Below are 126,884 nucleotides of genomic sequence, written 5' to 3' on the forward strand. Positions count from 1 at the left end.
CCCCCCCCCCCCACCCCCCCCCCCCCCCACCCCCCCCCCCCCCCACCCCCCCCCCCCCCCACCCCCCCCCCCCCCCACCCCCCCCCCCCCCCACCCCCCCCCCCCCCCACCCCCCCCCCCCCCCACCCCCCCCCCCCCCCACCCCCCCCCCCCCCCACCCCCCCCCCCCCCCACCCCCCCCCCCCCCCACCCCCCCCCCCCCCCACCCCCCCCCCCCCCCACCCCCCCCCCCCCCCACCCCCCCCCCCCCCCACCCCCCCCCCCCCCCACCCCCCCCCCCCCCCACCCCCCCCCCCCCCCACCCCCCCCCCCCCCCACCCCCCCCCCCCCCCACCCCCCCCCCCCCCCACCCCCCCCCCCCCCCACCCCCCCCCCCCCCCACCCCCCCCCCCCCCCACCCCCCCCCCCCCCCACCCCCCCCCCCCCCCACCCCCCCCCCCCCCCACCCCCCCCCCCCCCCACCCCCCCCCCCCCCCACCCCCCCCCCCCCCCACCCCCCCCCCCCCCCACCCCCCCCCCCCCCCACCCCCCCCCCCCCCCACCCCCCCCCCCCCCCACCCCCCCCCCCCCCCACCCCCCCCCCCCCCCACCCCCCCCCCCCCCCACCCCCCCCCCCCCCCACCCCCCCCCCCCCCCACCCCCCCCCCCCCCCACCCCCCCCCCCCCCCACCCCCCCCCCCCCCCACCCCCCCCCCCCCCCACCCCCCCCCCCCCCCACCCCCCCCCCCCCCCACCCCCCCCCCCCCCCACCCCCCCCCCCCCCCACCCCCCCCCCCCCCCACCCCCCCCCCCCCCCACCCCCCCCCCCCCCCACCCCCCCCCCCCCCCACCCCCCCCCCCCCCCACCCCCCCCCCCCCCCACCCCCCCCCCCCCCCACCCCCCCCCCCCCCCACCCCCCCCCCCCCCCACCCCCCCCCCCCCCCACCCCCCCCCCCCCCCACCCCCCCCCCCCCCCACCCCCCCCCCCCCCCACCCCCCCCCCCCCCCACCCCCCCCCCCCCCCACCCCCCCCCCCCCCCACCCCCCCCCCCCCCCACCCCCCCCCCCCCCCACCCCCCCCCCCCCCCACCCCCCCCCCCCCCCACCCCCCCCCCCCCCCACCCCCCCCCCCCCCCACCCCCCCCCCCCCCCACCCCCCCCCCCCCCCACCCCCCCCCCCCCCCACCCCCCCCCCCCCCCACCCCCCCCCCCCCCCACCCCCCCCCCCCCCCACCCCCCCCCCCCCCCACCCCCCCCCCCCCCCACCCCCCCCCCCCCCCACCCCCCCCCCCCCCCACCCCCCCCCCCCCCCACCCCCCCCCCCCCCCACCCCCCCCCCCCCCCACCCCCCCCCCCCCCCACCCCCCCCCCCCCCCACCCCCCCCCCCCCCCACCCCCCCCCCCCCCCACCCCCCCCCCCCCCCACCCCCCCCCCCCCCCACCCCCCCCCCCCCCCACCCCCCCCCCCCCCCACCCCCCCCCCCCCCCACCCCCCCCCCCCCCCACCCCCCCCCCCCCCCACCCCCCCCCCCCCCCACCCCCCCCCCCCCCCACCCCCCCCCCCCCCCACCCCCCCCCCCCCCCACCCCCCCCCCCCCCCACCCCCCCCCCCCCCCACCCCCCCCCCCCCCCACCCCCCCCCCCCCCCACCCCCCCCCCCCCCCACCCCCCCCCCCCCCCACCCCCCCCCCCCCCCACCCCCCCCCCCCCCCACCCCCCCCCCCCCCCACCCCCCCCCCCCCCCACCCCCCCCCCCCCCCACCCCCCCCCCCCCCCACCCCCCCCCCCCCCCACCCCCCCCCCCCCCCACCCCCCCCCCCCCCCACCCCCCCCCCCCCCCACCCCCCCCCCCCCCCACCCCCCCCCCCCCCCACCCCCCCCCCCCCCCACCCCCCCCCCCCCCCACCCCCCCCCCCCCCCACCCCCCCCCCCCCCCACCCCCCCCCCCCCCCACCCCCCCCCCCCCCCACCCCCCCCCCCCCCCACCCCCCCCCCCCCCCACCCCCCCCCCCCCCCACCCCCCCCCCCCCCCACCCCCCCCCCCCCCCACCCCCCCCCCCCCCCACCCCCCCCCCCCCCCACCCCCCCCCCCCCCCACCCCCCCCCCCCCCCACCCCCCCCCCCCCCCACCCCCCCCCCCCCCCACCCCCCCCCCCCCCCACCCCCCCCCCCCCCCACCCCCCCCCCCCCCCACCCCCCCCCCCCCCCACCCCCCCCCCCCCCCACCCCCCCCCCCCCCCACCCCCCCCCCCCCCCACCCCCCCCCCCCCCCACCCCCCCCCCCCCCCACCCCCCCCCCCCCCCACCCCCCCCCCCCCCCACCCCCCCCCCCCCCCACCCCCCCCCCCCCCCACCCCCCCCCCCCCCCACCCCCCCCCCCCCCCACCCCCCCCCCCCCCCACCCCCCCCCCCCCCCACCCCCCCCCCCCCCCACCCCCCCCCCCCCCCACCCCCCCCCCCCCCCACCCCCCCCCCCCCCCACCCCCCCCCCCCCCCACCCCCCCCCCCCCCCACCCCCCCCCCCCCCCACCCCCCCCCCCCCCCACCCCCCCCCCCCCCCACCCCCCCCCCCCCCCACCCCCCCCCCCCCCCACCCCCCCCCCCCCCCACCCCCCCCCCCCCCCACCCCCCCCCCCCCCCACCCCCCCCCCCCCCCACCCCCCCCCCCCCCCACCCCCCCCCCCCCCCACCCCCCCCCCCCCCCACCCCCCCCCCCCCCCACCCCCCCCCCCCCCCACCCCCCCCCCCCCCCACCCCCCCCCCCCCCCACCCCCCCCCCCCCCCACCCCCCCCCCCCCCCACCCCCCCCCCCCCCCACCCCCCCCCCCCCCCACCCCCCCCCCCCCCCACCCCCCCCCCCCCCCACCCCCCCCCCCCCCCACCCCCCCCCCCCCCCACCCCCCCCCCCCCCCACCCCCCCCCCCCCCCACCCCCCCCCCCCCCCACCCCCCCCCCCCCCCACCCCCCCCCCCCCCCACCCCCCCCCCCCCCCACCCCCCCCCCCCCCCACCCCCCCCCCCCCCCACCCCCCCCCCCCCCCACCCCCCCCCCCCCCCACCCCCCCCCCCCCCCACCCCCCCCCCCCCCCACCCCCCCCCCCCCCCACCCCCCCCCCCCCCCACCCCCCCCCCCCCCCACCCCCCCCCCCCCCCACCCCCCCCCCCCCCCACCCCCCCCCCCCCCCACCCCCCCCCCCCCCCACCCCCCCCCCCCCCCACCCCCCCCCCCCCCCACCCCCCCCCCCCCCCACCCCCCCCCCCCCCCACCCCCCCCCCCCCCCACCCCCCCCCCCCCCCACCCCCCCCCCCCCCCACCCCCCCCCCCCCCCACCCCCCCCCCCCCCCACCCCCCCCCCCCCCCACCCCCCCCCCCCCCCACCCCCCCCCCCCCCCACCCCCCCCCCCCCCCACCCCCCCCCCCCCCCACCCCCCCCCCCCCCCACCCCCCCCCCCCCCCACCCCCCCCCCCCCCCACCCCCCCCCCCCCCCACCCCCCCCCCCCCCCACCCCCCCCCCCCCCCACCCCCCCCCCCCCCCACCCCCCCCCCCCCCCACCCCCCCCCCCCCCCACCCCCCCCCCCCCCCACCCCCCCCCCCCCCCACCCCCCCCCCCCCCCACCCCCCCCCCCCCCCACCCCCCCCCCCCCCCACCCCCCCCCCCCCCCACCCCCCCCCCCCCCCACCCCCCCCCCCCCCCACCCCCCCCCCCCCCCACCCCCCCCCCCCCCCACCCCCCCCCCCCCCCACCCCCCCCCCCCCCCACCCCCCCCCCCCCCCACCCCCCCCCCCCCCCACCCCCCCCCCCCCCCACCCCCCCCCCCCCCCACCCCCCCCCCCCCCCACCCCCCCCCCCCCCCACCCCCCCCCCCCCCCACCCCCCCCCCCCCCCACCCCCCCCCCCCCCCACCCCCCCCCCCCCCCACCCCCCCCCCCCCCCACCCCCCCCCCCCCCCACCCCCCCCCCCCCCCACCCCCCCCCCCCCCCACCCCCCCCCCCCCCCACCCCCCCCCCCCCCCACCCCCCCCCCCCCCCACCCCCCCCCCCCCCCACCCCCCCCCCCCCCCACCCCCCCCCCCCCCCACCCCCCCCCCCCCCCACCCCCCCCCCCCCCCACCCCCCCCCCCCCCCACCCCCCCCCCCCCCCACCCCCCCCCCCCCCCACCCCCCCCCCCCCCCACCCCCCCCCCCCCCCACCCCCCCCCCCCCCCACCCCCCCCCCCCCCCACCCCCCCCCCCCCCCACCCCCCCCCCCCCCCACCCCCCCCCCCCCCCACCCCCCCCCCCCCCCACCCCCCCCCCCCCCCACCCCCCCCCCCCCCCACCCCCCCCCCCCCCCACCCCCCCCCCCCCCCACCCCCCCCCCCCCCCACCCCCCCCCCCCCCCACCCCCCCCCCCCCCCACCCCCCCCCCCCCCCACCCCCCCCCCCCCCCACCCCCCCCCCCCCCCACCCCCCCCCCCCCCCACCCCCCCCCCCCCCCACCCCCCCCCCCCCCCACCCCCCCCCCCCCCCACCCCCCCCCCCCCCCACCCCCCCCCCCCCCCACCCCCCCCCCCCCCCACCCCCCCCCCCCCCCACCCCCCCCCCCCCCCACCCCCCCCCCCCCCCACCCCCCCCCCCCCCCACCCCCCCCCCCCCCCACCCCCCCCCCCCCCCACCCCCCCCCCCCCCCACCCCCCCCCCCCCCCACCCCCCCCCCCCCCCACCCCCCCCCCCCCCCACCCCCCCCCCCCCCCACCCCCCCCCCCCCCCACCCCCCCCCCCCCCCACCCCCCCCCCCCCCCACCCCCCCCCCCCCCCACCCCCCCCCCCCCCCACCCCCCCCCCCCCCCACCCCCCCCCCCCCCCACCCCCCCCCCCCCCCACCCCCCCCCCCCCCCACCCCCCCCCCCCCCCACCCCCCCCCCCCCCCACCCCCCCCCCCCCCCACCCCCCCCCCCCCCCACCCCCCCCCCCCCCCACCCCCCCCCCCCCCCACCCCCCCCCCCCCCCACCCCCCCCCCCCCCCACCCCCCCCCCCCCCCACCCCCCCCCCCCCCCACCCCCCCCCCCCCCCACCCCCCCCCCCCCCCACCCCCCCCCCCCCCCACCCCCCCCCCCCCCCACCCCCCCCCCCCCCCACCCCCCCCCCCCCCCACCCCCCCCCCCCCCCACCCCCCCCCCCCCCCACCCCCCCCCCCCCCCACCCCCCCCCCCCCCCACCCCCCCCCCCCCCCACCCCCCCCCCCCCCCACCCCCCCCCCCCCCCACCCCCCCCCCCCCCCACCCCCCCCCCCCCCCACCCCCCCCCCCCCCCACCCCCCCCCCCCCCCACCCCCCCCCCCCCCCACCCCCCCCCCCCCCCACCCCCCCCCCCCCCCACCCCCCCCCCCCCCCACCCCCCCCCCCCCCCACCCCCCCCCCCCCCCACCCCCCCCCCCCCCCACCCCCCCCCCCCCCCACCCCCCCCCCCCCCCACCCCCCCCCCCCCCCACCCCCCCCCCCCCCCACCCCCCCCCCCCCCCACCCCCCCCCCCCCCCACCCCCCCCCCCCCCCACCCCCCCCCCCCCCCACCCCCCCCCCCCCCCACCCCCCCCCCCCCCCACCCCCCCCCCCCCCCACCCCCCCCCCCCCCCACCCCCCCCCCCCCCCACCCCCCCCCCCCCCCACCCCCCCCCCCCCCCACCCCCCCCCCCCCCCACCCCCCCCCCCCCCCACCCCCCCCCCCCCCCACCCCCCCCCCCCCCCACCCCCCCCCCCCCCCACCCCCCCCCCCCCCCACCCCCCCCCCCCCCCACCCCCCCCCCCCCCCACCCCCCCCCCCCCCCACCCCCCCCCCCCCCCACCCCCCCCCCCCCCCACCCCCCCCCCCCCCCACCCCCCCCCCCCCCCACCCCCCCCCCCCCCCACCCCCCCCCCCCCCCACCCCCCCCCCCCCCCACCCCCCCCCCCCCCCACCCCCCCCCCCCCCCACCCCCCCCCCCCCCCACCCCCCCCCCCCCCCACCCCCCCCCCCCCCCACCCCCCCCCCCCCCCACCCCCCCCCCCCCCCACCCCCCCCCCCCCCCACCCCCCCCCCCCCCCACCCCCCCCCCCCCCCACCCCCCCCCCCCCCCACCCCCCCCCCCCCCCACCCCCCCCCCCCCCCACCCCCCCCCCCCCCCACCCCCCCCCCCCCCCACCCCCCCCCCCCCCCACCCCCCCCCCCCCCCACCCCCCCCCCCCCCCACCCCCCCCCCCCCCCACCCCCCCCCCCCCCCACCCCCCCCCCCCCCCACCCCCCCCCCCCCCCACCCCCCCCCCCCCCCACCCCCCCCCCCCCCCACCCCCCCCCCCCCCCACCCCCCCCCCCCCCCACCCCCCCCCCCCCCCACCCCCCCCCCCCCCCACCCCCCCCCCCCCCCACCCCCCCCCCCCCCCACCCCCCCCCCCCCCCACCCCCCCCCCCCCCCACCCCCCCCCCCCCCCACCCCCCCCCCCCCCCACCCCCCCCCCCCCCCACCCCCCCCCCCCCCCACCCCCCCCCCCCCCCACCCCCCCCCCCCCCCACCCCCCCCCCCCCCCACCCCCCCCCCCCCCCACCCCCCCCCCCCCCCACCCCCCCCCCCCCCCACCCCCCCCCCCCCCCACCCCCCCCCCCCCCCACCCCCCCCCCCCCCCACCCCCCCCCCCCCCCACCCCCCCCCCCCCCCACCCCCCCCCCCCCCCACCCCCCCCCCCCCCCACCCCCCCCCCCCCCCACCCCCCCCCCCCCCCACCCCCCCCCCCCCCCACCCCCCCCCCCCCCCACCCCCCCCCCCCCCCACCCCCCCCCCCCCCCACCCCCCCCCCCCCCCACCCCCCCCCCCCCCCACCCCCCCCCCCCCCCACCCCCCCCCCCCCCCACCCCCCCCCCCCCCCACCCCCCCCCCCCCCCACCCCCCCCCCCCCCCACCCCCCCCCCCCCCCACCCCCCCCCCCCCCCACCCCCCCCCCCCCCCACCCCCCCCCCCCCCCACCCCCCCCCCCCCCCACCCCCCCCCCCCCCCACCCCCCCCCCCCCCCACCCCCCCCCCCCCCCACCCCCCCCCCCCCCCACCCCCCCCCCCCCCCACCCCCCCCCCCCCCCACCCCCCCCCCCCCCCACCCCCCCCCCCCCCCACCCCCCCCCCCCCCCACCCCCCCCCCCCCCCACCCCCCCCCCCCCCCACCCCCCCCCCCCCCCACCCCCCCCCCCCCCCACCCCCCCCCCCCCCCACCCCCCCCCCCCCCCACCCCCCCCCCCCCCCACCCCCCCCCCCCCCCACCCCCCCCCCCCCCCACCCCCCCCCCCCCCCACCCCCCCCCCCCCCCACCCCCCCCCCCCCCCACCCCCCCCCCCCCCCACCCCCCCCCCCCCCCACCCCCCCCCCCCCCCACCCCCCCCCCCCCCCACCCCCCCCCCCCCCCACCCCCCCCCCCCCCCACCCCCCCCCCCCCCCACCCCCCCCCCCCCCCACCCCCCCCCCCCCCCACCCCCCCCCCCCCCCACCCCCCCCCCCCCCCACCCCCCCCCCCCCCCACCCCCCCCCCCCCCCACCCCCCCCCCCCCCCACCCCCCCCCCCCCCCACCCCCCCCCCCCCCCACCCCCCCCCCCCCCCACCCCCCCCCCCCCCCACCCCCCCCCCCCCCCACCCCCCCCCCCCCCCACCCCCCCCCCCCCCCACCCCCCCCCCCCCCCACCCCCCCCCCCCCCCACCCCCCCCCCCCCCCACCCCCCCCCCCCCCCACCCCCCCCCCCCCCCACCCCCCCCCCCCCCCACCCCCCCCCCCCCCCACCCCCCCCCCCCCCCACCCCCCCCCCCCCCCACCCCCCCCCCCCCCCACCCCCCCCCCCCCCCACCCCCCCCCCCCCCCACCCCCCCCCCCCCCCACCCCCCCCCCCCCCCACCCCCCCCCCCCCCCACCCCCCCCCCCCCCCACCCCCCCCCCCCCCCACCCCCCCCCCCCCCCACCCCCCCCCCCCCCCACCCCCCCCCCCCCCCACCCCCCCCCCCCCCCACCCCCCCCCCCCCCCACCCCCCCCCCCCCCCACCCCCCCCCCCCCCCACCCCCCCCCCCCCCCACCCCCCCCCCCCCCCACCCCCCCCCCCCCCCACCCCCCCCCCCCCCCACCCCCCCCCCCCCCCACCCCCCCCCCCCCCCACCCCCCCCCCCCCCCACCCCCCCCCCCCCCCACCCCCCCCCCCCCCCACCCCCCCCCCCCCCCACCCCCCCCCCCCCCCACCCCCCCCCCCCCCCACCCCCCCCCCCCCCCACCCCCCCCCCCCCCCACCCCCCCCCCCCCCCACCCCCCCCCCCCCCCACCCCCCCCCCCCCCCACCCCCCCCCCCCCCCACCCCCCCCCCCCCCCACCCCCCCCCCCCCCCACCCCCCCCCCCCCCCACCCCCCCCCCCCCCCACCCCCCCCCCCCCCCACCCCCCCCCCCCCCCACCCCCCCCCCCCCCCACCCCCCCCCCCCCCCACCCCCCCCCCCCCCCACCCCCCCCCCCCCCCACCCCCCCCCCCCCCCACCCCCCCCCCCCCCCACCCCCCCCCCCCCCCACCCCCCCCCCCCCCCACCCCCCCCCCCCCCCACCCCCCCCCCCCCCCACCCCCCCCCCCCCCCACCCCCCCCCCCCCCCACCCCCCCCCCCCCCCACCCCCCCCCCCCCCCACCCCCCCCCCCCCCCACCCCCCCCCCCCCCCACCCCCCCCCCCCCCCACCCCCCCCCCCCCCCACCCCCCCCCCCCCCCACCCCCCCCCCCCCCCACCCCCCCCCCCCCCCACCCCCCCCCCCCCCCACCCCCCCCCCCCCCCACCCCCCCCCCCCCCCACCCCCCCCCCCCCCCACCCCCCCCCCCCCCCACCCCCCCCCCCCCCCACCCCCCCCCCCCCCCACCCCCCCCCCCCCCCACCCCCCCCCCCCCCCACCCCCCCCCCCCCCCACCCCCCCCCCCCCCCACCCCCCCCCCCCCCCACCCCCCCCCCCCCCCACCCCCCCCCCCCCCCACCCCCCCCCCCCCCCACCCCCCCCCCCCCCCACCCCCCCCCCCCCCCACCCCCCCCCCCCCCCACCCCCCCCCCCCCCCACCCCCCCCCCCCCCCACCCCCCCCCCCCCCCACCCCCCCCCCCCCCCACCCCCCCCCCCCCCCACCCCCCCCCCCCCCCACCCCCCCCCCCCCCCACCCCCCCCCCCCCCCACCCCCCCCCCCCCCCACCCCCCCCCCCCCCCACCCCCCCCCCCCCCCACCCCCCCCCCCCCCCACCCCCCCCCCCCCCCACCCCCCCCCCCCCCCACCCCCCCCCCCCCCCACCCCCCCCCCCCCCCACCCCCCCCCCCCCCCACCCCCCCCCCCCCCCACCCCCCCCCCCCCCCACCCCCCCCCCCCCCCACCCCCCCCCCCCCCCACCCCCCCCCCCCCCCACCCCCCCCCCCCCCCACCCCCCCCCCCCCCCACCCCCCCCCCCCCCCACCCCCCCCCCCCCCCACCCCCCCCCCCCCCCACCCCCCCCCCCCCCCACCCCCCCCCCCCCCCACCCCCCCCCCCCCCCACCCCCCCCCCCCCCCACCCCCCCCCCCCCCCACCCCCCCCCCCCCCCACCCCCCCCCCCCCCCACCCCCCCCCCCCCCCACCCCCCCCCCCCCCCACCCCCCCCCCCCCCCACCCCCCCCCCCCCCCACCCCCCCCCCCCCCCACCCCCCCCCCCCCCCACCCCCCCCCCCCCCCACCCCCCCCCCCCCCCACCCCCCCCCCCCCCCACCCCCCCCCCCCCCCACCCCCCCCCCCCCCCACCCCCCCCCCCCCCCACCCCCCCCCCCCCCCACCCCCCCCCCCCCCCACCCCCCCCCCCCCCCACCCCCCCCCCCCCCCACCCCCCCCCCCCCCCACCCCCCCCCCCCCCCACCCCCCCCCCCCCCCACCCCCCCCCCCCCCCACCCCCCCCCCCCCCCACCCCCCCCCCCCCCCACCCCCCCCCCCCCCCACCCCCCCCCCCCCCCACCCCCCCCCCCCCCCACCCCCCCCCCCCCCCACCCCCCCCCCCCCCCACCCCCCCCCCCCCCCACCCCCCCCCCCCCCCACCCCCCCCCCCCCCCACCCCCCCCCCCCCCCACCCCCCCCCCCCCCCACCCCCCCCCCCCCCCACCCCCCCCCCCCCCCACCCCCCCCCCCCCCCACCCCCCCCCCCCCCCACCCCCCCCCCCCCCCACCCCCCCCCCCCCCCACCCCCCCCCCCCCCCACCCCCCCCCCCCCCCACCCCCCCCCCCCCCCACCCCCCCCCCCCCCCACCCCCCCCCCCCCCCACCCCCCCCCCCCCCCACCCCCCCCCCCCCCCACCCCCCCCCCCCCCCACCCCCCCCCCCCCCCACCCCCCCCCCCCCCCACCCCCCCCCCCCCCCACCCCCCCCCCCCCCCACCCCCCCCCCCCCCCACCCCCCCCCCCCCCCACCCCCCCCCCCCCCCACCCCCCCCCCCCCCCACCCCCCCCCCCCCCCACCCCCCCCCCCCCCCACCCCCCCCCCCCCCCACCCCCCCCCCCCCCCACCCCCCCCCCCCCCCACCCCCCCCCCCCCCCACCCCCCCCCCCCCCCACCCCCCCCCCCCCCCACCCCCCCCCCCCCCCACCCCCCCCCCCCCCCACCCCCCCCCCCCCCCACCCCCCCCCCCCCCCACCCCCCCCCCCCCCCACCCCCCCCCCCCCCCACCCCCCCCCCCCCCCACCCCCCCCCCCCCCCACCCCCCCCCCCCCCCACCCCCCCCCCCCCCCACCCCCCCCCCCCCCCACCCCCCCCCCCCCCCACCCCCCCCCCCCCCCACCCCCCCCCCCCCCCACCCCCCCCCCCCCCCACCCCCCCCCCCCCCCACCCCCCCCCCCCCCCACCCCCCCCCCCCCCCACCCCCCCCCCCCCCCACCCCCCCCCCCCCCCACCCCCCCCCCCCCCCACCCCCCCCCCCCCCCACCCCCCCCCCCCCCCACCCCCCCCCCCCCCCACCCCCCCCCCCCCCCACCCCCCCCCCCCCCCACCCCCCCCCCCCCCCACCCCCCCCCCCCCCCACCCCCCCCCCCCCCCACCCCCCCCCCCCCCCACCCCCCCCCCCCCCCACCCCCCCCCCCCCCCACCCCCCCCCCCCCCCACCCCCCCCCCCCCCCACCCCCCCCCCCCCCCACCCCCCCCCCCCCCCACCCCCCCCCCCCCCCACCCCCCCCCCCCCCCACCCCCCCCCCCCCCCACCCCCCCCCCCCCCCACCCCCCCCCCCCCCCACCCCCCCCCCCCCCCACCCCCCCCCCCCCCCACCCCCCCCCCCCCCCACCCCCCCCCCCCCCCACCCCCCCCCCCCCCCACCCCCCCCCCCCCCCACCCCCCCCCCCCCCCACCCCCCCCCCCCCCCACCCCCCCCCCCCCCCACCCCCCCCCCCCCCCACCCCCCCCCCCCCCCACCCCCCCCCCCCCCCACCCCCCCCCCCCCCCACCCCCCCCCCCCCCCACCCCCCCCCCCCCCCACCCCCCCCCCCCCCCACCCCCCCCCCCCCCCACCCCCCCCCCCCCCCACCCCCCCCCCCCCCCACCCCCCCCCCCCCCCACCCCCCCCCCCCCCCACCCCCCCCCCCCCCCACCCCCCCCCCCCCCCACCCCCCCCCCCCCCCACCCCCCCCCCCCCCCACCCCCCCCCCCCCCCACCCCCCCCCCCCCCCACCCCCCCCCCCCCCCACCCCCCCCCCCCCCCACCCCCCCCCCCCCCCACCCCCCCCCCCCCCCACCCCCCCCCCCCCCCACCCCCCCCCCCCCCCACCCCCCCCCCCCCCCACCCCCCCCCCCCCCCACCCCCCCCCCCCCCCACCCCCCCCCCCCCCCACCCCCCCCCCCCCCCACCCCCCCCCCCCCCCACCCCCCCCCCCCCCCACCCCCCCCCCCCCCCACCCCCCCCCCCCCCCACCCCCCCCCCCCCCCACCCCCCCCCCCCCCCACCCCCCCCCCCCCCCACCCCCCCCCCCCCCCACCCCCCCCCCCCCCCACCCCCCCCCCCCCCCACCCCCCCCCCCCCCCACCCCCCCCCCCCCCCACCCCCCCCCCCCCCCACCCCCCCCCCCCCCCACCCCCCCCCCCCCCCACCCCCCCCCCCCCCCACCCCCCCCCCCCCCCACCCCCCCCCCCCCCCACCCCCCCCCCCCCCCACCCCCCCCCCCCCCCACCCCCCCCCCCCCCCACCCCCCCCCCCCCCCACCCCCCCCCCCCCCCACCCCCCCCCCCCCCCACCCCCCCCCCCCCCCACCCCCCCCCCCCCCCACCCCCCCCCCCCCCCACCCCCCCCCCCCCCCACCCCCCCCCCCCCCCACCCCCCCCCCCCCCCACCCCCCCCCCCCCCCACCCCCCCCCCCCCCCACCCCCCCCCCCCCCCACCCCCCCCCCCCCCCACCCCCCCCCCCCCCCACCCCCCCCCCCCCCCACCCCCCCCCCCCCCCACCCCCCCCCCCCCCCACCCCCCCCCCCCCCCACCCCCCCCCCCCCCCACCCCCCCCCCCCCCCACCCCCCCCCCCCCCCACCCCCCCCCCCCCCCACCCCCCCCCCCCCCCACCCCCCCCCCCCCCCACCCCCCCCCCCCCCCACCCCCCCCCCCCCCCACCCCCCCCCCCCCCCACCCCCCCCCCCCCCCACCCCCCCCCCCCCCCACCCCCCCCCCCCCCCACCCCCCCCCCCCCCCACCCCCCCCCCCCCCCACCCCCCCCCCCCCCCACCCCCCCCCCCCCCCACCCCCCCCCCCCCCCACCCCCCCCCCCCCCCACCCCCCCCCCCCCCCACCCCCCCCCCCCCCCACCCCCCCCCCCCCCCACCCCCCCCCCCCCCCACCCCCCCCCCCCCCCACCCCCCCCCCCCCCCACCCCCCCCCCCCCCCACCCCCCCCCCCCCCCACCCCCCCCCCCCCCCACCCCCCCCCCCCCCCACCCCCCCCCCCCCCCACCCCCCCCCCCCCCCACCCCCCCCCCCCCCCACCCCCCCCCCCCCCCACCCCCCCCCCCCCCCACCCCCCCCCCCCCCCACCCCCCCCCCCCCCCACCCCCCCCCCCCCCCACCCCCCCCCCCCCCCACCCCCCCCCCCCCCCACCCCCCCCCCCCCCCACCCCCCCCCCCCCCCACCCCCCCCCCCCCCCACCCCCCCCCCCCCCCACCCCCCCCCCCCCCCACCCCCCCCCCCCCCCACCCCCCCCCCCCCCCACCCCCCCCCCCCCCCACCCCCCCCCCCCCCCACCCCCCCCCCCCCCCACCCCCCCCCCCCCCCACCCCCCCCCCCCCCCACCCCCCCCCCCCCCCACCCCCCCCCCCCCCCACCCCCCCCCCCCCCCACCCCCCCCCCCCCCCACCCCCCCCCCCCCCCACCCCCCCCCCCCCCCACCCCCCCCCCCCCCCACCCCCCCCCCCCCCCACCCCCCCCCCCCCCCACCCCCCCCCCCCCCCACCCCCCCCCCCCCCCACCCCCCCCCCCCCCCACCCCCCCCCCCCCCCACCCCCCCCCCCCCCCACCCCCCCCCCCCCCCACCCCCCCCCCCCCCCACCCCCCCCCCCCCCCACCCCCCCCCCCCCCCACCCCCCCCCCCCCCCACCCCCCCCCCCCCCCACCCCCCCCCCCCCCCACCCCCCCCCCCCCCCACCCCCCCCCCCCCCCACCCCCCCCCCCCCCCACCCCCCCCCCCCCCCACCCCCCCCCCCCCCCACCCCCCCCCCCCCCCACCCCCCCCCCCCCCCACCCCCCCCCCCCCCCACCCCCCCCCCCCCCCACCCCCCCCCCCCCCCACCCCCCCCCCCCCCCACCCCCCCCCCCCCCCACCCCCCCCCCCCCCCACCCCCCCCCCCCCCCACCCCCCCCCCCCCCCACCCCCCCCCCCCCCCACCCCCCCCCCCCCCCACCCCCCCCCCCCCCCACCCCCCCCCCCCCCCACCCCCCCCCCCCCCCACCCCCCCCCCCCCCCACCCCCCCCCCCCCCCACCCCCCCCCCCCCCCACCCCCCCCCCCCCCCACCCCCCCCCCCCCCCACCCCCCCCCCCCCCCACCCCCCCCCCCCCCCACCCCCCCCCCCCCCCACCCCCCCCCCCCCCCACCCCCCCCCCCCCCCACCCCCCCCCCCCCCCACCCCCCCCCCCCCCCACCCCCCCCCCCCCCCACCCCCCCCCCCCCCCACCCCCCCCCCCCCCCACCCCCCCCCCCCCCCACCCCCCCCCCCCCCCACCCCCCCCCCCCCCCACCCCCCCCCCCCCCCACCCCCCCCCCCCCCCACCCCCCCCCCCCCCCACCCCCCCCCCCCCCCACCCCCCCCCCCCCCCACCCCCCCCCCCCCCCACCCCCCCCCCCCCCCACCCCCCCCCCCCCCCACCCCCCCCCCCCCCCACCCCCCCCCCCCCCCACCCCCCCCCCCCCCCACCCCCCCCCCCCCCCACCCCCCCCCCCCCCCACCCCCCCCCCCCCCCACCCCCCCCCCCCCCCACCCCCCCCCCCCCCCACCCCCCCCCCCCCCCACCCCCCCCCCCCCCCACCCCCCCCCCCCCCCACCCCCCCCCCCCCCCACCCCCCCCCCCCCCCACCCCCCCCCCCCCCCACCCCCCCCCCCCCCCACCCCCCCCCCCCCCCACCCCCCCCCCCCCCCACCCCCCCCCCCCCCCACCCCCCCCCCCCCCCACCCCCCCCCCCCCCCACCCCCCCCCCCCCCCACCCCCCCCCCCCCCCACCCCCCCCCCCCCCCACCCCCCCCCCCCCCCACCCCCCCCCCCCCCCACCCCCCCCCCCCCCCACCCCCCCCCCCCCCCACCCCCCCCCCCCCCCACCCCCCCCCCCCCCCACCCCCCCCCCCCCCCACCCCCCCCCCCCCCCACCCCCCCCCCCCCCCACCCCCCCCCCCCCCCACCCCCCCCCCCCCCCACCCCCCCCCCCCCCCACCCCCCCCCCCCCCCACCCCCCCCCCCCCCCACCCCCCCCCCCCCCCACCCCCCCCCCCCCCCACCCCCCCCCCCCCCCACCCCCCCCCCCCCCCACCCCCCCCCCCCCCCACCCCCCCCCCCCCCCACCCCCCCCCCCCCCCACCCCCCCCCCCCCCCACCCCCCCCCCCCCCCACCCCCCCCCCCCCCCACCCCCCCCCCCCCCCACCCCCCCCCCCCCCCACCCCCCCCCCCCCCCACCCCCCCCCCCCCCCACCCCCCCCCCCCCCCACCCCCCCCCCCCCCCACCCCCCCCCCCCCCCACCCCCCCCCCCCCCCACCCCCCCCCCCCCCCACCCCCCCCCCCCCCCACCCCCCCCCCCCCCCACCCCCCCCCCCCCCCACCCCCCCCCCCCCCCACCCCCCCCCCCCCCCACCCCCCCCCCCCCCCACCCCCCCCCCCCCCCACCCCCCCCCCCCCCCACCCCCCCCCCCCCCCACCCCCCCCCCCCCCCACCCCCCCCCCCCCCCACCCCCCCCCCCCCCCACCCCCCCCCCCCCCCACCCCCCCCCCCCCCCACCCCCCCCCCCCCCCACCCCCCCCCCCCCCCACCCCCCCCCCCCCCCACCCCCCCCCCCCCCCACCCCCCCCCCCCCCCACCCCCCCCCCCCCCCACCCCCCCCCCCCCCCACCCCCCCCCCCCCCCACCCCCCCCCCCCCCCACCCCCCCCCCCCCCCACCCCCCCCCCCCCCCACCCCCCCCCCCCCCCACCCCCCCCCCCCCCCACCCCCCCCCCCCCCCACCCCCCCCCCCCCCCACCCCCCCCCCCCCCCACCCCCCCCCCCCCCCACCCCCCCCCCCCCCCACCCCCCCCCCCCCCCACCCCCCCCCCCCCCCACCCCCCCCCCCCCCCACCCCCCCCCCCCCCCACCCCCCCCCCCCCCCACCCCCCCCCCCCCCCACCCCCCCCCCCCCCCACCCCCCCCCCCCCCCACCCCCCCCCCCCCCCACCCCCCCCCCCCCCCACCCCCCCCCCCCCCCACCCCCCCCCCCCCCCACCCCCCCCCCCCCCCACCCCCCCCCCCCCCCACCCCCCCCCCCCCCCACCCCCCCCCCCCCCCACCCCCCCCCCCCCCCACCCCCCCCCCCCCCCACCCCCCCCCCCCCCCACCCCCCCCCCCCCCCACCCCCCCCCCCCCCCACCCCCCCCCCCCCCCACCCCCCCCCCCCCCCACCCCCCCCCCCCCCCACCCCCCCCCCCCCCCACCCCCCCCCCCCCCCACCCCCCCCCCCCCCCACCCCCCCCCCCCCCCACCCCCCCCCCCCCCCACCCCCCCCCCCCCCCACCCCCCCCCCCCCCCACCCCCCCCCCCCCCCACCCCCCCCCCCCCCCACCCCCCCCCCCCCCCACCCCCCCCCCCCCCCACCCCCCCCCCCCCCCACCCCCCCCCCCCCCCACCCCCCCCCCCCCCCACCCCCCCCCCCCCCCACCCCCCCCCCCCCCCACCCCCCCCCCCCCCCACCCCCCCCCCCCCCCACCCCCCCCCCCCCCCACCCCCCCCCCCCCCCACCCCCCCCCCCCCCCACCCCCCCCCCCCCCCACCCCCCCCCCCCCCCACCCCCCCCCCCCCCCACCCCCCCCCCCCCCCACCCCCCCCCCCCCCCACCCCCCCCCCCCCCCACCCCCCCCCCCCCCCACCCCCCCCCCCCCCCACCCCCCCCCCCCCCCACCCCCCCCCCCCCCCACCCCCCCCCCCCCCCACCCCCCCCCCCCCCCACCCCCCCCCCCCCCCACCCCCCCCCCCCCCCACCCCCCCCCCCCCCCACCCCCCCCCCCCCCCACCCCCCCCCCCCCCCACCCCCCCCCCCCCCCACCCCCCCCCCCCCCCACCCCCCCCCCCCCCCACCCCCCCCCCCCCCCACCCCCCCCCCCCCCCACCCCCCCCCCCCCCCACCCCCCCCCCCCCCCACCCCCCCCCCCCCCCACCCCCCCCCCCCCCCACCCCCCCCCCCCCCCACCCCCCCCCCCCCCCACCCCCCCCCCCCCCCACCCCCCCCCCCCCCCACCCCCCCCCCCCCCCACCCCCCCCCCCCCCCACCCCCCCCCCCCCCCACCCCCCCCCCCCCCCACCCCCCCCCCCCCCCACCCCCCCCCCCCCCCACCCCCCCCCCCCCCCACCCCCCCCCCCCCCCACCCCCCCCCCCCCCCACCCCCCCCCCCCCCCACCCCCCCCCCCCCCCACCCCCCCCCCCCCCCACCCCCCCCCCCCCCCACCCCCCCCCCCCCCCACCCCCCCCCCCCCCCACCCCCCCCCCCCCCCACCCCCCCCCCCCCCCACCCCCCCCCCCCCCCACCCCCCCCCCCCCCCACCCCCCCCCCCCCCCACCCCCCCCCCCCCCCACCCCCCCCCCCCCCCACCCCCCCCCCCCCCCACCCCCCCCCCCCCCCACCCCCCCCCCCCCCCACCCCCCCCCCCCCCCACCCCCCCCCCCCCCCACCCCCCCCCCCCCCCACCCCCCCCCCCCCCCACCCCCCCCCCCCCCCACCCCCCCCCCCCCCCACCCCCCCCCCCCCCCACCCCCCCCCCCCCCCACCCCCCCCCCCCCCCACCCCCCCCCCCCCCCACCCCCCCCCCCCCCCACCCCCCCCCCCCCCCACCCCCCCCCCCCCCCACCCCCCCCCCCCCCCACCCCCCCCCCCCCCCACCCCCCCCCCCCCCCACCCCCCCCCCCCCCCACCCCCCCCCCCCCCCACCCCCCCCCCCCCCCACCCCCCCCCCCCCCCACCCCCCCCCCCCCCCACCCCCCCCCCCCCCCACCCCCCCCCCCCCCCACCCCCCCCCCCCCCCACCCCCCCCCCCCCCCACCCCCCCCCCCCCCCACCCCCCCCCCCCCCCACCCCCCCCCCCCCCCACCCCCCCCCCCCCCCACCCCCCCCCCCCCCCACCCCCCCCCCCCCCCACCCCCCCCCCCCCCCACCCCCCCCCCCCCCCACCCCCCCCCCCCCCCACCCCCCCCCCCCCCCACCCCCCCCCCCCCCCACCCCCCCCCCCCCCCACCCCCCCCCCCCCCCACCCCCCCCCCCCCCCACCCCCCCCCCCCCCCACCCCCCCCCCCCCCCACCCCCCCCCCCCCCCACCCCCCCCCCCCCCCACCCCCCCCCCCCCCCACCCCCCCCCCCCCCCACCCCCCCCCCCCCCCACCCCCCCCCCCCCCCACCCCCCCCCCCCCCCACCCCCCCCCCCCCCCACCCCCCCCCCCCCCCACCCCCCCCCCCCCCCACCCCCCCCCCCCCCCACCCCCCCCCCCCCCCACCCCCCCCCCCCCCCACCCCCCCCCCCCCCCACCCCCCCCCCCCCCCACCCCCCCCCCCCCCCACCCCCCCCCCCCCCCACCCCCCCCCCCCCCCACCCCCCCCCCCCCCCACCCCCCCCCCCCCCCACCCCCCCCCCCCCCCACCCCCCCCCCCCCCCACCCCCCCCCCCCCCCACCCCCCCCCCCCCCCACCCCCCCCCCCCCCCACCCCCCCCCCCCCCCACCCCCCCCCCCCCCCACCCCCCCCCCCCCCCACCCCCCCCCCCCCCCACCCCCCCCCCCCCCCACCCCCCCCCCCCCCCACCCCCCCCCCCCCCCACCCCCCCCCCCCCCCACCCCCCCCCCCCCCCACCCCCCCCCCCCCCCACCCCCCCCCCCCCCCACCCCCCCCCCCCCCCACCCCCCCCCCCCCCCACCCCCCCCCCCCCCCACCCCCCCCCCCCCCCACCCCCCCCCCCCCCCACCCCCCCCCCCCCCCACCCCCCCCCCCCCCCACCCCCCCCCCCCCCCACCCCCCCCCCCCCCCACCCCCCCCCCCCCCCACCCCCCCCCCCCCCCACCCCCCCCCCCCCCCACCCCCCCCCCCCCCCACCCCCCCCCCCCCCCACCCCCCCCCCCCCCCACCCCCCCCCCCCCCCACCCCCCCCCCCCCCCACCCCCCCCCCCCCCCACCCCCCCCCCCCCCCACCCCCCCCCCCCCCCACCCCCCCCCCCCCCCACCCCCCCCCCCCCCCACCCCCCCCCCCCCCCACCCCCCCCCCCCCCCACCCCCCCCCCCCCCCACCCCCCCCCCCCCCCACCCCCCCCCCCCCCCACCCCCCCCCCCCCCCACCCCCCCCCCCCCCCACCCCCCCCCCCCCCCACCCCCCCCCCCCCCCACCCCCCCCCCCCCCCACCCCCCCCCCCCCCCACCCCCCCCCCCCCCCACCCCCCCCCCCCCCCACCCCCCCCCCCCCCCACCCCCCCCCCCCCCCACCCCCCCCCCCCCCCACCCCCCCCCCCCCCCACCCCCCCCCCCCCCCACCCCCCCCCCCCCCCACCCCCCCCCCCCCCCACCCCCCCCCCCCCCCACCCCCCCCCCCCCCCACCCCCCCCCCCCCCCACCCCCCCCCCCCCCCACCCCCCCCCCCCCCCACCCCCCCCCCCCCCCACCCCCCCCCCCCCCCACCCCCCCCCCCCCCCACCCCCCCCCCCCCCCACCCCCCCCCCCCCCCACCCCCCCCCCCCCCCACCCCCCCCCCCCCCCACCCCCCCCCCCCCCCACCCCCCCCCCCCCCCACCCCCCCCCCCCCCCACCCCCCCCCCCCCCCACCCCCCCCCCCCCCCACCCCCCCCCCCCCCCACCCCCCCCCCCCCCCACCCCCCCCCCCCCCCACCCCCCCCCCCCCCCACCCCCCCCCCCCCCCACCCCCCCCCCCCCCCACCCCCCCCCCCCCCCACCCCCCCCCCCCCCCACCCCCCCCCCCCCCCACCCCCCCCCCCCCCCACCCCCCCCCCCCCCCACCCCCCCCCCCCCCCACCCCCCCCCCCCCCCACCCCCCCCCCCCCCCACCCCCCCCCCCCCCCACCCCCCCCCCCCCCCACCCCCCCCCCCCCCCACCCCCCCCCCCCCCCACCCCCCCCCCCCCCCACCCCCCCCCCCCCCCACCCCCCCCCCCCCCCACCCCCCCCCCCCCCCACCCCCCCCCCCCCCCACCCCCCCCCCCCCCCACCCCCCCCCCCCCCCACCCCCCCCCCCCCCCACCCCCCCCCCCCCCCACCCCCCCCCCCCCCCACCCCCCCCCCCCCCCACCCCCCCCCCCCCCCACCCCCCCCCCCCCCCACCCCCCCCCCCCCCCACCCCCCCCCCCCCCCACCCCCCCCCCCCCCCACCCCCCCCCCCCCCCACCCCCCCCCCCCCCCACCCCCCCCCCCCCCCACCCCCCCCCCCCCCCACCCCCCCCCCCCCCCACCCCCCCCCCCCCCCACCCCCCCCCCCCCCCACCCCCCCCCCCCCCCACCCCCCCCCCCCCCCACCCCCCCCCCCCCCCACCCCCCCCCCCCCCCACCCCCCCCCCCCCCCACCCCCCCCCCCCCCCACCCCCCCCCCCCCCCACCCCCCCCCCCCCCCACCCCCCCCCCCCCCCACCCCCCCCCCCCCCCACCCCCCCCCCCCCCCACCCCCCCCCCCCCCCACCCCCCCCCCCCCCCACCCCCCCCCCCCCCCACCCCCCCCCCCCCCCACCCCCCCCCCCCCCCACCCCCCCCCCCCCCCACCCCCCCCCCCCCCCACCCCCCCCCCCCCCCACCCCCCCCCCCCCCCACCCCCCCCCCCCCCCACCCCCCCCCCCCCCCACCCCCCCCCCCCCCCACCCCCCCCCCCCCCCACCCCCCCCCCCCCCCACCCCCCCCCCCCCCCACCCCCCCCCCCCCCCACCCCCCCCCCCCCCCACCCCCCCCCCCCCCCACCCCCCCCCCCCCCCACCCCCCCCCCCCCCCACCCCCCCCCCCCCCCACCCCCCCCCCCCCCCACCCCCCCCCCCCCCCACCCCCCCCCCCCCCCACCCCCCCCCCCCCCCACCCCCCCCCCCCCCCACCCCCCCCCCCCCCCACCCCCCCCCCCCCCCACCCCCCCCCCCCCCCACCCCCCCCCCCCCCCACCCCCCCCCCCCCCCACCCCCCCCCCCCCCCACCCCCCCCCCCCCCCACCCCCCCCCCCCCCCACCCCCCCCCCCCCCCACCCCCCCCCCCCCCCACCCCCCCCCCCCCCCACCCCCCCCCCCCCCCACCCCCCCCCCCCCCCACCCCCCCCCCCCCCCACCCCCCCCCCCCCCCACCCCCCCCCCCCCCCACCCCCCCCCCCCCCCACCCCCCCCCCCCCCCACCCCCCCCCCCCCCCACCCCCCCCCCCCCCCACCCCCCCCCCCCCCCACCCCCCCCCCCCCCCACCCCCCCCCCCCCCCACCCCCCCCCCCCCCCACCCCCCCCCCCCCCCACCCCCCCCCCCCCCCACCCCCCCCCCCCCCCACCCCCCCCCCCCCCCACCCCCCCCCCCCCCCACCCCCCCCCCCCCCCACCCCCCCCCCCCCCCACCCCCCCCCCCCCCCACCCCCCCCCCCCCCCACCCCCCCCCCCCCCCACCCCCCCCCCCCCCCACCCCCCCCCCCCCCCACCCCCCCCCCCCCCCACCCCCCCCCCCCCCCACCCCCCCCCCCCCCCACCCCCCCCCCCCCCCACCCCCCCCCCCCCCCACCCCCCCCCCCCCCCACCCCCCCCCCCCCCCACCCCCCCCCCCCCCCACCCCCCCCCCCCCCCACCCCCCCCCCCCCCCACCCCCCCCCCCCCCCACCCCCCCCCCCCCCCACCCCCCCCCCCCCCCACCCCCCCCCCCCCCCACCCCCCCCCCCCCCCACCCCCCCCCCCCCCCACCCCCCCCCCCCCCCACCCCCCCCCCCCCCCACCCCCCCCCCCCCCCACCCCCCCCCCCCCCCACCCCCCCCCCCCCCCACCCCCCCCCCCCCCCACCCCCCCCCCCCCCCACCCCCCCCCCCCCCCACCCCCCCCCCCCCCCACCCCCCCCCCCCCCCACCCCCCCCCCCCCCCACCCCCCCCCCCCCCCACCCCCCCCCCCCCCCACCCCCCCCCCCCCCCACCCCCCCCCCCCCCCACCCCCCCCCCCCCCCACCCCCCCCCCCCCCCACCCCCCCCCCCCCCCACCCCCCCCCCCCCCCACCCCCCCCCCCCCCCACCCCCCCCCCCCCCCACCCCCCCCCCCCCCCACCCCCCCCCCCCCCCACCCCCCCCCCCCCCCACCCCCCCCCCCCCCCACCCCCCCCCCCCCCCACCCCCCCCCCCCCCCACCCCCCCCCCCCCCCACCCCCCCCCCCCCCCACCCCCCCCCCCCCCCACCCCCCCCCCCCCCCACCCCCCCCCCCCCCCACCCCCCCCCCCCCCCACCCCCCCCCCCCCCCACCCCCCCCCCCCCCCACCCCCCCCCCCCCCCACCCCCCCCCCCCCCCACCCCCCCCCCCCCCCACCCCCCCCCCCCCCCACCCCCCCCCCCCCCCACCCCCCCCCCCCCCCACCCCCCCCCCCCCCCACCCCCCCCCCCCCCCACCCCCCCCCCCCCCCACCCCCCCCCCCCCCCACCCCCCCCCCCCCCCACCCCCCCCCCCCCCCACCCCCCCCCCCCCCCACCCCCCCCCCCCCCCACCCCCCCCCCCCCCCACCCCCCCCCCCCCCCACCCCCCCCCCCCCCCACCCCCCCCCCCCCCCACCCCCCCCCCCCCCCACCCCCCCCCCCCCCCACCCCCCCCCCCCCCCACCCCCCCCCCCCCCCACCCCCCCCCCCCCCCACCCCCCCCCCCCCCCACCCCCCCCCCCCCCCACCCCCCCCCCCCCCCACCCCCCCCCCCCCCCACCCCCCCCCCCCCCCACCCCCCCCCCCCCCCACCCCCCCCCCCCCCCACCCCCCCCCCCCCCCACCCCCCCCCCCCCCCACCCCCCCCCCCCCCCACCCCCCCCCCCCCCCACCCCCCCCCCCCCCCACCCCCCCCCCCCCCCACCCCCCCCCCCCCCCACCCCCCCCCCCCCCCACCCCCCCCCCCCCCCACCCCCCCCCCCCCCCACCCCCCCCCCCCCCCACCCCCCCCCCCCCCCACCCCCCCCCCCCCCCACCCCCCCCCCCCCCCACCCCCCCCCCCCCCCACCCCCCCCCCCCCCCACCCCCCCCCCCCCCCACCCCCCCCCCCCCCCACCCCCCCCCCCCCCCACCCCCCCCCCCCCCCACCCCCCCCCCCCCCCACCCCCCCCCCCCCCCACCCCCCCCCCCCCCCACCCCCCCCCCCCCCCACCCCCCCCCCCCCCCACCCCCCCCCCCCCCCACCCCCCCCCCCCCCCACCCCCCCCCCCCCCCACCCCCCCCCCCCCCCACCCCCCCCCCCCCCCACCCCCCCCCCCCCCCACCCCCCCCCCCCCCCACCCCCCCCCCCCCCCACCCCCCCCCCCCCCCACCCCCCCCCCCCCCCACCCCCCCCCCCCCCCACCCCCCCCCCCCCCCACCCCCCCCCCCCCCCACCCCCCCCCCCCCCCACCCCCCCCCCCCCCCACCCCCCCCCCCCCCCACCCCCCCCCCCCCCCACCCCCCCCCCCCCCCACCCCCCCCCCCCCCCACCCCCCCCCCCCCCCACCCCCCCCCCCCCCCACCCCCCCCCCCCCCCACCCCCCCCCCCCCCCACCCCCCCCCCCCCCCACCCCCCCCCCCCCCCACCCCCCCCCCCCCCCACCCCCCCCCCCCCCCACCCCCCCCCCCCCCCACCCCCCCCCCCCCCCACCCCCCCCCCCCCCCACCCCCCCCCCCCCCCACCCCCCCCCCCCCCCACCCCCCCCCCCCCCCACCCCCCCCCCCCCCCACCCCCCCCCCCCCCCACCCCCCCCCCCCCCCACCCCCCCCCCCCCCCACCCCCCCCCCCCCCCACCCCCCCCCCCCCCCACCCCCCCCCCCCCCCACCCCCCCCCCCCCCCACCCCCCCCCCCCCCCACCCCCCCCCCCCCCCACCCCCCCCCCCCCCCACCCCCCCCCCCCCCCACCCCCCCCCCCCCCCACCCCCCCCCCCCCCCACCCCCCCCCCCCCCCACCCCCCCCCCCCCCCACCCCCCCCCCCCCCCACCCCCCCCCCCCCCCACCCCCCCCCCCCCCCACCCCCCCCCCCCCCCACCCCCCCCCCCCCCCACCCCCCCCCCCCCCCACCCCCCCCCCCCCCCACCCCCCCCCCCCCCCACCCCCCCCCCCCCCCACCCCCCCCCCCCCCCACCCCCCCCCCCCCCCACCCCCCCCCCCCCCCACCCCCCCCCCCCCCCACCCCCCCCCCCCCCCACCCCCCCCCCCCCCCACCCCCCCCCCCCCCCACCCCCCCCCCCCCCCACCCCCCCCCCCCCCCACCCCCCCCCCCCCCCACCCCCCCCCCCCCCCACCCCCCCCCCCCCCCACCCCCCCCCCCCCCCACCCCCCCCCCCCCCCACCCCCCCCCCCCCCCACCCCCCCCCCCCCCCACCCCCCCCCCCCCCCACCCCCCCCCCCCCCCACCCCCCCCCCCCCCCACCCCCCCCCCCCCCCACCCCCCCCCCCCCCCACCCCCCCCCCCCCCCACCCCCCCCCCCCCCCACCCCCCCCCCCCCCCACCCCCCCCCCCCCCCACCCCCCCCCCCCCCCACCCCCCCCCCCCCCCACCCCCCCCCCCCCCCACCCCCCCCCCCCCCCACCCCCCCCCCCCCCCACCCCCCCCCCCCCCCACCCCCCCCCCCCCCCACCCCCCCCCCCCCCCACCCCCCCCCCCCCCCACCCCCCCCCCCCCCCACCCCCCCCCCCCCCCACCCCCCCCCCCCCCCACCCCCCCCCCCCCCCACCCCCCCCCCCCCCCACCCCCCCCCCCCCCCACCCCCCCCCCCCCCCACCCCCCCCCCCCCCCACCCCCCCCCCCCCCCACCCCCCCCCCCCCCCACCCCCCCCCCCCCCCACCCCCCCCCCCCCCCACCCCCCCCCCCCCCCACCCCCCCCCCCCCCCACCCCCCCCCCCCCCCACCCCCCCCCCCCCCCACCCCCCCCCCCCCCCACCCCCCCCCCCCCCCACCCCCCCCCCCCCCCACCCCCCCCCCCCCCCACCCCCCCCCCCCCCCACCCCCCCCCCCCCCCACCCCCCCCCCCCCCCACCCCCCCCCCCCCCCACCCCCCCCCCCCCCCACCCCCCCCCCCCCCCACCCCCCCCCCCCCCCACCCCCCCCCCCCCCCACCCCCCCCCCCCCCCACCCCCCCCCCCCCCCACCCCCCCCCCCCCCCACCCCCCCCCCCCCCCACCCCCCCCCCCCCCCACCCCCCCCCCCCCCCACCCCCCCCCCCCCCCACCCCCCCCCCCCCCCACCCCCCCCCCCCCCCACCCCCCCCCCCCCCCACCCCCCCCCCCCCCCACCCCCCCCCCCCCCCACCCCCCCCCCCCCCCACCCCCCCCCCCCCCCACCCCCCCCCCCCCCCACCCCCCCCCCCCCCCACCCCCCCCCCCCCCCACCCCCCCCCCCCCCCACCCCCCCCCCCCCCCACCCCCCCCCCCCCCCACCCCCCCCCCCCCCCACCCCCCCCCCCCCCCACCCCCCCCCCCCCCCACCCCCCCCCCCCCCCACCCCCCCCCCCCCCCACCCCCCCCCCCCCCCACCCCCCCCCCCCCCCACCCCCCCCCCCCCCCACCCCCCCCCCCCCCCACCCCCCCCCCCCCCCACCCCCCCCCCCCCCCACCCCCCCCCCCCCCCACCCCCCCCCCCCCCCACCCCCCCCCCCCCCCACCCCCCCCCCCCCCCACCCCCCCCCCCCCCCACCCCCCCCCCCCCCCACCCCCCCCCCCCCCCACCCCCCCCCCCCCCCACCCCCCCCCCCCCCCACCCCCCCCCCCCCCCACCCCCCCCCCCCCCCACCCCCCCCCCCCCCCACCCCCCCCCCCCCCCACCCCCCCCCCCCCCCACCCCCCCCCCCCCCCACCCCCCCCCCCCCCCACCCCCCCCCCCCCCCACCCCCCCCCCCCCCCACCCCCCCCCCCCCCCACCCCCCCCCCCCCCCACCCCCCCCCCCCCCCACCCCCCCCCCCCCCCACCCCCCCCCCCCCCCACCCCCCCCCCCCCCCACCCCCCCCCCCCCCCACCCCCCCCCCCCCCCACCCCCCCCCCCCCCCACCCCCCCCCCCCCCCACCCCCCCCCCCCCCCACCCCCCCCCCCCCCCACCCCCCCCCCCCCCCACCCCCCCCCCCCCCCACCCCCCCCCCCCCCCACCCCCCCCCCCCCCCACCCCCCCCCCCCCCCACCCCCCCCCCCCCCCACCCCCCCCCCCCCCCACCCCCCCCCCCCCCCACCCCCCCCCCCCCCCACCCCCCCCCCCCCCCACCCCCCCCCCCCCCCACCCCCCCCCCCCCCCACCCCCCCCCCCCCCCACCCCCCCCCCCCCCCACCCCCCCCCCCCCCCACCCCCCCCCCCCCCCACCCCCCCCCCCCCCCACCCCCCCCCCCCCCCACCCCCCCCCCCCCCCACCCCCCCCCCCCCCCACCCCCCCCCCCCCCCACCCCCCCCCCCCCCCACCCCCCCCCCCCCCCACCCCCCCCCCCCCCCACCCCCCCCCCCCCCCACCCCCCCCCCCCCCCACCCCCCCCCCCCCCCACCCCCCCCCCCCCCCACCCCCCCCCCCCCCCACCCCCCCCCCCCCCCACCCCCCCCCCCCCCCACCCCCCCCCCCCCCCACCCCCCCCCCCCCCCACCCCCCCCCCCCCCCACCCCCCCCCCCCCCCACCCCCCCCCCCCCCCACCCCCCCCCCCCCCCACCCCCCCCCCCCCCCACCCCCCCCCCCCCCCACCCCCCCCCCCCCCCACCCCCCCCCCCCCCCACCCCCCCCCCCCCCCACCCCCCCCCCCCCCCACCCCCCCCCCCCCCCACCCCCCCCCCCCCCCACCCCCCCCCCCCCCCACCCCCCCCCCCCCCCACCCCCCCCCCCCCCCACCCCCCCCCCCCCCCACCCCCCCCCCCCCCCACCCCCCCCCCCCCCCACCCCCCCCCCCCCCCACCCCCCCCCCCCCCCACCCCCCCCCCCCCCCACCCCCCCCCCCCCCCACCCCCCCCCCCCCCCACCCCCCCCCCCCCCCACCCCCCCCCCCCCCCACCCCCCCCCCCCCCCACCCCCCCCCCCCCCCACCCCCCCCCCCCCCCACCCCCCCCCCCCCCCACCCCCCCCCCCCCCCACCCCCCCCCCCCCCCACCCCCCCCCCCCCCCACCCCCCCCCCCCCCCACCCCCCCCCCCCCCCACCCCCCCCCCCCCCCACCCCCCCCCCCCCCCACCCCCCCCCCCCCCCACCCCCCCCCCCCCCCACCCCCCCCCCCCCCCACCCCCCCCCCCCCCCACCCCCCCCCCCCCCCACCCCCCCCCCCCCCCACCCCCCCCCCCCCCCACCCCCCCCCCCCCCCACCCCCCCCCCCCCCCACCCCCCCCCCCCCCCACCCCCCCCCCCCCCCACCCCCCCCCCCCCCCACCCCCCCCCCCCCCCACCCCCCCCCCCCCCCACCCCCCCCCCCCCCCACCCCCCCCCCCCCCCACCCCCCCCCCCCCCCACCCCCCCCCCCCCCCACCCCCCCCCCCCCCCACCCCCCCCCCCCCCCACCCCCCCCCCCCCCCACCCCCCCCCCCCCCCACCCCCCCCCCCCCCCACCCCCCCCCCCCCCCACCCCCCCCCCCCCCCACCCCCCCCCCCCCCCACCCCCCCCCCCCCCCACCCCCCCCCCCCCCCACCCCCCCCCCCCCCCACCCCCCCCCCCCCCCACCCCCCCCCCCCCCCACCCCCCCCCCCCCCCACCCCCCCCCCCCCCCACCCCCCCCCCCCCCCACCCCCCCCCCCCCCCACCCCCCCCCCCCCCCACCCCCCCCCCCCCCCACCCCCCCCCCCCCCCACCCCCCCCCCCCCCCACCCCCCCCCCCCCCCACCCCCCCCCCCCCCCACCCCCCCCCCCCCCCACCCCCCCCCCCCCCCACCCCCCCCCCCCCCCACCCCCCCCCCCCCCCACCCCCCCCCCCCCCCACCCCCCCCCCCCCCCACCCCCCCCCCCCCCCACCCCCCCCCCCCCCCACCCCCCCCCCCCCCCACCCCCCCCCCCCCCCACCCCCCCCCCCCCCCACCCCCCCCCCCCCCCACCCCCCCCCCCCCCCACCCCCCCCCCCCCCCACCCCCCCCCCCCCCCACCCCCCCCCCCCCCCACCCCCCCCCCCCCCCACCCCCCCCCCCCCCCACCCCCCCCCCCCCCCACCCCCCCCCCCCCCCACCCCCCCCCCCCCCCACCCCCCCCCCCCCCCACCCCCCCCCCCCCCCACCCCCCCCCCCCCCCACCCCCCCCCCCCCCCACCCCCCCCCCCCCCCACCCCCCCCCCCCCCCACCCCCCCCCCCCCCCACCCCCCCCCCCCCCCACCCCCCCCCCCCCCCACCCCCCCCCCCCCCCACCCCCCCCCCCCCCCACCCCCCCCCCCCCCCACCCCCCCCCCCCCCCACCCCCCCCCCCCCCCACCCCCCCCCCCCCCCACCCCCCCCCCCCCCCACCCCCCCCCCCCCCCACCCCCCCCCCCCCCCACCCCCCCCCCCCCCCACCCCCCCCCCCCCCCACCCCCCCCCCCCCCCACCCCCCCCCCCCCCCACCCCCCCCCCCCCCCACCCCCCCCCCCCCCCACCCCCCCCCCCCCCCACCCCCCCCCCCCCCCACCCCCCCCCCCCCCCACCCCCCCCCCCCCCCACCCCCCCCCCCCCCCACCCCCCCCCCCCCCCACCCCCCCCCCCCCCCACCCCCCCCCCCCCCCACCCCCCCCCCCCCCCACCCCCCCCCCCCCCCACCCCCCCCCCCCCCCACCCCCCCCCCCCCCCACCCCCCCCCCCCCCCACCCCCCCCCCCCCCCACCCCCCCCCCCCCCCACCCCCCCCCCCCCCCACCCCCCCCCCCCCCCACCCCCCCCCCCCCCCACCCCCCCCCCCCCCCACCCCCCCCCCCCCCCACCCCCCCCCCCCCCCACCCCCCCCCCCCCCCACCCCCCCCCCCCCCCACCCCCCCCCCCCCCCACCCCCCCCCCCCCCCACCCCCCCCCCCCCCCACCCCCCCCCCCCCCCACCCCCCCCCCCCCCCACCCCCCCCCCCCCCCACCCCCCCCCCCCCCCACCCCCCCCCCCCCCCACCCCCCCCCCCCCCCACCCCCCCCCCCCCCCACCCCCCCCCCCCCCCACCCCCCCCCCCCCCCACCCCCCCCCCCCCCCACCCCCCCCCCCCCCCACCCCCCCCCCCCCCCACCCCCCCCCCCCCCCACCCCCCCCCCCCCCCACCCCCCCCCCCCCCCACCCCCCCCCCCCCCCACCCCCCCCCCCCCCCACCCCCCCCCCCCCCCACCCCCCCCCCCCCCCACCCCCCCCCCCCCCCACCCCCCCCCCCCCCCACCCCCCCCCCCCCCCACCCCCCCCCCCCCCCACCCCCCCCCCCCCCCACCCCCCCCCCCCCCCACCCCCCCCCCCCCCCACCCCCCCCCCCCCCCACCCCCCCCCCCCCCCACCCCCCCCCCCCCCCACCCCCCCCCCCCCCCACCCCCCCCCCCCCCCACCCCCCCCCCCCCCCACCCCCCCCCCCCCCCACCCCCCCCCCCCCCCACCCCCCCCCCCCCCCACCCCCCCCCCCCCCCACCCCCCCCCCCCCCCACCCCCCCCCCCCCCCACCCCCCCCCCCCCCCACCCCCCCCCCCCCCCACCCCCCCCCCCCCCCACCCCCCCCCCCCCCCACCCCCCCCCCCCCCCACCCCCCCCCCCCCCCACCCCCCCCCCCCCCCACCCCCCCCCCCCCCCACCCCCCCCCCCCCCCACCCCCCCCCCCCCCCACCCCCCCCCCCCCCCACCCCCCCCCCCCCCCACCCCCCCCCCCCCCCACCCCCCCCCCCCCCCACCCCCCCCCCCCCCCACCCCCCCCCCCCCCCACCCCCCCCCCCCCCCACCCCCCCCCCCCCCCACCCCCCCCCCCCCCCACCCCCCCCCCCCCCCACCCCCCCCCCCCCCCACCCCCCCCCCCCCCCACCCCCCCCCCCCCCCACCCCCCCCCCCCCCCACCCCCCCCCCCCCCCACCCCCCCCCCCCCCCACCCCCCCCCCCCCCCACCCCCCCCCCCCCCCACCCCCCCCCCCCCCCACCCCCCCCCCCCCCCACCCCCCCCCCCCCCCACCCCCCCCCCCCCCCACCCCCCCCCCCCCCCACCCCCCCCCCCCCCCACCCCCCCCCCCCCCCACCCCCCCCCCCCCCCACCCCCCCCCCCCCCCACCCCCCCCCCCCCCCACCCCCCCCCCCCCCCACCCCCCCCCCCCCCCACCCCCCCCCCCCCCCACCCCCCCCCCCCCCCACCCCCCCCCCCCCCCACCCCCCCCCCCCCCCACCCCCCCCCCCCCCCACCCCCCCCCCCCCCCACCCCCCCCCCCCCCCACCCCCCCCCCCCCCCACCCCCCCCCCCCCCCACCCCCCCCCCCCCCCACCCCCCCCCCCCCCCACCCCCCCCCCCCCCCACCCCCCCCCCCCCCCACCCCCCCCCCCCCCCACCCCCCCCCCCCCCCACCCCCCCCCCCCCCCACCCCCCCCCCCCCCCACCCCCCCCCCCCCCCACCCCCCCCCCCCCCCACCCCCCCCCCCCCCCACCCCCCCCCCCCCCCACCCCCCCCCCCCCCCACCCCCCCCCCCCCCCACCCCCCCCCCCCCCCACCCCCCCCCCCCCCCACCCCCCCCCCCCCCCACCCCCCCCCCCCCCCACCCCCCCCCCCCCCCACCCCCCCCCCCCCCCACCCCCCCCCCCCCCCACCCCCCCCCCCCCCCACCCCCCCCCCCCCCCACCCCCCCCCCCCCCCACCCCCCCCCCCCCCCACCCCCCCCCCCCCCCACCCCCCCCCCCCCCCACCCCCCCCCCCCCCCACCCCCCCCCCCCCCCACCCCCCCCCCCCCCCACCCCCCCCCCCCCCCACCCCCCCCCCCCCCCACCCCCCCCCCCCCCCACCCCCCCCCCCCCCCACCCCCCCCCCCCCCCACCCCCCCCCCCCCCCACCCCCCCCCCCCCCCACCCCCCCCCCCCCCCACCCCCCCCCCCCCCCACCCCCCCCCCCCCCCACCCCCCCCCCCCCCCACCCCCCCCCCCCCCCACCCCCCCCCCCCCCCACCCCCCCCCCCCCCCACCCCCCCCCCCCCCCACCCCCCCCCCCCCCCACCCCCCCCCCCCCCCACCCCCCCCCCCCCCCACCCCCCCCCCCCCCCACCCCCCCCCCCCCCCACCCCCCCCCCCCCCCACCCCCCCCCCCCCCCACCCCCCCCCCCCCCCACCCCCCCCCCCCCCCACCCCCCCCCCCCCCCACCCCCCCCCCCCCCCACCCCCCCCCCCCCCCACCCCCCCCCCCCCCCACCCCCCCCCCCCCCCACCCCCCCCCCCCCCCACCCCCCCCCCCCCCCACCCCCCCCCCCCCCCACCCCCCCCCCCCCCCACCCCCCCCCCCCCCCACCCCCCCCCCCCCCCACCCCCCCCCCCCCCCACCCCCCCCCCCCCCCACCCCCCCCCCCCCCCACCCCCCCCCCCCCCCACCCCCCCCCCCCCCCACCCCCCCCCCCCCCCACCCCCCCCCCCCCCCACCCCCCCCCCCCCCCACCCCCCCCCCCCCCCACCCCCCCCCCCCCCCACCCCCCCCCCCCCCCACCCCCCCCCCCCCCCACCCCCCCCCCCCCCCACCCCCCCCCCCCCCCACCCCCCCCCCCCCCCACCCCCCCCCCCCCCCACCCCCCCCCCCCCCCACCCCCCCCCCCCCCCACCCCCCCCCCCCCCCACCCCCCCCCCCCCCCACCCCCCCCCCCCCCCACCCCCCCCCCCCCCCACCCCCCCCCCCCCCCACCCCCCCCCCCCCCCACCCCCCCCCCCCCCCACCCCCCCCCCCCCCCACCCCCCCCCCCCCCCACCCCCCCCCCCCCCCACCCCCCCCCCCCCCCACCCCCCCCCCCCCCCACCCCCCCCCCCCCCCACCCCCCCCCCCCCCCACCCCCCCCCCCCCCCACCCCCCCCCCCCCCCACCCCCCCCCCCCCCCACCCCCCCCCCCCCCCACCCCCCCCCCCCCCCACCCCCCCCCCCCCCCACCCCCCCCCCCCCCCACCCCCCCCCCCCCCCACCCCCCCCCCCCCCCACCCCCCCCCCCCCCCACCCCCCCCCCCCCCCACCCCCCCCCCCCCCCACCCCCCCCCCCCCCCACCCCCCCCCCCCCCCACCCCCCCCCCCCCCCACCCCCCCCCCCCCCCACCCCCCCCCCCCCCCACCCCCCCCCCCCCCCACCCCCCCCCCCCCCCACCCCCCCCCCCCCCCACCCCCCCCCCCCCCCACCCCCCCCCCCCCCCACCCCCCCCCCCCCCCACCCCCCCCCCCCCCCACCCCCCCCCCCCCCCACCCCCCCCCCCCCCCACCCCCCCCCCCCCCCACCCCCCCCCCCCCCCACCCCCCCCCCCCCCCACCCCCCCCCCCCCCCACCCCCCCCCCCCCCCACCCCCCCCCCCCCCCACCCCCCCCCCCCCCCACCCCCCCCCCCCCCCACCCCCCCCCCCCCCCACCCCCCCCCCCCCCCACCCCCCCCCCCCCCCACCCCCCCCCCCCCCCACCCCCCCCCCCCCCCACCCCCCCCCCCCCCCACCCCCCCCCCCCCCCACCCCCCCCCCCCCCCACCCCCCCCCCCCCCCACCCCCCCCCCCCCCCACCCCCCCCCCCCCCCACCCCCCCCCCCCCCCACCCCCCCCCCCCCCCACCCCCCCCCCCCCCCACCCCCCCCCCCCCCCACCCCCCCCCCCCCCCACCCCCCCCCCCCCCCACCCCCCCCCCCCCCCACCCCCCCCCCCCCCCACCCCCCCCCCCCCCCACCCCCCCCCCCCCCCACCCCCCCCCCCCCCCACCCCCCCCCCCCCCCACCCCCCCCCCCCCCCACCCCCCCCCCCCCCCACCCCCCCCCCCCCCCACCCCCCCCCCCCCCCACCCCCCCCCCCCCCCACCCCCCCCCCCCCCCACCCCCCCCCCCCCCCACCCCCCCCCCCCCCCACCCCCCCCCCCCCCCACCCCCCCCCCCCCCCACCCCCCCCCCCCCCCACCCCCCCCCCCCCCCACCCCCCCCCCCCCCCACCCCCCCCCCCCCCCACCCCCCCCCCCCCCCACCCCCCCCCCCCCCCACCCCCCCCCCCCCCCACCCCCCCCCCCCCCCACCCCCCCCCCCCCCCACCCCCCCCCCCCCCCACCCCCCCCCCCCCCCACCCCCCCCCCCCCCCACCCCCCCCCCCCCCCACCCCCCCCCCCCCCCACCCCCCCCCCCCCCCACCCCCCCCCCCCCCCACCCCCCCCCCCCCCCACCCCCCCCCCCCCCCACCCCCCCCCCCCCCCACCCCCCCCCCCCCCCACCCCCCCCCCCCCCCACCCCCCCCCCCCCCCACCCCCCCCCCCCCCCACCCCCCCCCCCCCCCACCCCCCCCCCCCCCCACCCCCCCCCCCCCCCACCCCCCCCCCCCCCCACCCCCCCCCCCCCCCACCCCCCCCCCCCCCCACCCCCCCCCCCCCCCACCCCCCCCCCCCCCCACCCCCCCCCCCCCCCACCCCCCCCCCCCCCCACCCCCCCCCCCCCCCACCCCCCCCCCCCCCCACCCCCCCCCCCCCCCACCCCCCCCCCCCCCCACCCCCCCCCCCCCCCACCCCCCCCCCCCCCCACCCCCCCCCCCCCCCACCCCCCCCCCCCCCCACCCCCCCCCCCCCCCACCCCCCCCCCCCCCCACCCCCCCCCCCCCCCACCCCCCCCCCCCCCCACCCCCCCCCCCCCCCACCCCCCCCCCCCCCCACCCCCCCCCCCCCCCACCCCCCCCCCCCCCCACCCCCCCCCCCCCCCACCCCCCCCCCCCCCCACCCCCCCCCCCCCCCACCCCCCCCCCCCCCCACCCCCCCCCCCCCCCACCCCCCCCCCCCCCCACCCCCCCCCCCCCCCACCCCCCCCCCCCCCCACCCCCCCCCCCCCCCACCCCCCCCCCCCCCCACCCCCCCCCCCCCCCACCCCCCCCCCCCCCCACCCCCCCCCCCCCCCACCCCCCCCCCCCCCCACCCCCCCCCCCCCCCACCCCCCCCCCCCCCCACCCCCCCCCCCCCCCACCCCCCCCCCCCCCCACCCCCCCCCCCCCCCACCCCCCCCCCCCCCCACCCCCCCCCCCCCCCACCCCCCCCCCCCCCCACCCCCCCCCCCCCCCACCCCCCCCCCCCCCCACCCCCCCCCCCCCCCACCCCCCCCCCCCCCCACCCCCCCCCCCCCCCACCCCCCCCCCCCCCCACCCCCCCCCCCCCCCACCCCCCCCCCCCCCCACCCCCCCCCCCCCCCACCCCCCCCCCCCCCCACCCCCCCCCCCCCCCACCCCCCCCCCCCCCCACCCCCCCCCCCCCCCACCCCCCCCCCCCCCCACCCCCCCCCCCCCCCACCCCCCCCCCCCCCCACCCCCCCCCCCCCCCACCCCCCCCCCCCCCCACCCCCCCCCCCCCCCACCCCCCCCCCCCCCCACCCCCCCCCCCCCCCACCCCCCCCCCCCCCCACCCCCCCCCCCCCCCACCCCCCCCCCCCCCCACCCCCCCCCCCCCCCACCCCCCCCCCCCCCCACCCCCCCCCCCCCCCACCCCCCCCCCCCCCCACCCCCCCCCCCCCCCACCCCCCCCCCCCCCCACCCCCCCCCCCCCCCACCCCCCCCCCCCCCCACCCCCCCCCCCCCCCACCCCCCCCCCCCCCCACCCCCCCCCCCCCCCACCCCCCCCCCCCCCCACCCCCCCCCCCCCCCACCCCCCCCCCCCCCCACCCCCCCCCCCCCCCACCCCCCCCCCCCCCCACCCCCCCCCCCCCCCACCCCCCCCCCCCCCCACCCCCCCCCCCCCCCACCCCCCCCCCCCCCCACCCCCCCCCCCCCCCACCCCCCCCCCCCCCCACCCCCCCCCCCCCCCACCCCCCCCCCCCCCCACCCCCCCCCCCCCCCACCCCCCCCCCCCCCCACCCCCCCCCCCCCCCACCCCCCCCCCCCCCCACCCCCCCCCCCCCCCACCCCCCCCCCCCCCCACCCCCCCCCCCCCCCACCCCCCCCCCCCCCCACCCCCCCCCCCCCCCACCCCCCCCCCCCCCCACCCCCCCCCCCCCCCACCCCCCCCCCCCCCCACCCCCCCCCCCCCCCACCCCCCCCCCCCCCCACCCCCCCCCCCCCCCACCCCCCCCCCCCCCCACCCCCCCCCCCCCCCACCCCCCCCCCCCCCCACCCCCCCCCCCCCCCACCCCCCCCCCCCCCCACCCCCCCCCCCCCCCACCCCCCCCCCCCCCCACCCCCCCCCCCCCCCACCCCCCCCCCCCCCCACCCCCCCCCCCCCCCACCCCCCCCCCCCCCCACCCCCCCCCCCCCCCACCCCCCCCCCCCCCCACCCCCCCCCCCCCCCACCCCCCCCCCCCCCCACCCCCCCCCCCCCCCACCCCCCCCCCCCCCCACCCCCCCCCCCCCCCACCCCCCCCCCCCCCCACCCCCCCCCCCCCCCACCCCCCCCCCCCCCCACCCCCCCCCCCCCCCACCCCCCCCCCCCCCCACCCCCCCCCCCCCCCACCCCCCCCCCCCCCCACCCCCCCCCCCCCCCACCCCCCCCCCCCCCCACCCCCCCCCCCCCCCACCCCCCCCCCCCCCCACCCCCCCCCCCCCCCACCCCCCCCCCCCCCCACCCCCCCCCCCCCCCACCCCCCCCCCCCCCCACCCCCCCCCCCCCCCACCCCCCCCCCCCCCCACCCCCCCCCCCCCCCACCCCCCCCCCCCCCCACCCCCCCCCCCCCCCACCCCCCCCCCCCCCCACCCCCCCCCCCCCCCACCCCCCCCCCCCCCCACCCCCCCCCCCCCCCACCCCCCCCCCCCCCCACCCCCCCCCCCCCCCACCCCCCCCCCCCCCCACCCCCCCCCCCCCCCACCCCCCCCCCCCCCCACCCCCCCCCCCCCCCACCCCCCCCCCCCCCCACCCCCCCCCCCCCCCACCCCCCCCCCCCCCCACCCCCCCCCCCCCCCACCCCCCCCCCCCCCCACCCCCCCCCCCCCCCACCCCCCCCCCCCCCCACCCCCCCCCCCCCCCACCCCCCCCCCCCCCCACCCCCCCCCCCCCCCACCCCCCCCCCCCCCCACCCCCCCCCCCCCCCACCCCCCCCCCCCCCCACCCCCCCCCCCCCCCACCCCCCCCCCCCCCCACCCCCCCCCCCCCCCACCCCCCCCCCCCCCCACCCCCCCCCCCCCCCACCCCCCCCCCCCCCCACCCCCCCCCCCCCCCACCCCCCCCCCCCCCCACCCCCCCCCCCCCCCACCCCCCCCCCCCCCCACCCCCCCCCCCCCCCACCCCCCCCCCCCCCCACCCCCCCCCCCCCCCACCCCCCCCCCCCCCCACCCCCCCCCCCCCCCACCCCCCCCCCCCCCCACCCCCCCCCCCCCCCACCCCCCCCCCCCCCCACCCCCCCCCCCCCCCACCCCCCCCCCCCCCCACCCCCCCCCCCCCCCACCCCCCCCCCCCCCCACCCCCCCCCCCCCCCACCCCCCCCCCCCCCCACCCCCCCCCCCCCCCACCCCCCCCCCCCCCCACCCCCCCCCCCCCCCACCCCCCCCCCCCCCCACCCCCCCCCCCCCCCACCCCCCCCCCCCCCCACCCCCCCCCCCCCCCACCCCCCCCCCCCCCCACCCCCCCCCCCCCCCACCCCCCCCCCCCCCCACCCCCCCCCCCCCCCACCCCCCCCCCCCCCCACCCCCCCCCCCCCCCACCCCCCCCCCCCCCCACCCCCCCCCCCCCCCACCCCCCCCCCCCCCCACCCCCCCCCCCCCCCACCCCCCCCCCCCCCCACCCCCCCCCCCCCCCACCCCCCCCCCCCCCCACCCCCCCCCCCCCCCACCCCCCCCCCCCCCCACCCCCCCCCCCCCCCACCCCCCCCCCCCCCCACCCCCCCCCCCCCCCACCCCCCCCCCCCCCCACCCCCCCCCCCCCCCACCCCCCCCCCCCCCCACCCCCCCCCCCCCCCACCCCCCCCCCCCCCCACCCCCCCCCCCCCCCACCCCCCCCCCCCCCCACCCCCCCCCCCCCCCACCCCCCCCCCCCCCCACCCCCCCCCCCCCCCACCCCCCCCCCCCCCCACCCCCCCCCCCCCCCACCCCCCCCCCCCCCCACCCCCCCCCCCCCCCACCCCCCCCCCCCCCCACCCCCCCCCCCCCCCACCCCCCCCCCCCCCCACCCCCCCCCCCCCCCACCCCCCCCCCCCCCCACCCCCCCCCCCCCCCACCCCCCCCCCCCCCCACCCCCCCCCCCCCCCACCCCCCCCCCCCCCCACCCCCCCCCCCCCCCACCCCCCCCCCCCCCCACCCCCCCCCCCCCCCACCCCCCCCCCCCCCCACCCCCCCCCCCCCCCACCCCCCCCCCCCCCCACCCCCCCCCCCCCCCACCCCCCCCCCCCCCCACCCCCCCCCCCCCCCACCCCCCCCCCCCCCCACCCCCCCCCCCCCCCACCCCCCCCCCCCCCCACCCCCCCCCCCCCCCACCCCCCCCCCCCCCCACCCCCCCCCCCCCCCACCCCCCCCCCCCCCCACCCCCCCCCCCCCCCACCCCCCCCCCCCCCCACCCCCCCCCCCCCCCACCCCCCCCCCCCCCCACCCCCCCCCCCCCCCACCCCCCCCCCCCCCCACCCCCCCCCCCCCCCACCCCCCCCCCCCCCCACCCCCCCCCCCCCCCACCCCCCCCCCCCCCCACCCCCCCCCCCCCCCACCCCCCCCCCCCCCCACCCCCCCCCCCCCCCACCCCCCCCCCCCCCCACCCCCCCCCCCCCCCACCCCCCCCCCCCCCCACCCCCCCCCCCCCCCACCCCCCCCCCCCCCCACCCCCCCCCCCCCCCACCCCCCCCCCCCCCCACCCCCCCCCCCCCCCACCCCCCCCCCCCCCCACCCCCCCCCCCCCCCACCCCCCCCCCCCCCCACCCCCCCCCCCCCCCACCCCCCCCCCCCCCCACCCCCCCCCCCCCCCACCCCCCCCCCCCCCCACCCCCCCCCCCCCCCACCCCCCCCCCCCCCCACCCCCCCCCCCCCCCACCCCCCCCCCCCCCCACCCCCCCCCCCCCCCACCCCCCCCCCCCCCCACCCCCCCCCCCCCCCACCCCCCCCCCCCCCCACCCCCCCCCCCCCCCACCCCCCCCCCCCCCCACCCCCCCCCCCCCCCACCCCCCCCCCCCCCCACCCCCCCCCCCCCCCACCCCCCCCCCCCCCCACCCCCCCCCCCCCCCACCCCCCCCCCCCCCCACCCCCCCCCCCCCCCACCCCCCCCCCCCCCCACCCCCCCCCCCCCCCACCCCCCCCCCCCCCCACCCCCCCCCCCCCCCACCCCCCCCCCCCCCCACCCCCCCCCCCCCCCACCCCCCCCCCCCCCCACCCCCCCCCCCCCCCACCCCCCCCCCCCCCCACCCCCCCCCCCCCCCACCCCCCCCCCCCCCCACCCCCCCCCCCCCCCACCCCCCCCCCCCCCCACCCCCCCCCCCCCCCACCCCCCCCCCCCCCCACCCCCCCCCCCCCCCACCCCCCCCCCCCCCCACCCCCCCCCCCCCCCACCCCCCCCCCCCCCCACCCCCCCCCCCCCCCACCCCCCCCCCCCCCCACCCCCCCCCCCCCCCACCCCCCCCCCCCCCCACCCCCCCCCCCCCCCACCCCCCCCCCCCCCCACCCCCCCCCCCCCCCACCCCCCCCCCCCCCCACCCCCCCCCCCCCCCACCCCCCCCCCCCCCCACCCCCCCCCCCCCCCACCCCCCCCCCCCCCCACCCCCCCCCCCCCCCACCCCCCCCCCCCCCCACCCCCCCCCCCCCCCACCCCCCCCCCCCCCCACCCCCCCCCCCCCCCACCCCCCCCCCCCCCCACCCCCCCCCCCCCCCACCCCCCCCCCCCCCCACCCCCCCCCCCCCCCACCCCCCCCCCCCCCCACCCCCCCCCCCCCCCACCCCCCCCCCCCCCCACCCCCCCCCCCCCCCACCCCCCCCCCCCCCCACCCCCCCCCCCCCCCACCCCCCCCCCCCCCCACCCCCCCCCCCCCCCACCCCCCCCCCCCCCCACCCCCCCCCCCCCCCACCCCCCCCCCCCCCCACCCCCCCCCCCCCCCACCCCCCCCCCCCCCCACCCCCCCCCCCCCCCACCCCCCCCCCCCCCCACCCCCCCCCCCCCCCACCCCCCCCCCCCCCCACCCCCCCCCCCCCCCACCCCCCCCCCCCCCCACCCCCCCCCCCCCCCACCCCCCCCCCCCCCCACCCCCCCCCCCCCCCACCCCCCCCCCCCCCCACCCCCCCCCCCCCCCACCCCCCCCCCCCCCCACCCCCCCCCCCCCCCACCCCCCCCCCCCCCCACCCCCCCCCCCCCCCACCCCCCCCCCCCCCCACCCCCCCCCCCCCCCACCCCCCCCCCCCCCCACCCCCCCCCCCCCCCACCCCCCCCCCCCCCCACCCCCCCCCCCCCCCACCCCCCCCCCCCCCCACCCCCCCCCCCCCCCACCCCCCCCCCCCCCCACCCCCCCCCCCCCCCACCCCCCCCCCCCCCCACCCCCCCCCCCCCCCACCCCCCCCCCCCCCCACCCCCCCCCCCCCCCACCCCCCCCCCCCCCCACCCCCCCCCCCCCCCACCCCCCCCCCCCCCCACCCCCCCCCCCCCCCACCCCCCCCCCCCCCCACCCCCCCCCCCCCCCACCCCCCCCCCCCCCCACCCCCCCCCCCCCCCACCCCCCCCCCCCCCCACCCCCCCCCCCCCCCACCCCCCCCCCCCCCCACCCCCCCCCCCCCCCACCCCCCCCCCCCCCCACCCCCCCCCCCCCCCACCCCCCCCCCCCCCCACCCCCCCCCCCCCCCACCCCCCCCCCCCCCCACCCCCCCCCCCCCCCACCCCCCCCCCCCCCCACCCCCCCCCCCCCCCACCCCCCCCCCCCCCCACCCCCCCCCCCCCCCACCCCCCCCCCCCCCCACCCCCCCCCCCCCCCACCCCCCCCCCCCCCCACCCCCCCCCCCCCCCACCCCCCCCCCCCCCCACCCCCCCCCCCCCCCACCCCCCCCCCCCCCCACCCCCCCCCCCCCCCACCCCCCCCCCCCCCCACCCCCCCCCCCCCCCACCCCCCCCCCCCCCCACCCCCCCCCCCCCCCACCCCCCCCCCCCCCCACCCCCCCCCCCCCCCACCCCCCCCCCCCCCCACCCCCCCCCCCCCCCACCCCCCCCCCCCCCCACCCCCCCCCCCCCCCACCCCCCCCCCCCCCCACCCCCCCCCCCCCCCACCCCCCCCCCCCCCCACCCCCCCCCCCCCCCACCCCCCCCCCCCCCCACCCCCCCCCCCCCCCACCCCCCCCCCCCCCCACCCCCCCCCCCCCCCACCCCCCCCCCCCCCCACCCCCCCCCCCCCCCACCCCCCCCCCCCCCCACCCCCCCCCCCCCCCACCCCCCCAGAGAGCATTTGACTTGACAGGTAGTGTCATGATGTAAGGCCATTACTGTCCCAAGATGTAATATACTCCCTCAGATTTGGGAGGATTATGTTAGATCTATTTTTATGGAGCAAAATGATCAGGAAATTAGGATGGAATATAGTGGATTTGTTAAAAGTAGCCCCCAAATGGGAGTCCAGTGACAACAGAGGAGGCTACGGCTCTCATTAGACAGCTCAAAACAGGCAAAGCCCGGGGAAATGACTTTATACCTGCTGAATTATGTAAATTGTGGCTTTGGACTGCAAATAAAATACTACTACTAGCTTTGGTAACATGATAAATTGTAGTCAGAAAGACCTTAATTAAGAGATTAATGTAACGTAACAAATGCCTTACTGGACTTCAACTCCAAAATATATCAAACACAAGACAGCAGACAGCTGTGAGACCCCCGTGCCCCTCGCCCGTATGAAGCTTTGCCACCTGACAGAAGCCTCCCGCCTAGGCGCTCCTGACCAACAGTGGTCTGTCTGCACACTCCTCCTGCCATGTGCACAAATTGTCCTGCCCACCAGGGACCACGGGGTGCAACCCCTGCTGTGCAAAATGCCCTCCCCGTGCTCACGCAGCCACGCTGGGTGCTTCCGCGCTCTCTGTGCCAGACACCCTGCCTCGTATTCGCTGGCTCTAGGGTGGTGGTCTCTAGATGCCCCAGTGGTGTCTTGCCACTGGTTTGAGGGGGGAGGGGGGCCTGGCCCATGCCTGGGTACTTGCTACTGTTACCGCTGGAGAAATGGGGAAAATATGTTTTCTAAGAATAAGCCCATTGCACCACAATAAACCCCCATGGAGCCAGAAAATGAAGGATATATGTGCCAGTGACAAAAACCACTCATTGAAAACAAACATTGTTCAAACAATCCTTTCCCCTACTTTATTTCAGCAGATATGTAGGCATTCTGTAGTACCTTGTAAATTCTTTGTTGTTACATTAATATTGGTTTGATTTTAATAATATTAGTAACTGTTTTGGGGAAATTGTAATTTTTAGGTTGTGTGTGTGTGTGTGTGTGTGTGTGTGTGTGTGTGTGTGTGTGTGTGTGTGTGTTAGTGCTAATAAAAGTTCAGGCCTTTAAGCCCACTATGAAGCAAGACCAAGCCTTTGCCTGGAAGCACTGGCGTAATGCCCATTGGGCAAGGTGGGCAGCTGCCCAGGGCATCACCTTGTGGGGGGCATCAAAATGCTGGGTTCGTTTTTAAGTATTTTTAGTGGTTTTCCATTTTTGGCCTGCAGGGGGCGCAGTTTTTAGGCTAGGGGCACCAAAATTCCAGCGTACCATCAGGAGACTGTCATTATGCTACCCCCCAAGTTTGGTGAGGTTTGGTTCAGGGAGTCCAAAGTTATGGACTCCCAAAGGGGGTGCCCCTATACCCCATTGTTTCCAATGGGAGCTAATAGGAGATGAGGGCTACAGTTTTGAGGGTCCATAACTTTGGCCCCCCTGAACCACACTGCACCAAACTTGGGGGGAATCATTAGGGCAGTCTCCTGATGAGACCCTGAAAGTTTTGAGACTGTGCCTTCAAAAATGTGCCCCCCCCAGCCTGCAACCCCCATTGACAGCAATGCAGAAAACTCAATGCAGAACAAAGATTCTTGGGCAAATTTTGGGATGTTCTTGCAGGGAGGGCATTCTTGGATGTATCATCACCAAAATTTCAGGGTATCATCTGGAGACTGTCATTATGATACCCCCAAGGTTTGGTGCAGTTTGGTTCGGGGGGGCAAATTTATGGACCCTCAAAACTGTAGCCCCCATCTCCTATTAGCTCCCATTGGAAACAATGGGGGATGGGGCACCCCCTTTGGGAGTCCATAACTTTGGACTCCTTGAACCAAACCTCACCAAACATGGGGAGTAGCATAAGGACAGTCTCCTGATGATATGCTGAAATTTTGGTGCTGATATGTCTAAAAACTTCACCCCCTGCAGGCACCAATGTCCTGGTGCAAAAAAGAAATTTGGTCGTGGTGGAGTGGCCGCCCATGGGGGGGGGGGGGGCATCCAACTCAGGTTTTGCCCAGGGCTACAGTTTGCCCAGGGCTGCCTCGTTACGCCCCTGCCTGGAAGGATACAATTGTGTCAACCTTTAAAGAAGTAGGCTTAGAAATAAGGATATTACTTAAATAACTCCTTCCTTGTCTTTATTTTTTGATATATGTACCTTTAGATACGTTGTAGATTCCTTGATATTGCGCTGATATTGCCTTGCTTGCTACCCATGTGTGTATGTAGTAAAAATGTATTACTGGTGTTATCCCCCCCCCCCCCAAATATATAAGCATGTTGTTATAAGGTTAAGAGATTCTATAGAGTTACATTAAGTAATAGACAAGAAAGGAAATGTATTAGAAATATTCCTTTTACTTTATTATATTTCCATAGGATTATAGTAGTTTTCGTTTAGGTAATATTAAGGTCTCCAGGAAGTAAGTTAGAAGATGCAAAGTGAGCCAACACCCTTCGGCAACCAAGAAAACCCACGAACATACACAAAAGACTTGTTCTTACAAGTGACAGGAGGAAGGGGTGCCGTGGCCATTGGAGCCGGCATCCTATTCTTCTTATTGGGCTAATTGAACCTTCACTGAAGAAGGTCTCAAGACCCATCGGACTGTTGGATTTTCCACTTCTAGGATCTCAAGATTCACTGGCTTATTTGAATCTCCCTTTGATAGAATCTCAAGGCGCAAAAGCCTCAGGCAAGAGGAGGAGCAGCCTTTTGTTACCGGGCTTAATCCCATTTGTTTTAAATTGTTTCTGCATTATGTGGAAGGTTGTTTTGTGCTATGAGGATGGGGACTGCCCCTTTCCCTTCTGATTGGGTGAAAACCTGTATAAAAAGGGCTGCATTTCGCCCTGTGGGGGCTTTCTGGCCTGGAAAGAGCTTGAAATCCCAATAAAGAACCTCTGCTCTGAAGGCAGCCGGCCTCTGCATCCGCTCATGGCCACCAGAGCTGAAATCACTTGGGATGACCCCTGAAATCACTTTAAGTTACCAGGAGCGGCAGTAACACCATTGGGGTTTTTGCTGTCAGATGTGGGTGTTCTTGGGTCAAAAGGGAGTCTACCGCCGGCATCTTCGCCCTGTGGTCATTTTGCTAATGGACTGTGGGTAACTGGGTTGAGGGTTGCTGCCTGTGGCTGCAGAGCAGGTGACCTTAATGGGTGTGATTAGCCCAGTTGCGTAAAGATGCTATCAGTGCCTGCCTGCGGCCACCTAATGAGGAGGTTGGGCTACCAACCCAAAGCTGGCCATAATGTGCAGCTGTGCCCCGGCCGTCTCCCTCGGCACTTCTGAACTTGCCCGGACTCTGCACCGTGGCTGCGTCCTGTGGACCGGGCCTGAAGGGTAAGAAGGGCTTCCTGAGAGTGGCTGGGTAGCCGTGGCTTTCATGGTTTCCTTTCCTTCCTGATCCGCCCCCCTTGCATTGTTCTTTGCATGTCACTGTAATGAACCTCCGTGGCTGCACCTGTCGTGGCTCCTGAGGGTTTCAGCCGAGCTTCTTCTGGATCCCGGAATAGCCTGGGAAGCGTTCCACTTTGCAGGGCTGGCGTTGTTTTCAGGCCAGGACGGCTGCTGGGGGCCTCCTCGTCCCTTTGGCTTCCAGTCACGGAGGGGCTGGTAGCGGCCCCTGCCCAGGTCGCCGTCCCCTGAGGAGCCCCTCTGGCCGGGCTCAGAAGGGCTGACCGAGACCCCCGCCCAGCGGCTGGAGGGGCGGGGGGGGTGTGTGCTGTCCCCTCGGGGCCTCGCAGTGCTGAGCGCCCCCCCCCTCCCCGCGGGGCTCAGGTCCGAGGCTGCGCACCCCCCCCCCTCCCTGAGTCCGAAGCTGGGCCAGGCTGCCTCCACACTCCGAGCAGGGGGGGGGGGGGCGCTGCTGCTGCTCCGGCGGCTGCTGGCGGGGGGGGGGGTGTTTGACCCGGAGCCTTTGGCGGCGGCGGCGGCGGCGGCGGCGGCGCAGGAGGGGCTTTCCTTGCAGGGGCGGGGCTGCTTGGGGCGCGGGGGGAAGGCGGCAGACTCCAGCAGCAGCAGGAGAGACCCGTTGCCTGCTCGCCGGGAGACTCTGCCGGGAGTTCAGAGCCGCGTCACCCGGCGCGGGCGGGGAGGGCGGTCTCGGCAGCGGCCCCGCCCCTCTCGGGTGGGCTCAGGGGCGGGGTTTGGCCGCCCGTCCGTCTGGCGTCATCCCGCTCCCGCCAATGAGCAGCGACCCCTCGCTGCCCGCCCCGCCCTCCGCCGGCTGCCGCGGCAGGACCCAGGGAGGGAGGGAGGGAGGGAGGAGGGCAGCCGGACGACGACGACGACGACGCCCCCCACGGTCTGGTACGTCGCCGCGACCCCCCCCCCGGGGCAGGGCATCGCCGGGGAGGGGAGGGGAGGGGAGGGGGGCTACCTCCGCTGCGCTGGGCCTCCCCCCGCCTCCTTCTCCTCACATGTCGACCCTTTAACTGGCGACCTTGGGCCCCGCCCCCTATCCCGCTGGCCTACCTCGCGGGGCCGTCGTTGGCGGACAGGGGCTGTCCTCCGCAGAGGCTGGCAGGCCCGTGGGACCCGGACTCGGCCGGCTTCCCTGCAGCCCTCCCCCACTCGGTGGACCTTGGCCCGGCCCCGCTCGCGGGAGGGAGGGAGGGAGGGGAGGGCTGGTGGGAGCCGAAAGCGGGCCTCCTCCCCCGCCCCCGCCCCCGCCCCCCAATGAAAGGGCTCTCCAGTGGGGAGATGCGTGCCCTGACCCCCTCCGGAGCCCAGGGGCGCGCCCCCTCCCCTCGAGGACGGACGGACGGACGGAGAGACTCTTGGTAAAAACCGGACTAGGTGTCCTTTGCCAGTGAGGCCCCTCCGAAGAAGCCGAAGGGCCCCGCCGGTCAGTGCAGGTGTGGAGGGAGCCCCCGAGCCCCCTCCCCCCTCCCCCAGCAGCGCCCAGAGACGCCGCGGCGGGCGGGCGGGCGGGCGGGGGGGGGGCGGCGGGTAGCAGCCGCCGCCAGGTGACTCCTGAAGCGGAGGAGCCGCGTCTGACTTGGGCGGGGGCGGGGGCGCCCACCTCCAGGGAAGCCGCGGAGGAGCCCCCTTGCCCGCCCGCCCGCCCGCAGGCCCCTTCGGGCCGAGCAGCAGCAGCAGCCGCCGGCTGGCGCGCCTGGCCGGGTCACGTCACCGGCTGCTCGGAGAGAGGCTGACTCGGCGCCGCCGGTGCCGGTGCATTTGGGAGCGGCCCCAACGACCGCCCAGGGCTGGATGCTGCACCTGCTGCCCCGCGCAAGCGAGCCTGCCTGCCAGTGCCGGGCGATGATGTGGAGTCCGACGCGCCCTGCAGTGCGGGCCCCGCGTGCGCCGCCACGACCAGGCCGGCTTCCCCTTTGCAGCGGAGCCCCGCCCGCCGGGGCGCAGGAGGACTTGTGGGGCCGGCCGCTGCTCCCGGCTCCCTGCTCGCCGGCAGGCGCCGGGCTGCTGGAGGCTGTGCGGGGCAACCTGGTCCCAATCCAGCAGCCTTCGGGCCAGGGGCGTCTGCTTCCTCTCATGCAGGGAGGGAGCGTGGCCGGCCGCGGGTGTCCTCTTCGCAGGAGGGAGTCCCGCTGCTCCGCGCGAGGGCAGAGTGAGTGGCAGCGGTGGCTGGCTCGGCGGGGGGCGGGGGGCGGGGGGGGGATTCAGCCGGTTCGCCCCACTTGGGCAGAACCGGCTGTTAAATGGTGCTTGTAAACAACCAGTGGTTAAAGTATTGGAGTCCCGCCGCCACCATTGGTTGCTGCAGCCCATTTTTCTCAGGGCTGCGGTGTGATGCCAGGTGGGGGGCTGGGGGGCGGCAAAGGGCCAGTTTGGTCCCCTACGGTGGGGGGGTTGCTGAAGCCCCCCCCCCCACTCCCATTGGAGGTTTCGGCCATCCTTGGAGGGGCGGTCCTTGGCGTCTGTCTTCCTCCGAATGAATGAAGTGAGGTCAGCCTTCTCTTGTGATTTGTACATTATTTGAACGTTGTTGCGTTTTGACTGTCAATAGGTTGGACTTGATGTCTAGATGTGCTGCTGGTGGTTCTGTGTAGAGTGACCGCAAGAGAGTTTCTGTCAAAATGACTTCTCTGTGCTGCGCAGCCAGTTTTCTCCTTTCAGTTTTTATTTTCTCCCCCTCCCAGATGGAAAATGATGAGGGGCGGGGGGGGGGGGGGTGTGCTGCTGCTGCTGCTGCTGAGGATGTTGTGGAGGGCAGCAGGTTGAAACGCTTTTTAAGCTGGGGGGATACTTGCAGTTTTCCTAATTTAAAAAAGGCACATATAATTTAAAATGCTAAACAGGGCAAAGTATTTGTTTTGATTTCTCCCACATGCCTGTCTGGCTCTGGAAAAGTTGGGATTTTTTCCCCTCGTGGCTTCAAAATTTCTGGCAATGTTGTGTCTCTAGACCTGAGGGGCAGAGGAGCGGATGGGGCCCCCTCCCCCCTCCCCCAAAGGCCTTGTTTTTCTTACCGTGGTCTGCTGGTCGTGCCCGGCCCCCAGGTGGGTCAGTTCTTCCTCAGGGGGGGGCAAGAGCTTCTTCATGAGTGGCTCCCGCCTGCTGAAGCTCTCTGAAGCCAGGTGACATCCGGGCCCCGTGGGGTCTTTCTGGCCTCCTGGTAAGGAAAGTGGAGCCCTCCCAGCTGTACTGCCTGGTTTTGACCGCAGTCTGGGATGTGGGCTGCCAGGTGCCAAGTGATGATGTATGACCGTGGTGGCGAACCTATGCCACTCCAGATGTCCATGGACTACAATTCCCATCAGTCCCTGCCAGCATGGCCAATTGGTCATGCTGGCAGGGGCTGATGGGAATTGTAGTCCACGCCCATCTGGAGCGCCATAGGTTCGCCACCACTGATGTATGGTGTTTGGATAATATCCTGCTGTCTTGTAGTTTTAAGGTTTTGGATGCTGTATCTCGTTTGGCTGATGGTTCCTTGACTTGTAGGGAGCCACCCTGAGTGAGCCCTGCGGCCCAGGAGGCGGGCCAGGGCAGAAGTCTAAAATTAAGTGGAAGTTAAATGAGAGGGCAGAGACTGGCCCCCTGTGCTGAATGGGGAGGGGGGGCGCCTGGCTGGCACCCACTTTCTGCACGCACACACATGTAGTGACTGGGTTGTTTGGGGGAATCAAGGCAGGATTCTTCCTTTGCTGGTGTCTGAGTTTCTGGGTTTAACGAAGGACCCAGAGAAATGCCTGGCGGTTGCCTGAGAGCTGTCCGTGTGCAGCCCACAAGTAACAGCAGCACCATCAACAATCAAGATTACAGGCACAAGCAGCGAAAGCTGGAAGCCAGAGCATAAGAGCAGCATAACACAGTCCCCAGGGAGCGTCACGTGATGCAGGCAGAAAAGTCCTCCTCTGGCTGGGCTAGAAGCAGAGCCCTGGAGCCACTAAAACGGATAGAAACTCTGCAGTCAAGCGATGCGTCCTGCACTGGTGCTGACGAGGAGGCAGCGCGGGAGGCACCCAGGGAGCCTCAAAAGGTGGACCCCACACTGAAAATGTGACCCACCTCACCTCCGTAGGTGGGGACACAAATAGCCAGGCTTAGAGGCAGGCGAAGGGTTTAGGGGAGGACTACAGGAGAAGATTGTGGATATGGTGAGACTTTAATAACATCTCCTGAATCGTGTGTGTGTGTGTTTTTATCTAGTAATTTTAACTGTATTTATATTGTATGTTCTGTATGCCAATAAAGGCTTATTGTATTGTGTGTGTGTGTGTGTGTGTGTGTGTGTGTGTGTGTGTGAGAGAGAGAGAGAGAGAGAGAGAGAGAGAGAGAGAAGCGCTGCCAAGTTGCTTCCTACTCATGGCGACCCTGTGTATGAATCAATGTCCTCTTAAATGTCCTGTCATCAACATCAGCATTGCTTAGATCTTGCAAACTGATGGGAAATCCTAGAAAATTCAAATGTTGGAGCCTGTAGACATGCAGACTTTTGGCAGAACACCCCAAAAGGACGTGGTGGGATTTCACTAGCTAGTGTCTGCTTCCCTTGCTGGGAAAGGTTGCTCGATGGAGACACGCGCAGTCAGATCTTGCAGGGACTGACAAAGTCTCTGCCCTTGACACAGAACTACAGCCCAGCCTGGCCTATCAGGGCTTCTCTGCCGGAGCCTGGGAATTTGCTCCTGGAGTTGATCAGTCTCCAGGGTTCCGGTCCAAAGTTTCCCTGCCAGCTGACTCTGCTCCAGCCATCACAAAGGCTTGGTTCTGCCAAGGTCACCCTGCCACAGAGAAGCCGCCAGCACTCCGTCGTGAACATTTGACTCCACTGTGCCAAACGGTGCGGTTGAGCCCGGGCCTCTGGGCCCATTGCCAGGCAAACTGGCCACCCTCCACCTGCTCTGCCCTTTCGGGGATGATGTTTGAGGCCTACTTGCTCCAGTCCGATGGGTAGACCAGGGTTGTTGTAGAAGCACATATCCTTCCCTAACAAGCCCTAAAGCCCTAAATTCACAGATCCCAGGCTCCCTGCTCCCCCAGTGACCCCTCCTCCCTGCCCAGGAGGAGGCAAGAAACCTCTAGGATGCTTGGGTCAGTCTGCCTTGGAGGAAAATTCCTTCCTAACCCCAGAGTGGCGATTGGCATTGCCTTGGGCACGTGAGGAAAGGCCGCAGGAGTTGAGCTTTCCTGCCTCCTTGATTGATGGTGGAGAATAACCCAAACAAGATGGCCCACAACCACCCAGGAGAAGACCCCGTCACGGTGAGTATCCAATGGGTCAATGTACAATTTAAAAAGGTAACTTACCTATGATACACATTAACTAAGAGGAATATTAGTATTACAATTTTACCATTAATTCTAAGCTTCTCCATTAAATTGCTATCATTTTAACCTCTTGGTCAGCCTCTTTATCAATATTAAAATAAAAACAAGCAACTTATTAATGTATTGTCAAAGGCTTTCACAGCCGGAATCACTGAGGTGTTGAGGGGTTTCCGGGTTGCCTGGCCGTGCTCCAGTAGCCTTTTCTCCTGAAGATGCCAGCCACAGATGTAGGTGAAACGTCAGGAGAAGATGCTACTGGAACACGGCCAAACAGCCTGGAAACCTCTCAACACCCCAACTTGTTCATGCTTTCAAGAATAGTGTGCAAAATACAGCTTCCATTTCTGTTGGAACACTTCATTTGGTCTGTTCACAAAATTTGTTAGTTTTGCCACTGTCGCCTGTTCCGTTGATTTCATCACCCAGTTTTCTAGATTAGGACGCTCTTCTGCTTTCCATTTAATGGCAAATACCACTCCGGCCCTTGTTGTCAAACGCTGGGGCAATTCTTCCAGCTTCCTTGGGAAGCTCTTTGGTAGAATTCTTGCTACTGTGGCTGTCTTCTGCCTCCCGGCCGTCTCTCAAGGTTCCTGTGAGATTTCACTGTTGGCGACTGCGGCTGAACACCGCTGATTGCCTCAGACGGCAGTGACATAATCCGGAAGTGTCACAAGCATGGGCCAGCTGCTGCTGCTCCTGTCTTCCGTGCCTGCAACAAGCAAGTCCAGAGAGAGAGTCCCTTTGAGGAAGGCTTCGAGAATTCCTGTCCATCAACAAGTATGGTGTCAGTGGGAGAGCCGGATTTAAGCCGATTAGCACTTTAGAGACCAGCCCAATTTCCAGGCTCAGTTTTCAAGCCCCATTATGAGAAGACAGGAGTCACACTAGAAAAAGTGGGAGGCAGCAGCAGGAAGAGAGGGGGGGACCCCATGAGACGGGTGGGCCCAACCAAGGAAGTCACAGCCCTCCATTTGCAAGGCTGGAGCAAAGCTGCCAGTGGTAGGATGTCTTGGAGATTATCAATTCATAGGACTTCCATGGGTTGGGAGTGACTTAACAGCACTAACACCCATGCGCGTGCACAGGCGCACTGTGGAGCGTTTCAGAGGGCAGCCTGGTGGGTCTGTTGCAGAACAGCTCGATTCAAGTCCAACAAGATTTTCTGCGAATAGGTTTTTGGGAGTTGAGGAGACTTGTGAAAGCTTATATCCAAAACCCCTGCTGGTCTCTGAGGTGCTGCTGAACTCAAAACTCCCCTCATGAATAGCTGTGGTGACTTGAGAGTCCAGCAGCGCCTGGCAGGGCAGAGGGGCTCTGTGAGTCACAGCTCCCGTCTTCCGAGGATTTGGCATCAGTCAGGTTTCTGGGTGGTTCTTTCACGAGGCAAAGGAGTTGCCTCCCACCTAGGATGTCTTCTACTGATGGTTTAATGACCCGGTGGAGTTAGGCGGGGTCTGAATTCCCTGTTGTCGGGCTGTGTGTCTGGACAGCGTGGGAGGAGGAGAGCAGGGGCCCCACGGGAGTCTCGAGGAAACCTGCACATTTGTGTGTGGCTCTTGTTGTTCAAAACTGACCCTCTACGCTTCCCTTCGTGCGTGTCGTGCAGCATCGGGTGCCACAACCAAGGGCCTGTCGTCCCTGCCTCTGCCTGCTGGAGGTGGCTAAAATCCAGCCCCCCAGAGTCAGTGGATCCAGTCACAGAAGGGTGCCTCAGGACCAGGCTGGATGGGCCAGGGGAGGGGTTGGGGGAGCCCGGCGGCAGTGCCTCTCGTGCGCAGCATTCGGCCCAGCCACAGAGTACATGTGGAGAGACTGAATGTTCTCATTCTTGTAAGTTAAGAGGTTTCATAATTTGTATAAAAAATAAAATACTTTACAAAGCAGTTTCCAAGCACCGCTGCTTGAAGAGAGTTTAACGACTGAAAAAAGGTATTTGGCAGAAGATCCTCAAGGATTTGCAATCCCGATCATCAGAAACGGAGCGGAAGAGAGTTGATTCTGGGAAGGGAGCCGGGCTCTCCCCAGCCGGAACGTCCACCCGGGCCTCCCTCCAGGGCCCTGCAGGCAGGGCGACCAGGAACATCCGGAGGATTCCCAGGGGACAACGTGTGTGTGTTCCCCCACCCCCCAGTGTGTTATTGGGGGAGTGGAGCCTGTGGCAGGTGGGGCAGCACAACACAACTGAGATGCTGCCGTACCAAAAGCCCCCTAGAGTGCGCATCTGCCTGAGCCTGGGAACTCTGGCCCTGCTACAGCGGCTGGGACCCCTGGAGATGTCTGCCTGTGTCACGTGGCTTCCTGCCCCCCCCCCCCCCCGTGGCTGCTGTGGCTCCGGAAGGGCTGCTCCTGGGAGAAAAGGGGGCCCCTCCCCTCAGAACTGCAGGATGGAGGAGTTAGGAGGTCTGTTGGGGTGGGGGGGCTGGGGGGTCAAACAGAAATCAGTAAGAACCCCTCCTCTCTTTCTGTTTCTGAAACCCCTCAATGGGATCCGAGCCCCTCTCTGAGTACAGGCAGGCAGGCAGGCAGGCAGCACACAGAACTCATCCAAGTGAGCCAAGCCACGGACGACACCCCGCGATGGTTTTCGAGCATCGATCTTCTTGCTCTTCCCTGCCTGGGCCGCTACTGTGCTTCTTCCGGGGACTTTTGGACCACTTGTGACCCACACCAGAATGGCAGTGGTGGGCGTGGAGTTGAGGAGCCACCTGGCCATCACAGCGGCCCCCTCGGACCGCCCCAGCATGCGCCTTTCTAAGGACGCAGACAAAACTATACTATCAGACCCCACAGAATGTCATTTTCTTAACTGTGAAGGCTGCCCCCCTGCCCCGCCCCCTTTAATGTGGGGAAGCTGTCTGGTGGAGGGGGGGGCGGCATCACCCAATGGAGCAGTGAGCGAGCTTCATTTATTTATCTTTGTGGCCCAAGCCACTGCAGCAAGAATTGGGGCCCAGGGAAGCTGGCCGTCCGGCTGTCCTCCGTGGGCTACAGGAGGCCACTGACGGGGGTGCTAAATGAACTTCTCTCTTGCCTGCAGAGTCTCTGAGGAGGGGCTGCTGAGTCCGGAAGGCCGGAGCCGCCATGGGGCAGAGTGAATCGGAGCCTCAGGAGGAGCCGCCGCAGGAGGTGGGGCTGCCTTTCCCACACGGTCCCCCTTCAGCCAGGCACCCGCTCCTCCGTCCCAGCTGCTGCTCTTCTCTCTCCCTCCTAAGGGTTGGGAGCGCACCAGTGTTGTTTCTGGGTGATGGCGTTAACTCTCAGCCCCCGTCGCCAGGTGGAAGACAGAGGGGTGGCTCCGTCCATGGGAGTTGATGTCGGCTGGTGGCGGACGCAGAGAGTGTCAGTGCATGCTTTTGGGGCGGCAGCTTGTGTGTTGTGCTGTTGTTGTATCATTGAGCCCCTTAACCTGCCCCCCTCCCTCCCCCCCTTTGGCTGCAGACATTTCCAAGCGCTCCATCCGACATGTTGCCTTTTCTCCCCCGCAGGAGTCCGTGTCGACTGTTCTGCCCAGCATTAAGCTTTTTGTGGAGGATCATCTCCAGACCAGCATGGTGAGGGGGTGGGTGGAAGGGCGGGGGTGAAACTTTCAACACGGGGGGGGGGGGGGCGCGGGTGTGGCTGTTCCCAGTCAGTTCTGCTGACACGGGGCAGGGAGGGGGCATCGCAGTATTGGGCGAGGGGCCACCGTGTGGGGGCAGAAGTGCCTGTTTGGAGGTGGGTGTTTGTATTCCCACTTTGGTGAGCTCTCTCAGTCAGAGGCCTCAGTCCAGCCTTGGCGCCATGAGATGTGGCACCGTAAAACGTGGCCCACTGATCTGAGCAGCATTCTGTGGCTCCTGCTGGCCAGGGTCAGGCTTGCCGGGGGGGGGGGGAGCGCGCCCTTCCTACTTCACCTGGAGGCTTGTGGGGGGGGGGGGCTTGCTTTGCCACCTGCCCCCTCCCTGCAGACACAGAAGGGGTATCGGCCCCAGGGAACATAATGAGCGGCTCCAGGCTTTCCCCTGCAGCGTCTGAGCACCTGGGCAGGTTGCGCTTCCGAGGGGGAACAGGGTGCGGTGCAGGAGGCCCGCAGAGCTCTCTCTCTCTCTCTCTCTCTCGGGCTGCCCGCGGGCCCTTGCGGGGTTCCTCTTGAGGGATCTTGCAGCCCATCCGGCACTCAGGTCTCCACCTCTGGCCTGGTCCAGTGAGTGAGTCTGTGGGGTTCGGGAGATGCAAGCAGAGCCTCCCTCTGACTCCGACCACAGAGCCGCTCGGCAAAACCTTCCTTTATGCTTAACGGCCGAGGTGCTGCCTGAGGCCGGGTCCAGCAGGGCCCACGGGAGGGAGGCAGCGTCCTGCTCACGGGCCTGCCCGCCATGCTGTGGACCATGTGCCAGTCGAGCCCCCCTCTCCTCGATCGCAGGTGCTGGGGGTGATGATCGGGGTGGGGATGTCGGTGCTGCTTGTGGCTGCCTTGATCCTGGTGCTGCTCCGCCGGTTCCGCCTTCAGAGTGAGTTCCTTTTGGCTCTTGGTGGGGGGGTGGGGGTGGGGGGGAGGCACAGCCCAGAGAAGCAGAAGAAGCGTTCTGTTTCAGGCCGGGGGGGAGGGGTGGGGCGCTGCCTGGCACGCTGCTGTTCTAACCCGGTGGGCTCCTGCCTGCTTTTCCTGCAGAAGTTCAGGCCGAGGAGCAGCCCAAGTACCGATTTCGCAAACGGGATAAAGTCCTGTTCTACGGGCGCAAGATCATGCGCAAGGTGAGGCTTCCAGGCGTGGCCCAGAGGAGGGCGGGGAGCTGGAGGGGCTGCTCTTGCGTGGGGCTCCCTGGAGAGGGAGCCCAGGCCCCTTGCAAGCCTCGCAGCATCTGAGCGCGCGCGCAGGGTGGAGCTTTTTTGGCTCTGTGGTGTCTGGATTGGGCTGCAGGATCGTGGCCTTTCTGCTTGCTCAGGGAAGGCTCCTGGTCAGCCAGAGGCTTTTCTTTTGGGGAGGGGGCTGTTGCGAGGGGTGTGTGTTTTTTTGCTCTGAATGAGTGGGAGTGGAAGATAGGGATGCTGCACTTCCTACTGGGCGAAAGGACGAGGTGCGTGGGCAGCAGCCGCCCCTCCGCCCCTGGGACGTGCTGGGGAAGGCCGATGGGCAAAGGGGCTCCTTCCAGTGACCCTCCTCTCTGCTCTGCCGACAGGTTTCTCAGTCCACCTCCTCCCTGGTCGACACCGCCGTCTCCTCCGCTTCTCGGCCCCGTATGAAAAAGAAGCTGAAAGTGCTGAATATTGCCAAAAAGTGAGCAGATGGGCCGGAAGGGAGGCTCAGGCGGGCGCACTCATATTTGGGCGGGGCGGGGGGCGGGTGGGCATTATTAGGGGGGTTTAATCGCCATCTGCCGTTGTGCAGGTTCCTTTTATAGGTTTAATGGTGGTTTTACTGTATACTGTTTTAATTATATGTTTTAAGGTGATACATTTGGATAATTTATTGTATCTTCATGTTGTTCACCGCGTTGAGCCCTTCGGGGGAGGACGCTCTAAAAAAATAAAATATAAATAAATATAAATTATTTGTGGACAGGGTGCCCTTGAAGTGCTGGGGAGCTGTGGGGGGGGGGGAGAGCTGGGCACAGGCAGAGCAGCCACCCTGGACCTGGGCTCCCCTCCCCTCCCCTCTGGAGGCAACCTGCCTCCTGTGGAAACATTGCGGTTGCTTTGCCCGACCTCTTTGTGTTTTACACCTTGCTGCTCATTGCCAGTTCCGAGTGGGCGGGGCAAGTCATCGTTCGCTCCCCTCCCCCAATATACATATTCAGAAGATGCAGTCAATGCCCTAGTCCCATGAGTGGAATAGTTATTTATTTGTTTATTAGACTGATTGGCTGCCCCTCCCCTCATTTAGAAATACAATCCGTATAATCCGTTTAAAGTGACACCAAACTAGTGACACCAAACTTTCAGGGTGTCTTCAAGACACTGTTCTGATCATACACGCCAAGTTTGGTGCAGTTTGGTTCAGGGGGGCCCAAGTTAGGGACCCCCAAACAGGTGGCCCATTATCACCCATTGTTTCCAATAGGAGCCAATAGAGGCTATTTTTGAGGGTCCATAACCTGGGCCCCCCTGAACCAAACTTCACCAAACCTGGGGGGTATCATCAAGACGGTCTCCTGATTATACCCTGAAAGTTTGGTGCTGCTCGCTTTAAAAATACTGCTTTGTGTTTTTTCACCCCCTCCCGCACATGAAGCCACCTGGGTTTCCCTGTTGTAACAATTGTCCATAACTTGGGTCCCCCTGACCCAAACTTCACCAAACCTGGGCAGTATCATCAGGACCATCTCCTGATGATACCCTGAAAGTTTGGTGTCGCTAACCTTAAAAATGCACCCCCTGCAGGCACCCCCAGAAATTTGGCCAAGATTCTGTGTTTTGCATGTGAACAGTGACTTTTCTCTATTGCTGACAATGGGGAATTTCTGTGGGAGGGCTGTGGAGTGCACATTTCTCATGTTAACCCACAAAACTTTCAGGGTGTCTTCAGGAGAGTCTCTTCATGACACCATCCAGGTTTGGTGACCGTTGCTTCAGCGGGTTTATGGGCCCCAGAAGGGTAGGGCCCATCTCCCACTGCCCCCTGAAGCAAAGTTCCCCAAACCTGGCTGGTGTCATCCAGAGACTCTCCCGACGATACCCTGAAAGTTTTGTGGGTTTACCATGAGAAATATGCACTCCACAGCCCTCTATCAGAAATTCCCCATTGACAGCCATGCAGCTAAGTCACTGCAGAACAAAGTATCTTGGGCAAATTTCTGGGGGGCCCTGCAGGGGGTGCATTTTTAGATGTATCGGTACCAGAATTTCAGAGTATCATCAGGAGACTGTCCTGATGATACCCCCCCAAGTTTGGTGCAGTTTGGTTCAGGGGGGCCCAAAGTTATGGACTCTCAAAGGGTAGCCCCCATCTCCTTAGCTTCCATTGGAAAGAATGGGGAATAAGAGCACCCCTTTCGGGGGTCCATAACTTTGGCCCCCCTGAACCAAAATGTACCAAACTTGGGAGGTATCATCAGGACAGTCTCCTGGTGATACCCTGAAATTTTGGTGCCGATATGTTTAGAAATGCGCCCCCTGCAGGCAAAAACGTGAAAAAACACCCCAAAAATTAAAATGCAATTCGGCTGGTGGGATTCGGACAGCTCAGATTTGGACCCTGCTTGTCCGAATCCGTCCGAATCAATGCAGATTCGGCCAAAATCCAGATTCAGACTGTCCGAATCTCCAACCCTACCAAGTCCTCTTTAAGAAAAAAGGCTAGAAACTTTTGCACCTTAAACTTGCAAACTACATATCGGAAAGTAACCTTGGCGGACTGATGGAGAGGCTTGTTAAGGGAGGGAGGCAGGCAATTTGGACATGAACTGGGGGTGTTCCTTTCAGAACCTAAAGATGTGTTTTGTTTTCTGGAGGGCCGCAACATGGAGATGGGCTGCTTTCTCACCCTCAGTACCGGCACAGGGGGCAGGCGTGTGCAGAAGCTGCTTTTGTGCTTGGAGGAGGGAGGGCGGGTGCAGGAGGGTGGGTGCAGGAGGTGGGTAGCCATTTTGCCGTCTCCACTGACGTGTCACCTGATCCTCTCTGCTCAGGATCCTGCGCATCAAGAAGGAGCTGCCCACCCTCCAGCTGAAGGAGCCCCCTCCCTCTGTCCTGGAGGCTGACCTGACGGAGTTCGATGTGGCCAACTCCCACCTTCCCTCGGAGGTCCTCTACATGCTGAAGAACGTGCGGTAAGCGTTTGGCGGGTCCATCTGTTCAGGGCCCAAAGAGGAATCAGCAGAAGCCTCAGCTGGCGAGTGACCCGAAAGAGTGGTTCCCCTGTTCTCTCGTGATTCCAGCAGCAGAGCTATTCCCGGAGAAGAGCCTGTCACAGGAGCACGTGAGGCTGCTGTTGAATTAATCAGGCCCCCTGTCTGCGATGGTCTCCCTTGGGCCACAGCTGCCGTGCTTCAGGGTCCAACTGGTGTGGCAGTTTGCCTTGGCCCAAGAGGGAGGGCTGTGGGGTTTGAATCATAGAATCATAGAGTTGGAAGAGACCCCAACGAAGGGCCATCCAGTCCAACCCCTCAGAGCCATGCAGGAACACACAATCAAAGCACTCCCAACAGAGGCCACCCAGCCTCTCTTTAAAAACCTCCACAGAAGGAGACTCCACCACACTCCGAGGTAGTGGTGCATTCCACTGTCAAACAGCCCTGACTGTCACAAGGTTTGAGCAACACCGTATTTTCCCTCCTCTTCCCTCGCTCTGCTCTGAACTGGGAGCTAACGCTGGTGTGGGCTCCTCAGCCGCCTCCCTAAATTCTTTCAAAGGCCCTGACGGTGCCCCAGGCAAGCCCAGAAACCCCGCTCTGTTTCCAGACCCCCCATGGCTGTGTCCAAGAGAAACCTGTATTGGTCGGTGGCCATTCTTTCCCCAGCTATTCGTGGAGCAGTCCTAACAGCCCAGACTAGCCCAGTCTCACAGAATGTTGTCTGTGAGACCCAAAGTGTGTGTGTGTGTGTGTGGGGGGGGGGTGACTCTGCCCCCAAGAAGTGGAATTTTTATTCTTGGCAGAGAGAAAAAGCGTTTTGTCGGAATGCCCATAATTATACCAACTTGGACTTCTAGTGGCTTGAGCCATTGTCAGGAGTGGCAGGCTGTGTTCTAATGCAAATCGCTAGTGTCACAACGATATCTCAGCTTGTATATCAAGGTACAAACCTTCCATTCAGATGTGATGGCACATGCAGGTGAGTCCCAGAAGTACTGGGTCAACATCCTAACTCTACTACCAGCCTAAGATAGAGATTCCAGGGACACCCTTGGAGGAAGAGCGGGAGGACGAAGGACGCTTTTGAACAAGAGTTGCAGTTGAGAAAAATAATCCTTTCACCAAAACAGCTGCAAGCAAGCCAGAGATGCTGTCGGACTGTAATGATGGTTCCTCCATGGAAATGCAAGACTGAGCCTGGGCCTCTGAAGGCTCTCAGGCTGCTGCAGATGATCGGCTGGGACAGAGGATGGAGAAGAGCCTCCCTCGGCCCCCTGCACGTCCCTGGGCCGCTCTTGTCAGGGCAACGGCTGCTGGGACCCGTGGATGCCTGGACGGCTGTCATCTTGTCACCGTCTCTGTGGAAAGAGGCCAACCCCCATCTGAACCGACGAGTCCTTCCTTGGATCTGCTGGCCAATGCTGGTGGGTTCCATGCCTGGGACCTGGCCAGGGGATCGTGCAGGTTGAGATACACCTGGAGGACCGACGAGACAGGGCCTTATTAAAAGTTGTGGCATGCTGGCCTTTGAACTTTGCCTTGGCATTGCAGGTTTAACCGCCTTGGAGACACCCCCGGCCCCGTGCTCTTAGTTGAAATGTTTTCAATAATTTTTAAAACTGTGGATGACGGGTGTGTTTGCAGATCCCTCAGTGTGGCTGGCCCCGTGGCCCCTTCCCTCATGTTCAGTGACTGCAGTGCAGCCGGCACGCCATCTCCGAGGGAAGCCCCTTGGAGCACCCCCTCCCCACCCTTCCAGGGTCCCCCCTGCTCAGTCAGACCTGCATGTGGGGCAGGGGCGCCTGGCAGGGCTGCTGGGGTGACGGCGTGCTCCCCCTTTCCGGCAGGGTGCTGGGCCACTTTGAGAAGCCCTTGTTCCTGGAGCTGTGCAAGCACATGACCTTCCAGCAGTGCCAGCTGGGCGAGTACGTCTTCCGCCCCGGGCAGCCCGACTCCAGCATCTACGTGGTCCAGGACGGCAAGCTGGAGCTCTTCCTGTCCGAGCAGGTGAGGGCTCCGTGTGAGGCCAGCCCCTGCGCAGTCGTCACGCGCACAGCCAGCGCCACTGAGATGAGGAGGGCTCAGGCAGCCCACGGCCAGGGCAGGGTTGATGGGATTTGCACTGGAGTCTTCTGTGGGTGGGGGGGAAGGGAAGGTGCCTCTCTCTGGGCACTGCTGGGTCAGCGCCAGACTCAGCTGGACGCTCATAAGTGTGTGTGTGGGGTGTGTGGTGTGATTCAGGACGGAAAAGAGACCCTCGTGAAGGAGGTGTTCCCCGGCGACAGCGTGCACAGCCTGCTCAGCATCCTGGATGTTATCACGGTAGGACTCTGTTCTGCTCCGCTGGTGGTCTCGGTCGGTCGCCAACCCTTTCCCCTCCCTCCAATTCCCGGCATTTCTTCTCCTGCCGCCTCCCAGGCTGTTTGCAGGGCTCCGGGTGTGTGTCTCTCCCCCCTGCTCCCCGCCCTTTCCCTCCCGACTTGGCCTCTGGGGTGAGGCTGCTCCCCCCGGACTAGTATCAGCCTAAGACATGGGCTCCTCCTCGTCCAACTGTGGGGCAGAAAAAAGAGCTGGATCTCTTGGAGTGTTTGGCTTTTGGGGGGAGCTGGACTGAGCAGAGTCTGCTGCTTGGCTGGGTCCTCCTGTGGAGAGGGCGGGGATGCGACTCGCCTGGGTAGGATCCTTGGAGGGAGGCCCCCAACATATTGGATGCAGGTGCCTATATTGCAATATCTATTGCAGATGCACATCTGTTGATATATTGGGTTCAGAGGCACACTAAAGACATCTTGCGCGTAATAGTTTGCCTCTGCAAAGCACTGAGATCCTTTGGGGTCTTCCTGGCAGGGGCACCAGCGGCCTTATCGCACAGTATCTGCACGGGCAGCGGAGAACTCCACGGTGCTGCGCTTGCCAGTGGAGGCTTTCTCAGCTGTCTTTGAGAAGTACCCGGAGAGCCTCGTCAGGGTGGTGCAGGTGAGCATCCGTCCAGAGCGGCAGTCCAGAGACTCTGCGGCCTTGACTTCTGCGTCTGCTCTGGCCCCCTCCTGTGCTGCCTCATTTTTGCATGAGGTTACTCCTGCGTGTGGGGACACAACAGCTAGCCCCAAGGTCGTGTCCGGGGCTCACGTGGTGTGTTGTTTGGGGGAGGGGGAGGCCTTCCTGCCCTGCGGAGGAGCTTGTCCTGTCGGCAAACCGTGAGCAAACGAGGCCCTAACATGAGCGTATTTTACTGTCAAAGTACTGCCTGTTATTTCCTAGCACTTCAAGGGCATTTGCACCTGAAAACATACAGCAGAGGCACGCCCTGTAGGAGGACTTGGGTGTTTTCAGATGTGCCAGAGCGATGAGACCTGGGTGAAAATGAAGGAGTCGATCCTTCCTCCGGCTCCAAGCCCCTGTCAGGAGGCAGTTTTAGAGAGGAGTCGTGTTGGCATGCAGTAGAACAGTTAGCTGCATGTCCAGTAGCGCCTTCGACACAACCAAGATTTCCTGGGAGTCAAAATGTTTGTCCCTTGGAATCTTGTCGGTCTGTGAGGGGCTCCTGCGGCCACATCTAGCTGTCGAGGTTGAGGGAGCGACGCGGCCCGTCCTGGGACCCTGTGTAGTGCTGAGAGACCACAGATTCTGTCCTCTGGCAAAAGTGGTCCCTCACCTGAGGCCGGAGCCACTCCTGGCCCTGGGGGTTCTTCTGGACGATGATGTGGGAGTGAAGGGCCTCCTCTCTCCTACTGCCGGCATTTACTGTTTTCTGTAGGATCTGGTGCCCCGCAAGGGCTGGCCCTCCCCCAGACCCCGGTCCCTCCCCCCTCGCCTGCGAGGCACAGCAGAACTTCCTCGTGAGTGCACGGCCCTTGAGTGACCTGCTGCTTCCGGTTTCAGATCATCATGGTGCGCCTGCAGAGAGTCACCTTCTTGGCCTTGCACAACTATCTTGGCCTCACCAATGAGCTCTTCAGCCATGTGAGTGACCAGCTCAGCTGGACCCTGCTGACTCCTCCCCCTCCCCCCTCTCCCTTCTGTGAAGCAGCAGCCACAACATCGAGACTTCTCAGGACCTGGGAAGAATTCTTGACGAAGTTGTGAGAGGTTTCCTCCTGGCCACTGGTAGGATGACGTCGGGCTCTTTGCTCGCCCAGAGCATGGTGGGCCCTCCTGCCTCAAGAGCGCCCGTGAGCAGCGCATTCTGCTGTTCCTAGAGAGTCTCAAACTCTTTGGGGACCTGTTCAGACCTGCCAGTCCGGCTTGCGCTCCGTTTGCTTGCTGGGAAGAGCAACTTGACTATTCAGAGGATCACTGGTTGCTTCACTATGTTCCTGGCTAAACGTGCAATATCACACAGCTGGCTTTTTGCACTTGGGAGTTCTCACGCGGCCTAATTGGCATCACGTGTCTCTCCATTCTGGCTGCTTAACTGCTCAGCAGGCAATTAAGTGGACAATTAGATCACTCTCAAGTCACACAAATCAGTCATCAATAAATCCTTTGTCGAAGGCTTTCACGGCCGGAATCACTGGGGCGTTGTGGGTTTTCTGGGCTGTCTGGCTGTGTTCCAGTAGCACTTTCTCCTGATGTTTCGCCTGCATCTGTGGCTGGCATCCAAAGAGGATGATCTCTGAAGACGCCAGCCACAGATGCAGCCGAAACGTCAGGAGAAAGTGCTACAGGGACACAGCCAGACAGCCCGGAAACCCCACAACGCCCCCAATAAATCCTTTGTTTCAATAGAATCCTGCCCTTCAGTGCTCACCTGAGTTTTCTTTAGCGACACTGTCACTGGAGGCTGACCAGCAAGGGCCAGACAGACCAGGTGACCAGCTCTCATCTGATGGCTACCTTCGAATGGGGGCCTCGGGCGGAAGGAAGGAAGGAAGGAAGGAAGGAAGGAAGGAAGGAAGGAAGGAAGGAAGGAAGGAAGGAAGGGAGGGAGGAAGGAAGGGAGGAAGGGAGGAAGGAAGGGAGGAAGGAAGGAAGGAAGGAAGGGAAGGAAGGAAGGGAAGGAAGGAAGGAAGGGAAGGAAGGAAGGAAGGAAGGAAGGAAGGAAGGAAGGAAGGAAGGAAGCCTTCCTGTGGTCTTGGTGAGACTGGAGTTGTCAGGGATTGAGGCTGGGGGAGCTGGGGACTGCTCTGACGCAAGGAGTGGGCAGACTTAAGGGACTGAAGGTCTGTCCCTCCAGATTTCTCTGCTCAGGCTGTTCAGTCTTGCTGAAGCTGGGCTGCCCGCCCGCCCGCTGCCTGGAGTCAGCCCTGGGATTGAGGCAGCAGTGCTGTGGAGTCGCAGGTACCTGCAGTGGGCGTTCCCCTCCCCAAATGCCAGGCTCTTTCCACGCGGTGCTTTCTGGCCTCTGCAGCCCCCGGTGGCATCACAACGGGTGTGGATCTGCTTCCTTTTGCCAGGCGATGCAGCCGCTGCGGCTCTTCCCCCAGCCAGGCCATGCCTCGCGCCCGAGCCCCGTCCGGCACACCAAGCGTGCCGTCAGCACTTCCTCTCCTGAGGAGGCCAGGGAGGGCCCTGGGAAGCAGCTGGACGCGGCGGTCGTCAAGGAGCAAGGTAGGGGAGCCTGCCCGGGGGCCGGCCGGCTGATCGAGGGGCTCCCCTTGGCCCTGCCAGCCGTTGTTCTCATCAGGTCCCTTCTGCTCTGCTGGTCCTTCCTGGGGCTGCCCCACCGCAGCAGCTGGGGGGAGCGGGGCAGACAAGGAGGGCTGTGGTCACCTGCCCTTTCCTCCTCCTTCCATTGGCTGGCAGATCAGCACCTGCATAGGTGGACCTGGCCTTCGGCACAGGCGAAGGAGGTCAAGGGCCCGGCCTGCTTCATGCCTCTTCTGTGCCAAGGACCGCTTCTGTGGCAAAGCCTTCCCTGAGCCCTGGGCCCTCCTAGCCGTCCCTGCCTTCCCCCGCCCCAGTTGCTCCCAATTCAGCAGCCATCTTGTTCCTCTGCTGTTTCCACGGTAGGCATGGGAAGGGCTCTTGGAGAAAGTCACAGCTGACTCCTGTGGCAGGAAATGAGAGCTCTCCTGTGGCCATGCTGAGGAGACAAACCCCAAGGGCCAACATTTGGAGGAGTCCAAATACAACCACAGCCGTGATAACCTTGGTCAACATTAAATTGGCTTCAACACCAAAATGTATCAAACACAAGACAACACCCAGTTAAAAGGCCTGCAAGCAACACACCTTGTGGAAAGTAAATTACAATTCATGAGAACCCCACACAGGGTTAGGAGGAAAACAGAGACCTTAACAGTGAGCGTATACAATTGTTTAGCTGGGTAACCAGTTCCCTGCAATGCACTATTGCAGTTGGGATGATATCCCCTGGCAGTTTTAAAGTACAAACCACAGTGCAAACTTTTCCAGACTTCAGCACTGCACAGGAGCTGGCTGCCTTCTCCTCTCCCACCCCACCCCCACCTGACTTTGCTGAGGCAGTTGGTCGTGCAGGGGAGGGGAAGTCCCATGCCAAATCCAAAACAATATTCATTCATTCATTGGCTTACGCAAAATTATTAGCAACCCTTTCTACCCACTGAACTCTCAGTGGCCATAAGTATAGATGAAATGGCTAACATAGAATACGTAAAACACTTTGACACCCCGCCCCCACCTGCCCCAATTTTTAAATCACAAATTTGGGCTGCTAGTAAATTCACCCAGTGCAGTCCCAGATCAAAAAGGCCTTCAAATGCCTGCCAAAGATCAAAAGGGCCTCTCCCTGTGATCTTCGTTCCTGGGCAGGAACGTGTCAGGAAAGAGGCTCCGGAGCCCTCAGTGGTCCCGAGTCAGGCAGGGCTTTAACGGTCGAAACTAGCGCCTTGAGTTGAGCTTCGGGGTGGAGCAGCTGCTCCTTTGGGTGTTTGGTGTATAGTATGAAAGTTTTAATCTCTCGATCGCCAACTCAACCCCAGTCAGTCCTAAGGCTTGATTTAGAGTTCGAGTTGGCGCTCCTCAGTAGAGCACATTTCAGTTGTACACTCGATGCAACTACAGTGTGGATCACTGTGTCTAGATCTGACTGGCCCAGAAGCAGACTCAGCCGACTGACACACCGGTTGAAGCTGGCCAAAGGCACAGCAAACCTCTGTGGCCGCCTGGTTTTCTCCCAGGCCTGCATAGCTGGAGTGCAGCCCCATCCAAGGCAGGGGAGATCTGAAGTCCTTGATCTGCCCTTCTGCTCACCCAGAGAATGGAGGGTTGTTATTGAGGGGTGTGTGTGTCTCTTGACCATCAGGCTTGAGGGCAGGGTTGGAAGCAGCCCCCCACCCCCCGGTGATCCATCCTGGAGCAGTCTGTCATTTTCCTTGCATAAGCCTGAAGGCTGGACCCTTTGTGTCACTGCTCATCTGAAACACCAGAAGTGGTTTCCCCCACCCCCAACTGGTCGTGGTGGGGACAGGTCCCTGTGGCTGCAGTGCCTGACCTTCCGTTCTGGGCTCCCCCTTTTCCTTCCTGCTGGGGGGAGGGGTGGGGGCAGCATTGCACTGAGAGGCGCACAGGAGCCCAGAGTGCACGGCCCTTTCCTTGGCTGCTGCTCAGCTCTGCTTCCGCTCGACCCCTTTCCCAGCATTCTTAGACTCCGTGCATTCTTAGCCCTTCTCGAGTGCAGTGGTCAGAATGTCCTGCAGGTGGCTGGCCTTGGAGTGGCCAGAGGGCTCACCCTGTGCATTCCTGCAGGTGACCCTTTGAAGCCGGGTTTGCTGGAGCCGCCTTACGCCCCCCCATTGAGTCGCTGCATCTCTATGCCAGTGGACATTTCAGGTACGGCTCTCTCTCTCCCACCATCATGGCCCTTCCTGAGAGGGGTGCTTTGGTGACCGTCGGGCAACTCTCGGTTTCTCTTAGGGATCCAGAGGGCCCCTCGGTCGGACTTCGACATGGCCTACGAGCGCGGGCGCATCTCCGTGTCCCTCCAGGAAGACAGCTCGGTCTCCTTGGCCGGCTTCGTCCGAGTAGGTATCTGCTGCCTGCAGGGGGTGAGGCGGCCAACCCCGGGCCTTCCTGGCAGTTGGGCTGCGAGAAGCACTTCCGGCCGGGCGTCTGCCTGCTTGTGGCAGGATGTCTCTGGGTGAGGGCGAGAGACGAGGAAGGGCTGCTGTGCCGAGAGGCCGCTCCTGGCGTGTAGTCCTGCTTCCCCACTTGCCTTGCCTCCCTTCTCCTCGGCAGTCGGTCTCCCATGAGCCCCGGGAGCGGAAGACCGTGACGGTGGAGGAACAGCCGTCCGGGATCTACCACTACAATTACTGCGAGGATGACTCCGCCAATGGCGACTGCTCCTTCGGGCCCTACCAGGGCCGCAAGACCAGCGCCATCTTTGAGGCTGCCAAGCGGGAGCTGGTCAAGCTGATGAAAATCGAGGTAGGGAGGCCTCCTCTGGATGCCACTCTGGCAGAAAAGCCTGCGGTCCTGGGGCTGGCCCTGCCTGCCTGGCTCGTGTGCGGTGGCAAAGAGAGCCGGCTCCCTCTGAGCCTTGGCATCCTCTCCCTGCACAGCTTGAATTCTGCAGCAAGGACTGTTGCTCTTCCTTTTATGTTAGCCAATGTCTGCGCCCCCCCCCCCCCCACCTGAACTGCCTCGCATGTTGTCAGTGCTGTGCAGTCGCCACAGGGTTTGCCCTTGCCCCAGTCCCCACCAGTGGGGCTGCTGCTGCTGGTGTCCCTTTTGCTTCTGGTGAAATTCCAGGCCAGGAAGGATGGCGAGGCCGGAGGTGCACGGGGGGCGGGGGGGGGGTCGTTTGCAGGTCCTGCCCGCCAGGAGGAAGCCACTGGACAGCCGTGCTCCAGTGAAGCCGGGGCAGGGAGGGGGGGTTGCTGTTTCTGTTGCAGACAGTGTTGGGCAGCCAGAACATAAGCCACAGCATTTTGTATGTATGTTGTATGTCGATTGTTGTATGTTTTTGTCTTTTCTCTTTGTATTTTTATCAGTTGTTCGCTGCTCTGAGCCCGACTTTGGTTGGGGTGGGTGAGGGAGGGAGGAGCGTGGTATAAATTCAATTTGTAAATAAATGAATTAATGAATGAATGTTGTTGTGGGTCACATTTAGACTAAGAATGCCGTGGCTCGGTTTCATCTCAAATACTGTTGTAACAATAAATTAGTGTGCACTTTTATTTAGGCGCTGTCTAAAGAATACAGGGGCAGCAGCTGCCATTTAAACCAGCTTTTTATAATCCATGGTTGTCCTCCTGCTGTTGCCACAGGATGCCTCCTTGCTGAACAACCGGGTTCTGCTGCATCATGCCAAAGCTGGGACAGTGATTGCCCGCCAAGGGGACCAGGTAAGGATGGTGGATCACGCCCAGTAGCCTGCCAGATGTATGCATGGTGGTAAGGCTGGTAAATGATGCAGAAGCCCAGTGGTTTCTGCAAAGTCTGAGGACATCACAAGCACCAGGAAGGCAGAAGTGGGGATGTTACATCAAGAGATCCAGCAGTCTCTCTCTCTCTCCGCCCCCCGCCCCCCGCCCCCCACCCCCACACTGAGTAAGCTTTCCTCACTCTTATAATAAGCGCTAACAGCTCAACATGACTCATCCTTTAGAGATGTTCATTAGCTCAGCTACATCCTCAAAATCTTCTGTACTGTACTAATTGGAGCCCTTTAATGAGTTTCATGCAGCACCTTCCTTGCTTAGAGCTGATGCCCTCCGGGGGTGGGCAGTATAAAAGTATACTAATAATAATGATAATAATGATAATGATAATAATAAATGTTCTGTTAATCTTTCTCTGCCCGTTTGTCTACTGTCGGAACTGGTTTCTCTGTGACTGGGCACCGTTTCAAACTGGCATGTCTTTATTTAATGTCTCATAAAGACCTGTAAAATACATGCAATGCAGTGAAACTGGATCACACAATTCAAGAACAATGAAATAAATTAGTATCTTGTGGAACACCTACTGGTTTGCCAAAGTTAACTTTTAATTGCAAGTTATATTTACCGTTATACATTAAGCACCATTATACTCCACGTCGTTCCTACGTCCTGTTGCCCCTCCCCCCACGTTGACCAGTTCCTAAAGGGAGATTCTACCTATCTAGCCCCTGGTCTGCTAGAAGGAGAAACCGTCTTCCCCGACTAGGGTCAAAACAACCTACATTCCACACTACTGAGAGAGCTGCAATAGCAGGTGGCTGACGAGCTGATAACAGGTCTGGGAAGAGGAAAAGGGGGGGGGGGGGGGGGCGGTCTGAACAGAAGTAGGTGCCCGGATCCCCGGTGGCTGCAGGACCAAACAGGAGCTGATTATGCAAACCAAATGAGAGAGTTTCCCAAAACTTTACTGATAATGCTCGATGGGAAGACAAATAAATATAACCACAGCTGCAAAAACAAGCTATAATCATGATGCAAATCTTTTATTTGCCTTTAGGGATAAATATTAGAATCACAGAGTTGGAAGAGACCGCAAGAACCTATATCTGTGCGTTTCATATTTTCTGCCTGAGTGCAGTATCTTACAGAGATTTTGGCTGAAATTCATTTTGTTGATTTTGGCCCAGCTCTCTAATCTGTCCAGTTCATTTTGAATTCTGACCCTGTCCCCTGACCTTACCCCTCCTAATTTGATGTCACCTGAAAATCTGATGAGCATGCCCTCTGTTCCATCATCCAAGCCACTGCTAAAAAGATTGAATGGCGCTGGGCCCAGGACAGAACCCTGTGGCACCCACCAGCCAATTCTCCCCAGGGCGAAGATGAGCCATTGGGGAGCACCCATGACAGATCCATCTGACAGTAGGAGTGTCTTGCCCACATTTTGCCAGCCTGCTTGCAAGAATATTATGGGACACCTTGTCAAAGGCCTTACTAAAACCAAGGTATATCCACAGTATTTCCTTCATCTGCCAAGCTTGTCACTCTATCAGAAAAAGAGATAAGATTAGTCTGGCATGGCTTGTTAGGAGCAGGCTAAAATAGCTGATCCCCCTGTTGGTCCTTCTAGTCTTAGGTCTCGAACCTTAAGCCAATAAACAGACACTGTGGTATTGATCAGTAGCATTTATTGATGAGGTGTCAGGGGAAGCCTAGTTATCTATGAAGCGTGTGAAGCCGTAAAGTAAAGATCAAGGAAAGAAGGCTCTAGATGACAGTGTTAATATATAGCAGGCTGGTTACATATATCTTTTAGCAGCATTGATTTAGCTTTAAGCAGGTACGCTGAGTTAGGAGTGCATCTCAATCACATAGATACAATCCCCCTGAGACTTGGCAGAGTTTGACTCCCAGTAAATATCAAGATAATTGAAAGCTCTTGTTTCTGCTACTTCTCTCCTTTCTGAAAGTTTGGTCAATTTTTCCAGGAAGGCATCATCCAGCTCTTCTGTCTGGCTTGGGGGTTTGTCATGGACCCCCACCATGAGATCGCTGTTGTTTCCTTCCCCCTTAATTTTTACCCAGATGCTCTCAACCGGGCTCCCAGGATCTAAGTCATGGACCTGCTCACAGGTGTAATCATCCCTGACATATAAGGCTACTTGCTGGATGAAAGAAGAAAGTTTCCCTCCCTCCTCCTAAGTTCAGTTTTGGCAGTCCCACCTTTGAAACAAAATAAATTGGAGAAAGATTGGAGCAGGAAACAGTCATAGCTAGTTAAGAAACCAATTTTGTACATTAAAGAGAAGTTTGGGAAATCTCTATTTAACAACTTAAAAAAATTATTTACAAAATTCATCCTCTGCCTTTTGAATGGCCGCCAGAGTGGCTAACAGTTTAGCCTGCTTTTCAGGTGGCCCAGAGAGGAGCATGGGGGGGTCACACACAGCCTTAAGCAGGGAGAGGCCGACTTGTGGCCCCAGGCCATAAAGGCTTTTACAGTTTAAAACTAGCACCTTAAGTTGACCCCGGGAGCCAGTGTGCAGCCAGCGCAGTGGCTCCAAAATCCAGGGCAACGTAATGGAGCGTCGTTGTCTGGTCTTCTGCAGCCTGTGCTGATCTTCTGTTCAGCTCCCTGCAATTGCAGCTCCTGTTCTAGCAGCAGGTATCCCTTGTAGATCCCTTGGCTTCCTGCTTGCCCCTCGCAGGACTCCCCACCCCCACCCCCTAACAACCCCTGTGCCTGGACAGTCAGACGCTCTCCCTCCCGGCAGGACGTCAGCCTGCACTTTGTGCTGTGGGGCTGCCTGCACGTGTACCAGCGGATGATTGACAAGGCTGAAGATGTGTGCCTCTTCTTGACTCATCCGGGTGAGCTGGTGGGCCAGCTGGCAGTGCTGACGGGGGAGCCGCTGATCTTCACTATCAAGGCCAACCGAGACTGCACTTTCCTCAAGATCTCCAAGTCTGACTTCTACGAGTGGGTAACAGACCTCCGTTTGACGCCTTTCTCCCCGTCCCACCCCCAGGGCTTGCATCAGCCTCACGTCCCGTCTCTGGCAGTGGCTGGATCCTGGCCTCGCCTCCCCACAGCAGTTGCGTCCTCAGTTGTGGCGCAGGGCAGGGCCACAGGGAGGGAGGGAGGGAGGGCTGAGGTGCCAGCCAGAGCTCCCCAGGTTCTCCTTGCCCAGCCCTCCCTCCTCTCTCCCCCCCTTGGCAGCTGAGGCAGAGGGGGGGGCAAAAAGGGCATGTTGGGCAGTGTGGGCTGGAGAGGAGGGGCTCCCAAAAGAGACCCCCCCGCCTGCCATTGACTGGGGGGGGGCGTTAAAACTGCTGCAGTCATAGGAGCAGCCCTTCTTGCACAGACTTCTGCGCCCCATTGCTGCTGCTGCTGCTGCTACGGTGGAGGGTTCTGGCCTGCAGGGTCTCCCCCGGAAGCGGGCCCTGCTCGCAGACAGGCAGGCGGACGTCCCACTCTGGCTGCACTTTGCAGCGTCTCCATCGTAGATCTTTGACCTGCCCTGACACTGAACCGGGGGTGGGGGTGGGGGTGGTTTCACAGTCGGGACCTCCTGCCCGCTGCCACTGAACCGGCTGCCTCACCGGTGGTGCTGGGGCGCCCGTTTCCCTCTGCCTCTCCCAGGATTATGCGTGAGCAGCCCAGCGTGGTCCTGAGCGTCGCTCACACCGTTGCAGCTCGCATGTCTCCTTTTGTGCGCCAGATGGATTTTGCTATTGACTGGATGGCCGTGGAAGCCGGGCGGGCCCTGTACAGGTGAGGGCGTTGGGGGCAGGGGAGGCTCTGGGCTCCTTTGCCGCCTTCTGCACAGGCCCCATTTTTCCTCCGCAGAGGGCAGGGCTGGGAGGGGGGGCCCTCCGGGGGGGGGTGCTTCAGCTTGGCGATCTCCACTGGAGTTGGGGTCTGGAGGCAGAAGGTTCGGGGGGGCTGAATCTCCCATGAGCCCCCGGGGACCTTGTTGATCTTCCCAGCGTGACGCGCACCCTGTGGTTTGCCACGGCAGGGGGGGCCCAGCCCAGGTTGATGGCAGAGCCGGTGCTGATCCAGGTTTCCTCCTCTGCCCCCCTTTTCCCAGGCAAGGGGACAAATCGGACTGCACCTACATCGTCCTGAACGGGCGCCTGCGCTCCGTCATCCAGAAAGGCAGCGGGAAAAAGGAGCTGGTGGGGGAATACGGGCGTGGGGACCTCATTGGCGTGGTGAGTGCTGGCGAGGGGGCCGGGCGCCTGGCAGGAACCGCTGGTGTCTTGCTGGTTTACGTCCTTCACACTCAGACTCAGGGTGGGTCTCTGCGTAAACGTGGAGCACTTCGAACCCTCTTCTTCTGTCTCACCAACCCCTTTCACTGTCGGCAGCCGGTGGGGTGTGGCAGCCGTTGTGTCTGAGCTGTGGAGTGGACTTGTGATTTCCGTCTCACCCTCGGTCTGGGGGGTCTGGGTCTCGTGGTCTGGGTCTAGGGCCGTCATGAAGCGGGGAGCACAGTAGAGGTCCAAATAACAGTTGGGAATTCTACTGGAATGTGGGGGGTGGCTGGGGGTCTACAGTCTAAAACAACAGTGAAAAAACAGCTCCCAAAACAGACTGAAAAGTATCTAATATAGATGGAACCCCTTCGTTGAAAAGCGTGTTCAAAGAGAAAAGTTTTGACTTGGTGTGAAAAGGACGGTGAACTGGGTGCCAGGTGAGTCTCAAGCCCACTCCACAGGCGAGGGGCCACCACCAGCACAGCCCCGTGTCTAGTTGCCACCCTCCTCCCTTTACTTCTGCAGACAGGGGCACAGAACTTAGATCCTGAGCTTTTTGAAACAAAAGGAAGAGGGCTGTAGTGAAAATTTTAGGCGGTTTATGTTGACGTTAATTGAATAAATCATACTGTGTTTTATTGCATCGTTCTCTGCTTTATTGCTTAGCTTGGTGGATGCATTTTCCTCTCTGCCTTTCCTAATTGTGTCATCTGCCTGAGTGGCGCCCAGAAAGATGGACCAGAAGCCAAGCAAATGCCGGGCGCGTGCGGCTCCATGTGGCCCTTCTGAGGAGCTCAGCCATCCTTTGCGGGGGGTCCTGGGGCTGGAGCTGCCTCTCGTCACCTGCCCCCTATTGTGCCTTCAGGTGGAAGCCCTGACCCGCCAGGCCCGGGCCACCACTGTCCATGCTGTGCGGGACACGGAGTTGGCCAAGCTGCCCGAAGGGACCCTCAGCAACATCAAACGGCGGTACCCCCAGGTGGGTGAGCAGGAATCCTGGGCTTCCGAGCAGCGCCAGACGTGGGTGTTCTGAGGTGAAAACCACAGCGCTAGACATGAACCGCTTAGCAGACAGGCAGGCAGCGGTGAGCAGCAGCGGAGCAAAGGAGAATTGAGACCCCAATATGCGCTCGAGGTGCACCACGCTGTTGGAAACAGGCTGAAGAAATTCTTGAGAAAAGGAGAGGTTTTGGTTCCCCACAAGACTTGCAATGCAATTTCTTTCAAAAACAAAAATATATTGAAGACTCACAAAATGTCCATCAGGGGGTGAGCTTCCGTGAGTTGCAGCTCCCTCCTGCAGGTGCTTCTTCATTGATCTGTGACTCCCAAAAGCTGCCAGAAATGTTAGTCTTCAAGGTGCTCCCTCCCGGGCTCTCTTTTCTACTGTGGTTGGCAGACTGACACGCCCCCCCCCCCCCCCGATCTGTTGTGTTTTTTAAAAAATAAACTCTCAAAAATGTTTTTCTGATTTAAAACTGATTCCTCCCAGTTACGCCAAAACCCTGTTTTTGCTGCCTGCCCCTTTTTATGCTGATCAAGGGAGGACAGCAGAAAACAAAAGCCCCCTCCTGGGCGCCCGAGAGACTCGTGTGCGTGTCGTCCGTGCAGGCAGGGCTGCCTCCTCCAGGCAGGGCCCAATTCGACTGTCTTTTTAAAGTTTCTAACAAGCTCAGTGGGGAAGTCTGAGAAGGGCAGCTCTGCTGGGAGTATCAGTCAAACTCTGGCCAAGCCGACAGCTGCTCGGACTTCCTTGCTGAGCAGAAGGAGCAGACCACAGAGTCTGGCCTCCTCCCTGGTGACCTTTGACTCTAAAGCCTTCTTATTCTTTGCTCAGGTTGTGACCCGCCTCATCCATCTCCTGAGCCAGAAGATCCTGGGGAATTTGCAGCAGCTGCGTGGCCCTTTCCCCGGTGGGTGTGTTGCCCTTGTGGCTGGTATCCTCTGCCCGTTGCAGGCTCCAGAAGGTCCCCGTGGCTCCATGTTCCCGTGGGGCTGCTCCACTGCTGCGTCTCTTGTCACTGCCGGCTGCTTCGGGGTCTTGGGCGTCAGTGGTGATGGCTGCGTGTGTCTCTTGCAGGGCCTGGCCTGAGCGTGGCCTCCAGCTCAGAGCTGACGAACCCGGCCAGCAACCTGTCCACGGTGGCCGTCTTGCCAGTGTGTGACGACGTGCCGGTGGCAGCCTTCACCTTGGAACTGAAACATGCCTTGAATGCCATTGGTGAGCTCGACTACTGATTGCTCTTGGATTGCGAGGAGACATTGTTTTTTAAATACTAAGTGGTGAAAAAAAATCTGCCATTTGTTCAGAGAGAGACACCATTTCCACCAGAACAGAACCAAGTAGCGCCCGTAAAAATGTGAAATAGCCAAAGCAGCTGTGCTGGAGGCCGGTGGCAGCTGGGTTGGAGTCCAGGCAAGCAGCAAGGCGAGGAGGCTCAGCCGAGACAGTCCGGAGTCAGGGCTGGCAAAGGCATGGTTCAAAACAGGCAGCAGGCAGAGGCCGCCTCGAGTCAAGGCGCAGGCAGGCTCAGAGGTCGGAGGGGGGGCTGGGCATGCGGGGTTTACCAGGAAGTGCAGCTGTTGCACCCAGGCAGGGCCAAGCCCAAGGCAGGTGTATAGAGGAGATGCTGGCTAATGAGGCTGGCGTCCTGCAGTGAGGCCGCAGTCCTGCTCAGATGCAGAGGCCTCCATTTCGCGGAGCCTTCTGCCACACCCAGCAGCTGTGTGAGCACTTCTCCTTTGACTCTGCAGCTGTAGCCTCTGTCTCTTCCATGCAGCTGGCTGGTCACTTGGCTCCTCTGAGGTTCCTGAGGGCTCTCCCAGCTGCCCAGCATCAGGCTCTGCCTGGCCTTGCAGGGAAAGGCCTTGGAGCTGGCGGTGCTGCCTGAATTTCATCACAAGGAGCCGGATCCAGCTCCACCGCGTCTCTAGGCTCTACCTCAGAGTCCTCAGTATCCAGGAACTGGCTCATGATAGCAGCAATAAACTTTGAAATTTACTGACACTAAAAAATTTAATGGCAACCATAAAACAAAGAGAAAACGGGAAGGAAGGCAGCCGTGTTGGTGTGCAGTAGTAGGACAGCTGCACTCGGGTCCAGGAGCACCTCAGAGAGTGGCTGCATGTCAGCTTTTGAAAGTCTCGGCTCTCTGGTGGAGGGAGCGTTGGCTCCCAGATCCTGGTACCCTGAACACCTTGTTGGTCTCTTGCTGCCGCTGCCGCTGCTCTCCCCTTGATGTGCTCCCCAACAACTGTCCTTCGCCCCACCTCCTTCAGCACGGCCCGTTCTGTTTTGGTTCCACAGGGCCAACGCTTTTGCTCACCAGCGACGTCCTTCGAGCTCGGCTTGGGGCCTCAGCCCTGGACAGGTACTCCGGGAGTGTGGGCATGAGAATGCGTGTGAGTGTACAAAGCAGGGGAGTCTTCCTGTCCAGGTGTTCTCCAGATGTTTAGCCTCCGCTGTAAGGTATTTTGGTTCAGGAGAAAAGTTGGAAGGGTCTCTGGACTACAGAATGTATCATTCCAGCCATCCAATCCTAAAGAGAGTTACTCCAGTCTAAACCCAGTCATTTCAATATGTAGCATAGGATTTCACTTTTAGTGTTTTAGGTTCTCTGTTGTGCATTTAAAAAAAAATCTAAATCCCACATTCGAAAGAGTCCGGTTCTGTCACCCAGAGAAATTGTGCTTATTGAGCCTGTTCTTCAGTCTCTGCCTGCAGGGATGCCGGCCGGGTGCTTTCTATGCAGACAGACTCTTTCAGACAAACGTAAACAGTGAATGGATTCCGTTTACGGCAGGAGATGAGAGGCTGGCTCAGGAACCAGGCCGTGCCCCCAGAGAGGGTCTGAGCCCTGGAGCTTGGTCTGGCCTTCCCGGGGGAGGCAAACGAGGCAAGAAGCGTGTGCCATTCTAGTTCTTTCTTCTTCCTCTTCTTCTATCGCCTGCTGAGGTTAGCATTTGCTGTTTCCACACTACCCCTCTCGTGTTCCTCTGGACCCTCCAAACTCTCTGCAGATCCAGTGAAGTTTGCACAGGATACAGATTGACCCTGGAAGCCCATCTTGCCCAGTGGCCAGCCACTTCCCCCAGAGAGCCAGCAAGCAGGGCGTGGAGGCTCCGGCCTCCCTGATGCTGCCTCTCAGCCTCTTCTCTCCAGCCACCCGCTGCCTCTGCAGGTGGCGGCTCCCTTAGTCACCACGGCCCTTGAGGGACCCTTGATGGTCCCCCGCAAGTGTGCCTCACGTCCTGCTAGAGCTGTCTGTGGTCTGTTGTGTCTGTTGGCAGGGAAGAAAGTAAAATGTAAGGATGCTTTGCTCTACCCATTATCTGCATACTCCATCACCCCTGAGTGCTGGTTGGTGCAGGTCCAACGGAGAAACCAGAGTCCTTCTGTTTAGGGTTTTCCAGCCTGGTGATTTTAGATGCTAGCGTTCCGCACTCTGTGGCGGGCATCTTCAGAGGCCTCCACACCTGGCCGCAGAGAGAAACACACCCTGCCGTGACATGATTCTTAAGATGCCAGATACCAGTGAAACATTAGGAGCTAAAACCACAAAGCCACGGTTACCCAGCCCAGAAGACCCGCAAGAGCCAGTTGATTCCAGCTTGAGAGCAGTTGATGATACATCCTTCTGTTCTTCTTGCAGCATCCATGAATATCGGCTCTCTGGTTGGCTGGCCCAACAGGAGGACATCCACCGCATTGTGTTGTACCAGACAGACTGCACCCTGACCCCCTGGACCGTGCGCTGCATCCGCCAAGCCGACTGCATCCTCATTGTGGGCCTGGGGGACCAGGAGCCCGTGCTGGGGGAGGTAAGCGAGGCCAGAGGCAAGCTGGCCGGGGAAACGAGGCTGTCTCCAGGGCAGCTCCGCTGGGGAAGCTCCGTGGGTGGTTTCTGGTCTGCTGCCGCTGCTGCTTTGGAGCCACTCAAGTGGATGTTGCTGTGTTGGTCATGAAGAGTGACCACCAAGGTCCAGAAGGCCTCTGGTGATACGTGGTTATTGGTGGACCCATTTTGGTTCTTACTTTTCTGCCAAGTTTGCCACTTGTCCAAGAACAAAAGCAGATTACCCAGTGTATCATAATGCCGTTGCATAGACCTCCAATAAAGAATATCATAGGACTAGGAGCACAAAAATTGAAAGCAGGCAGAAAGTGTCAGAAGTTGTCAAACCAGGCAGAAAATGGGATTACAAAAGTGGGAAACACTGCAGCAGGAGCAGAATATAGGCAAGAAACAGATATGGCTCCCAATCTTGATCCTCCTTGATCTCAGATTGCAAATGCCTGAGCAGACCAGGTGCTCGGGAGCAGCAGCAGCAGAAGGCCCTTGCTTTCACATCCTGCATGTGAGCTCCCAAAGGCACCTGGTGGGCCACTGTGAGTAGCAGAGTGCTGGACTAGATGGACTCTGGTCTGATCCAGCAGGCTCCTTCTGATGTTCTTATAGTCTGCATGCCACACACAGTGGATTTTTAACTCTGCAGAAGTTCCTTCCCTAAATTATTGTGACCCCCCCCCCCCCCCGCAGCTCCAGCAGGCTGATGAAGATGCCCTCATGAACCGTTCTGTTTTCCATAGTTTATGAAACGGCAGGGCTGTGGGGGCCTCCTTGGCTTGCTCCAGGTGGGGGCCACGACAGGGAATGCCTCCACACGGGCAACTCTAAATTCTGCCCGTTTGCAGGATGGCACTTCCCGAAGAGGTTGCCTGGGTGAGCCAAGCTGCTGAGCCAGGCCCAGCAGAAGAGGCAAAGGCCCGGAAGGCTCTTGGTCTTTGAGATCCAGCACCTTGAACTGAACTTCGCAACTGAGAGGCAGCCAGTGGAGAGACTGCAGGATGTGCGATCTCCGCTGAGCTGCAGATAATAACCAGACATTCACTTTCTGAACCAGCTGGAGTTTCTGAGCTGACTCCGAGGGAAACCTCTGCAGAGTACGATAGACTAGTTTCAAGGCAGCCGTGACATGAGTCCGTGTGGCCAGATCAGCCAAGTCAAGATGAAGTCCCGTCTTCTGGCCTAAATGAGGATGGAAGGAAGTGTTTTTTGCAGCCCCATTAACTTGTTGGGCCCACCATAACCCTAAACTGTTAAGCCAACCAGTGAGGGCCAGCTGGACCCCACCAGATAGGGCAGGGAGAGAACTCACCGCCTTCCCAACCAGCCTCGCCTCCATTCCGTCAGTTGTTGAGTCTCAGCCTTTCAACTGAATGGGCCAGACAGAGGCACGAGACCCCCTCCTGCACCACCAGGCAGTTTGGAGCTGGGCGTGGCCAGCATGGGGGTGGGAGCAAAGTCCCAACCGACCAATGATTTCTCTGAAGGGCCTGTCACAGCGTGGCAGAGAGGACTGCACACAGGACAATTTGCCATGCTGAATCCGGTCCATAATGAGCCATTCAACCCAAACTCATCCCCTCTCAGCCATTCCTGCCCTCAGGCATCTAGACCAGGTGGTGCATGGTCCATTACACGAGAGGTTGCTCGTGAATCCAACAGCAGCAGCAAGGAGGCATTGCCTTTGTCTTCGTTTAGAAAGAGAGATCAACTGAAGCCCCTGTGGCAGAACAGGCTCTACGTCACTGTGCCCTCCACAGCTCTCCCAACACCTGGAGAGCCTCTCCCCCCCTCAATTACTTCCCAGGCAGCCTGGCATCAGCACCAGAACAGATTCTAGAACCAATCATCAAACAGACAGTCCGTAAGCATTTAATCCTGTGGACTGGATCCCCCCCCACCCCCCACCCCCCCGCCGCTCTTACGTTCCTGCTGGGTGACTTGGGCTAGTCACAGTTCTCTCCAAACTCCACCTACCTCACAAGGTGTCTGTTGTGGGGAGAAGAAAGGAAGGCGTTTGTAAGCCCCTTTTTCCTTGCAGGCAAGAAAGACATTAATCCAAACTCTTCTTCTTCTGTAAAAATTAAGGACACGGGAGGCACTGCTGACTAATCCAACCTGAGAAATCAGTTGCAGCTGAACTTGCTCTAAGCCAAGCTGGACATAGAATCTTTTTTGAAGACACAGAAATTCTTGACAACTCTGACAACTATTATGTCAAATTGAACAAGGAAGCCCCTGAAATTTGCAAACTCTTGGACAGTTTCAACAAAAGGGAAAAGAGTCTAACAATCAACAAACCTGGCTACTGGCACTAAAAAAAGTCAAAACCAAGAGACATTCAAATGCAGTTGCCAGTGAACTCCACCCAGACAAATTCAACAACAAATGCAACTGTAAATGAACTCCACCCAGACATGTGCAAATTTTATTTTCTTATTGTTATACCCTGTCCTTCCCAGCCTAAGGTGGGCTCAAATGCACCTCCTGCCCCTGTGAGGGGGACAAAACAGATACCCCACCACACAATCACTCTCCACCGAGCCACGGAGAGAAGCTCATCTCACTGTGAGATGCCTGTGAAGATGCCAGCCGTGGAAGCAGGGGAAATAAGCTAAGGAGCAAATAGAAGCCTCACAGTCCAGAAAATCCCCTCAAAATAGCTAGCCCAGGGGTAGGGATCCTGCATAGCCTTAGGATAAGCAACTAGTAATTCATACTCTATCAGTTTCTACCAGCATGGCCAATTGGCCATGCTGACAGAGGCTGATGGGAATTGTAGTTCCTGAACATCTGGAGAGCCGCAGGTTCCCTACCCCTGAGCTAGTTGATCCTGGCAGTGAAAGACTTCGACAAATTTGGCTGCCTTTACAGAATACAGTGAATTCCATTTCACAAGGAGGAATGCTAAAATCATGGAAAGAGGCCAGCATAGCATTAATATCTAAAGAAGGTCAAGACCTGCATTTAACAAAACACTATAGACCAATACCACTATTGAAGGAGCAGCAGCAGCAGAAGGCCTTTGCTTTCACCTCCTGCATGTGAGCTCCCAAAGGCACCTGGTGGGCCACTGCGAGTAGCAGAGAGCTGGACTAGATGGACTCTGGTCTGATCCAGCAGGCTAGTTCTTATGTTCTTATGAATAATGATTATAAGTTGTTTACAGACTGAAAATAGTATTATAAAAAGTTATTCATGAAGATCACTCTGGATTTTGACCTAAAAGACCTAAAAGACCAAAACTAGTGGATGTTTTGGAATACCTGGAGTAACATGTCGATAAGCAGGCTGCTTTGATTTCCTGAGATGCAGAGAAGGCGTGGCATGATTTGAACCAGGGTTTTGTGTTTAAGGTTTTGGAAAACATGAATTCTGAGAGAGGGCCGTGCATTTGCGTTTCTTTTTTCACTCAGCTGGAGCAGATGCTGGAGAACACGGCCGTCCGTGCCCTGAAGCAGCTCATCCTGCTGCACCGTGAAGATGGGCCCAGCCCTGCCCGCACTGTGGAGTGGCTCAACATGCGCAGCTGGTGCTCTGGGCACCTGCACATCAAGTGTCCTCGGCGGGTCTTTTCCCGGCGCAGCCCTAATAAGCTGGTATCTGTGCTTTTTGTTCTGTTTTTCACCTAGCCCTCTCCTCCCTCTATTTCTGTGACACCCAAGAGTCCTGCCGCATCTTAGGCTCCGCCCCTGTCCCTCACCCACCCTGGCTTACCTGTGTGTGCAGGTGTCCTCAGATCTCCGCCTCCAGGTTTCCTTCCTGACTGTCCTTGTGGCCCCAGTCCCCCACCCCACCCCACCCCTCACCCCCAAACCTTTCTCCTTCTTTGGCTTCAGTGTCTCAGGTGGAGAAGGCTGAAGGGCCAAACGCAGGTAGGAGCCAGGCTCAGTAGATGCACGGCTAAAACAGATGAAAACGGAGGCCTCCCTTCCGGAACGATGGAAAGAGCCACGGTGATTTCTCTGAACCAGGTTTATGGGAAATAATGTGACAAGCGAGGTCCAGAGTCAGTGCAAGAAGATGCAGAACGGGGCAGAACGTTCTAACTGCTTTAAATAAGTAGCGATGGGTCCTGTACTGGGGACAACTAACCTGGAAAGAGATCTTGGGCTCACAGCCGGCAGCTCTGTGCAGAGGCCAACTCGAGCAGAAGGACAGTTTCACGTCGGGGTTGTTCGGGAAGGGATGGGAGACGAAATGGCTGGTGCCATAGCGCCCTTGTGCGTGTCTGAGGTTCTGCTGTGTATGGAATGCAATGTTCAGTCTCATCGCTCTGGAAAAGAAAAGGCCGCCCACCTCATTAAGGAGCTGCATAAACCGCCTTCATAACTTAATATTTAAAAAGCATAAGCATTTATTGTCATTGTGCACGCACAACGAAATTTACAGCAGCATTCCTCGATGCACACAATTTCAGACTCATACCCCATCCTCACTTTCCCCTTCCTCCACCCATCCCTACACAGCCCCAAACACATCAAACACGAAGCCGTGGAGTTCAGCATAGCCACAGCTCTAGGTTAGAAGCTGTCTCTAAGCCTCTTTGTCCTAGTTCTGATAGACCTGTATCGTCTGCCGGATGGTCACAGTTCAAAAAGAGAGTGTGCTGGATGAGACGGGTCTCTCAGAATATTTTGGGCTTTCTTTAGGCTTCGGGAATTATAGAGTTCTTCCAAGGAGGGGAGAGGGCAGCCGATAATCCTCTGTGCAGGCTGGTTTATAAAATTATGCAGGGGGCAGAGGAAGTGGATACAGAGTTTTTCTCCCTTTGTCCCAGCCCTGGATCCTGGAACCCCCGATGAAGTCGAGGGGCAGCAGGGTTAGAACGGGCAAAAGGAAGCCCCTTTTTTTCACTCAGAGTAATCAATTGGTGCCGTTCACTTGCACGGGGTGTCATGTTGGCCACTAGGTTAGTTGCCTGCAAGAGCGTGTTGCACCAACTCCTGAAGAGCTGACCCATCAGCAGCTGCTATCCCCAAAGGCTGAATGGAGCCACCGGGGGTCAGCCAGAGGGGCGTCCGGGGTCGTTCTCGACGGCTTGCTTGCAGACATGCGGCAGATCGCTGTGTGGAACAGGATGCTGGTCTGGATGGCTCACTGGTCGGACCCAGCACGGCTGCTCTTGAATTCTTATAAGGCTGTGAGGTTTTTTAACTTTCATTTTCCCCTCCCCTCAGAGAGAGATGTATGAGAAGGTTTTTGAGAAAAATGCCGATCGCCACAGCGACTTCTCCCGTCTTGCGCGAGTCCTCACAGGCAACACCATTGCTTTGGTGCTGGGCGGAGGTGGGGCCAGGTAACCTCTTCCAAAGAACCAAAGGAACATTGGCCAGGTGGCAGCACAGTTGGCTGAGGAGGCACCGAGCGTCCTCCCCGCTCCCAAGTGGCGGGGAATGCCTTCCCCCTGGAGTCAGAGGGCCCACCTCCGGCCACACCCATGAACCAGGCCCCTGTGCCCTGGAAAGGACAGCTGGGCGGGGAGGCGGGGCTGAGCTGGAGCTGCTGTGAGTCAGGGAGAGCAAGAGGGCTGGCTCTGACTCCCAGGAGGAGGAGGAGGAGGAGACTGGGAGGGAGGCAGGGTGTGGGGGAGCTTCAGCACGGTTCCTCTCCTTTCTCTGCAGGGGCTGTTCGCACATTGGGGTGATCAAGGCCATGGAGGAGGCTGGCCTCCCGATCGACCTGATAGGCGGCACCTCCATTGGGGCCTTCATCGGCGCCCTTTATGCGGAGGAGAGGAGCGCCGTGCGCACAAAGCAGCGAGCCAGGGAGTGGACCAAGGTGGGTGGGGACGGGGGGGAACCAGGCGTGTGGCTCAGCTTGTGAAAAGTGTGCAGGACCCAGAGATGCCGCTCCTGGCAGCCCCGGGCAGGGTGGAGCCCTCCCTTCCGGGCATGTGCATCTCAGGTTGCTTACCTGCCTTGTTGAAGGGGGGCACGGTCAGTTGCTTGGGGGTGGCGAACCCCCCCCCCCCTCGGCTGCCTGCTGGAAGGGCAGATCCATAGTGTGGGATTTTAAAAGAATCGGCTGTTCTTGTTCGTCTGAATGCTGCCTCCCTCTCAACACGCTGGTCTGTCCTTCCCACAGAGCATGAACTTGGTGTTTGCCACAGTGCTGGACCTGACGTATCCGATCACCTCCATGTTCTCCGGCTCTGCATTCAACGCCAGCATCCACAAGGTGTTCCAGGACAGGCAGATTGAGGTGTGTGCTTCTGTCGTTGCTGGGGGGGCCCTGGTCGTGACGGCCGCGGTCCCGCACAGGCCCCCCACTCCCCCCCCCGGCTCTCCTCAACAGCGGCAGCTTTTACGCTCCCCGTCTCTTAGTTTCGTTAAGATTCTGTTGAGCACATTTTATGCCCCCCTTGTCGGAATAGCCCTGCTGACTCCCAAGAGGCGTTGTTTTCAGCCCTCGAGGAGTCTAGGCACCCACTGACTGTTCTCGGCTGCCACGGCTGGCCCCACCTTGGCCACTGCTGCCCTACAAGCATGTTGGTCTCTCCAAGCTCTTCTGATGGCCAGGTGAGGTTGCAGGAGCCCGTGGACGGGGTGCCGGTCCTCTCAGGGTGAGTTGGGGAGGGGCGGAGAAGGCCAGGCCAGCTGACTCTGTCTTCTGCTAGGAGGGAGGAAAACTTTTGAAGCGCCACGTCTATCGCTCCGGTTAGGGTTAGGGTTAGTCCCCAAGCAGTTCAAGCATGAGAACAGGTTTTAAGATGCATGTACAGATGAAACCGATGAAACAATTCAACAGCATACAAACACACCGGTCACATAAATGGGAGGGCCACTGAGAGAGCATCAAACGAAGCTGAAAGTATGGAACAGGCTTCCCTCTGGGACGCACCTCTGAAGAGGCCGGCCACAGATGCCGGCGAAACGTTAGGAACCAGATCCACCGGGCCACGGCCACACAGCCCCCCGGAAAACCCACCACAACCAGTTGAATCCGGCCGTGAAAGCCCTCGACAACACAAGCAGAAAAGTCTTCACCAGTTGGCGATAGACATTAGAAGAGGGGGCAAGAAGGTCTCCCTGGGGAGGGAGTTGTACCGTTGGGGGGCCACAGCGGAGAAGACCAGGTTGGGTAGGTTGTGTCACCCAAATTCAGAATCCATCATTCTGAGGATTTTAACCCCCCCCCCCCCCGAAGCTATTCAGTGACGCTTCCTTACCCTGGGGTAGGATGCCAATGGTAGCTTTTCTGTATTAATTGTCATTTTTTTATATATTCCCCAATGCTGGCAGAAACTGAGCAAGTTATGCTGATCTGAGAGCCACCATAGTGTAGTGGTTAAGATCGGTGCACTCTAATCTGGAGAACAGGGTTTGACTCCCCACTACTTCACATGAGTGACGGACTCTTATCTGGTGAACCGGCTTTGTTTCCCCGCTCCTTCCTGTGAAGCCTGCTTGGTGACCTTGGGCCAGTCACGGTTCTTTCCGAACTCTCTCAGTCCCACCTACCTCACAAGGTGTCTGTCGTGGGGAGAGGAAGGGGAAGGAGCTTGTCAGCTGCTTTGAGACTCCTTGCAGTTGAGAAAAGTAGGGTGTAAATCAGACTCTTCTTCTAATGCATTAAAATGAGCATCACTTGACTGTTCTTGGTACAAACTTCTTGCTGAAGTCGCTTGCCCGTGAGCATCCCTGTGCCTGCTTCCCGCCTCTTGCAAGAGGCCCTGAGTGTTCTCTCTGTTGCAGGACCTCTGGCTCCCCTACTTCACTGTGACCACAGATATTACGGCCTCTGCCATGAGGGTCCACAAGGACGGTAAGCCTGCCTTTCCAGCAGCACAGACGCCACTGGGGGGCCGGGGCGTTTAGCGGAGACCTCTGTGCTCTGTGCTCCGACGTTTACCAGGGGGAGGGGGAAGCCCGTCTCCTTTGGATGCTCCTGCGGCTGGGGCAGGGGGCCCTGGCTGGGCTCTCAGAATGGACCTCCCACGCGGCTAGGTAGTTTCTGCTGGGGGGAGAGGTGGGGGAGGGGTGCTGCAATGGCTCAGCAGTTTGGACCTGCCCAGCAATCCTGCTGGCCCTCACGAGGGAGGACGTGGAAGCTGCGAATCGCAGCTGAGAGTGCCCAGGGGGAGTTGGAGGGGGGGGGTGCACATTCACTCTTCAGGTCCAATCGTGGTTGGCCTCCCCTCCTCCGCTCCTGTTGTGGGTGCGGGTGCCGTCCTTAGGAGGCAGACTTTGCAAAACCCCCACCAAAGAGACTCCCGTGGATCCAGAAATCCCTGGGGGGTGCGAGGCGGGGGCCAGGGGTTTCCCTTCAGGGCTGCCATTGAGGAATTGGCTGGAAATAGGTGGACTGAAGAGACTCCTGCGGGTCAGGGAGCGCTTTCTGGGGCCCAGGGCTGCGGCATCAGTGGATTCCTGTCCTTGGGCTTCCGTGCGGAAGTGAGCAACGCAGAGCTGTGTGGTCTGGTGAATTGCTTTCCACGCCACCTGGGGAGCCCCCCACTCACCCCTCATCCAGGTCGTGGGCCTGCCTCTCCTTCCTGCTGTTCACTAAACCTACTAACGGGACCACCTTGTTTTCTGTAGCGTGGACTGGAGCAGCCAGGTCACAGGGCTGGGTTTCTAAATGCGGGGAGGGGGGGGGGCTGCTGGTGGCGGGGCATGCCTGGCACAGAGAAGGGAGGGGGCAGCCTTTGCAGTATCCCTTCTTGCAAGCATCAGAGCTCACCTGGGACATTGTCTGCAGCCACACCTGTCCGCTGGGTGGGGGCTGTAACTGCCTGGCTTTCTCCATTCTCTCTCCTGTCCTTCCTAACACAGCTAACCCTTCCCCCCCCCCTCCACCCTCCCAACAGACGAGGGGTTTTCAGACTGGTGCTTTCTGTGGGTTCGTAGACGTGTCGGCGCCCTTTTGTTTCCGGGGGTTTGGGCTTTTGGACTCAGGCTTCACTGCAGGTTCTGCACCTTTTGCCAAAGTGAGGGGACAGGTGGTTTGATGCTGCAGCTCCCCCACGCACACACCCCCATGGGAGTTTCCCTGCCGAAGCCCCTTTGGAATTGTCCTTTTAATGTATCTCATTTACACCTCCCCTTGCCCAACAAGACTGGCAGCAGTAGGGCTCTCTCCTGCTCAGATCCCATTCATCTCAGGGGGCAAAGCCCTGGCAGTCCTTGTGACGTTTGTAGCAGTCTTCTACTGCTGTTTCACCAAGCAGAGGTTGCATGCCGGGTGTCCCAGCCAGCCGGTTTATTTAATTCATCTATTGTCCACCTTCCCCGTGGAGAATCCAGGAGGAGTTGCTGGCTGCCTCTCTGTTCTGGGACTCTCTCCTCTTAGCCCGGCTGAGCACACGTCTCTTCAACTGCCCTGTGTGGCATCTGGATTCATTCATACAAAGAATAGGGTCTGCTCTGCCCTACAGAATAGCTGCAGGCCTTTTGTCACTTGGTCCTTCATTACTTCTGAGGCCACCTGTTGGGAGGGAGGGAGGGAGGGAGGGAGGGAGGTTTGCTGGATCGCAGGGGCAAGAGAAAGTCTTTGGCTGTCTCCGGCAATCCCAGTGAAATGGCCGCTGCAAGAGAGAGGAGCTGGAGCATCCCACGGGTGGGGGGGGGGGGTGTTGGTCCCATGAAACAGGGCTGTGCCTATGCTACCTGGAGCCCCCCCCCCCCACCGCAGGGGGGTTTCTGTCCTCCAGTGAAGAAAGCCTTCCAGGCTTCATGCGCACCCGCCACCCGCACTGTATGATTCTGATGCTTCTGTCATTGTGTCATTTCCTGTCCTGTGCTCCTTCGCTCCCCCTCCCCCCTCCCTTTGAATGTGTCTCCATCTTCATCCGGCAGGCAGCGTCTGGCGCTTCGTCCGGGCTAGCGCCTCTTACAGCCCCTATTGGCCTCCTCTCTGCGACCCCAAGGACAGTCACTTGCTTGTGGATGGCTGCTATGTTAACAATGTCCCAGGTCAGCATCGCCTGTGGCTCGGTGGGGAAAGGGCGTCTTGGGCACAGCTTCCTCCGCTGAGCTGCTCTCCTCCTCCTCTGGTGTGACAGGCGTGGGTTTGAGAGTCTGAATCCAGCCCCACAAGCACACGTAGCCCAGGCGGGCAATTCTGCAAGGCATGGAGGGCTGGCCCACCGTGAGGGACGTGCAGAGCGTCTTCCAGTTTTGGAATGGGGGGGTGGTACTCTCTGGGGATGACGACGGGCTCAGAGCCTGGAAGGCAATTCTGTCCTATGTTGCTCAATTGCCTTGCGACGCGCCTTGCACAGGAATCACCCCCCCTCTCTCTGCCTCTGGGGCAAGTGGGCTACCGAGGGCTGGCTTCAGCTTGCACTTCTCCAAAGTGGGCTGCATTGCCTGCTGCTGCTCTGGGTTTCTCTCTGCTCTTCTGATTGCCTTTGTTCCCACACGGTTAGGCTCGCTCTGGCGGTACGTGCGAGCTAGCATGACCCTTTCCGGGTATCTACCGCCACTCTGCGACCCCAAGGACGGCCATTTACTGATGGACGGCGGCTACATCAACAACCTCCCAGGCAAGTATTGGCCACAGCAGGGCCGAGCAGGAGGACAGATTCACAGGCGCTCCTTGGCCTTGTGTTGCCCTCTGTGGCTTCTGCCCTAAAATTCTCCAGCCTTCCTCAGCAGCTGGCAGCCGGGAGAGAAAAAGCCGGGGAAGCGTTTGGGTGAACCTGTGCAAAGCCCCTGACGGGTGGAAATGGACAGGGAGAGATGGCTGTGTGGGCTGGCTTTGTGGGGGTTGCTTCCCCCTGACTCCTCCCTCCGATCTGATGCGAGTGAGAGAGCAGATCTCCGTCTGCTTGCTGGGACTCCTGTGCTTGCCACTCACGCAAGAGATGCGCTGTGACAACAAACACACCGCAGGGCTTCTAGTTCTGACTCCTCCTCTCCTCTGCCAAAGGAGAGCGAGGAGTCAGGAAGGCAGAGTCACGCGAGGAAAAGGGTCAGTGGCCAGCCCCACACCTGGGACTCTGCACGGGCACAGAAGCCGCTCTGGAAAGTTCTGGAGCCTGGGACTAAAACGGGCACCCAGACTCCTTCCTCAGCAGAAAGGCCCTGAGGGGAGGAGGCGAATGCAGCCCCACCCGGGTTGCCTCTGGACTGCCTCACTCTTCTCAGCTCTGCTTTTGTTCTCCAAGGAAATGGCCTCAAGTTTTTCTGGCTTCCTTTTTTCCCCTTTACCCATTAAAATATATCTGAGAAGCGCCCCCCCCCCCTTGGATCTTGCCTTTATTCTGTTCCCTCAACATCCCCTCTGCCTGTGGGCCTTTCTTTAACCCTTTCTGGGCCTGTGGGGGAGTGCTCCACTGGCGACCCTCACAACCACCACCTCTGGTGCTCTGGTGCGTCAGCAAGCAGCTCCGACACATGTGCCCCCTGCACCAAATAGTGGTTTCAAGGGAATTGTCGACATGCTCTGTCTTTCAGTCTTGTTCAGTTGGTGCATCCACTGTTTCTAACGGTGCTCTCCCAGATCCCCTTGGTTTGCCTTGAGTTCTGCTTGCCAACTGGGAGCCAAGTTTTCACCGAGTAGTTTGGCTTTTCCTGAGTAGCTGAAGCCTATTGGTTGGATGTTTTTGTTTTTATTCAAACCATATATTCAAGATCTGGGCACCCAAACAGGATTTCAAAGGTTTATGCTATTACTCAGCCCAACAGGATTCCTATTCTGCCCCCGCCATACCCTAATCCTTTCTGCCAACCTCCCTGCCATAGCCAGATTCTTGTGTGCAGAAATCAATTTATTGAACAGGATCCCAGCATGCAGCCACCAGTAATTCTTTGCTGGAACTAAATTTCAATACAGCATTTCTGGGTTAATATCCCTTCCCCTCCAGCCCCCTCCTTCAGGATCCTGGCAGGATGAAGCAACACAAAACAGAGTCTTCAAGGCCACACAGAGATAATGCTGTGGACGTAGCACACCTGGACCAGAAGGTGACAGACAAAGGCTCTGCAAGCTCTCTAGAAAGAGAGCTTTGAGCGCTCTTGGATGCCTGCCAAATAGATTTATACTCATCCAGTGCAGCCAAGTGGTCCTCAGCAACTTCTCTGACCTTTGCAGGTGACAGCAACAACTCTCTGACCATCCATATTTAGTAGTAGAGAAACAGATCTATGGACCTCCCTTTCAAAAAAGTCCCCTACGAAACTCCCCCCCGCCCCGAAAATGTGTGTTAGCCTCGCATGTTTAGCAAAGGCCCTGTTCACTGAGCTCCAGGGACTGAGACCTCGTGGCTGAAGCCTCTGCCCCAGTCAAGGCTGTAACTCACCTTCTAGCCTCTCCCAAAAGATCCGTTCTTACTGATAAAAACTGCAATGTGTCGTTGCCTCTCAGGGGTTTCTCAAAAGAGCTGGATGGCAGTTACAATAGAGCTGGTGACTCACCAGAAGCCCCACCTCTCAGGAGTCTGAGGCAAGCACATGCCCAAAAAACAAACCCCCCCCCCCCCACCAAAACAAAAGCCTTCCCAGGCCCTCAAAAACAAACAGGACCCTGGAAACACACACAGTTAAAGATCTGACTTTAAGGCTAACCCCTCCCCCCCCCCAAAAAAAAACAGCTCATGTTTTGCTCTCTGCTCAGCTACTTTCTGCTGCCCCTCAGAAACTACTCCTCTTCCTTGATCTCATGAAGGATGGCGGCACTCTCCTCTGCATTTCGAACTTTCTGTTCTGAAGAACCCGCACCTATACATACCATGTATGGGACCAATTTACTCCTGAATCACAGCTGTTCTTTATTTTTATTTGTTGTTTAACACCGAAAGAATCATTCTGCATCCAGATCTCTATTTTCGCCCCAAAGCTGTTCCTTTATTGTATCTCCTGTGGACGTTGCTCCACAGCTTGTTGGCTGTCAAGAGAGCTCCCCCACATGTTTTCTAGCTAAAAGTTCTGGAGGGACCGTAACGTTCCTCCATTATAGCGGATCTCAGAAGTGCAAGGGTGTCTCTCGGAGTGGCTCGTCTGTAGCAGCATCCCAGGCTAACCTTTGGCAAAGCAACTGGTACACAAATTTGTTGAACATAGCAGTTGCTTATTCAGCATTTCTGGAAGGAAGGAAGGAAATTCTTAGAGCTGCATGCTGGGCCATGGTTTATAAACTGTATACCATGTGTGGACGATGCAGAGACTGAAATGTGAACAATTTGTGCACTTTCTGCTTTTGAGTCATCAGGGTAAGTACACAACCTGCCCTTTTTGCTGCTGGCGTCTCGGTGCCTTTCACTCAGGAAGAACTCCTGGTGTCCCTCAGAAGGGACAAAGCCGGTCTCCTTGGAGCAGGTCTGGAAGGCTTGGATTTCCCGGAGGTGCTCCTGAACTGGTGCAGAATCCCACATGTGTTGAGTGCAAAGACCCCCACTCAGGGTGGGCAGAGGGAGATCTGTCCCAGGAAGCAGTTTGGCTTGTGGGTGGCCTCAGTTGGTATCTTGTGCACTTTCAACCCATACAGGAGACCCCTGCCTATGCGTCTCTTTTCTGCTGGTCCCTTGTTTGTTCCAGACCCTCCACCCTGTAAGTGGTGGTGTGGCTAGATCCAGTGGAGGCTGTGCGGTTTACACAGCAGGAGGGCTGCTTTGGGCCAACTAACTTGTTGCCAGGATTGTAATGGGGGGCAGGAGGGATGTCTTATATCCAACATTTCCACAATGTGGAAAGCAGCTTACAAAATGTGCACTGTTCAAAACATAGCTGAAACGCATACGTCAGATTAAAAGTGCAACTCTTCCCAGAGCCAGGTTTCAGGGGGCACTGGACACACACCTGCACGGCCCCCGCCTACCTACACGTCAGGGCATGCTCCCAGCCCTGATTCCCGCAGCTACCGGTTAGGGTCTGCTCAGAGGCCCTGGCTGTCTTGGCTCTCAGGCAGAAAAGGGTCTTTCACTCTCTCTAGGACCTGGTGGTTAACTGGAGATACTGAGGACCGAACCCTTGACCTTCCGCATGCCAAACAGAATGCGCTGCTGCTGACCCATCGTCTCTCCTTTTTCTCAGCTGAGCTCTGCAAGTTTAGAACAGAAGGCAGCCAGCACAGAATGCTTTTTCTCTCCCAATCTCTGCAGAGCAGATTTGTCCTTCAGGAAAAAAGATTGTGTGTCCCCCCCCCCCCCCCCCCATTTGTAAGGTTACAGATGTACGGAAAAAAGACAAGCATGTCCAAGCGGCTGTTCAAACACATCAAAAGATGAGCCAAAGATAAGATAAAGGTAGCTGGCGGGGGGGGTGTCTGGCTGCTGTTTCTGTGGGGGAGCTCGTCCTGTGTGGCAGCCGCCAAAATGGCCATGACGTCTGTGTTGAGATGCCTCAATGGTTGCATGTCAGCCCTTGAAAGATCTTAAAATATTGATAACTACAAGTCATGAAGGACAAACGCGACTTGTCCATCCCATGTTCCTGCTTCTGGACAAGTTGTTGTTTTTAATATCACATCTGCCAGTTCTTTAGCCAGTTGTTGGCTTTTCATTACAATTTGACCAGCCCCAGAGGCCGCCTGGGACGTTGTAATGTATCGGTGTAGTATTTGTGCAGATCCCAGGAGGGCTGCCTTCTGAATTTGACAAATGTTGATTCTGTCAATTTGAAGATGTTTCAAGTGCTGCCCGAGTGTTTTCAAGATGGCGCCCAGCGTGCCGATTGCCACTGGGACAACCTCGGCTGGTTTGTGACGCTGAAGCTCGATTTTCAAATCATGGCATCTAATGACCTTTTCATGTTCTTTTTCAATGACCCTGCTGTCTCCAGGGACTGCTATGTCGGTGATGGTCACTTTCCTGTCCTCGATCACTGTGATGTCCAATGATGTGCCAACATTTTGTCCGTTTGGATTTGAAAGTCCCACATGATTATTATTATTATTATTTAATATTGTTTCTTGTTATTAATAATTTGTTTAATTCCACTCCATGTAAGGAAGGACTTTATCACTCAGCAAAGGGTTAAATTGTGGATTCGCTGCCAGTGGAGAGATGCGGGCCACAAGCTTAGAGACTTTAAGGGCGTGTGAGGTTTGTGAAGGAGGACGAAAGGCATCTTCCTCAGAGGAAGTGACCCTCTGCCCTCCAGCCCTAGAAGGCCACGTGGGGAGGGCCTCTCTGCCCTGTCTCCTCACTCTCCAGGATTGGGGGGGGGGGCACTCTGTGCAGCAGGACACTGATCTAGATTGACCACTGGAGTCCTCTTCATCCCTGGAGCCCTAGTTTGGATCTTTTCTGGTATCTCCACGTCCCTCAGTGGCTCTCAGGTGGAGAGCAGCCCAGAGGTGGGACTTGCTGAACTGCTGTGGTTTGGCCTGATGCTTCTGCTACTTCAGTTGTGGCTTCCAGTGTGGCTGGGCCCTGTTGTTAAAAACTGGGGCTTTTGGTATAACTGGGATGGTTTGTTGACTTCTAGCCTTTTGTGGCCCCACTGTTCTTCCAAGAGAGGCTCAAAGAAGCTGACAGTGGCGTTCTCTGCACCCCAATTTTATTCTCACAACCACCAACCTGTGAGGTGGGTGAGGCCAAGAGAGACGATTGCTCAGAAAGGCCTGTTTCTGTTCAGATTGTCTGGGTGAGTCATGCAGCCCCCTCCCCTGGACGTCTGACCCTCTGGCCCTTGCACCAAGTCGCGTGACTGTGGCCTCCCTCCCTGCCCATAAAAGGCAAGAAGCAGCGCTGGTTTTCCAGACGTGAAGGTCTTCTCCAGCCCACACTGGCGCCATCATAAGGACTGGAGACACCGGTCCATTTAACCAGGTTTTTTTTAATCTGGACCCCCACCTTCTCCAGAGCTCCAGCTGGCTGACCATCAGGCATTGATAAAAGTATAAAAATAACCATTTGAAACTTCAGTTGTTTAATAAAATGAGGCTGTGTCCATCTTTGCCAGAGGTACGTCCTGTGGTGAAAAGAGCACTCAGCCTGTCAGATGAACCCGACTTACTGGGGGGGTCTGGGGGGGGTCATCATCAAAGCGCCAGGAACACCCCAGGAGTGATGAAGAGGGTTCTCGTGTGTGCCTGTGTGCGCGCATTCACACACGCAGGCACACATCCTTGCATCAGAGAAGCAGGGCACAGAGAGCGCCCCTCCCATGACTGCCGGGGAGGATAATTACGGTGGGGCTGCGTTTGTTTGGCCTCCCCTCCCCCTGCTGATATTATTATTATTAGTATTTCCTTTGCTTTTTCTTCCTTTCCCCTCCATCCAGTATGGACGTGGTTGTGGTTTTCACCATCCCCCCTTGGGGTGCTGTGCTGTAAATATGAATTTTATTATTTTAAAGTATGTATTATGTTTTCATGTTGCAAGAGGCCCTGAGCCCGTGTGGGGAATGGCCTCTTGTGAATGACACAAACACACACATGAATGATAATAAAGTTGCCAAACAGCATGGAGACGACATCCTGCGGCTCAAACAGCATTTCGTAACGTGGAGGCAAACAACAGGATCTTTTGTCTTCAGGCAGTTGGGAACCCAAAGCCCTGCCCTCCCCCAGCTGACCCTGTTGTTGTGTTGTCAAATCTCCCTCCCTCCAGAAATGGCGTCTCTCGGCCCCTCTGAACCCTCTCTCTCCCCCCCACCCCTTAGCGGACATTGCGCGCAACATGGGGGCCAAGACAGTCGTTGCCATCGATGTGGGCAGCCAGGACGAGACCGACCTCTGCAACTACGGGGACAGCCTCTCGGGGTGGTGGCTGCTCTGGAAGCGCCTCAATCCCTGGGCGGAGAAAGTGAAGGTGAGGCGCTCTCTCCGTGCTGTTGTCCCGGGGGGCCCACTGAGGCTGGCCGGGCGGAGCCCCCATCTCAGCAGCCTCTTTCTGGGCAGTGCTCTCCATCAGGAGGGATCCCTGGGGGGCAGGGGGCAAAGCTGCTGCTGCTGCTGCTGCTGCGGACTTCTGGGGCCCAAGGCCATCGCTCCGGGGCCTGTTGCCTGGCCCTCGAGAACGCACTCCTGAACAGCGGCACCGCCTGGCCGATTTGGCAGGCCACCTTGCTTGCAGGGCAGCTCCGCTGGGTAGATGGAGCCTAACTCAGTGCTGCTCCGCGGGGCCCCTGTGCAGCCCCAGCCCTGGGCAGAGGTGGGTGGGGCTGTTGTGGGGCGGGGGTGGGACACTGGCTCATCTGGCTTTAGTTAAGGCACGGGGAGAAGGTTGCTTAGAGTGGATATTTATGCAAATAAGGTGTTGCCATGAGAAGTCTTGCCCCCAGCACTGTTTTCCTAATCTAGCCCCTCACCCCGCTCCCCAGACATACGCAGGGCTCTTTTAGCAGAAAGGGGAAGCACTGGGAAATCTTTTTGTGCTTGTAAAGGTAATTAGAAGCTGGGGCGATCGAGGGGCACAGAATCTGTGCTGTAGTACCCTGGGCAAAATTCACCCCCTGTTTTATTCCTGGATCTAGATAGAGAATCTAGACTAATCAGTTTTATAAGAATTAATCTATTGAAGTATTGTCAACAGCTTTCACAGCTGGAATCAACTGGCTGTTGTGGGTTTTCCACGCTGTGTGGCCGTGGTCTGGTGGTTTTTGCTCCTAACACTATTGTGACATGCCTCTGAAGAGAAGAACCATAGATCCAGGTGAAGGAGTAAAAACTACCAGAGCACAACCACACAACACACAGCAGCCAACCTATTGAAGCACGTGGCCTCAAATGTCTTCAGGATCTGATGAAAGTTGTTTCTGACGATGCAAATGAAGTACTTGTGAGTTCTGTCCCTTGAGCTCAGACTACAAACTTGACAGAAAGCCTTCCATGTGACGTTTCATTAAACAATAAATGGTTCTGTTTGTTAGATGAGACATTAGAAAATATAGGAATGTGAAAACTGATTCTATAGATACTGCAAAAACAAAAGGCAAGATTATCAAAACTTCTGTTATTTTTCAACCCAAGTATACAGAGCTTGCTTGTAATATTTTGCTTATTGCATTATGCATTTTTATTTTTTAAAAAAGCAATCTTATTTTACACGAAACCGATATATGCTTACTGTCATGTTGGAAGCAAGATTAGAAGAGGCCAAATGTAATCTCTGTCAAAGTGCAAAAAATCTTAACACGTCTTAATTAGCTGTCAGAGGTCAAAGAAAATCCTTGTGCAATCAGAATTCACTGATGTAGCTGGGCCTGGTAGGATAATCCCACAATGCATAAAGGATCAGCAAGAAACCCTTGACGATATGGTCAGAAGAACACTGCTGTGTCCTCAGCCTGCCTCAGCCTGCAGTTAGCTCCAGTGTGGAGCACAGGCAATCTCTCTCTCTCTCTCTCTCACCCCCTGGGGTAATAACTGGCTAGGCAAAGGAGCAGTTTCAGGAAAAGATGCCCACTTCTGTGCTGCACTCTGGTTTGAATGGTTCCCGCCCCCACTCCCCAACACTACTCAGTTCACTGTTCACAAATGTAGGAGCCTCTGATGGAGACGAGAGAGCAAGAACAGGCGAGGGGGTTACATAAATGCAGGGTAAATGAGAAGTGGGGGTGGGAGGGGGTTGTGGGCCGAGGCTGTGCCTGCCCAAAAGGGGGAGCCAGGAGGACCACTCCTTGAGCGGAGCCTTCATGGGACTCGTCCCGTCCTTCCCTTCAAGGTCCCGGACATGGCCGAGATCCAGTCCCGCCTGGCCTACGTTTCGTGCGTGCGGCAGCTGGAGGTGGTGAAGACCAGTTCCTACTGCGAATACATCCGGCCTCCGATCGATCGCTTCAAGACCATGGATTTTGGCAAGTTCAACGAAATCTACGTGAGTCCTGGTGACCAGCTGGGCAGCTTTTGATGTCTGCCTTGAGCACTCGTAAAAGGGGTCTGTTCATCTTTTTTGAAAAGAGGTTAGAAAGTCTGAATGTAAAGTAACTTTCCTGCGCCTTGGACTCTCGCTGCTTGCCTAGTGAGGAAAGCTGTCTCCTATTTTACCTATTTGCTAGGGAGGCTGGGCGCGCTTCCGGTGGCTCGGGGCTATTTATTGGCGCTCTGTTGCTCCTTCAGTGGGGCTGCATCATTCACACACATGGTTTGGTCATGTGTCCATGTCACCCTAGGTCCGTGGTGGCGAACCTTTGGCACTCCAGATGTTATGGACCACAATTCCCATCAGCCCCTTCCAGCATGGCCAACTGGGAATGGGAATTGTGGTCCATAACATCTGGAGTGCCAAAGGTTCACTGATGGGAATTGTGGTCCATAACATCTGGAGTGCCAAAGGTTCGCAACCACTGCCCTAGGTCATCGCTTTGGCATATAACTGTGTGTGAATGACGCAGCCCTACTGAAGGTGAAAGACAAATTGGCACCGTGAAGGTGTCTGCTCTTCAGTGGGGCAAAGTCATTCTCATTTTTCCCACCCTGAGGTTAATTTAGAAGGTGAGATTTATTTTTCAGGTGGAGCAGAGATTGTTACTTCTGGAGGGAAAGGGGAAGGACGGCCCCCTGTAGTTGTGGGGGGAGCAAGTTTTCTATCTCCCTGCTCAGACAGTAAGGGCCTGACCAAACCGGGGGGGGGGGGGGGCAGGCTCTGGAATCGCCGTCCCCTGATTTGGAAAAGCTGTTTCTCTAAACTCTGCCCTGTGGGCACTGTGTTCACTTAGCAGTTAAAGAAATGCGTTGTGAACATGCTCAGGAATCCTTTCCACGGTTCTCCCTCAATATAATCCAAGACTAAGTCCTGGCACTGAAAACTATGGCAGGGGCCCAGACCGAGTGACCTGCCCCGTGCTCAGTCCCAAATGACTCGGCCAGGTCAGACAGAGTTTCTGCTGACCCGCCCCAAATTCTAATGCTATACATCAGTGATTCCTCTGTTGGCAGGGGAAGGCGTGGAGCCGTGCTGACCCCAGCCCCAAAATCTGCTTTGACGCAGGGTCTCGGCCACAGGACTTGTGATAGAATAACAAGGCGCTTCTGTACATGTGCAGAGTGCCTTCCCCTTTCTGAGTAATTGCAGTCCAGGACAGAAGGTGCTCCTCCTACGCTGGCTTGAATTTCCCACATCTGCCTTGGAAAATGGGGAGGGGGCACCATCTCTGGAGACTTTCTGCAGAGGCCGCCTTGCCATTGGCCCATGCCAGTCTCTGCCCCCCCCCCCCACCACTTGTCCCTCTCTGCTCCTGAGGGAAATCCCCCACTGGATGGGGGGCTCAGTCCTCTGAGAGCCCCCAAAACACAATAATTCCCCTGCTGACTTTATCCCCACCTGAAGGAGATGAAGGGAAAACATCAAAGGGCCTCTGGAGAAAAGGTGATGGGGAAAAGCAGCAGGTAATGAATTTGGTCACAGAGGGGTTAATTACCTCCGCTGCAGGTGACTTGTCGCTGCCCCTCCCCCATTCCTTCCCAGGCAATTCAGAGAAATTGTTTATTCATTTCCCCTAAATGTTACTACAAAGGAAAAGATTATTTTTAAAAAAACCCTAATAGCTGGGAATTAAGAGATAAGGAAACATTTGGAGAGGGGTTGGTAACCCCAAATGCCTCCCCACCCCAGGTAGCTGCAGGCCTGTCAAGATATCCTTGTTCCTGATCTCTCTCCCCCCACCCATCAGCATTGGAGGTTGTGGCTGACAGAATTTTGGATGACGGCACATCTCTCTCAGCGACTCCCTCTTGGGACTTTGCCATAGACTCTGAACGTTCATTTATATCTCAAAATGCCACCGGGGCCTCAGTTGTGGGAGCCCCACGGCCAGGTCTGGATCGCCTCCACTCTGCTCTTCTCTCCTCCATAGGATGTGGGTTACCAACACGGAAAAGTGGTCTTTGATGGCTGGTGTCGTGGGGATATCGTTGAGAAGATGGTGAAAGACTGGCATTCTGCAGACGTCTACGAGAGCAAACGCATGGATGTAAGTGGATGCAACTCTCCCTTCCAGCCCCTTTTCTCTCCTCTGTTTGGCCCTGCCCCACCCCCACTCCAAAGGGGAAGGAGGGACGTCACACGAACACCCATCGGCCCCTCAGTCCACCCAGGCCAGTCGTGTCTCCCCAGGAACTCAGGCAGAGGAAGGTCCTCCATGTCACCTTCAGCCAGGAGGAGGAGGAAGAGAGTTGGATTTATATCCCCCCCTTACAGGAGATTTATATCCCCTCCCCCACAGGAGAGAGACTCAAGGTGGCTTACAAACGCCTTGCCCTTCCCCCCTCAGAACAAACACCCTGTGAGGTAGGTGGGGCTGAGAGAGCTCTGAAAAGCTGTGACTAGCCCAAGGTCACCCAGCTGGCGTGTGTGGGAGTGCACAAGCCACAAGGCATGGGGTTAGAACCATGGACAATGTAAGAAGCCCTTGGACATGAGCACCGCACCCTGTGGGCCTGATCAGGATCTGTGGGCTGGACCCACAGGTGCCCTCATATCTAATTGGCCCTCGGTCAGAGAGCAAAGGTGTAAATTCTTTTCCTTTTACACCCAGTTAGGGAAATCACAGGGCTGCACCGTTTGAATCCACGTCAACTCCCAGAATCCTGAGCTCCTCTTCCCCTCTGTCAGGTGCCCTGCTGAGCCCCTCCCCCCAATTCTCCCTTTAAGCCCTCCGCCTCAACACACCCACCTTCTTTCCTCCGGCTCCAGGTGCTGACATGTCCCAGTGCGGGATTCACCGACCTGGCTGAGATCGTGTCTCGCATTGAGCCAGCAAAGAGCTACGTGTCAGACAGCTACGCAGATGGTGAGTCCCAGCCCTTGGTGGGTTTGACTTCCCTCAGGTGGGAGGCCGGGTTCACAACCCTGTCTGGCAGTGGACGCATCTATGCGTCATTTTCAGCACCCCTGACCCGCACCCAGCTTCAAAGGAGAGCTGTGCGGGACTGCAGCAGCAGACCGAGGTTGAAGTCCATTTGCAGCTTGGAGGCCAACAAGATTTTCAAGGTCTAAGCTTTCAAAGGGAGACGTGGTTCTTGCAAGCTTCTCCTCCCCCCCCCTCCCCCCCCGCCAATCATGGCGGTCTCTGAGGCGCTTCTGGGTTTGCATCTAGCTCTCCCGACATGTCCTGGCTCCCAGGAAGAAAAGTCTTCTCAAGCTCAAAGCATTCACGGCAACACACAAGCCCCGAGTCAGATTGTCTCACTGCTGCTCTGAGGCCAGAAGTCACAGGTCGCATTAAACATTTGACTCTGGCTGCAAAGTGTGTTTAATTCCCCTTCTCCCAGGCCACAGGACTAGAACACCTTCTTTGTGTCACAACATTGTCTGTGTTGTCCACCCTGTCATTTGCTGCAGCTACAGGCAGAAAAAATGTATTTTTGTTTTTATCCTTCTGTCACGATGAACCCACTATAGCCCCTGGGCTGTTCACTAGGTCAGTGAGGGTCAGCTGAACTAAGGTCTGCAACGGCAAGCCCTTTGCTTCCCCCCGCCCCCCGGCCTGCTTGAGGGCTCCCTCTGGGCCAGCCACAGATTTGCAGAGGGGCTTCCATGAGGAGGAGACAGTGGAGCCCAGTGGTTGGGTTCTTGGGGTGAATTCCAGGGTGGAGGTCGTTGCTCCACCCAGTTTAGCCTAATTTCCAGTATATTTTCATTTCTTATCCTCCCCATTTCCTCAAAGGGTTTGGGGCAGTGAATCTGGTCCTCTTCTCCTGCCCTTTACTGACACCAATGCCCTGGGAGGTGGGTTGGGCTGTGAGAAAAGGACCCCATGAATTTTCTGGTTTATTGGGACTTGAAGGGGGGGCCTCAGGCGTCGTCAGGCACGCCAACCCCGCTGGTTCTCTTGTGTGCCTCTCTGTGATACGGCTCTGCCTTTATTCCTACACAATATTCTGTGAGATCCTGTCCCTGATTTTTGTTTGGCCTCCACCATTGTGGAGGGAATAGCTGTGAGGAATTCTCATGGCACCATCTTGGCGACTTCACCTCACAGGGTGTTTGTGGGCGGGGGAGTGAAAGGAGATTGTCAGCCCCTTTGAGTCTCCTTTCAGGAGAAAAAGGGGGGGTATAAATCCAAACTCCTCCCCCTCCCCCTCCTCTTCTACTTCTTCTTCTGTATCTGGAGTCAGACAGAGCAAGTTCTGGCTGGCAGTGTGGAGAGCTCAGACACAGGCAGGCACACGCGCACACACACACACACAAACTCTAACCATGCAGAATAAAAGAGGGAGGCCACATGTACAACTGTTTGAAAATCACAGGTTAGGAGATTATTGTCAGGACGGAGGGGGAGGATATATTTATTTTATTTAAAACATTTATATTGCATAGTTCTCCCCAAAGTAGCGTGCCTCGGTCTCCCGTCTCCCGTCTTGTCCTCACACAACCCTGTGTGTGAGTGGCCTGAGGTCACATGGCAGAGGGGGGATTCGGACCTGGGTCTCCGGGATTCTCCTCTGACACTTCAGCCTCTGCGCCACACTGACTTTCGAAGGACCGGTTCTGAGGGAAGGGTGCAGCTTTGTGAGAATCTCGAGGGGTTGTGAGATTTCTCTTTGCCCCCAAAGCAGGAGAGGAATCAGACTACCTGACGGAGTACGAGGAGGACGGAGTGGATGCCATGCAAGAGGAGGAAGGTCAGGAACTTCTGTTTGCCCCAGGCGAGCAGAGTGTCGCCTTTGAAACGGTAGGTGGGGAGCCCCCCTGGCCTGTGTGGGGCAGCTCACGTCCTCCTCCTCTGCACTTGTGGAGGGACACGCCTGCTCAGGCCAAGAGCACCCAAAGTGAATCCCCTTCCCTGGGCCTGCCTCTTTCGGCTGGCGCATCCCGGGGGCCAACGAAATGGCAAAGGCTGGGAGAGGGTGGGCGGTGGGGGGGAAAACAGCCACTCAGCTGAGCCTGGAGGGGTCCCGCTCCAGCATCCGGGGGGGAGCCATGTCGGAGGGAAGTCAGATCGGGAGAGAGCAGGAAGACCAGCACTTCAGACCCACACGGAGACACAGCCAGCCGTCCACGCACTCATCCTGCCACAGCGATCTTGGTGGTCGCCCCGTGTGCCACCAAACTTACCTCATGGCTGCAGCCGATACACTCCCGATCTGTAGAGCAGCTGGAAAATGAGGGGGAGGTTTCTAGTTTTAAAGAAGGCTAGATCCCCAAAATCACGGAAGACGGTGTGCCCCCCCTCAGTTGGTAAAAAAAGGCCTCTCACAGCTGCATGTAGCATTTTGCCGTTTGGTTTCTGACAGCCATTCTCTGCCGTACCTTGTAAGTGGCTCACAGCACCACGCTCTGTCTTCTTTCCAGGATGAGGAGAAGAGCCTTCGACACCGCTGCCGACGGACCTCCCAGGAGACTCCTCAACCGCTGGGCCCAGCCTCGCCTTGAGGACAGTTCTGACTGAGCCACAGGGGGGGGGGGGCTGCAGCCAGACTTTGCCCTCCCCTGACAGGCCGCTATGTGGGTGGGGGCGCAGGGAGTCCCACACCTCTCGCACCGAGGAGCGCTTTGCTTCCGCCCAGCATAGCAGTAGAATCTCAGCTCCAGTTGCCGCCACGGGCGTCGGCTGCAGAAGGCCACGCAGTGAACATGGCGCCACTCGCCCACAGCGGCCCTTTGCTGGAGTGGGGCTCTGAGACCATCATGCTTTCAGGGCAGGAGCCACAAGGAAGGGCTCCCTTTCTAAGACTGGCCAGTGGGCACATCACACGTCTGCTGTGAGCAGGAGGGGCGTGAGAAGAGAAGAGGCAGGAGGTGCAAGCACATGGAGCCGCCTTCTGTCGAGTGGGGCCATTGGACCAAAGGCCAGGCTTGTCTGCTGTGGCTGGCAGAGAGCAGCTCTCTCAGGAGGGCGGGGGGGGGGGGTCCCTTTTAACTGGTGCTGGAAGATTGAAGCTGGGGCCACCTGCATGCACAGGAGGTCTCCCCCCGGCCCCCGGGTGCCAAAACATTTCATCTCCCCTTCTGTTTGGGCCAGACAGGCTTGGGCCCTCTGATTGGCTGGCATGGAGGTGAATCCATTCCTTGACCCAAGCGGAGGGAAGACCCCCCAGCTCTCCTGCTTAAGCTGCTGCTGCCGCCGCTGCCTCCACCACCACTAGCAGCACACGTTGGCTTTATGTTGCTTGTTTGCCAGAGGTTTCAGATTGCAGCCACACTGACAGATCTTCGGGTTTTTTAAATGGATAAATTGCTATTAATGTCATGGATGGAATAAAAGAGAGATGCTTGTTCGGTACGAAACAATCTACGAAAAAGATTATTGAGTCCTGAGCCTTCTCTGGTCCGGTGGGCTGGCACACGAGCCATTTCAGCCGAGTAGAATCAGCCCCACGTTTGAGCAGAGGATGCCTCAGGGAACTTATCAAAGATTGTGTTGCACCTTTGCACATTCAAACTCAAAGGAAAAGGCTAATGCAGTGTGGTCTTTATGAGCCACCTCTGTTGAATTGTTCTCTGGATCAGAAATGTTTATGCCACAATAAGTCTGTGCACATTTAAGGTGCCCAAACATGTTCCTTTGGCAGCATCACATCTGCTCCATTAGAATTGTCCAAATTAATGTCTGAAAGCAGAAAACAAGTTTGCTCCCTCACCAACATGACATCCCTTCAAATATCTGAACAGGGCTATTATGTCACCCCTTAACCTACGCTTCTCCAGACTAAACATCCCCAGCTCCCGAAGCCTCTTCGTAGGGTGTGGATGCCAGACCTTTTGCCATGTTGGTTGCCCTCCTCTGGACCCGTTCCAGCTGGTCAATATCCTCCTTGAATTGCAGTGCCCAGAACTGTTCACAGTATTCCAGGTGAGTTCTAACCAATGCAGAATAGAGGTACAATTACATCCCTTGATCTAGTCACTATACTTCTACCAATACAGCCCAAAATCGCATTGGCCTTCTTGGCTGCCACAACACACTGCCGACTCATCTTTGGTTTGCGGTCTACTAAGACCCAGATCCCTTTCGCATGTAGTGTCATCAAGCCCGTTGTCACCCATCCTATGTGTGTGCGTTTCATTTTTTCTGCCTAAGCATATGTTACATTTATGTCTGCTGAAATTCATTGTGTTTGTTTTAGCCCAGGTCTGTAATGTGTCCGGGTCATTTTGAATTCTGACTCTGTCCTCTGGGGTATTAGCTACTCTTCCTAATTTGGTGTCATCTGCAAATTTAATTAGCATGCTCTCTACTCCATCATCCAAGTCACTGATAAAAAATATTGAATAGCACTGTGCCCAGGACAGAACCCTGTGGCCCCCCACTAGTCACTTCTCTCCAGGATGAAGATGAGCCATTGATGAGCACCCTTTGAGTTTGGTCAGTCAGCCCATTACAAATCCATCTAACAATAGCATTATCTAGTTCACATTTCACCGGCTTACTCGCAAGAATATTATGGGACACCTTGTCAAGGGCCTTACTAAAACCAAGGTATGCTACATCCAAAGCCTTCTCTTCATCTACGAAGCTTGTCATTCTATTTAAAAAAGAGATAAGATTAGTCTGGCATGACTTGTTTTTCAGAAACCCATCCTGACTTTTTGTGATCACAGCATTCCCTTCTAAGTGCTGGCAGACCATCTGTTTAATGATCTGCTGCAGAATCTTCCCTGGTATTGATGTTAGGCTGGCTGGACGGTAATTATTAGGGTTATCTTTTATCAGCACATGAAAGGACATTCAAGGCAGAGGCAAGATCCACATTTTGATGGTTTAAGGTTAGTGGCTACCTCCCACCTTCAGAGTTCCTCTTCCTCCTCCGCTCTTTCCTTTCTTGGTAGCAGCCATGACTAACTACTGACTGGGGTGGGGGGCAATGCCCCAACATGGATTTGCATGGACTGTCTTGTGCTCAGGGTGAAGAAGAGGCCAGGATGGAACGGTGCCAGCTGCTGCTGCCTCACAGGAACAGGGAGGGAAGGAAGGAAGAAACAAGGAGAGAAAGGGGAAAGGAGGACAGTGGCCCTCACCTCTACAAGCCAACTTTCTGCTTTCCTTGGTGCTGCCGCGCCTTGCTTCCCATAACAAGCCTCGCCTACTAGGCCAGCCTGCACAACACTCTGGAGGGAATTTATCAGACCAAAACCAACATCGATCATCGCATTCTGAACACACTTGTGACCCTGGGGTCCTCCCAGGGCCGCGCCTGTCTGAGCGTTGCCCTGAGATCAATCGTGCCTGTGGCTTCCCCCACAGCATCCTACTACCCCCCCCCCCCCGCATTATTGAAAGATAATGCATTGGAATGTGGAAGAACTCTCAATGATTTCAATTTCATAGTTTAAGCTCTCAATGTGCACATATCCCAGGGGTGGGGGGAGGTGGGGGTGGATAACAGCCCTGCAAATCAACACCAGGGATCAGATTGATAACATACGCACATTCTGCTGCCTGGGGGGCGGGGGGCACTGAAATGTTGATTACGCCTTGGGGATTTCATACTAGAATTTATCGTTTGGGTACATTCTGGTAAGAGGGAGATTGGCAGTAGGGTGGGGTTAATGCGCCACTCCAGGAATGTGCCACTCCAGATTTCCCACCCATCCACCCCAAACAGCATCATTGTCAATGTTGGTTGCTGTGGGTTTTCTGGGCTGCGTGGCTGTGGTCTGGTAGATCTTGTTCCTAATGTTTCACCTGCATCTGTGGCTGTCCCCCCCCCCCCCCACCCCCCCCCCCCCCCACCCCCCCCCCCCCCCACCCCCCCCCCCCCCCACCCCCCCCCCCCCCCACCCCCCCCCCCCCCCACCCCCCCCCCCCCCCACCCCCCCCCCCCCCCACCCCCCCCCCCCCCCACCCCCCCCCCCCCCCACCCCCCCCCCCCCCCACCCCCCCCCCCCCCCACCCCCCCCCCCCCCCACCCCCCCCCCCCCCCACCCCCCCCCCCCCCCACCCCCCCCCCCCCCCACCCCCCCCCCCCCCCACCCCCCCCCCCCCCCACCCCCCCCCCCCCCCACCCCCCCCCCCCCCCACCCCCCCCCCCCCCCACCCCCCCCCCCCCCCACCCCCCCCCCCCCCCACCCCCCCCCCCCCCCACCCCCCCCCCCCCCCACCCCCCCCCCCCCCCACCCCCCCCCCCCCCCACCCCCCCCCCCCCCCACCCCCCCCCCCCCCCACCCCCCCCCCCCCCCACCCCCCCCCCCCCCCACCCCCCCCCCCCCCCACCCCCCCCCCCCCCCACCCCCCCCCCCCCCCACCCCCCCCCCCCCCCACCCCCCCCCCCCCCCACCCCCCCCCCCCCCCACCCCCCCCCCCCCCCACCCCCCCCCCCCCCCACCCCCCCCCCCCCCCACCCCCCCCCCCCCCCACCCCCCCCCCCCCCCACCCCCCCCCCCCCCCACCCCCCCCCCCCCCCACCCCCCCCCCCCCCCACCCCCCCCCCCCCCCACCCCCCCCCCCCCCCACCCCCCCCCCCCCCCACCCCCCCCCCCCCCCACCCCCCCCCCCCCCCACCCCCCCCCCCCCCCACCCCCCCCCCCCCCCACCCCCCCCCCCCCCCACCCCCCCCCCCCCCCACCCCCCCCCCCCCCCACCCCCCCCCCCCCCCACCCCCCCCCCCCCCCACCCCCCCCCCCCCCCACCCCCCCCCCCCCCCACCCCCCCCCCCCCCCACCCCCCCCCCCCCCCACCCCCCCCCCCCCCCACCCCCCCCCCCCCCCACCCCCCCCCCCCCCCACCCCCCCCCCCCCCCACCCCCCCCCCCCCCCACCCCCCCCCCCCCCCACCCCCCCCCCCCCCCACCCCCCCCCCCCCCCACCCCCCCCCCCCCCCACCCCCCCCCCCCCCCACCCCCCCCCCCCCCCACCCCCCCCCCCCCCCACCCCCCCCCCCCCCCACCCCCCCCCCCCCCCACCCCCCCCCCCCCCCACCCCCCCCCCCCCCCACCCCCCCCCCCCCCCACCCCCCCCCCCCCCCACCCCCCCCCCCCCCCACCCCCCCCCCCCCCCACCCCCCCCCCCCCCCACCCCCCCCCCCCCCCACCCCCCCCCCCCCCCACCCCCCCCCCCCCCCACCCCCCCCCCCCCCCACCCCCCCCCCCCCCCACCCCCCCCCCCCCCCACCCCCCCCCCCCCCCACCCCCCCCCCCCCCCACCCCCCCCCCCCCCCACCCCCCCCCCCCCCCACCCCCCCCCCCCCCCACCCCCCCCCCCCCCCACCCCCCCCCCCCCCCACCCCCCCCCCCCCCCACCCCCCCCCCCCCCCACCCCCCCCCCCCCCCACCCCCCCCCCCCCCCACCCCCCCCCCCCCCCACCCCCCCCCCCCCCCACCCCCCCCCCCCCCCACCCCCCCCCCCCCCCACCCCCCCCCCCCCCCACCCCCCCCCCCCCCCACCCCCCCCCCCCCCCACCCCCCCCCCCCCCCACCCCCCCCCCCCCCCACCCCCCCCCCCCCCCACCCCCCCCCCCCCCCACCCCCCCCCCCCCCCACCCCCCCCCCCCCCCACCCCCCCCCCCCCCCACCCCCCCCCCCCCCCACCCCCCCCCCCCCCCACCCCCCCCCCCCCCCACCCCCCCCCCCCCCCACCCCCCCCCCCCCCCACCCCCCCCCCCCCCCACCCCCCCCCCCCCCCACCCCCCCCCCCCCCCACCCCCCCCCCCCCCCACCCCCCCCCCCCCCCACCCCCCCCCCCCCCCACCCCCCCCCCCCCCCACCCCCCCCCCCCCCCACCCCCCCCCCCCCCCACCCCCCCCCCCCCCCACCCCCCCCCCCCCCCACCCCCCCCCCCCCCCACCCCCCCCCCCCCCCACCCCCCCCCCCCCCCACCCCCCCCCCCCCCCACCCCCCCCCCCCCCCACCCCCCCCCCCCCCCACCCCCCCCCCCCCCCACCCCCCCCCCCCCCCACCCCCCCCCCCCCCCACCCCCCCCCCCCCCCACCCCCCCCCCCCCCCACCCCCCCCCCCCCCCACCCCCCCCCCCCCCCACCCCCCCCCCCCCCCACCCCCCCCCCCCCCCACCCCCCCCCCCCCCCACCCCCCCCCCCCCCCACCCCCCCCCCCCCCCACCCCCCCCCCCCCCCACCCCCCCCCCCCCCCACCCCCCCCCCCCCCCACCCCCCCCCCCCCCCACCCCCCCCCCCCCCCACCCCCCCCCCCCCCCACCCCCCCCCCCCCCCACCCCCCCCCCCCCCCACCCCCCCCCCCCCCCACCCCCCCCCCCCCCCACCCCCCCCCCCCCCCACCCCCCCCCCCCCCCACCCCCCCCCCCCCCCACCCCCCCCCCCCCCCACCCCCCCCCCCCCCCACCCCCCCCCCCCCCCACCCCCCCCCCCCCCCACCCCCCCCCCCCCCCACCCCCCCCCCCCCCCACCCCCCCCCCCCCCCACCCCCCCCCCCCCCCACCCCCCCCCCCCCCCACCCCCCCCCCCCCCCACCCCCCCCCCCCCCCACCCCCCCCCCCCCCCACCCCCCCCCCCCCCCACCCCCCCCCCCCCCCACCCCCCCCCCCCCCCACCCCCCCCCCCCCCCACCCCCCCCCCCCCCCACCCCCCCCCCCCCCCACCCCCCCCCCCCCCCACCCCCCCCCCCCCCCACCCCCCCCCCCCCCCACCCCCCCCCCCCCCCACCCCCCCCCCCCCCCACCCCCCCCCCCCCCCACCCCCCCCCCCCCCCACCCCCCCCCCCCCCCACCCCCCCCCCCCCCCACCCCCCCCCCCCCCCACCCCCCCCCCCCCCCACCCCCCCCCCCCCCCACCCCCCCCCCCCCCCACCCCCCCCCCCCCCCACCCCCCCCCCCCCCCACCCCCCCCCCCCCCCACCCCCCCCCCCCCCCACCCCCCCCCCCCCCCACCCCCCCCCCCCCCCACCCCCCCCCCCCCCCACCCCCCCCCCCCCCCACCCCCCCCCCCCCCCACCCCCCCCCCCCCCCACCCCCCCCCCCCCCCACCCCCCCCCCCCCCCACCCCCCCCCCCCCCCACCCCCCCCCCCCCCCACCCCCCCCCCCCCCCACCCCCCCCCCCCCCCACCCCCCCCCCCCCCCACCCCCCCCCCCCCCCACCCCCCCCCCCCCCCACCCCCCCCCCCCCCCACCCCCCCCCCCCCCCACCCCCCCCCCCCCCCACCCCCCCCCCCCCCCACCCCCCCCCCCCCCCACCCCCCCCCCCCCCCACCCCCCCCCCCCCCCACCCCCCCCCCCCCCCACCCCCCCCCCCCCCCACCCCCCCCCCCCCCCACCCCCCCCCCCCCCCACCCCCCCCCCCCCCCACCCCCCCCCCCCCCCACCCCCCCCCCCCCCCACCCCCCCCCCCCCCCACCCCCCCCCCCCCCCACCCCCCCCCCCCCCCACCCCCCCCCCCCCCCACCCCCCCCCCCCCCCACCCCCCCCCCCCCCCACCCCCCCCCCCCCCCACCCCCCCCCCCCCCCACCCCCCCCCCCCCCCACCCCCCCCCCCCCCCACCCCCCCCCCCCCCCACCCCCCCCCCCCCCCACCCCCCCCCCCCCCCACCCCCCCCCCCCCCCACCCCCCCCCCCCCCCACCCCCCCCCCCCCCCACCCCCCCCCCCCCCCACCCCCCCCCCCCCCCACCCCCCCCCCCCCCCACCCCCCCCCCCCCCCACCCCCCCCCCCCCCCACCCCCCCCCCCCCCCACCCCCCCCCCCCCCCACCCCCCCCCCCCCCCACCCCCCCCCCCCCCCACCCCCCCCCCCCCCCACCCCCCCCCCCCCCCACCCCCCCCCCCCCCCACCCCCCCCCCCCCCCACCCCCCCCCCCCCCCACCCCCCCCCCCCCCCACCCCCCCCCCCCCCCACCCCCCCCCCCCCCCACCCCCCCCCCCCCCCACCCCCCCCCCCCCCCACCCCCCCCCCCCCCCACCCCCCCCCCCCCCCACCCCCCCCCCCCCCCACCCCCCCCCCCCCCCACCCCCCCCCCCCCCCACCCCCCCCCCCCCCCACCCCCCCCCCCCCCCACCCCCCCCCCCCCCCACCCCCCCCCCCCCCCACCCCCCCCCCCCCCCACCCCCCCCCCCCCCCACCCCCCCCCCCCCCCACCCCCCCCCCCCCCCACCCCCCCCCCCCCCCACCCCCCCCCCCCCCCACCCCCCCCCCCCCCCACCCCCCCCCCCCCCCACCCCCCCCCCCCCCCACCCCCCCCCCCCCCCACCCCCCCCCCCCCCCACCCCCCCCCCCCCCCACCCCCCCCCCCCCCCACCCCCCCCCCCCCCCACCCCCCCCCCCCCCCACCCCCCCCCCCCCCCACCCCCCCCCCCCCCCACCCCCCCCCCCCCCCACCCCCCCCCCCCCCCACCCCCCCCCCCCCCCACCCCCCCCCCCCCCCACCCCCCCCCCCCCCCACCCCCCCCCCCCCCCACCCCCCCCCCCCCCCACCCCCCCCCCCCCCCACCCCCCCCCCCCCCCACCCCCCCCCCCCCCCACCCCCCCCCCCCCCCACCCCCCCCCCCCCCCACCCCCCCCCCCCCCCACCCCCCCCCCCCCCCACCCCCCCCCCCCCCCACCCCCCCCCCCCCCCACCCCCCCCCCCCCCCACCCCCCCCCCCCCCCACCCCCCCCCCCCCCCACCCCCCCCCCCCCCCACCCCCCCCCCCCCCCACCCCCCCCCCCCCCCACCCCCCCCCCCCCCCACCCCCCCCCCCCCCCACCCCCCCCCCCCCCCACCCCCCCCCCCCCCCACCCCCCCCCCCCCCCACCCCCCCCCCCCCCCACCCCCCCCCCCCCCCACCCCCCCCCCCCCCCACCCCCCCCCCCCCCCACCCCCCCCCCCCCCCACCCCCCCCCCCCCCCACCCCCCCCCCCCCCCACCCCCCCCCCCCCCCACCCCCCCCCCCCCCCACCCCCCCCCCCCCCCACCCCCCCCCCCCCCCACCCCCCCCCCCCCCCACCCCCCCCCCCCCCCACCCCCCCCCCCCCCCACCCCCCCCCCCCCCCACCCCCCCCCCCCCCCACCCCCCCCCCCCCCCACCCCCCCCCCCCCCCACCCCCCCCCCCCCCCACCCCCCCCCCCCCCCACCCCCCCCCCCCCCCACCCCCCCCCCCCCCCACCCCCCCCCCCCCCCACCCCCCCCCCCCCCCACCCCCCCCCCCCCCCACCCCCCCCCCCCCCCACCCCCCCCCCCCCCCACCCCCCCCCCCCCCCACCCCCCCCCCCCCCCACCCCCCCCCCCCCCCACCCCCCCCCCCCCCCACCCCCCCCCCCCCCCACCCCCCCCCCCCCCCACCCCCCCCCCCCCCCACCCCCCCCCCCCCCCACCCCCCCCCCCCCCCACCCCCCCCCCCCCCCACCCCCCCCCCCCCCCACCCCCCCCCCCCCCCACCCCCCCCCCCCCCCACCCCCCCCCCCCCCCACCCCCCCCCCCCCCCACCCCCCCCCCCCCCCACCCCCCCCCCCCCCCACCCCCCCCCCCCCCCACCCCCCCCCCCCCCCACCCCCCCCCCCCCCCACCCCCCCCCCCCCCCACCCCCCCCCCCCCCCACCCCCCCCCCCCCCCACCCCCCCCCCCCCCCACCCCCCCCCCCCCCCACCCCCCCCCCCCCCCACCCCCCCCCCCCCCCACCCCCCCCCCCCCCCACCCCCCCCCCCCCCCACCCCCCCCCCCCCCCACCCCCCCCCCCCCCCACCCCCCCCCCCCCCCACCCCCCCCCCCCCCCACCCCCCCCCCCCCCCACCCCCCCCCCCCCCCACCCCCCCCCCCCCCCACCCCCCCCCCCCCCCACCCCCCCCCCCCCCCACCCCCCCCCCCCCCCACCCCCCCCCCCCCCCACCCCCCCCCCCCCCCACCCCCCCCCCCCCCCACCCCCCCCCCCCCCCACCCCCCCCCCCCCCCACCCCCCCCCCCCCCCACCCCCCCCCCCCCCCACCCCCCCCCCCCCCCACCCCCCCCCCCCCCCACCCCCCCCCCCCCCCACCCCCCCCCCCCCCCACCCCCCCCCCCCCCCACCCCCCCCCCCCCCCACCCCCCCCCCCCCCCACCCCCCCCCCCCCCCACCCCCCCCCCCCCCCACCCCCCCCCCCCCCCACCCCCCCCCCCCCCCACCCCCCCCCCCCCCCACCCCCCCCCCCCCCCACCCCCCCCCCCCCCCACCCCCCCCCCCCCCCACCCCCCCCCCCCCCCACCCCCCCCCCCCCCCACCCCCCCCCCCCCCCACCCCCCCCCCCCCCCACCCCCCCCCCCCCCCACCCCCCCCCCCCCCCACCCCCCCCCCCCCCCACCCCCCCCCCCCCCCACCCCCCCCCCCCCCCACCCCCCCCCCCCCCCACCCCCCCCCCCCCCCACCCCCCCCCCCCCCCACCCCCCCCCCCCCCCACCCCCCCCCCCCCCCACCCCCCCCCCCCCCCACCCCCCCCCCCCCCCACCCCCCCCCCCCCCCACCCCCCCCCCCCCCCACCCCCCCCCCCCCCCACCCCCCCCCCCCCCCACCCCCCCCCCCCCCCACCCCCCCCCCCCCCCACCCCCCCCCCCCCCCACCCCCCCCCCCCCCCACCCCCCCCCCCCCCCACCCCCCCCCCCCCCCACCCCCCCCCCCCCCCACCCCCCCCCCCCCCCACCCCCCCCCCCCCCCACCCCCCCCCCCCCCCACCCCCCCCCCCCCCCACCCCCCCCCCCCCCCACCCCCCCCCCCCCCCACCCCCCCCCCCCCCCACCCCCCCCCCCCCCCACCCCCCCCCCCCCCCACCCCCCCCCCCCCCCACCCCCCCCCCCCCCCACCCCCCCCCCCCCCCACCCCCCCCCCCCCCCACCCCCCCCCCCCCCCACCCCCCCCCCCCCCCACCCCCCCCCCCCCCCACCCCCCCCCCCCCCCACCCCCCCCCCCCCCCACCCCCCCCCCCCCCCACCCCCCCCCCCCCCCACCCCCCCCCCCCCCCACCCCCCCCCCCCCCCACCCCCCCCCCCCCCCACCCCCCCCCCCCCCCACCCCCCCCCCCCCCCACCCCCCCCCCCCCCCACCCCCCCCCCCCCCCACCCCCCCCCCCCCCCACCCCCCCCCCCCCCCACCCCCCCCCCCCCCCACCCCCCCCCCCCCCCACCCCCCCCCCCCCCCACCCCCCCCCCCCCCCACCCCCCCCCCCCCCCACCCCCCCCCCCCCCCACCCCCCCCCCCCCCCACCCCCCCCCCCCCCCACCCCCCCCCCCCCCCACCCCCCCCCCCCCCCACCCCCCCCCCCCCCCACCCCCCCCCCCCCCCACCCCCCCCCCCCCCCACCCCCCCCCCCCCCCACCCCCCCCCCCCCCCACCCCCCCCCCCCCCCACCCCCCCCCCCCCCCACCCCCCCCCCCCCCCACCCCCCCCCCCCCCCACCCCCCCCCCCCCCCACCCCCCCCCCCCCCCACCCCCCCCCCCCCCCACCCCCCCCCCCCCCCACCCCCCCCCCCCCCCACCCCCCCCCCCCCCCACCCCCCCCCCCCCCCACCCCCCCCCCCCCCCACCCCCCCCCCCCCCCACCCCCCCCCCCCCCCACCCCCCCCCCCCCCCACCCCCCCCCCCCCCCACCCCCCCCCCCCCCCACCCCCCCCCCCCCCCACCCCCCCCCCCCCCCACCCCCCCCCCCCCCCACCCCCCCCCCCCCCCACCCCCCCCCCCCCCCACCCCCCCCCCCCCCCACCCCCCCCCCCCCCCACCCCCCCCCCCCCCCACCCCCCCCCCCCCCCACCCCCCCCCCCCCCCACCCCCCCCCCCCCCCACCCCCCCCCCCCCCCACCCCCCCCCCCCCCCACCCCCCCCCCCCCCCACCCCCCCCCCCCCCCACCCCCCCCCCCCCCCACCCCCCCCCCCCCCCACCCCCCCCCCCCCCCACCCCCCCCCCCCCCCACCCCCCCCCCCCCCCACCCCCCCCCCCCCCCACCCCCCCCCCCCCCCACCCCCCCCCCCCCCCACCCCCCCCCCCCCCCACCCCCCCCCCCCCCCACCCCCCCCCCCCCCCACCCCCCCCCCCCCCCACCCCCCCCCCCCCCCACCCCCCCCCCCCCCCACCCCCCCCCCCCCCCACCCCCCCCCCCCCCCACCCCCCCCCCCCCCCACCCCCCCCCCCCCCCACCCCCCCCCCCCCCCACCCCCCCCCCCCCCCACCCCCCCCCCCCCCCACCCCCCCCCCCCCCCACCCCCCCCCCCCCCCACCCCCCCCCCCCCCCACCCCCCCCCCCCCCCACCCCCCCCCCCCCCCACCCCCCCCCCCCCCCACCCCCCCCCCCCCCCACCCCCCCCCCCCCCCACCCCCCCCCCCCCCCACCCCCCCCCCCCCCCACCCCCCCCCCCCCCCACCCCCCCCCCCCCCCACCCCCCCCCCCCCCCACCCCCCCCCCCCCCCACCCCCCCCCCCCCCCACCCCCCCCCCCCCCCACCCCCCCCCCCCCCCACCCCCCCCCCCCCCCACCCCCCCCCCCCCCCACCCCCCCCCCCCCCCACCCCCCCCCCCCCCCACCCCCCCCCCCCCCCACCCCCCCCCCCCCCCACCCCCCCCCCCCCCCACCCCCCCCCCCCCCCACCCCCCCCCCCCCCCACCCCCCCCCCCCCCCACCCCCCCCCCCCCCCACCCCCCCCCCCCCCCACCCCCCCCCCCCCCCACCCCCCCCCCCCCCCACCCCCCCCCCCCCCCACCCCCCCCCCCCCCCACCCCCCCCCCCCCCCACCCCCCCCCCCCCCCACCCCCCCCCCCCCCCACCCCCCCCCCCCCCCACCCCCCCCCCCCCCCACCCCCCCCCCCCCCCACCCCCCCCCCCCCCCACCCCCCCCCCCCCCCACCCCCCCCCCCCCCCACCCCCCCCCCCCCCCACCCCCCCCCCCCCCCACCCCCCCCCCCCCCCACCCCCCCCCCCCCCCACCCCCCCCCCCCCCCACCCCCCCCCCCCCCCACCCCCCCCCCCCCCCACCCCCCCCCCCCCCCACCCCCCCCCCCCCCCACCCCCCCCCCCCCCCACCCCCCCCCCCCCCCACCCCCCCCCCCCCCCACCCCCCCCCCCCCCCACCCCCCCCCCCCCCCACCCCCCCCCCCCCCCACCCCCCCCCCCCCCCACCCCCCCCCCCCCCCACCCCCCCCCCCCCCCACCCCCCCCCCCCCCCACCCCCCCCCCCCCCCACCCCCCCCCCCCCCCACCCCCCCCCCCCCCCACCCCCCCCCCCCCCCACCCCCCCCCCCCCCCACCCCCCCCCCCCCCCACCCCCCCCCCCCCCCACCCCCCCCCCCCCCCACCCCCCCCCCCCCCCACCCCCCCCCCCCCCCACCCCCCCCCCCCCCCACCCCCCCCCCCCCCCACCCCCCCCCCCCCCCACCCCCCCCCCCCCCCACCCCCCCCCCCCCCCACCCCCCCCCCCCCCCACCCCCCCCCCCCCCCACCCCCCCCCCCCCCCACCCCCCCCCCCCCCCACCCCCCCCCCCCCCCACCCCCCCCCCCCCCCACCCCCCCCCCCCCCCACCCCCCCCCCCCCCCACCCCCCCCCCCCCCCACCCCCCCCCCCCCCCACCCCCCCCCCCCCCCACCCCCCCCCCCCCCCACCCCCCCCCCCCCCCACCCCCCCCCCCCCCCACCCCCCCCCCCCCCCACCCCCCCCCCCCCCCACCCCCCCCCCCCCCCACCCCCCCCCCCCCCCACCCCCCCCCCCCCCCACCCCCCCCCCCCCCCACCCCCCCCCCCCCCCACCCCCCCCCCCCCCCACCCCCCCCCCCCCCCACCCCCCCCCCCCCCCACCCCCCCCCCCCCCCACCCCCCCCCCCCCCCACCCCCCCCCCCCCCCACCCCCCCCCCCCCCCACCCCCCCCCCCCCCCACCCCCCCCCCCCCCCACCCCCCCCCCCCCCCACCCCCCCCCCCCCCCACCCCCCCCCCCCCCCACCCCCCCCCCCCCCCACCCCCCCCCCCCCCCACCCCCCCCCCCCCCCACCCCCCCCCCCCCCCACCCCCCCCCCCCCCCACCCCCCCCCCCCCCCACCCCCCCCCCCCCCCACCCCCCCCCCCCCCCACCCCCCCCCCCCCCCACCCCCCCCCCCCCCCACCCCCCCCCCCCCCCACCCCCCCCCCCCCCCACCCCCCCCCCCCCCCACCCCCCCCCCCCCCCACCCCCCCCCCCCCCCACCCCCCCCCCCCCCCACCCCCCCCCCCCCCCACCCCCCCCCCCCCCCACCCCCCCCCCCCCCCACCCCCCCCCCCCCCCACCCCCCCCCCCCCCCACCCCCCCCCCCCCCCACCCCCCCCCCCCCCCACCCCCCCCCCCCCCCACCCCCCCCCCCCCCCACCCCCCCCCCCCCCCACCCCCCCCCCCCCCCACCCCCCCCCCCCCCCACCCCCCCCCCCCCCCACCCCCCCCCCCCCCCACCCCCCCCCCCCCCCACCCCCCCCCCCCCCCACCCCCCCCCCCCCCCACCCCCCCCCCCCCCCACCCCCCCCCCCCCCCACCCCCCCCCCCCCCCACCCCCCCCCCCCCCCACCCCCCCCCCCCCCCACCCCCCCCCCCCCCCACCCCCCCCCCCCCCCACCCCCCCCCCCCCCCACCCCCCCCCCCCCCCACCCCCCCCCCCCCCCACCCCCCCCCCCCCCCACCCCCCCCCCCCCCCACCCCCCCCCCCCCCCACCCCCCCCCCCCCCCACCCCCCCCCCCCCCCACCCCCCCCCCCCCCCACCCCCCCCCCCCCCCACCCCCCCCCCCCCCCACCCCCCCCCCCCCCCACCCCCCCCCCCCCCCACCCCCCCCCCCCCCCACCCCCCCCCCCCCCCACCCCCCCCCCCCCCCACCCCCCCCCCCCCCCACCCCCCCCCCCCCCCACCCCCCCCCCCCCCCACCCCCCCCCCCCCCCACCCCCCCCCCCCCCCACCCCCCCCCCCCCCCACCCCCCCCCCCCCCCACCCCCCCCCCCCCCCACCCCCCCCCCCCCCCACCCCCCCCCCCCCCCACCCCCCCCCCCCCCCACCCCCCCCCCCCCCCACCCCCCCCCCCCCCCACCCCCCCCCCCCCCCACCCCCCCCCCCCCCCACCCCCCCCCCCCCCCACCCCCCCCCCCCCCCACCCCCCCCCCCCCCCACCCCCCCCCCCCCCCACCCCCCCCCCCCCCCACCCCCCCCCCCCCCCACCCCCCCCCCCCCCCACCCCCCCCCCCCCCCACCCCCCCCCCCCCCCACCCCCCCCCCCCCCCACCCCCCCCCCCCCCCACCCCCCCCCCCCCCCACCCCCCCCCCCCCCCACCCCCCCCCCCCCCCACCCCCCCCCCCCCCCACCCCCCCCCCCCCCCACCCCCCCCCCCCCCCACCCCCCCCCCCCCCCACCCCCCCCCCCCCCCACCCCCCCCCCCCCCCACCCCCCCCCCCCCCCACCCCCCCCCCCCCCCACCCCCCCCCCCCCCCACCCCCCCCCCCCCCCACCCCCCCCCCCCCCCACCCCCCCCCCCCCCCACCCCCCCCCCCCCCCACCCCCCCCCCCCCCCACCCCCCCCCCCCCCCACCCCCCCCCCCCCCCACCCCCCCCCCCCCCCACCCCCCCCCCCCCCCACCCCCCCCCCCCCCCACCCCCCCCCCCCCCCACCCCCCCCCCCCCCCACCCCCCCCCCCCCCCACCCCCCCCCCCCCCCACCCCCCCCCCCCCCCACCCCCCCCCCCCCCCACCCCCCCCCCCCCCCACCCCCCCCCCCCCCCACCCCCCCCCCCCCCCACCCCCCCCCCCCCCCACCCCCCCCCCCCCCCACCCCCCCCCCCCCCCACCCCCCCCCCCCCCCACCCCCCCCCCCCCCCACCCCCCCCCCCCCCCACCCCCCCCCCCCCCCACCCCCCCCCCCCCCCACCCCCCCCCCCCCCCACCCCCCCCCCCCCCCACCCCCCCCCCCCCCCACCCCCCCCCCCCCCCACCCCCCCCCCCCCCCACCCCCCCCCCCCCCCACCCCCCCCCCCCCCCACCCCCCCCCCCCCCCACCCCCCCCCCCCCCCACCCCCCCCCCCCCCCACCCCCCCCCCCCCCCACCCCCCCCCCCCCCCACCCCCCCCCCCCCCCACCCCCCCCCCCCCCCACCCCCCCCCCCCCCCACCCCCCCCCCCCCCCACCCCCCCCCCCCCCCACCCCCCCCCCCCCCCACCCCCCCCCCCCCCCACCCCCCCCCCCCCCCACCCCCCCCCCCCCCCACCCCCCCCCCCCCCCACCCCCCCCCCCCCCCACCCCCCCCCCCCCCCACCCCCCCCCCCCCCCACCCCCCCCCCCCCCCACCCCCCCCCCCCCCCACCCCCCCCCCCCCCCACCCCCCCCCCCCCCCACCCCCCCCCCCCCCCACCCCCCCCCCCCCCCACCCCCCCCCCCCCCCACCCCCCCCCCCCCCCACCCCCCCCCCCCCCCACCCCCCCCCCCCCCCACCCCCCCCCCCCCCCACCCCCCCCCCCCCCCACCCCCCCCCCCCCCCACCCCCCCCCCCCCCCACCCCCCCCCCCCCCCACCCCCCCCCCCCCCCACCCCCCCCCCCCCCCACCCCCCCCCCCCCCCACCCCCCCCCCCCCCCACCCCCCCCCCCCCCCACCCCCCCCCCCCCCCACCCCCCCCCCCCCCCACCCCCCCCCCCCCCCACCCCCCCCCCCCCCCACCCCCCCCCCCCCCCACCCCCCCCCCCCCCCACCCCCCCCCCCCCCCACCCCCCCCCCCCCCCACCCCCCCCCCCCCCCACCCCCCCCCCCCCCCACCCCCCCCCCCCCCCACCCCCCCCCCCCCCCACCCCCCCCCCCCCCCACCCCCCCCCCCCCCCACCCCCCCCCCCCCCCACCCCCCCCCCCCCCCACCCCCCCCCCCCCCCACCCCCCCCCCCCCCCACCCCCCCCCCCCCCCACCCCCCCCCCCCCCCACCCCCCCCCCCCCCCACCCCCCCCCCCCCCCACCCCCCCCCCCCCCCACCCCCCCCCCCCCCCACCCCCCCCCCCCCCCACCCCCCCCCCCCCCCACCCCCCCCCCCCCCCACCCCCCCCCCCCCCCACCCCCCCCCCCCCCCACCCCCCCCCCCCCCCACCCCCCCCCCCCCCCACCCCCCCCCCCCCCCACCCCCCCCCCCCCCCACCCCCCCCCCCCCCCACCCCCCCCCCCCCCCACCCCCCCCCCCCCCCACCCCCCCCCCCCCCCACCCCCCCCCCCCCCCACCCCCCCCCCCCCCCACCCCCCCCCCCCCCCACCCCCCCCCCCCCCCACCCCCCCCCCCCCCCACCCCCCCCCCCCCCCACCCCCCCCCCCCCCCACCCCCCCCCCCCCCCACCCCCCCCCCCCCCCACCCCCCCCCCCCCCCACCCCCCCCCCCCCCCACCCCCCCCCCCCCCCACCCCCCCCCCCCCCCACCCCCCCCCCCCCCCACCCCCCCCCCCCCCCACCCCCCCCCCCCCCCACCCCCCCCCCCCCCCACCCCCCCCCCCCCCCACCCCCCCCCCCCCCCACCCCCCCCCCCCCCCACCCCCCCCCCCCCCCACCCCCCCCCCCCCCCACCCCCCCCCCCCCCCACCCCCCCCCCCCCCCACCCCCCCCCCCCCCCACCCCCCCCCCCCCCCACCCCCCCCCCCCCCCACCCCCCCCCCCCCCCACCCCCCCCCCCCCCCACCCCCCCCCCCCCCCACCCCCCCCCCCCCCCACCCCCCCCCCCCCCCACCCCCCCCCCCCCCCACCCCCCCCCCCCCCCACCCCCCCCCCCCCCCACCCCCCCCCCCCCCCACCCCCCCCCCCCCCCACCCCCCCCCCCCCCCACCCCCCCCCCCCCCCACCCCCCCCCCCCCCCACCCCCCCCCCCCCCCACCCCCCCCCCCCCCCACCCCCCCCCCCCCCCACCCCCCCCCCCCCCCACCCCCCCCCCCCCCCACCCCCCCCCCCCCCCACCCCCCCCCCCCCCCACCCCCCCCCCCCCCCACCCCCCCCCCCCCCCACCCCCCCCCCCCCCCACCCCCCCCCCCCCCCACCCCCCCCCCCCCCCACCCCCCCCCCCCCCCACCCCCCCCCCCCCCCACCCCCCCCCCCCCCCACCCCCCCCCCCCCCCACCCCCCCCCCCCCCCACCCCCCCCCCCCCCCACCCCCCCCCCCCCCCACCCCCCCCCCCCCCCACCCCCCCCCCCCCCCACCCCCCCCCCCCCCCACCCCCCCCCCCCCCCACCCCCCCCCCCCCCCACCCCCCCCCCCCCCCACCCCCCCCCCCCCCCACCCCCCCCCCCCCCCACCCCCCCCCCCCCCCACCCCCCCCCCCCCCCACCCCCCCCCCCCCCCACCCCCCCCCCCCCCCACCCCCCCCCCCCCCCACCCCCCCCCCCCCCCACCCCCCCCCCCCCCCACCCCCCCCCCCCCCCACCCCCCCCCCCCCCCACCCCCCCCCCCCCCCACCCCCCCCCCCCCCCACCCCCCCCCCCCCCCACCCCCCCCCCCCCCCACCCCCCCCCCCCCCCACCCCCCCCCCCCCCCACCCCCCCCCCCCCCCACCCCCCCCCCCCCCCACCCCCCCCCCCCCCCACCCCCCCCCCCCCCCACCCCCCCCCCCCCCCACCCCCCCCCCCCCCCACCCCCCCCCCCCCCCACCCCCCCCCCCCCCCACCCCCCCCCCCCCCCACCCCCCCCCCCCCCCACCCCCCCCCCCCCCCACCCCCCCCCCCCCCCACCCCCCCCCCCCCCCACCCCCCCCCCCCCCCACCCCCCCCCCCCCCCACCCCCCCCCCCCCCCACCCCCCCCCCCCCCCACCCCCCCCCCCCCCCACCCCCCCCCCCCCCCACCCCCCCCCCCCCCCACCCCCCCCCCCCCCCACCCCCCCCCCCCCCCACCCCCCCCCCCCCCCACCCCCCCCCCCCCCCACCCCCCCCCCCCCCCACCCCCCCCCCCCCCCACCCCCCCCCCCCCCCACCCCCCCCCCCCCCCACCCCCCCCCCCCCCCACCCCCCCCCCCCCCCACCCCCCCCCCCCCCCACCCCCCCCCCCCCCCACCCCCCCCCCCCCCCACCCCCCCCCCCCCCCACCCCCCCCCCCCCCCACCCCCCCCCCCCCCCACCCCCCCCCCCCCCCACCCCCCCCCCCCCCCACCCCCCCCCCCCCCCACCCCCCCCCCCCCCCACCCCCCCCCCCCCCCACCCCCCCCCCCCCCCACCCCCCCCCCCCCCCACCCCCCCCCCCCCCCACCCCCCCCCCCCCCCACCCCCCCCCCCCCCCACCCCCCCCCCCCCCCACCCCCCCCCCCCCCCACCCCCCCCCCCCCCCACCCCCCCCCCCCCCCACCCCCCCCCCCCCCCACCCCCCCCCCCCCCCACCCCCCCCCCCCCCCACCCCCCCCCCCCCCCACCCCCCCCCCCCCCCACCCCCCCCCCCCCCCACCCCCCCCCCCCCCCACCCCCCCCCCCCCCCACCCCCCCCCCCCCCCACCCCCCCCCCCCCCCACCCCCCCCCCCCCCCACCCCCCCCCCCCCCCACCCCCCCCCCCCCCCACCCCCCCCCCCCCCCACCCCCCCCCCCCCCCACCCCCCCCCCCCCCCACCCCCCCCCCCCCCCACCCCCCCCCCCCCCCACCCCCCCCCCCCCCCACCCCCCCCCCCCCCCACCCCCCCCCCCCCCCACCCCCCCCCCCCCCCACCCCCCCCCCCCCCCACCCCCCCCCCCCCCCACCCCCCCCCCCCCCCACCCCCCCCCCCCCCCACCCCCCCCCCCCCCCACCCCCCCCCCCCCCCACCCCCCCCCCCCCCCACCCCCCCCCCCCCCCACCCCCCCCCCCCCCCACCCCCCCCCCCCCCCACCCCCCCCCCCCCCCACCCCCCCCCCCCCCCACCCCCCCCCCCCCCCACCCCCCCCCCCCCCCACCCCCCCCCCCCCCCACCCCCCCCCCCCCCCACCCCCCCCCCCCCCCACCCCCCCCCCCCCCCACCCCCCCCCCCCCCCACCCCCCCCCCCCCCCACCCCCCCCCCCCCCCACCCCCCCCCCCCCCCACCCCCCCCCCCCCCCACCCCCCCCCCCCCCCACCCCCCCCCCCCCCCACCCCCCCCCCCCCCCACCCCCCCCCCCCCCCACCCCCCCCCCCCCCCACCCCCCCCCCCCCCCACCCCCCCCCCCCCCCACCCCCCCCCCCCCCCACCCCCCCCCCCCCCCACCCCCCCCCCCCCCCACCCCCCCCCCCCCCCACCCCCCCCCCCCCCCACCCCCCCCCCCCCCCACCCCCCCCCCCCCCCACCCCCCCCCCCCCCCACCCCCCCCCCCCCCCACCCCCCCCCCCCCCCACCCCCCCCCCCCCCCACCCCCCCCCCCCCCCACCCCCCCCCCCCCCCACCCCCCCCCCCCCCCACCCCCCCCCCCCCCCACCCCCCCCCCCCCCCACCCCCCCCCCCCCCCACCCCCCCCCCCCCCCACCCCCCCCCCCCCCCACCCCCCCCCCCCCCCACCCCCCCCCCCCCCCACCCCCCCCCCCCCCCACCCCCCCCCCCCCCCACCCCCCCCCCCCCCCACCCCCCCCCCCCCCCACCCCCCCCCCCCCCCACCCCCCCCCCCCCCCACCCCCCCCCCCCCCCACCCCCCCCCCCCCCCACCCCCCCCCCCCCCCACCCCCCCCCCCCCCCACCCCCCCCCCCCCCCACCCCCCCCCCCCCCCACCCCCCCCCCCCCCCACCCCCCCCCCCCCCCACCCCCCCCCCCCCCCACCCCCCCCCCCCCCCACCCCCCCCCCCCCCCACCCCCCCCCCCCCCCACCCCCCCCCCCCCCCACCCCCCCCCCCCCCCACCCCCCCCCCCCCCCACCCCCCCCCCCCCCCACCCCCCCCCCCCCCCACCCCCCCCCCCCCCCACCCCCCCCCCCCCCCACCCCCCCCCCCCCCCACCCCCCCCCCCCCCCACCCCCCCCCCCCCCCACCCCCCCCCCCCCCCACCCCCCCCCCCCCCCACCCCCCCCCCCCCCCACCCCCCCCCCCCCCCACCCCCCCCCCCCCCCACCCCCCCCCCCCCCCACCCCCCCCCCCCCCCACCCCCCCCCCCCCCCACCCCCCCCCCCCCCCACCCCCCCCCCCCCCCACCCCCCCCCCCCCCCACCCCCCCCCCCCCCCACCCCCCCCCCCCCCCACCCCCCCCCCCCCCCACCCCCCCCCCCCCCCACCCCCCCCCCCCCCCACCCCCCCCCCCCCCCACCCCCCCCCCCCCCCACCCCCCCCCCCCCCCACCCCCCCCCCCCCCCACCCCCCCCCCCCCCCACCCCCCCCCCCCCCCACCCCCCCCCCCCCCCACCCCCCCCCCCCCCCACCCCCCCCCCCCCCCACCCCCCCCCCCCCCCACCCCCCCCCCCCCCCACCCCCCCCCCCCCCCACCCCCCCCCCCCCCCACCCCCCCCCCCCCCCACCCCCCCCCCCCCCCACCCCCCCCCCCCCCCACCCCCCCCCCCCCCCACCCCCCCCCCCCCCCACCCCCCCCCCCCCCCACCCCCCCCCCCCCCCACCCCCCCCCCCCCCCACCCCCCCCCCCCCCCACCCCCCCCCCCCCCCACCCCCCCCCCCCCCCACCCCCCCCCCCCCCCACCCCCCCCCCCCCCCACCCCCCCCCCCCCCCACCCCCCCCCCCCCCCACCCCCCCCCCCCCCCACCCCCCCCCCCCCCCACCCCCCCCCCCCCCCACCCCCCCCCCCCCCCACCCCCCCCCCCCCCCACCCCCCCCCCCCCCCACCCCCCCCCCCCCCCACCCCCCCCCCCCCCCACCCCCCCCCCCCCCCACCCCCCCCCCCCCCCACCCCCCCCCCCCCCCACCCCCCCCCCCCCCCACCCCCCCCCCCCCCCACCCCCCCCCCCCCCCACCCCCCCCCCCCCCCACCCCCCCCCCCCCCCACCCCCCCCCCCCCCCACCCCCCCCCCCCCCCACCCCCCCCCCCCCCCACCCCCCCCCCCCCCCACCCCCCCCCCCCCCCACCCCCCCCCCCCCCCACCCCCCCCCCCCCCCACCCCCCCCCCCCCCCACCCCCCCCCCCCCCCACCCCCCCCCCCCCCCACCCCCCCCCCCCCCCACCCCCCCCCCCCCCCACCCCCCCCCCCCCCCACCCCCCCCCCCCCCCACCCCCCCCCCCCCCCACCCCCCCCCCCCCCCACCCCCCCCCCCCCCCACCCCCCCCCCCCCCCACCCCCCCCCCCCCCCACCCCCCCCCCCCCCCACCCCCCCCCCCCCCCACCCCCCCCCCCCCCCACCCCCCCCCCCCCCCACCCCCCCCCCCCCCCACCCCCCCCCCCCCCCACCCCCCCCCCCCCCCACCCCCCCCCCCCCCCACCCCCCCCCCCCCCCACCCCCCCCCCCCCCCACCCCCCCCCCCCCCCACCCCCCCCCCCCCCCACCCCCCCCCCCCCCCACCCCCCCCCCCCCCCACCCCCCCCCCCCCCCACCCCCCCCCCCCCCCACCCCCCCCCCCCCCCACCCCCCCCCCCCCCCACCCCCCCCCCCCCCCACCCCCCCCCCCCCCCACCCCCCCCCCCCCCCACCCCCCCCCCCCCCCACCCCCCCCCCCCCCCACCCCCCCCCCCCCCCACCCCCCCCCCCCCCCACCCCCCCCCCCCCCCACCCCCCCCCCCCCCCACCCCCCCCCCCCCCCACCCCCCCCCCCCCCCACCCCCCCCCCCCCCCACCCCCCCCCCCCCCCACCCCCCCCCCCCCCCACCCCCCCCCCCCCCCACCCCCCCCCCCCCCCACCCCCCCCCCCCCCCACCCCCCCCCCCCCCCACCCCCCCCCCCCCCCACCCCCCCCCCCCCCCACCCCCCCCCCCCCCCACCCCCCCCCCCCCCCACCCCCCCCCCCCCCCACCCCCCCCCCCCCCCACCCCCCCCCCCCCCCACCCCCCCCCCCCCCCACCCCCCCCCCCCCCCACCCCCCCCCCCCCCCACCCCCCCCCCCCCCCACCCCCCCCCCCCCCCACCCCCCCCCCCCCCCACCCCCCCCCCCCCCCACCCCCCCCCCCCCCCACCCCCCCCCCCCCCCACCCCCCCCCCCCCCCACCCCCCCCCCCCCCCACCCCCCCCCCCCCCCACCCCCCCCCCCCCCCACCCCCCCCCCCCCCCACCCCCCCCCCCCCCCACCCCCCCCCCCCCCCACCCCCCCCCCCCCCCACCCCCCCCCCCCCCCACCCCCCCCCCCCCCCACCCCCCCCCCCCCCCACCCCCCCCCCCCCCCACCCCCCCCCCCCCCCACCCCCCCCCCCCCCCACCCCCCCCCCCCCCCACCCCCCCCCCCCCCCACCCCCCCCCCCCCCCACCCCCCCCCCCCCCCACCCCCCCCCCCCCCCACCCCCCCCCCCCCCCACCCCCCCCCCCCCCCACCCCCCCCCCCCCCCACCCCCCCCCCCCCCCACCCCCCCCCCCCCCCACCCCCCCCCCCCCCCACCCCCCCCCCCCCCCACCCCCCCCCCCCCCCACCCCCCCCCCCCCCCACCCCCCCCCCCCCCCACCCCCCCCCCCCCCCACCCCCCCCCCCCCCCACCCCCCCCCCCCCCCACCCCCCCCCCCCCCCACCCCCCCCCCCCCCCACCCCCCCCCCCCCCCACCCCCCCCCCCCCCCACCCCCCCCCCCCCCCACCCCCCCCCCCCCCCACCCCCCCCCCCCCCCACCCCCCCCCCCCCCCACCCCCCCCCCCCCCCACCCCCCCCCCCCCCCACCCCCCCCCCCCCCCACCCCCCCCCCCCCCCACCCCCCCCCCCCCCCACCCCCCCCCCCCCCCACCCCCCCCCCCCCCCACCCCCCCCCCCCCCCACCCCCCCCCCCCCCCACCCCCCCCCCCCCCCACCCCCCCCCCCCCCCACCCCCCCCCCCCCCCACCCCCCCCCCCCCCCACCCCCCCCCCCCCCCACCCCCCCCCCCCCCCACCCCCCCCCCCCCCCACCCCCCCCCCCCCCCACCCCCCCCCCCCCCCACCCCCCCCCCCCCCCACCCCCCCCCCCCCCCACCCCCCCCCCCCCCCACCCCCCCCCCCCCCCACCCCCCCCCCCCCCCACCCCCCCCCCCCCCCACCCCCCCCCCCCCCCACCCCCCCCCCCCCCCACCCCCCCCCCCCCCCACCCCCCCCCCCCCCCACCCCCCCCCCCCCCCACCCCCCCCCCCCCCCACCCCCCCCCCCCCCCACCCCCCCCCCCCCCCACCCCCCCCCCCCCCCACCCCCCCCCCCCCCCACCCCCCCCCCCCCCCACCCCCCCCCCCCCCCACCCCCCCCCCCCCCCACCCCCCCCCCCCCCCACCCCCCCCCCCCCCCACCCCCCCCCCCCCCCACCCCCCCCCCCCCCCACCCCCCCCCCCCCCCACCCCCCCCCCCCCCCACCCCCCCCCCCCCCCACCCCCCCCCCCCCCCACCCCCCCCCCCCCCCACCCCCCCCCCCCCCCACCCCCCCCCCCCCCCACCCCCCCCCCCCCCCACCCCCCCCCCCCCCCACCCCCCCCCCCCCCCACCCCCCCCCCCCCCCACCCCCCCCCCCCCCCACCCCCCCCCCCCCCCACCCCCCCCCCCCCCCACCCCCCCCCCCCCCCACCCCCCCCCCCCCCCACCCCCCCCCCCCCCCACCCCCCCCCCCCCCCACCCCCCCCCCCCCCCACCCCCCCCCCCCCCCACCCCCCCCCCCCCCCACCCCCCCCCCCCCCCACCCCCCCCCCCCCCCACCCCCCCCCCCCCCCACCCCCCCCCCCCCCCACCCCCCCCCCCCCCCACCCCCCCCCCCCCCCACCCCCCCCCCCCCCCACCCCCCCCCCCCCCCACCCCCCCCCCCCCCCACCCCCCCCCCCCCCCACCCCCCCCCCCCCCCACCCCCCCCCCCCCCCACCCCCCCCCCCCCCCACCCCCCCCCCCCCCCACCCCCCCCCCCCCCCACCCCCCCCCCCCCCCACCCCCCCCCCCCCCCACCCCCCCCCCCCCCCACCCCCCCCCCCCCCCACCCCCCCCCCCCCCCACCCCCCCCCCCCCCCACCCCCCCCCCCCCCCACCCCCCCCCCCCCCCACCCCCCCCCCCCCCCACCCCCCCCCCCCCCCACCCCCCCCCCCCCCCACCCCCCCCCCCCCCCACCCCCCCCCCCCCCCACCCCCCCCCCCCCCCACCCCCCCCCCCCCCCACCCCCCCCCCCCCCCACCCCCCCCCCCCCCCACCCCCCCCCCCCCCCACCCCCCCCCCCCCCCACCCCCCCCCCCCCCCACCCCCCCCCCCCCCCACCCCCCCCCCCCCCCACCCCCCCCCCCCCCCACCCCCCCCCCCCCCCACCCCCCCCCCCCCCCACCCCCCCCCCCCCCCACCCCCCCCCCCCCCCACCCCCCCCCCCCCCCACCCCCCCCCCCCCCCACCCCCCCCCCCCCCCACCCCCCCCCCCCCCCACCCCCCCCCCCCCCCACCCCCCCCCCCCCCCACCCCCCCCCCCCCCCACCCCCCCCCCCCCCCACCCCCCCCCCCCCCCACCCCCCCCCCCCCCCACCCCCCCCCCCCCCCACCCCCCCCCCCCCCCACCCCCCCCCCCCCCCACCCCCCCCCCCCCCCACCCCCCCCCCCCCCCACCCCCCCCCCCCCCCACCCCCCCCCCCCCCCACCCCCCCCCCCCCCCACCCCCCCCCCCCCCCACCCCCCCCCCCCCCCACCCCCCCCCCCCCCCACCCCCCCCCCCCCCCACCCCCCCCCCCCCCCACCCCCCCCCCCCCCCACCCCCCCCCCCCCCCACCCCCCCCCCCCCCCACCCCCCCCCCCCCCCACCCCCCCCCCCCCCCACCCCCCCCCCCCCCCACCCCCCCCCCCCCCCACCCCCCCCCCCCCCCACCCCCCCCCCCCCCCACCCCCCCCCCCCCCCACCCCCCCCCCCCCCCACCCCCCCCCCCCCCCACCCCCCCCCCCCCCCACCCCCCCCCCCCCCCACCCCCCCCCCCCCCCACCCCCCCCCCCCCCCACCCCCCCCCCCCCCCACCCCCCCCCCCCCCCACCCCCCCCCCCCCCCACCCCCCCCCCCCCCCACCCCCCCCCCCCCCCACCCCCCCCCCCCCCCACCCCCCCCCCCCCCCACCCCCCCCCCCCCCCACCCCCCCCCCCCCCCACCCCCCCCCCCCCCCACCCCCCCCCCCCCCCACCCCCCCCCCCCCCCACCCCCCCCCCCCCCCACCCCCCCCCCCCCCCACCCCCCCCCCCCCCCACCCCCCCCCCCCCCCACCCCCCCCCCCCCCCACCCCCCCCCCCCCCCACCCCCCCCCCCCCCCACCCCCCCCCCCCCCCACCCCCCCCCCCCCCCACCCCCCCCCCCCCCCACCCCCCCCCCCCCCCACCCCCCCCCCCCCCCACCCCCCCCCCCCCCCACCCCCCCCCCCCCCCACCCCCCCCCCCCCCCACCCCCCCCCCCCCCCACCCCCCCCCCCCCCCACCCCCCCCCCCCCCCACCCCCCCCCCCCCCCACCCCCCCCCCCCCCCACCCCCCCCCCCCCCCACCCCCCCCCCCCCCCACCCCCCCCCCCCCCCACCCCCCCCCCCCCCCACCCCCCCCCCCCCCCACCCCCCCCCCCCCCCACCCCCCCCCCCCCCCACCCCCCCCCCCCCCCACCCCCCCCCCCCCCCACCCCCCCCCCCCCCCACCCCCCCCCCCCCCCACCCCCCCCCCCCCCCACCCCCCCCCCCCCCCACCCCCCCCCCCCCCCACCCCCCCCCCCCCCCACCCCCCCCCCCCCCCACCCCCCCCCCCCCCCACCCCCCCCCCCCCCCACCCCCCCCCCCCCCCACCCCCCCCCCCCCCCACCCCCCCCCCCCCCCACCCCCCCCCCCCCCCACCCCCCCCCCCCCCCACCCCCCCCCCCCCCCACCCCCCCCCCCCCCCACCCCCCCCCCCCCCCACCCCCCCCCCCCCCCACCCCCCCCCCCCCCCACCCCCCCCCCCCCCCACCCCCCCCCCCCCCCACCCCCCCCCCCCCCCACCCCCCCCCCCCCCCACCCCCCCCCCCCCCCACCCCCCCCCCCCCCCACCCCCCCCCCCCCCCACCCCCCCCCCCCCCCACCCCCCCCCCCCCCCACCCCCCCCCCCCCCCACCCCCCCCCCCCCCCACCCCCCCCCCCCCCCACCCCCCCCCCCCCCCACCCCCCCCCCCCCCCACCCCCCCCCCCCCCCACCCCCCCCCCCCCCCACCCCCCCCCCCCCCCACCCCCCCCCCCCCCCACCCCCCCCCCCCCCCACCCCCCCCCCCCCCCACCCCCCCCCCCCCCCACCCCCCCCCCCCCCCACCCCCCCCCCCCCCCACCCCCCCCCCCCCCCACCCCCCCCCCCCCCCACCCCCCCCCCCCCCCACCCCCCCCCCCCCCCACCCCCCCCCCCCCCCACCCCCCCCCCCCCCCACCCCCCCCCCCCCCCACCCCCCCCCCCCCCCACCCCCCCCCCCCCCCACCCCCCCCCCCCCCCACCCCCCCCCCCCCCCACCCCCCCCCCCCCCCACCCCCCCCCCCCCCCACCCCCCCCCCCCCCCACCCCCCCCCCCCCCCACCCCCCCCCCCCCCCACCCCCCCCCCCCCCCACCCCCCCCCCCCCCCACCCCCCCCCCCCCCCACCCCCCCCCCCCCCCACCCCCCCCCCCCCCCACCCCCCCCCCCCCCCACCCCCCCCCCCCCCCACCCCCCCCCCCCCCCACCCCCCCCCCCCCCCACCCCCCCCCCCCCCCACCCCCCCCCCCCCCCACCCCCCCCCCCCCCCACCCCCCCCCCCCCCCACCCCCCCCCCCCCCCACCCCCCCCCCCCCCCACCCCCCCCCCCCCCCACCCCCCCCCCCCCCCACCCCCCCCCCCCCCCACCCCCCCCCCCCCCCACCCCCCCCCCCCCCCACCCCCCCCCCCCCCCACCCCCCCCCCCCCCCACCCCCCCCCCCCCCCACCCCCCCCCCCCCCCACCCCCCCCCCCCCCCACCCCCCCCCCCCCCCACCCCCCCCCCCCCCCACCCCCCCCCCCCCCCACCCCCCCCCCCCCCCAC

General features: G+C 74.4%; 2 protein-coding genes across 11 annotated transcripts; both read left to right on the forward strand.

Moving 5' to 3' along the window:
- Positions 1-6,135: 6,135 nt before the first annotated feature.
- Positions 6,136-43,408, forward strand: LOC125438259 (basic proline-rich protein-like; the record flags this gene model as incomplete). Its single annotated transcript, XM_048506581.1, has 3 exons — positions 6,136-7,245; positions 8,278-8,772; positions 43,352-43,408. Coding segments are annotated over 3 exons (1,662 nt in total), but the record flags the coding sequence as incomplete, so codon positions are not given.
- A 1,143-nt stretch (positions 43,409-44,551) lies between these two features.
- Positions 44,552-100,294, forward strand: PNPLA6 (patatin like phospholipase domain containing 6). 10 transcript variants are annotated; one of them, XM_048502189.1, is made up of 37 exons: positions 44,552-44,610; positions 52,079-52,167; positions 52,527-52,592; positions 53,444-53,531; positions 53,693-53,775; positions 54,201-54,298; positions 56,649-56,789; positions 58,661-58,820; positions 59,055-59,135; positions 59,661-59,789; positions 60,696-60,776; positions 62,210-62,363; positions 64,485-64,568; positions 64,653-64,759; positions 64,974-65,165; positions 66,008-66,085; positions 68,899-69,104; positions 69,768-69,899; positions 70,219-70,342; positions 71,253-71,366; positions 72,225-72,300; positions 72,468-72,608; positions 73,695-73,758; positions 75,040-75,208; positions 78,651-78,833; positions 80,415-80,533; positions 80,859-81,015; positions 81,322-81,438; positions 82,932-83,001; positions 85,035-85,151; positions 85,607-85,723; positions 91,785-91,933; positions 93,788-93,940; positions 95,919-96,035; positions 96,758-96,854; positions 98,620-98,738; positions 99,359-100,294. In XM_048502189.1, exons 2-37 carry the CDS (start codon positions 52,123-52,125, stop codon positions 99,437-99,439), a joined length of 4,209 nt encoding a protein of 1,402 aa, XP_048358146.1. In that variant the 5' UTR covers positions 44,552-44,610; positions 52,079-52,122; the 3' UTR covers positions 99,440-100,294. The 10 variants fall into 10 exon arrangements, 9 of the variants coding, with proteins under 9 accessions (XP_048358146.1, XP_048358156.1, XP_048358136.1 ...); XM_048502199.1 differs by lacking the exon at positions 44,552-44,610 and adding an exon at positions 44,981-45,083; XM_048502179.1 differs by lacking the exon at positions 44,552-44,610 and adding an exon at positions 45,740-45,874.
- The last annotated feature ends 26,590 nt before the right edge of the window (positions 100,295-126,884 follow it).

Source organism: Sphaerodactylus townsendi, linkage group LG01, assembly GCF_021028975.2.
Source record: "Sphaerodactylus townsendi isolate TG3544 linkage group LG01, MPM_Stown_v2.3, whole genome shotgun sequence".
Classification (NCBI taxonomy): domain Eukaryota; kingdom Metazoa; phylum Chordata; class Lepidosauria; order Squamata; family Sphaerodactylidae; genus Sphaerodactylus; species Sphaerodactylus townsendi.

Coding starts and splice junctions, on each gene's coding strand:
- PNPLA6 (XM_048502189.1), top strand. CDS start 52,123: ATGGGGCAGAGTGAATCGGAGCCTCAGGAGGAGCCGCCGCAGGAG. Junction 73,759..75,039: donor GGGGCCTCAGCCCTGGACAG/GTACTCCGGGAG, acceptor TTCTTCTTGCAG/CATCCATGAATATCGGCTCT. Junction 81,439..82,931: donor TCCAGGACAGGCAGATTGAG/GTGTGTGCTTCT, acceptor TCTCTGTTGCAG/GACCTCTGGCTCCCCTACTT.